At 45.3% G+C, this 130,123-nt stretch overlaps 3 protein-coding genes, 1 long non-coding RNA gene and 2 pseudogenes across 17 annotated transcripts; 3 read left to right on the top strand and 3 right to left on the bottom strand.

The window, feature by feature from the left end:
* The first annotated feature begins 2,034 nt into the window (after window positions 1–2,034).
* Window positions 2,035–31,948, top strand: CDC16 (cell division cycle 16). 6 transcript variants are annotated; one of them, XM_088021924.1, is made up of 18 exons: window positions 2,035–2,328; window positions 3,539–3,593; window positions 3,667–3,791; window positions 5,185–5,223; window positions 5,582–5,722; window positions 7,354–7,513; window positions 8,489–8,580; window positions 9,051–9,184; window positions 10,051–10,130; window positions 11,731–11,780; window positions 12,706–12,779; window positions 14,659–14,784; window positions 20,818–20,970; window positions 22,327–22,390; window positions 24,779–24,840; window positions 25,901–25,981; window positions 27,741–27,831; window positions 30,880–31,001. In XM_088021924.1, the coding sequence occupies exons 1-18, from the start codon at window positions 2,281–2,283 to the stop codon at window positions 30,901–30,903; spliced, it is 1,599 nt and encodes a 532-aa protein (XP_087878050.1). In that variant the 5' UTR covers window positions 2,035–2,280; the 3' UTR covers window positions 30,904–31,001. The 6 variants fall into 6 exon arrangements, with proteins under 6 accessions (XP_087878050.1, XP_027943115.1, XP_027943116.1 ...); XM_028087314.2 differs by having other exon boundaries at window positions 2,043–2,328; window positions 25,901–26,036; window positions 30,880–31,948; XM_028087315.2 differs by having other exon boundaries at window positions 2,044–2,328; window positions 3,694–3,791; window positions 25,901–26,036; window positions 30,880–31,946.
* On the bottom strand, window positions 28,179–42,292 carry LOC114196608 (uncharacterized). The gene is made up of 3 exons (XR_003606751.2): window positions 42,010–42,292; window positions 31,510–31,618; window positions 28,179–31,332 (listed from the first exon to the last, which is right to left on the bottom strand). It is a non-coding gene; the product is annotated as an uncharacterized LOC114196608 (long non-coding RNA).
* Window positions 38,016–38,685, bottom strand: LOC114196605 (V-type proton ATPase subunit G 1 pseudogene; annotated as a pseudogene).
* UPF3A (UPF3A regulator of nonsense mediated mRNA decay) lies at window positions 41,730–80,195 on the top strand. Of its 9 annotated transcripts, none has more exons than XM_088021928.1 (13): window positions 41,730–41,982; window positions 42,692–42,798; window positions 44,012–44,118; window positions 47,767–47,865; window positions 47,987–48,097; window positions 49,604–49,639; window positions 51,313–51,368; window positions 51,459–51,617; window positions 58,183–58,331; window positions 59,960–60,257; window positions 62,318–62,466; window positions 73,567–73,785; window positions 74,001–80,195. In XM_088021928.1, the coding sequence occupies exons 1-13, from the start codon at window positions 41,776–41,778 to the stop codon at window positions 74,002–74,004; spliced, it is 1,701 nt and encodes a 566-aa protein (XP_087878054.1). In that variant the 5' UTR covers window positions 41,730–41,775; the 3' UTR covers window positions 74,005–80,195. The 9 variants fall into 9 exon arrangements, with proteins under 9 accessions (XP_087878054.1, XP_027943117.1, XP_087878053.1 ...); XM_028087316.2 differs by having other exon boundaries at window positions 74,005–80,195; XM_088021927.1 differs by having other exon boundaries at window positions 51,459–51,605; window positions 74,005–80,195.
* A 4,002-nt stretch (window positions 80,196–84,197) lies between these two features.
* On the bottom strand, window positions 84,198–97,829 carry CHAMP1 (chromosome alignment maintaining phosphoprotein 1). The gene is made up of 3 exons (XM_028087313.2): window positions 97,715–97,829; window positions 92,972–93,092; window positions 84,198–87,748 (listed from the first exon to the last, which is right to left on the bottom strand). Exon 3 carries the CDS (start codon window positions 87,692–87,694, stop codon window positions 85,244–85,246), a length of 2,451 nt encoding a protein of 816 aa, XP_027943114.1. The 5' UTR covers window positions 87,695–87,748; window positions 92,972–93,092; window positions 97,715–97,829; the 3' UTR covers window positions 84,198–85,243.
* A 19,698-nt stretch (window positions 97,830–117,527) lies between these two features.
* On the top strand, window positions 117,528–119,894 carry LOC148164789 (histo-blood group ABO system transferase 2-like; annotated as a pseudogene).
* Window positions 119,895–130,123: the final 10,229 nt, after the last annotated feature.

Raw genomic sequence — 130,123 nt, forward strand, 5'->3', positions numbered from 1 at the left:
TTATTAAAGTGTCCTTTATTAAAGTGCTATAATGATTATCCTCATAAAGCAGGTCATTCTGCACATGTGCAAAATGTATCTCTAGAAGTGGAAACATTAGGGCAGAGTATGTATATTTAGTTTTGCAAGACATTCCATCTTGTTCACCATGGACGGTATACCAACATCACCCACAAAAATAATATATGAGAGAGCCTGTTTCCCCACACTCTTGCCAACAAAGTGTCACCAATCTTTTTGATCTTTGCTGATGTATAAAAAGTGACACCCTACTATAATTTTAATTTTTATTATGAAGGTGAGCTTTCTTCCATGTCTAGAATCCATTTGCATTTCTTTCCCTATGAAACATATTTTCAGTCATTTGCCCATTTTAATGCTTGAGCCATTGGTCTTTTAAGATTTTGTTTATTTATTTGAGAGAGTGAGAGAGCAAGAGAGAGAGAGCGTGCACAAGTGGGGGGGGCAGAGCAGAGAGAGAGGGAGAAGCAGGCTCCCCACTGAGTAGGGAGCCTGATGCGGGGCTCAATGCGGGGGCTGGATCCTGACTCTGGGATCATGACCTGAGCCGCAGGCAGACACTCAATGGACTGAGCCACCCAGGCAACCCGAGCCATTGGTCTTTTTATAGTGGCTTTACATCTAAAGGAAATTAGCATCTTATGGTAGGTTTCCAATTTATTTCTTGTCTTTTGACTTCATTTGTGGTTCATCCATCTACATTTTTTTTTTTTTTTGGTAATGAGAATGCATTGTTCAAAAAATTTAACTTCGTTATGAGGAGAAAGGGCTCAGCTTCTATCACCTCCATTTTCATCACTTGTGTGTCACCCAGTTTTCACTTGGGTAGTATTGACTGTTCCTTCATGGTCCCTCCACTCCTTCCTGAGTCACGCATCTTTGTACTTGTTCACTGCACTTTCGTGTTTACACACCTGTTTCCTTCTAATAGATCGAAAAAAGTTTTGTGCACTACCTCAAGTTGTTCTGTGAGGTAACTCTCTGAGGTCAAAGAAGTTTTACAGTTTTATTGAGCTATGTTTTACATACTGTAAAATGTAAAGTGAACAGTTCACGGCCTTTAGTTCATTCAGAGTCGTGCAGGCATCACTACAATCCATTTTAGATCATTGTGGTAATCCCCAGCGATCTCATTTGCCCAAGCCCATCCCTCCGTCCAGCCCCTGACAACCACTATATGTCATATACATGGAGTTAAAGAAATGAAATACTCAACTGACATCTGCCGAAGCATGGTAAGATTTTATTCAAGGTAGGGGAGCTATCCCCACAGGTAGAGGGACCACCGGTGGTGGAAATCTGCGGTGAGGACAAGAAATCGGGCTCAACTCTGAATGCACCACAGGCAAGAGGGAACTCAGAGCCAAGGAACAGGGCGGGGGTCTCTGAGTAGAAAACTGTTAGGAGGAAACACGGGGGGAGGGGTTCTGTCTAAACTGACCTAAGAGGATTCTTGCTGAAGGCAAGCCAGGGTGCGCAGACGGCAACTGGAGGACGCGGGGGAGGGTGCAGAATTTGCTCACAAATCAGGGGTGAGCACACACAGAGGGTGGGGAATCTTGCCGAAATGGGACAATGCAGAACGGAACGCGGAAGTCCCAAAGTCGGGTGGGGCCGAAAGAGGGACTCGGGGGGCGCCCGTGGAAGGGAAGCACGGACAGGGGTCCCTGCCCAGCGGAAGGCGCGTCCTCGTCGGCACAACAACGTTCCAGGGAACGGATTGGGTCTCAGTAGGCCAGCCTCTGTAGTTCTTAACTGGCTTTGGTCACAGCTGCCTCTCCCTGCGGGTTCTGCCGCAAGACAGCGTCACGGGGACACGTGGCGACCCCCGCGGCGCGCCGGGACCCGGCCTCAGCCCTCGGAGGCCGGCGGCGTCGCCTACGCCCCCCCACCCCCGGACCAGTATATGAGTGAACGGCGCACGGACACAACGACGCGCCGCGCGACCGGGGACCTTGAGTGGGAGGGAAAAGCGTCCACGGTCCCCAGACCGCCGGCAAGCCGAGGGCCAAGGGAACGCCTCGGAACCAACGGCACAACCCCGGGTTCTGGCGCCGGAGGGGACTTGTTTGCGGAGGACTTCCGGGGCGGGGTCTGGCCCGGAGCGGAAGGTTCCGGGTGGTGCGCGGGGCTGGGCGGAGTCGGGCCGGGTGCGGGCGGCTGCGGCGCGGGCTCCGGGTGGGCCCAGCGAGCAGCGGGAAGGAGGGCTCGCGCCGTGGCTGCGGACGCCGCCCGGTCGGACTCGTCGGCCGCGCGGCCATGAACCTGGAGCGGCTGCGGAAGCGCGTCCGACAGTACCTGGACCAGGTGGGCGACCCGACCCGGGGAGCGCGGGCTCCCGGGCGCGGGAGGCAAGCCCGCTCCGAGCGCTGGCCCGCGGGGGAGACTGTCGTCGCGGTCTTGGTGGCGCTTGGTCCGGCCGGGCCTGGGCCTTCGCCCAGGGTAAAGCCCCCGAAGGGAAGGGGGAAGCCCCCTCCCCCCCCGCCCCAGCGCTGCGTGCCGCTGGGAGGATGAGAAACGCTGGAGTGGACACCACCTAGGCGCCCCGCGAGCCTCACACGTGCTCGGGACCCGGCTCTGCAGCCGCCTAACTGCTGGGCGCAGAGTGGGTGCTCAGTGGAAGTGGGAGGGTTGCTGCGGGAGGAAAGTTGTAGGGTGGCCTTTGAGTTTAGCTAGTTGACAGAAAGTGTTTAAGAAGTGTAGTTGTAATTCTTTTTGGCAGAACTTAAGAAAAGATAGATAATCGTGTTTTGTCGAGTCAGTACTTTTAAAGTCATGTTAACTATATCTGCGCTGCCTTTGAATCAACAGTCGTGTTGAAGAAATGACTCTAGAATCAGCAAGGTCACTTAGTTTTTGTAAAGCTTATACTCTCCAAATAAGTTGGAAACCAAGAAGGGGAGGGAAAAGCATATTCGATATGAAATGTTCAGAATGGATGTGAAATGATGCTGCCAGATGCCTGCAGTACATTGGAGGGTTGTATTTTAGTAAGTCATTTGAACGGAACAGATGCCCCTGAGCGCTTTCTCTTTGGCCCTGGGGACTAGTGAGGAATGGGACAGGCCTGGTTTCCACCCTTTGGGCACTTAGAGCAAGCAGATTTGTAACCATTCCCTAAGCATTCCTCTTCCCAGATTGACGGGCAACAGAGTTCCTAGTTGCATTCATTCAAGATCTGAGAACCACTGCTAATGAGATACTGCAAAAGAATTGTTTAATTTTCTAGTGTTTTAGGTACCTGCTGATAGCATTTTTCCAGTGTATAAGTTTAAAAAGAAATCCTACCTTCTTGAGAACTGTATATATCAAAGATCTTACAACCATGTTTTATTGTACCACTGAACCAAAACTCACCTAGCTGAGATGTAAGAATGGAGGTATGATTGGTAGACCCCTGCAACATGTTAACAATTATTATATTAAGATGGTTTACTATATAGCGTTCTAATAATATTAGGTATCTATTTAAAACTATTGAAATAACAGCAGTTACTTTTTTTCCCCCCAAATATAGCAACAGTATCAAAGTGCTCTATTTTGGGCAGATAAAGTAGCTTCACTCTCTCATGGTAAGTGACAACTTCTAATTTTTTTTCTGATTTCTGTATTTTAAAAACCTTTCTATTTTTCCTTGTACCTCAGACCATTATGTGTGTTTTTTCCTTCCAGAGGAACCCCAGGACATTTATTGGTTGGCTCAGTGTCTGTACCTAACAGCACAATATCATAGAGCAGCTCATGCACTTCGGTCACGAAAACTGGACAAAGTAAGTGTTTGTGTGAACTTAAATGTTCCCAAAGCTTTTTAAATTGTTATTGGATTAAATGTCAAAATTATTTAGAAGGATTCAGTTTTTGTTATTGAATGTAAAGAGAAATTTTCTTATTCCTAATCTCAGTCACTTTTGCCCCCCCAATCTAGTCACTAAGTTTTGAAAATTCTGTTTTCTAAATAACTCAAATAATGGATCTTCCTTTCCATCTCATTACTGCTCATACGTGTCAGGTCTTTAATTTGTTTTGTTTTAGCCTTTTGTCTCTTTTCTCTAGTAACATCTTTCCCATTCTACTTTCCCTCTCTTTTTAACTGTCTTTTAAACTATCACAAGGGTAGGGGCGCCTGGGTGGCTTAGTCGTTTGGTGTCTGCCTTCGGCTCATGTCATGATCCCAGGGTTCTGGGATGGAGCCCTGCATCGGGCTCCCTGCTCTGCGGGAAGCCTGCTTCTCCCTCTCCCACTCCCCCTGCTTGTGTTCCCTCTCTCGCTCTGTCTCTGTCAAATAAATAAATAACATCTTAAATAAATAAATAATAAACAAACAAACAATCACAAGGGTAATCTTCCCAAACACAGGCCTGATGATAGCACTCACAGTGTCACTCAGTGATCTCCCATAACCTACAGGGTAAAATCAGATGCATCAATAGACACCAAAGTTCCTCTATGATTTCTCTGCAGTCTATGTGGAACCCAGCACCACCACCAGTACATGTTACACACACCTTAGTCATGCTGACTACTTGCAGTCCCTTGGACATGTGGTAGCTGTTCATGTTCAGTGTCTGGAATGCTGGCCAACCTCTCACTTTTCTCTCCCTTGCACATGTTTTCTTTAACTGGCCAGTATTTCTCATGTTCTTCTTTCAGAGTTTATGTAGTTTATGTCTTACACAGTGCTGTGTTTGTTTTCCTGCCATAACCTCCTTGAGGGCAGATCCTTACTCCTTTTTTTTTTTAACCATTTTATTTTTTTATTGTACCTTTTTTAAAAAGGATTTTATTTCAGAGAGGAGAGAGTGGTGTGCACAAGCATGAGTGGGGGTGGGGCGGTGTGGGGCAGAGGGAGAAGCAGCCTCCCAGCTGAGCAGGACGCCTGATGCAGGACTCAATCCTAGGACCCTGGGATCATGACCTGAGCGGAAGGCAGACACTTAACCAACTGAGCCACTCGGGCGCCCCTCCTTACTCTTTTTTGAATCCTTGGTGTCTAGTAAACAGTAGATCCAAGATGAGTATGAATTAAAAAGACTGGATTTGGGTTTTCTGCAAGAGTAAAAGGACAAATTATGAAAGTAGCTTTCTTCATTTTATGCTTATAGTTTACTTTTAGAATGAGGGTATATATTGTCTTGATCTCTTTTTTAATAATTTCTTTCCTAGCTATATGAAGCATGTCGCTACCTTGCAGCTAGATGCCATGTAAGTATGCTCTCAGTTTCAGTTTTCTCTGGTAAAAGTTTAATTATGTGAATGTTATACATCCCTTACATATGTGTAAGGATTCTGGTGATCGAGCTTGGCAGATTAGGAAAGTATTTCATGAGGAAATGGTCTTTTCTTTAGTATTGTTTGCTATAAAATATTGATTCTCCATTTACTGGAATCTGACCATGCCTGAAGATTCTGCTTTAGAATTTAAAATTTTAAACTCTACATTTTAAGTTTAGGTAATGAGTGAGTATGATATTTTATTACCCTTTTAAAATCTACAGTACTTGTGTGTATATCTGGTGTTAGAAGTCATGGGTGATGAACAGTATTTCTGGTTTTTACACAGTATGCTGCAAAAGAGCATCAGCAGGCTCTTGATATTCTTGATATGGAGGAGCCAATCAACAAAAGGTTATTTGAGAAATACTTGAAGGATGAAAGTGGCTTGAAAGACCCCTCCAGTGACTGGGAAATGTCACAGTCTTCGGTAAGTCATGCTGTAGTAAGCATGCTCCCATGACATGGCAAACATAAATCACCTTTTATTTGAGTATAAACATGTTAGAACAGTTTGGTTCCCAACTTACTTGCCACTGAAACACAAAAAGATTCCAAGACATTTCTGAGTCCTTAGTTGGAAGTTGTAGTTATGTCCTCATATGCTTGAATCTGAAATAGGCTGACTTGAGATCTTTCTTCTCCTATTTGACACCTTAAACTACTCCTGCAGGTGGAGTAACATTTCCCCATCTTACTGTGTTGCAACACCTACTCCGTGAAACCTTGATTACCTTAGTTTGCTTCTTTCCAGGGAGTGGTTGGTGTTAACTATTTATGTCATTTTGATATTTCAGTTTGTATACTTCATATCTGCCTGAAATTACAAGTTCCTTGTTGGCAGAGATTATATAATGTCACATAATATTCACAGATTACTAATCTGGACTGTTCTTTTTTTCTTTTTTTTTTAACAGCCTTGTTATTTATGTGCTAAGAAGCACATTCGTTTTTCTGCTAAGAAAGGTGTTTATGAGGGAGCTTGGTGTTACCATTATTATATTTGGGCTGCTTATCCATTAATGTACCCACTAAGAAATGCATGATTTATTTGTAATATGTTATTATTTTATGAAATTACTTTTTTTTTTTTTTTTACAAGTCATAGGGTACTGAATAGGTCTAAGATTCGCTTGTTATATCCTCTCATATTTTTAAGTTTGGATTTTCTGATGAATTTTCTTTGCCCTTTACCTGTTTTAGCTGCCTGTCTCTGGATCATCTATAAGTTTAGTTACATGTTTCTTGAGGGTCAGATTCTGGAATATAAGTTGGATTACTCTATCCTCTTGTTAATGGTAGTAGTGCGGTGGCGACTGTGTGAACACCTTAACGTGTACTAGCTATGCAGAGAACTATCACCGCCAGTTCTCAGGGCCTTGTAAGTTAGATAAGGGAAGGAAACTTGTCTGGGGTTACTAGTAAGCATTAGAGCTGGGATTTGAACTCAGATCTGTCCAGTCCTACAAATCCATGACCATTGTGCTATGTTGCTGCATTTTCCAATATTAATTAAGATCCTTTCATTGAGATCTGCCTGTCAAACTGAGATTTAATATTTGTATGCTGTTTGCTATCTAAATCATTACCCTCTTTGAAACAGAATAGATAAGGAACAAAGTAGTAGTGACACATGCTCTATAAAGATTGTTGAAATGAGAAGAGCCTAGGAGAGATAGATTAGAGAAGTATTACTTTGCTTTCCTGTTTCTGTTAATTTATACCATCTGACAGTTGGGATGGAACAAATCCTTTTAGATGTTAAGAAGAGTCTCAGTCTTCATATAATATATAATTCCTTTTTTTTTTAAGATTTCATTTATTTATTTGCAAGAGAGAGAAAGCACGAGAGTGGGGAGGGTCAGAGGGGGAAGCAGGCTCTCCACTGAGCGGGGAGCCCGATGTGGGACTCGATCCTGGGACTCCAGGATCATGACCTGAGCTAAAGGCAGACGCTTAAGCGACTGAGCCACCCAGGTGCCCCAGATAATATATGATTCTTGATCAAAAGTTAAGTTTAGAAGTATTGATTTAGTGTGTGACTCATCATTTTTCCAACAGATAAAGAGTTCTATTTGTCTCCTACGAGGGAAGATATACGATGCCCTGGATAACCGAGCTCTAGCTACCTATAGCTACAAAGAAGCTTTGAAGCTCGATGCCTACTGTTTTGAAGCATTTGATCTTTTAACATCGCATCACATGTTGACAGCCCAAGAAGGTTTGGAACTCAGGTGTTTTCATGTTTAGCACAATTAATATTGTTTGGGATTTTTTTCCTCTGAAATCTGTAGAATCGAGCAGAGTATGTGCAGGTTTAAATAGACCTATTCACTTCCTTAGTGTCTTCAAATGTGGAGCACATTGCGAAGGACAGTAATGTACAGTGCCCCTTGCTATCAGAATCTTTAGGGGTTTTGATGTGATGAGACCATCTTTTGGAGAAGTGACTTAAGGTAGTATAAACTGAGTTCTCAGGATCAGATTCAGAGGCGCCCAACCTGGCTGCAGCTCAAAGCCCTGAGGGGCTTTAAAAACATCAGTGTGCAGCTCCCAACTCCAGACAAGTGGAACAGAATCTGGTGGTGGGGCCCTGGCATCAGATGTTTTAAAGCTCTCACATGACCCTAAGGTACAACTAGGGCTCAGAACCATAGACCTAGTATGTGAGCTGTAATGTGAGGGGGATTCATGCAAGAAACGGAGAGAAAGTAGAGATGTTGTATTAATGGGGTTCAAGCATAGTTTAGCCCTAGTGCAGTGGTTCTCAGCCAGGTTGATTTTGCCCCCTACGGACATTTTTGATTTTTACAAATTGGGCATGGGACTGCGAGCCTGCTACTGGCATTTAGTGGATAGAGATCGGAGATCCTGCTGACCATCCTGTGGTGCTTAGGACAGCCATCATGTTAGAATTGTCCACACAGAGTGAGATTGGGAAACCTGCCAGTTAGTTCCTTGCATCTGGTGATGACCAGCGTTGCCTAAAAGGCTTCATGGCTCAGCCCTCCAGGTAGTTCTCATCACCTGGGTCTGGAACCACTGTCTTAGTTTTTCTAGTACATTTTGATCTTGTTATTTTCTCTTCTGAGTTTGATTTATTTAGACCAAGAATTATAGAAGAATACTTTTTATTGCTGATGTCTTTTCCCCCATAAATATTGTGAGGATATTCTTTTTTCTTAACATTTTTAAGAAAAAGAACTTCTTGAGTCACTACCTCTTAGCAAGCTCTGTACTGAAGAACAGGAATTGCTACGCTTTCTCTTTGAGAACAAATTAAAAAAGGTAAGTAAAAACATAGCATTTGCTTTATGTAAATATTTCACTAAATTTGGCCTCTGTTACTAGTAAAATTTTAAGTTAATTTTTATTAATTTAGCACATTTGCAAGAAAAAAATTGATTACTTAAAATATATGATAGGATTCCTAAAAAAGCTTCCAAAAACATGTCTTTGTCCTAGGAAATCCTTTTATACTAAAAGATTGAACTGTCACATAAATGGGATGATGTTGTATGAAAATGAGGATTTTTTCTTATGCTTTCTGAGCTTGTAATTTGTAAAATACTTCTTCCTGGAATTCCGTGATAAAACTGAGAGTTGAGCTAATTGAGAGGAGGACAGATGAGACAGGAAGTTAGAGCTTCTGGAGGCTCACACCTGCCCTGTGCAAACCCGAGCCCTTGGACCAGATCGAGTCTGCCACTTTGATTTGTGCTGCTCCCTGAGTTCATGTTTACCTTTCTCTGTTGCAGTATAATAAACCTAGTGAAACTGTCCTCCCCGAGTCTGTAGATGGTTTGCAAGAGAATCTGGATGTGGTAGTGTCTTTAGCTGAAAGACATTATTATAACTGTGATTTTAAAATGTGCTACAAGCTTACTTCTGTGTAAGTATATCTACTCATTTCTGTGTAGGAGCATAGAGTCCAGTCCCATTTTACCTAAGAAGGGTGTGGGACTGCTTTTTGAGTAATCTTGAACTAATTGGTGATAATTTAAGTTGCTTTTACCTTTTGCAGAGTACTAGAGAGGTTACTCTTGTCTTAAAAGTTTACAGACAGGTTTATGCACACTGTTGCTTTATTCCATTACCTTGGGAATAGACATGCCCCTCATCTGTCTTTTATAATTTGCAAGTTCGAAAATATAATTCTGACATGTAGTCTTACAAAATCCATTCTTTGTTAAAGTAGGAACTGGTAAAATCCTCTAGATACTGGGTGCTCAGTCAGGCTCACTAACTAGCCAGGCCATCTCCTATACTAGTTTTCAAGTGCACACTATTCGAACTTGTCTCTTAGCTAAATTACATAGGCTGTTTTTAATGTAGGTGCTGTTGAAGTGAGCACATGTGCTATTTTTAACAGATCTTTGGGGTTCCTTAAAATCCTTGATTGCACAAAAATTTTAATTGACAAATGCTTATGATCTGTTTAATATTTCATATTGTTTTTAATCCTTCTAAATAAATGGATTCCTTATTTTATGTGTTATAGTTCTATTGATTTGAAATAAATATGTGTGATAGTGTTTTTTATTCCTAACAAATAAACCAGAATTTTCCCTTTCATTTATAAGACAATCATTACCTTAACTGTGCCAACCTGAAGATGAATTAGAAAGTGAAGAAGTATCGTAACCCACAGTATTTTACATAATGCTGTAATGAGTATTTAGACATATCTAATTTTAATGAGTTATGTTCTGTTATATACTGTTGCTGGTGTAGTAAATGTGTTGCTTTGACTTTCAGAGTAATGGAGAAAGATCCTTTCCATGCAAACTGTTTACCTGTACATATAGGGACACTTGTGGAGCTGAATAAAGCAAATGGTAAAAATTTTTTTTTAATTAAAATAATAATTGTTGGGGCACCTGGGTGGCTCAGTTGGTTGAGCATCCAACTCTTGACTCAGCTCTTGATCTCAGGGTTGTGAGTTCAGGCCCTGTGTTGGGCTCCACGCTGGGTGTGGAGCCTACTTAAAACAAAAATTAAATAATAATTGTTGAGGGGCGCCTGGGTGGCTCAGTCGGTTAAGCGTCTGCCTTTGGCTCAGGTCATGATCCCAGGGTCCTGGGATTAAGCCCTGCGTTGGGGAGCCTGCTTCTCCCTCTTCCTGCTGCTCCCCCTGCTTGTGCATGGACTTTCTCTCTCTGGCAAATAAATAAATAAAATCCTTATTTATTGGACAGAGAGACACACACAGTGAGAGAGGGAACACAAGCAGGGGGAGCGGGAGAGGGAGAAGCAGGCTTACTACCGAAGCAGGGAGCCCGATGTGGGGCTCGAACCCAGGACCCTGGGATCATGACCTGAGCCGAAGGCAGATGCTTAACGACTGAGCCACCCGGCTGCCCCTAAAGAAATAATAATAATTTTAAGGCAAAAAAAATTTCTGTAACTCTGGAAATTTTGTCTCCTAAATTCTGGATTATTGAGATTGCAGGTGACAACATAATGGAATTCTCCAATAAAAGTAATAGCTAGGGTAAGAAAGGCTTATCCAAATGACTGAGGGTCAATTCTGTTATGTCACCAGAACACTGTTTCTTTATCCCTGCCTCCTTTTCTCAAATGTAGTTTGTGATTTAGGTTACATAACCTTAGAGTACTGAGGGTCAGTTTTTCTGTTTTTCCTTTTTTTGTAGAATCCATAAGAAAATTGATAAGACAGCAGGCAGTAACTGTTTAGTAACTGGAGGGGGATAGTTTTTTTTGCTTGTGCTTTTCGTATTTTAACACTGAAGAAACATTCAGTTATGTTTGGATGATATTTGCCCTTAAATCTTTCAAACTGAATAGTGAACTCTGTCAGGAGTTTAAAAAGCCAGACACTCCAGTTCCAAACCCCTGCTGCCCAAAATATGGTCTGCGGGCCAGCAGCATCACATCTCCCGGAGCTTGTTGCGGATGCAGTCACTCTGGCTGTCCTGGTCTGATGAGTCCAAGTCTGCACGTAGGAAACGTCATCAGGGCGTGTTAGGACTTCCACATGATTTACTCAAGAAGAAATCATCTTGCTGATTTGATAAACTTGGAAGTTTGGTTACTCAGATTGGTTGTGGGTGGTTAAGATGGTCCATAATAAGCCCATGGAGTCGGAGACATCAGTTTTTAAGATAGGTGAAGAGCTGTGACATTACTTCTTAAGCACCATGACATGTTGTGTCATGTGCCGCTCCTCCGGTTTTCCAGCCACTTAGGAGCACTCAGCACCCACTTACGGGGTCAGGAGTGGGGGCGGGGGAGGTGAATGAAACAGCTGTAGCAACTGCCCTGTGCAGCTTGTATATTTCCTTAGGTAGAAAGAAAATTATGAAATTACTGTGAGAACAAAATTATGTGATTGTGAAGAGTTGTAATTGGAAGAAAGTCATATCTTAAAATTCATTGTATATAATTGTTTTTTTTTTTCCTTTTTCTCTAATGTAGAACTTTTCTATCTTTCTCATAAGTTGGTGGATCTATATCCTAGTAATCCTGTAAGTAAATGTATGCCTTTTTTTCCTAGGGTGTTTTTTTTTGTTTTTGTTTTTGTGTTTTTTTTTTCTGAACCTTAAAAAAGTAACTGGTGTTTACATAGTAGCTTATATTTAAGTTCAAGCAAATAATGTTTTATTTCAAGGTGTTGGAGGAGAACCTCCTAGTGCTATGATAATTAGAAGCAGTGTTAAGTTTTTCAGTCCATGAAGGTTTTTTTTTCTTTTTTAAAGTATCTTCAAACAATAGCTTAAGACAAAAATCCTTTTTTTCTGGTTATAGAAATTATATATGCTTATTTTAGAATACTTGACATACTGAAAAATGTTAAAAGTGAAAGTCATACTCTCACCTCTTGGGAATAATGCTTTTTCATGTTGCATGTATAAGATACCTTACTGAACTGTGTAGTGATTGAATCCTTGTGTCTCCCACACTGCTGTGGATCACAGCCAGGACCCAGAAATGGAAACTGGAATCAGGAACCTTCTTTAGAGACAGAAGTCAGGGATCAAGGCCTAAGGCTCACACAAGAATCTGTACCCTAGGCTAGTGTGAAAATAATTTAGAAAGAGGCAAAACCAGTGCAAGAGAAGTCAGCTAATGAGGTCGATCCTGGTTAGTACCTGCTAGAGCCAGGGTCAAGCCGGGGAAGACACGATGCAGGCTGGCATTTGAACTAAGTGTTTAGGAGCCTCATATTCTATTGAATGTTGCAGGGACATTGTTGAAAGCACACTGAGGAAGAACCTGTTCTTTTTCATCTAGGACTTAATAGCCTGTCTCAGAGAAGTTTCTAACTTGAACTAGAATAACTTGAGCTAGAACATGTAATGGGACATCTAGTCCACTCTCTGGCCTAATATGTTAGAGATTTCCAGTTCCAAGTTAAGCATCTTTGGTCACAATAAATTTTGAACTTTGTAGGTGTCTTGGTTTGCAGTGGGATGCTACTATCTCATGGTTGGTCATAAAAATGAACATGCCAGAAGATATCTCAGGTATGAATCTGTTGTCTTTCTCCCTTTGTAATAAGCCTATAGGAAATGATTTCTTCTTCATCCTTTTTAATACAGTAGTAATTTAAAAGCAGTATGAAAGAATGATTTGTTTAGCACATTCAGTTCAGTTGTATCAATTAATGTACCTTTTTTAAGAACTTATGATATATTTAAATTCTATTTATAAATGAGAAGTATGAAACATAATAATGTAATTTGAAACCTGTTTTTCATTTACGGAGATACTATTAACCTTTTAGGACGTTTTTTGTTAACAGTTGTAAAATTACGTGAAACCACCTGAGATTAGGATCACTAAATGTGACTGTAGAACAGAATTCTTGGCATAGTGAACTGGTTTATATAAAGATCTGCTATGGTCTTAGCTTAAGGAACTCCGTGCAGCCCAGTCAAGCTCCTTAGCCAGTATTATTCAATTATTCAAGTACAGAAAAATGGCTAGTGTGGGAAGAATTACTAGAGATTTAAAATATTAAAATAACTGATTTCTTCCATGTGAACAAAATAGAAAATGGCTGTAAGGGAAAGTGTATAAACTTTGGACCCAAATTTGAATTCTAATGCAAGTCCTGCCACTTACTAGCTGTAATTCCTTGGGAAAGTTAATTTCTCTGACCTCTCTTCTTAAAAAATGGGAATGATCCAATATTTGTATCCCAGGCTTGTTAGGAAAACTAGGAGGATGATATGTAAGGATCTTTCACTAGGAAAAAAATAGGAGTTCTCTGGTTAGTTGAGCGTTATGCATTTTAGAACTTACTTGTGCTTTTTCGTGGAGTAGGAATGTATGCTGCTCTGATTAAGTGACGGATTCCACATGAAACAAGGAACATTTGAGTAATAGAAAGCATAGAAAATAAAATGCTGGGGGCACCTGAGTGGCTCAGTCGTTGAGCGTCTGCCTTCAGCTCAGGTCGTGATCCCAGGGTCCTGGGATCGAGCCCCGCATCGGGCTCCCTGCTCAGCGGGAAGCCTGCTTCTCCCTCTCCCACTCCCCCTGCTTGTGTTCCTGCTCTCGCTGTCTCTCTCTCTGTTAAATAAATAAAGTCTTTTAAAAAAAAAGAAAAGAAAATGCTGGGAAATGGGAATCTCATCCTTTATGTTTTCCATGTTTTGTGGTCTGGGTCACCAGTGTGTCTCTGACTGGGGATTACTTACAGCTGTTTGAGACCGTGCAGCCCAGTCTGCAGAACCAGGGTGACTCTCTTAACCACCATCCATGGGATGTCACTTCATCTTCCCAGGCTTAGTATCCTTATCTTTAAAATATAATAATTTAGGAGGCGCCTGGGTGGCTCAGTTGTTTAAGCGACTGCCTTCGGCTCAGGTCATGATCCTGGAGTCCCGGGATCGAGTCCCACATCGAGTCCCACATCGGGCTCCCTGCTCAGCGGGGAGTCTGCTTCTCCCTCTGACCCTCTTCCCTCTCTCATGTGCTCTCTATCTCTCATTCTCTCTCTCTCAAATAAATAAGTACAATCTTTAAAAAATATATATATATAATAATTTATCTTGCAAGTTACTAGGATTAGGTGATGCATATAAGGCCTCTGACGTGGTGCCTCATTAAATGGTTGCTGCCACCACCATTATGAAACAAAGCTCCTGGATTAAGTAATATTTTTAAGTTCTGTACAGGATGCCAGTGGGTTATTGTACCTAAAAAGCCGTGGACCTCTCTTAAAATTTTGCTTATACTACTAAGCATTGTTTTATTTCAAATGAATTAACACAATTGTTGTTTAAGTATTTAATGTGTTGAGAGCTCATTTATTCTAATATCCTGGAAGCCATCAGCTTATATAAGATTAATAATTTAAGAATGCATATATGACTAGAATGACATCTCTTGTTTCAGCAAAGCAACAACACTTGAGAAGACTTACGGGCCTGCGTGGGTAGCATACGGGCACTCGTTTGCAGTGGAGAGTGAGCACGACCAGGCCATGGCTGCCTACTTCACGGCCGCACAGCTGATGAAAGGGTATGGCAGAGCACGCGGTAAAATCCACGAAGGATTGCTTTTGCCCACAAAATGACGATTCCGTTATTACTGCCACCGCCATTTGGTGCTGAACTAAACAAAAATATCTTAACTTGTGTCTTGTTAGTAGCTTATGATTGTAAAATAACTGTGGAAATTGAGGGAAAGAGAGGCTGGTGTAGTGATTTTGTCTAGCAGTTCACCTTAACCAATACAGAGGGAACTAGGAAATTAAACTGCGGGAAGAGATGAGGATAGAAGCTCCTTCTCACACGCTCATGCAAGAATGAAAGTATTCACATGCAAATTGTTATTTATATCCTATTTAAGTCCAAAAGGTATTTGCTGTGGGCTTACTGGACTGTATTTGCCAGGGTTCTAGATTTATGTCAATGTTAGGTATATTGATATTAAGTATTGCTGTTATTCTTGTCCACTCTCTTTGGACTCCCCTAACCCTAGCCCTAGGCCTGCTATTCAGTGTTCTCTTAGGTGGGCCACCTCCGTCTCTGGAGAGGTAGTAGGAGTGCAGTAGGTCAGACTGCCTGATGAGCTTGGCAAAGTAGGTACCCCCTTGAAAAATAGGTGTAATCGCGGTACTTATTCCTCGAAGTACTCCTGGGAGTAATTGAGACAATACCAATTACAGACTTTGAACGATACCTGATGTGCAGAGAGCAGTCAGTATAAGTTAGGTACCTTGATTTGTTTGCTTATAGTATTCAGGAGTGGGATCGTATGTTCATTTGCACTGAATGTTCTCTCGTTAGGTTGAACCCTTTTCAGACTATCAGACTTATTTTGGCGCCCAGTTCTGCATCTAAATTATTAATGATCCCCTGATTTTTTCAGTTCTATTAGATGTGGTGTATATGACTTTTATATCTAACTTGTTATCCATGCACATATTGTAAAGGAAATAGCTCCCTAACTGCATTAGTCTCTTCAGATTGCCTTAAACAAAGTGCAATAGACTGGGTGATTTGAAGAATGAACATGTATTTTCTCACAGCTCCAGAGAGGCTGGGAAGCCGTTGGTCAAAGTGCTGGCCCATTTGGTCCCTGGTGAGGGTGCGCTTCCTGACTTGCAGATGGCCACCTTCTTACTGTGTCCTCATGTGGCAGGGAGAGAGCTCTGGTCTCTTCCTTTCACAGGGGCACCAGCCCTGCTGTGTCATTCCCCACCCTTAGGACTTCATTTAACCTTTATTATTTCCGCACAGGCCTTCTCCATATGTAGTCACAATGGGGTAAGGCTTAAGATGAATTTGGTCGAGGCAGGGGACATATAAATTCAGTCCTAATACTAACAGAAACAATCTTCCAGAGGTGCCTGGGTGGCTCAGTTGGTGAAGCATCTGACTTCGGCTCATGATCTCAGGGTCCTGGGATTGAGCCCCGCGTTGAGGCTCCCTGCTCAGTGGGGAGTCTGCTCCTCCCTCTTCCTCTGCCCCTCTCCCCCCCTCAAATAAATAAAATCTTTAAAAAAAAAAATAATCCTCCAGGTTAAAATTGTTCATCCAGTTATTGATTCATCTAAATGGTCCTTGATACCCAGTTCAGGATTCTTCAGTTTATCCACCAAGATGTGTGAGACTTTATCCAGTGCTGTGCTGAAGCTTGGTTCCCATGTCTACCTGGACCCCTAATCTATCAGTCTGATAAATTGGCAGGAAAAAAATCTCCATAATTTACCGTGGGTTGTTTCTTATGAGCGCAGGCTAGAGTGTGCTTTTTTTTTTTCCTCTGTGTGCTCACAAACCCAGAATAGTTCTTAGTTGTTTGTTAGTTTCTCCCTAAGAATCGAAACCAGTGACACTGTTTCCCAGTCTAACAAACTTTATCCAATTGAAATTTCAAATCAGCTCATCATGATAAGCATTGTTCTTTTCAGTTCTTCCCCATCAGAACAACTTTGCATGCTCTCAACTTGCCCTGTGTTTGGATAAATGTTTGAAATTGTGTAAATATTTTAAAATTTCCTTTATGATTTCTTCTTTGAGCCACTGGTTATGTAAGAGTATATTGTTTAATTACCACATATTTATGAATTTCCCAAATTTCCTTCTGTTAGGGTTTCTATTTTAATTCCATTGTGGTTGGAGAACATAGTCCTTTCATTTTTTTTTTTTTAAGATTTTATTATTTGACAGAGTGCACAAGTAGGGGGTGCAGCAGGCAGAGGGAGAGGGAGAAGCAGGCTCCCCGCTGAGCAGGGAGCCCGATGCGGGACTCAGTCCCAGGCCCCTGAGATCGTGACCTGAGCCGAAGGGAGATGCTTAACTGACTGAGCCACCCAGGTGCCTGAACAGAGTCCTTTCAAAGTTATTGAGGCTTGTTTTATGACCTAACATGGTCTATTGTAGAGCATGTTCCGGGTATGCTTGAGAATTCTGCTCTTTTTGGGTATAGTGTTATCATTGTAATCCCTTGGTTCTGGTTGGGTGGTAGTGTTCATGTCTTGTCTTCTGCCCATTACTCTATCCATTATGGCAGGTAGGGTATTGAAGCCTCCCAACTATTCTGTGTGAATTATCTCTTTTCCCCTCCAATTCTGGCTGTTTTTGCTGCATGTATTTTGGGTCTCTGTTGTGCGGTTCTTGATGGATTGAACCTTTTATTATTATAGAATCCTTCATTGTCTCTGGTAACAGATTTTGTTGTAAGGCTATTTTGTCTGATACTAGTATAATCTCACCAGTTCTCCTTTGTTACTGTTTGCGTGGTCTTTTTCCATCCTTTTAACTTGTTCGTGTCTTTGAATCTAAAGTATGTCTCTTATAGACAACATGTAGTTGGATTGTGGTTTTATCCATTCTGCCAATGTCTTGCCTTTTGATGAAATTTAATCCATTTTTGTGTTATATAATTACTGAGAAGTTAGAATTTATGTTTGTCATTTTGCTCTGTTTTATGTCACATGTTTTTTGGTCTTCCTTGTTACTGCCTTTTGTATTAGATATTTTGTAACATACGTTTTAATTCCTTGGTTTTTCCTTATAGTATGTTTTTTGAGTTGTGGTTTTTTTGTTGTTTTCTGTTTTTTTGTTTTGTTTTTAGTGGTTATCTTGGAGATTACAGTTAACATCTTAAAATGGTTTAGTTTGGATTAATACCAACACAGGGGCTTTCCAACAGCAATAACCAGTTCTCTGATTCTCTGGACACCAGCTGGGTCCTACAAGTCAATTCAGTTCTGATATTACCCAGACTTAGTGCAGACCTTTCATAGGGTAAGCTCTCAGTCCCACAAGACTGCCCCTCCCCACTTCAGATGCCAGTGGTAAGCCCCAGGCCACTTTTACTTCTGATTGGCTATGAATCAGAGGTTCCCATGACTCTCCTGAGCTTTGATGATTTGCTAGAATGACCTACTGAACTCGGGAAGGCATTTTACTTACATTTTCTGGCTTCTTATTATAAAGGATACACTCAGGAATAGCCAGATGGAAGAGATGCACAGGGCAAGCTATGTGGGTGGGGGTGCCCACAGCTTCTCCCCCTTTCCAGGCATGCCACCCTCCCAGCACTGCTTTGTGCTTTACCAACCCAGAAGCTCTGAGGCTCATTGTTCAAAAGTTTTTATGGGGCTCAATCTCTAACTCTTCCCTTCCTGGGAGGTCAGTGGGTGGTGGTAAAAGTTGCAACCCTCTCATCACTTGGTCCTTCTGGTGACCAGTCCCATCACAAGGCTCTTGCTGAGCCCCACCCTTCATTAGCATAAACAGGTCTGATCAAAAGGGGTCATGAATAACAAAAGAGACTCCCATCACTCAGGAAATTGCGAGGGTTTGGGGTGCTCTGTATCAAGAACAAGGGGGAAGACCTGTATTTCTTACTCTACCACAGCAAGTTAATTCCAGTAGTATATAAAACTACCCTGTGCAGCTCTGTTCCCTCCTGCCTCTGATGTGCTATTATCATACACGTTACATCTTAAACATCATTAAGTCCCTCAACACAAATTTATAATTGTGTTATCTATTAAATCAGATAGAAGAAAAGAGTTGCAAACAAAAATACATTTATATTGTCCTATGTTTATCTTTGTGGTTACTTTTACTAAGTTATTTTTTTTAATGTGGGATTTGAGTTACTGTCTAGTGTCCTTTTCATTTCAGCCTGAGGGACTTCCTTTGGTATTTCTTGTAAGGTGAATCTGCAACAAGATTTCTCAGCTTTTTGCTGCCTGAGAAATTCTTGACTTCACCTTCATTTTCAAGGATAGTTTTGTTGGGTATAAAAGCTTGGCACTCTTGTTTCTTTCAGCACTCTAAATGTCATCCATCTGCCTTCTTGGCCTCCAGGTATTTGATTAGAGGTCAGGTGTTAATCTTATTGGGAATCTCTTGTGTGTTATTAGTTGTAGTTTCTCACTCCTTTAAAGATGGGGGGGTTGCTTTTTCAGTGGTCTGTGATTTGTCTAGGTGTGGATCTCTGAGTAGCCTACTTGGAGGTTTTGGGGTGTTTTTGGCCCAAATACTCTTTGGTTTCAAATAATCTTTCTGCCCCTTACTGTCTCCCTTTGCTTTCTGGGGCTCTCATCATGCATATTTTGGTGTGCTTGGTGGCATCCTACAGGTCTCTGAAGCTCTGTTCATTTTTCTTCTTTTATATTTCTGTTCCTTAGACTGGGTAATCTCAGTTGATCTATCTTCAAGTTCACTGATTTTTCAGCCTGTTCAAACTGATGTCAAACCCTTCTAGGGAATTTTTTAAATTTATTTTACTTTTCAACTCAGGATTTTCTATTTATTTCTATTAGTGTTGGTCTGTTACGTCCAACATCTGGTCTTTGTCCCAGACAGTTTCTATTGACTGATTCCCCCCTCACCCCCAGATTGCTAATTGTTCCCTGTGTCTTTTGCACACTTCAGCTGTTTTTTTAGAATAAACACTCCTCAGATTGTTGTAAGCCTTTGGTTAACTTCCAAAGTTTTGAAAAAGTTTATTTTGATAATTTGGCAGTGTTCTTGTTGCTTTTATGGAGGAGAGTTTTGGAGATCCTTATTTGGCCATTTTGGAAGTATAGGTAAATCCTTTTAAAGGGTTCTTCACGATCCTTCTGTAGGTGATAGAGTTTTTATCTGAATCATGATTCTCAATTAAAACCAAAGCACATATGTATAGACTTTCTTAGATCCATCTTCAAAGAAATATTCTGTTTCTTGTAATGTAACTACTGGTCTGACAAGAGATGAAGATTCCGTTAAGAAGTGGTTAGTACGTACTCTGTGCCTAGAACTGTTTCAGAGGATGTGAAAATGGGGTATACACAACATACTTCTGAACTCTCTGGCATAGAACTGATAGGAATTGAGATAATAGGAATCCACACAAGGGAGAGCCATTTAGATTAGAAAGTCAGAAGCATTTCACAAAGGGAAGTGGAACTTGAACACATCATGAAGGACACACGGTTCCAAATCAGAAGAGGAGAGGAGGGAAGGCAGTCAAGGCTGAGGGTCTGACATTGAACATGTGATGAAGGACACACGGTGCCGAATCAGAAGAGGAGAGGAGGGAAGGCAGTGAAAGCTGAGGGTCTGACATTGAACACGTCATGAAGGACACATGGTGCCAAATCAGAAGAGGAGAGGAGGGAAGGCAGTCAAGGCTGAGGGTCTGACATTGAACACGTCATGAAGGACACACGGTGCCGAATCAGAAGAGGAGAGGAGGGAAGGCAGTCAAGGCTAAGGGTCTGACCTTAGCATCGTGGAAGAAAACAGGAAGCACACACCTGCCCTTCTGCTTCAGAGATTTTTTTTGTTTTGTTTTTGTTTTTACTGTAGAATGATGAAAAATAAAGTTGAGTAGGTTGCTGATAAATCCTAGAAGTGGTAGCTGAACAGTCTAAAAACCTATTAGACCTCGAATAAATATCAGTAAATGAAGTATTAGAAAAAAAGTAAGCACCTTGTTTTTTGGCTGTGTTTAAGTTATTTTGCTTAGGTTAATTTAAGTTGATAAATTAGTTTCTGCCGAATTACAGTTTTAGGTGTTGAATATGAAATTTTCCAATATTTTTAGGTGTCATTTGCCAATGCTGTACATTGGATTAGAATATGGATTGACCAATAACTCAAAATTGGCTGAAAGATTCTTTGGCCAAGCGCTAAGTATTGCACCAGAAGACCCATTTGTTATGCACGAGGTTGGCGTGGTTGCGTTTCAGAACGGAGAGTAAGTACTGAAAGGCACAAAACCCTTCTATTTTATTTCTGTAAATGAAGTAAAACCTCAGTCACTAGAGGTTTTACTCTCCTCAGTGACTCTTCATTAGATTTTCGTTTTTAAATATGTACCATTTTAGGAGAAGGAGGAGGACAGTTAAAAAAAAATACAAAGTGTTATCTTGGATTTCTTCAAACTTGACTAAATGGGTTTTGGTCCCCTTGGATGTGGGCTGCTACAGGCTCATAGTTCCAAGACCGGACAGTTGTTGCTGATGGTCAAGTGACTGCACCCCATAGGGTGGCCTGGAGGCATCGCAGAACCCTTCATCATCTCCTTGTTGATTAGGAGCTGGAGTCTTGTATTTGAGAAAGATTTCCCACAATTGTGAAACAAAAATGTTCGTTTAGTTGCCAGTTAATCCGAAAATTAAACTAATTAGAATGGCTCAGTCTCGAAGTTTCCTGGGCATTTGAGACATTACTGTATCCTTGCATATTTGTAGAATAAGTAATTCAGTGTCATACTCTATAAAGAGAAAACTCTTTGTAGTAATCTGCACTAAATTATACATTAATTTAAAAACAGTAAATCAGTATTGCTTTGTGTTTTTTATGGCGTGTGTGTGTATTCTAAAAATTGGATAATCTAATATATATAAAAGCAAGTTTGGAGCTGTTTTAAAATAATACAGAGTGATGATTTAATATGTAGTCCATTGGTTTGTAAGTCAGAGTCAGCACTTTCCCGGTTGCAGACAGATGCACATTCCCAGCTGAGGTGGAGATGATGTTCTGCCTTCCTATTACTGCTCTCATACTGTAAATGAGCATTTTTTTTTTTTTGCAGTCTACTTTGTGTCACATTTTTCATAGTTTTGTGCTTTTTGTTGATGACATTACTGTTTAAAATGATCCCCAAGCCTGGTATGACATGCTGTTTGTGACCCTTATGCACAAGAGGGCTGCAGATGAGCTTTGTTGCAGGCTGTGTTCAGTGTCAGTGGATCAACATGTATGTTAAATAAGGTATCAGTCAACAGAAGCACGTGGAAAACAGGTTGTACATTGAACAGTTGACCACAGGTTTGTAGGAACCTGACCTTATATTTCCACCAGGAGCCATAGTTCGATATTTGCTAAAACAGTGTTTACAGTGACTTTATGGAATATAATTACCAAGAGTAATGAGAATTAACTGTATCTTCTAAAATCTTGAACACCTGTGATGTTAATGCCATAAAATTAATCATTTATCTGACCTTTAAATTTGAACTTTAATAAACTATTTACAGAAGTTTACCTCATTTTTCTTACAATACTTGCTAATTGTGAATAATCTGCAAACTTTTCCCCTTTATTTTAGATGGAAAACAGCAGAAAAATGGTTCCTTGATGCTTTGGAAAAAATTAAAGCAATTGGAAATGAGGTATTCTATGTAATATCTATAACTCTTAAGTGTATTTGCCATTGAATGAGAACAATAATATGGACAATGTCTCACCTAGAAGACAATGGGCTAATATTTATCCTGGCAAATGGCTTGTTAATGTTTGGATTTCAGGCACTTATTTTGCTACATGGTATAAAATGAATCTGTTTCTAATTGAGAGGGTAGGTGTTGGTTGTTTGCTTCCTAAGAGACTGTAGTTTTGATACGTGGGAGTAATCAGAATATATTTGTTGATAATTTGATATGGGGAATATGTGATGCTGGACACTGCTGGGCACTGTACCATCTAATATAAGATATCCTTCCGGAACTGAAGAGCCTCCTCTTTGATTAATGGGTAGATATATAGTGCCCACCTCTGTAGGAATAAGGCCAGGTGTCACTCTATTCAGAGCTGTCATGGCTTTTTCTTACCATGTACTTAATATGTATTTAGACCTCTCAATGTTTGAAATATTTAACTAGGTTCTACCATATGAAAGATGTGTGTTCATGAGTTAACTTTCCAGCTATCTTGGATCTGTATACCTGGGTATTACTTTAAAATTAACAATTTTAGGTACTGTCAGCTTCCGTAGGTAAAGAGTAGCATATTGCTACTCTTCTGGTTCTTGATTCTTTTTATTCACATCTATTTTGTTTTATTCCATTCTGATTGCCACTTCCCTTTTTACTCTGTTCCTTTTGGGCAGCCTTGCTTATAGCCCACATCTTCCTTGGCTGTTGGTTCCTCTTTATTGACACAGACACAGCTCCCTCTGGATCCCTGCCAAGTCTTTTATTTGTCCTAGGAACTTAAAAACACTATATTTCTGTGCATTGGTACATGTATGTATATAAAACAGGTTCTTGAGCAGCTCAGTCTTGGGCAGTCTGGATAATGAATGTGTTTTTGTTATTATGGCGTTGCCACATATCACCTTCCCAGTTTTCAGAGTTGAATACCTTAGAGCCTTGCTGCTTTAACTAGACCGACTGCCTCAGCATCACCTGGAAGCTGACTAGAAATGCATAATCCTAGATCCACTGAATCACAGTCTGCAGTTTTAGCAAGATCCCGAGATGATTCTCATGCACAGAAAAGTTCAAGACACACTGTCACAAATCACACTTAGAGTTGAAACTATATTTTTTGATGATCTGAGGGCACTGTGGAGTCTTACAGAAATTTACAATAATGGCTTTAAGTACAAATGAACAATACTATTAAATTGATAAAATGCCCATTAAAAAGTGACATGAAGACGGGGAAATACTGTTTGACTTCAGTTACTGTAGCAAATGTCAAAATAGCCACAGGGAGGCAAATGGTGCCTAAGAATCATGAAAGGTGTGTTTTTGTTCCCCCGGGCTGTGTCTCCTGGAGCCGGGCTCGGGAGCTGGAGAGTGTGGCTCAGTTCTGTTGTTTGGTTAGCTTAGACTGACCGACATGTGTTTGTGTCCTAAGCTCTGAGCCTGGTGTTGGGAGCCAGTAGGAAACTGGCGTGATAGTTCCTGCCTTTAGACAGGTTGGGGATTGCAGATAAGTAAATTGGCAGTAATTAAACAGTGCACAAAAACAACTGTGGTTGAGAAAATAAAGGAACCCCCACAGAGGGGCAGTTAACCCAGACTTTAGGATGGGCCGAGAAGGCCTCTTGGATACAGCCTCTTACACCTCCGTCCTAAAGCAGGAGCAGATAATCAGCCAAGCACAAGTGAGGAAAAGGTTATGGAAGGTATAGAGAATGGTGTGTGCTGAGTTGGAGTGAATCCAGTACAGCTTGGATTTTAAGTTCACAGAGAAGGTCAAGAAATGGGGCAGGAGGGTTAAGTGTAGATCGTTAAGGGCCTTGCACCTTATCCTGAGGTGGTAGGTGGTGGGGCCCAGACAAGACGTGTTACGTGGGGATTGGTGTTACACTGAGGGGCTGATGAATGAGCCTTTGGTAGTTCCTAGGGGTCAGGGATGATGTGGGTGCCAGGCATGAGAAGCAGGCGCTCAGAACGGCATGAGCTTGGGGGGCTGGGATGGCAGGAGAGTAAGAGTCTAGTGGGTGGCACGTTGGATTTGCATTGCTTGTGAGCTTTCTGAGTAGGAATATTTAGTGGGCAGGTGGAAAGCTCTGGGCTGGAGGTACAGAAGTTGAACTTCTTCAGCACAGTGGGGCTCATTAACAAAGTTGTGTTAATAAATAATGGCATCCTCAGGAAGTCTCTTCTAATAGGAAAGAAAGATGGAGAATCCAACAAATACTCTGCTTCATGCTGCCTAGGCCCTGGGAGAGAGGGCGGCCTTCGTAGGTGCGTGTGATGGTGTGGTTGAATGGGTCTGTCTGAAAAGTGGCATGCATGAGTCATGGGTTTGATGTTGCTGTGTTTCAGGTAACAGTTGACAAATGGGAGCCTTTGTTGAACAACTTGGGGCATGTCTGCAGGAAGCTTAAGTAAGTAAAGTAGAACATTTTCAGAAATACTCTTTGTGACTAAAAGTTTACTTAATTCTGTGTATCCTTCTTCATATTTTTTAAAGACTTTTTATTTTTAAGTAGTCTCTACACCCAATGTGAGGCTCCAACTATGACCCCAAGATCAGGAGTCGCACGCTCCACCAACTGAGCCAGCCAAGTGCCCTTTTCCATATTTTTATTTTGAGATGTTCCAGCTGGGTACTTTGCTGCTCAGATATAGCAAGCATCAAAATAATTATCTCTAGTGGTTTTTATAAACACTTCTTTATTTTTATATTCTGGTGGTACAATAATATTCTAGAAGTTTAAAGAATTACAATAACTTTTATTTTCTTAGATTAAAAAAATTGGTGTTCAAAATTAATTTGGAAGGATTAAGATAGTAGGGTTTAGTTAAAACCATATCCATAGTCTAACTCACTCTTTTTCTCTAGGTACCAGTTTTATGGTGTGATACACAGCAGCCTCTGAAAAATAGATTCTTTGGTTAAATAAGTTTGGGAAACTCTAGGCTCCTAAAAATATAACAGGTTTTTCTGTTTCAGGATATTTTGGAGTCTTTACTATTCATTATGAATTGCAGCATTTCCCAAACTTCAGTGAACTTTTTTCACAAAAGATTTACAGGGCAGGTATTCCAGAGAACTTTGGGAAATAATGTCCCAAGTAACTTCTTTGGACCTTTGGTTGCTTTTAACCAGCAGTGGTGTGGGAGTTTTATCTTGCCATCAAGGAGGCCTTGTAGTGTAGTGGGGTTCCAGCGCCAGTCTTGGGTTCCTGTGGGGGTGACCTCAGCTGGCTGGCTGAGCAGGCAGGAAGATACATTTCAGGGAGGTGTCCAGGTACACGGTGGTGGATGTGAAGAATCGTTATCAGCCTAAACTGTTACTCTGATGTCCCAAAGTGTTTCTGATGTTTTTACATGGATGAATACTCATCTTAGACCTAGCAAGTGAGTGCTTTCACTGTACCTAATTGTTTTCTCTCTTTCTTCCCGTTTTCCCTGCTCCCAACTCCCTCTCGTCTTCTCTCACAGAAAGTATGCCGAGGCCTTGGACTATCACCGTCAGGCGCTGGTGTTAATTCCCCAGAACGCATCCACGTATTCTGCCATAGGGTATATCCATAGTCTGATGGGCAACTTTGAAAATGCTGTTGACTATTTCCACACAGTATGTCTAGTTAACATTTACCACTTTTTTTTTTTAAAGATCTTTTCTAGGCAATGTTGGGGCTTTTTGTTTGCTTGCTTGTTTTTCTAGGCAGTGTTTATTTTAATAGCCATTTTAAAATTCTTCAGGCGACCTTGTGCTTTCTTCTTTCCTTTGCAGAGAAAAGCATGTGTGTGTTGTGCAGTACTCATTAAATTAGAGATAAATGTGAGAATTTTCCTAAGTGTGTAGTGAGACATACGTGTGTCCATGGTATTTGTTGGCCTTGTCTAAACAGGAGAAAAGAAATTCCAGTCTCTCTACTTAGGACTTACAATTAATTCCCTTAGATCACTTTGGTCAGTGAAGAAAACAATCTGTGTTCATCACAAGGAAAGAATCTCTCCTAAATCCACATGCCGTATCGTGCCAAATCTAAGATCCCATTAGCAAGCAAGTTGACCACACACACACACTCACTCACACAGACACACACAAATAAACCTTTAAACTTTACATGATTCTTTCTAATCTCTCCATTTTTTGGTACTTGGAAAAGTGCTCTTTTTGGATATGTTAGGACATAGATTTTCATCAGGGATCACTCTAGTATCTACATAAAAAAGAAAATAGAAGTGAAACAGATACTTAAGGTACTCTATTCACATTCAGAGTTTGGTTCTTCTAAATCACTTTTGTACCGGGTGGTCAATGTGTCCTCTTTTCTGGTGCTGGCACATACACCCTGCTCTTGACTAGGTTTCTCCCAAAAACATTGGCTCTGCAGATCTTACGCTGCCAGAAAGTGTCAGCAACAACGGCGGTTCCTGTATTTGTGAGTGTTCATGTGGTTTGTGTCTAGTCTACCTCTCCACGGCTGCCAAGTCCAGGCTGCTCAGGCAGGACACTCATCAGGGCTGTGGCCAGCTGACAGCAGTAGTTAGAAACCACCGGTTGTTTAAGACATCCCAAGTTCAGAAATGTTACAATTTGGAAAAAAAAAAAAGTGGGTCTTAGAATCATGGTATTTGGAGAGAAAGATAAAATATGAGAAAACACATAGGGTTGGTTAAAATTTTCAGGCGAGATCCAAGTCCTGCAAGTGCCACTGTGATAACCAGGATACTGAGCTAGTTAGAAGCATAGACTAACAACTTTTCTGGTTTGTGTGATCTTTCAAATGTGTGTGAAGATGGTATAATTTGCCTGTCTTCTTATATAATTAATACAGAAGGCTTAGACGGCTCTGTGTGGAGATACAGTTTTGAAAATCTTTTTGGAGGAGAGGGGTTTCAAACATAAAACAGAATGGCGTAATGAGTCTCCACGTTACCATCACCCAACTTCAACAGACATCAGTTCATGCCTACTCTTGTAGCCCCACTCCCCCTGATTCCCTGGAGTGTTTTGAATTGAATCCTGTAGGAATATTTTTATTTTTATTTTATTTTATTTTTTTAAAGATTTTATTTATTTATTTGAGAGAGAGAATGAGAGAGAGAGAGAGAGAGCATGAGAGGGGGGAGGATCAGAGGGAGAACAGACTCCCCGCTGAGCAGGGAGCCCGATGTGGGACTTGATCCCGGGACTCCAGGATCATGACCTGAGCCGAGGGCAATCGCTTAACCAACTGAGCTACCCAGGCGCCCCCTGCAGGAATATTTTTAAATGAAAGAGAAGGAAATACATTTTCTTGTAATAACCATGCTGAATCTTTTCTAACAGGCTCTTGGTCTTAGGCGAGATGATACATTTTCTGTTACAATGCTTGGTCATTGCATTGAGATGTACATTGGTGATTCGGAAGCTTACATTGGTAAGATGATAATTATTTTGATTGACATTGTATTCTATTCTTTAGATTGTTGTATATCTCTGTTTAGGTTTCTCAAATCTCAGGTAAGGTTCTAAGTTTATTTTCTAACCATTTAACTGTATTAACATCAAGGAACTCCATTTATTTTGTTGGAACAATGCTGTGGGAATTAATGACTTATTAAAGTATTCATGCATTTTAAAAATTGAGTACTCGGTATATGCAAAATACTATCACAGAGTACGCATAAAGTGCTGTGATATAGGAGAATCAGTCTGATGGAAAAAATCTTGGAGACTTTAGTTTTTAATAGTTTCTAATTTCTAATAAATGAAAAGGCTCTGGCATTAACACTTTATAAAATGGGTTTATAGCATATTAATAGCATATTAACTTTTACATTTCAGTGGGATATTAAGTTGGCTTACATTCACATTATGGTGCTATGTAATTCTTTAAATAATTTTTTTGTAATAATAAGCAAGTCTTAAGATAAATCTGGATGGAATTGCTGTATTTGGGCACTCACTTAGTTACAAACTTTGTAAGGTAACGAGGGTGCAGTGAGGTTAAACCCTGAGACCTGGACATAAAACCATGAGAGGAAAAAGTGTTAAGTTAATTAAATTAGGCTTCAATAAAATGAAGAACTTCTGTTCATCAAGAACACTGTTAACAGAGTAAAAAGTCAGGTTATAGACTGGGAGAAGTTATAATTTGTAGAGTGGTCAAAGAACTTGTGTCTAGAATACAAAAAATCCTATAAATCAAAAAGTTCAATAAAAAAATGGGTCCATATTGCACTATAATGTTAACTAGAATTTAAATAAAAATTTGAAAAAGAAAGAAAAAAGATAGGTCCAAATGGGCAAAATACTTGAACAGGAGCTTCACCAAAGAGGATATCCACCGATGCGGCCAATGGATGTTCTCAATATCATTACATATCATGGAAATGAAATTAAAACCATACTGAGATGTAGCCAAAGTGGCTACAAATGGAAAGTACTGATAGTGCCCAGTGTTGGTGATAACGGAGCAGCTCGTACTCTGGTGTATTATTGTTGGTGGACTACACTTTGGAACACTGTTGAACATGTCTGCTAAAGTTAAAAAGGCCTGTTAAATCTGTTATTTGTTGCTACCTGACAAACCACTCCAACCGACAAGGACGCATTTTTTCTCACAGTTCTCTAGGTTGATTGGTGGCTCATTTGCTGGTTTCATACACTAATGCAGCTGTGGTCAGCAGGCACTTGATGGGCTGACGGTCTAAGATGGCCTCATGCATAGATGGGGACTTTAGCTGACCTAGCTGGGCCTCTTACAGGTCTTTTATCTCAGGCTTTTTCATAGCATGGAAAGTCTCAGGGTTCTAAGGACGAGAATTAAAGCCTCACGACCTCCTGAAAGCTGGAAGTGTCACAAAATCACTTCCATCACATTCTGTTCAGCACAAGTCACATGACTGAGTGCAGTGTCATCCTGGGTGGGGGCTAAGAGGTGTGATTCGTTGGGGTGTGAGGATGGTGACCTGCCATGCTGCTCTTAGGATTTGGGAGTTCTACTCCCAGGTGTGTGCCCAGTGGTACAAGGGCCTCAGGAAGCCAGCGCTCACACACAGGATTATTTCCAGCAGCTGTGTTCGTAATTACACCTAACTGGAAATAACTGAATGTCCACGCATAGGAGAATGGAAAAAGAAATTGTGGCGAGCTCATGCAATAGAGTACTACACACCTGAAAGGACTATTAAGTCTTGCTGTAACATAGGTGCATCTCATACATTTTGACAAAAAGAATATACACTGATTAATTCCATTTATGTGAAGCTTAGTAATAAGCAAAACTAATCAGTGGTGATAGAAAAATTTGAGCAGTGATTAATTCTGGCTTGGGATGGGGAGGTATTCACTGGAAAGGGCATGGGGCGGTGTTTTGGGAGCTGGAAGTGTGTTCTCTTTCTGTCTGGTGGTGGTTATGTGGGTATATGCATATATGAGGATTTGCCCAGCAGTGCACACTTTATGGTGTGTATGTTATGGCTCAGTTTCTTAAAGCTAAAGCATAAAGCTTGAGCTCTGGCATCCTGAAGACTCTGGGTTGGAATCGCAGGTCTGCCATTCAGCCACGTGGCTTTGGGCAGGTCTGAGCCTCAGGTTCCTCTTTTTTTCAGGGAGGATTGTGAGGCTTAAATGCAAAATTCCTGTAAAGCTAGGGAGAGTCTGGAGGTAGAGTGCTGAGTGAGACAGACATTTTGCCTGTCCTCACAAAGCTAATGGTCTTACAGTGTATCAGTCATTATATACTCTTATTTTTTTTCTTGGGGTTGTAATTGTCACATTGCATATTAGTTTCAGGTGTACGACATAATGGTTCGATATTTGCATATATTGTGAAATGATCACCCGAAGTCCGGTTAACATGCATCACCATACATAGTTAGAAAATTTTTTCTTTTGATGAGAACTTTTAAAATCTATCTTAGCAACTTTCAGATATGCAATACAGTATTATTAACTCTAATCACCATGTTGTACTATTTTTATTTTTAGAAGGCTTGCATGTCATTATCTGTCAAAACATCTATTACTAAAAGCTATTAGTTTGAACTCTGTAAAATTATATTTATGTCAGAAGTGATTGCATCTGTTGGAAGTCTCTTGTCCATTAGTCTTAAGATTTTGATATGTGGAAAGTGTATTTCCTTTCACTGTGGTTTCTGTGTGCGTAAGGCTCGCGACTGTACCGGGGCCAGAATGCCAGCCGACGGTTCTCGTTCGTAGCAGGCGAGGTCAAGTGCCTGCCAGCTGGCTCCCCCCGTGGGAGGGCTTTAGGAATGGGCAGTGCTGAGCCACAGGGAACTGAAATTGCATGTGCTTCTAAGTCTCCCAGCAACCCCCCTTGATAAGAAAGAGAAAAAGAAGGGGAGAATGGGAATGTTTTTTCTTGTGAGCTCTACTTGCGTCTAATGATGGAGGCAGTGCTGTGTGACCGTGGGAATGATGGAGTTTCTTATCTTATTCTCCTTGTGGTGTTTCCTTTTAGGAGCAGACATTAAAGACAAATTAAAATGCTATGACTTTGATGTGCATACAATGAAGACACTAAAAAACATTATTTCACCTCCGTGGGATTTCAGGGAATTTGAAGTAGAAAAACAGACTACAGAAGAAACAGGGCTTGCACCACTAGAAACCTCAAGGAAAACTCCAGATCCCAGACCTTCCTTGGAAGAAACCTTCGAAATTGAAATGAACGAAAGTGACATGATGCTGGAGACCTCTATGTCAGACCACAGCACATGATTGCAGACAGCTCTCAGCTCCATTTTGTCCTGGGGGAGGTCAGGGTTTCCTCACATCCTTGTCCTGTCTTCAGAATTCCCCATTTCTTGACACGAAGGCAGACTGCACCTCTCCGTTTAGGCATAGAGACGTGCTGGAAGAGACCGGACTGCACACCTTTGCAACACATGTTTTCTGATCCTACAAAACAATTCTGTGTAGAGGAATAAAGAGGTAAATTGTGTATTACGTCTTTTTTTTTTTCTTTTTCAATCAGCTTTTCTTTTGGACTGATTTTAGGTTTATGGACAAAAGCTGCAAAGGTAGCAGAGAGCTCCCACAGACCCCTCACCGGGTTTCTCCCCATTCATGTCTTAAGTAAGCAAGGAACCTTGTCATAACGGAGAAGTGCATGCCGTCCAGGAGCCACACTGCACTGAGCTCTCCTTAGGCTCCTCTCTGCTGTGACCGTGTCTCAGGCTTCTCTGGTCTTTCATGACCTAGATGGATTTGAGGAGGACTCGTCAGTTGTTTTGTAGAATATCCCTCGATTTGAGTTTGTTTGATGTATTTCTCATATTGGACTAGGGTTCTTGGTTTTGGGAAGAAAATACTACAGATGTGGATGAAGTACTGTTCTCATCACATGTTAGGGGGTACACAGTATCAGCATGACTTATCACAGACGGTGGTAATCTTGATGGTGTCTACCAGGTTTTTCTACTGTAAAGTTACTTTTTTCCCCCCCTACCCATAATGCATGCTTTAGAAGGAAGTCATGAGGGGCACCTGGGTGGCTTAGTCGTTAAGCGTCTGCCTTCGGCTCAGGTCATGATCCCGGGATCCTGGGATCGAGCCCCACATTGGGCTCCCTTCTCCACGGGAAGCCTGCTTGTGTTCCCTCTCTCGCTGTGTCTCTCTCTGTCAAATAAATAAAATCTTTTTAAAAAAGAAGCAAGTCATGAAGTTCAGCCTGTCCTCAATAGGACCAAGGTTTTGTTTTTTGGGGGCTTTGTTTTTAGGACCAAGGAGTTTAAGCTCCACCCCTGGAAAGGAGAATATCTGCGTATATTATTTGCAATTCTTCTATAATGAAAATTTGTGTCTCCTCCCGTTTATTCAACCATCAGTTTGGACTTATATTTTAGATTCTAATCCTACACAATATTATTTTAGGGCTTGGGTTGTTTCAACGGCCATTGGGAGCTCCTTCAGCTTGGCTCCTGTGGCCCTGTGATATACCCCCATCCATTTGTTTTTTTGTTTTGTTTTTTGTCTTTATTCTGGTAAAATATACATAACACGAACTGTGGACTTCAGTTAATAATGCGTCACTATTGATACAAATACACCAGTGCAAGGTGTGGATACAGGTGTGGGTGGGGAGTCCATGGGAACTTGTGCTTTCTGTTCCATTTTCCTGTAAACCTAAACTGCTCTAAGAAATAAAGTGTGTGAGTCTGTGGTTATAGAGATAGGTAGATAGCCATCTTAACCATTTTTAAGTGTACAATTCAGCGGCATTTCCGTTAAGCATTAACTCCATACTCATCCCTCCTGCCAGCTCCTGATGATAACCTCTAATCTTTTTTTTTTTAAGATTTTGTTTATTTGAGAGCAAGAGAGAACACAAGCAGGGTGAGGGGCGGAAGGAGAAGCAGACTGCCCACTGAGCAGGGAGCCCGATGTGGGGTTCAATCCCGGGACTCTGGGATCATGACCTGAGCCGAAGGCAGAGGCTTAACCACTGAACCACCCAGGCGCCCCCTGATAATCTCTAATCTATTCTATGTCTGAATTTGCCTATCTAGACCAATTTGTATAAGTGGAATCTTACAGTATCTGTCCTTTTGTGTCCAACTTTACCTAGCATATTTTTAAGGTTCATTCCTCTTGTAGCTTTTATGAGCACTTTATTCCTTTTTATGGCTGAGTAATATTCCATAACACATATCATCTATATCACATTCATCTGTGGATGGACACTGGGTTGTTTCCACCCTTCAGCTATTGTGAATAATGTTGCTATGAACAGGAGTGTATAAATACCTGAGTACCTGTTTTCAGTTCCTTTGGGTATATGCCAGGGAGTGGAATTGTTGGCTCATGTCTTAATTTGGTGCTTAACTTTTTTTCTTTTTTTTTTAAAGATTTTATTTATTTGACAGAGAGACACAGCAAGAGAGGGAACACAAGCAGGGGGAGTGGGAGAGGGAGAAGCAGGCTTCCCACCGAGCAGGGAGCCCTATGCGGGGCTCAATCCCAGGACCCTGGGATCATGACCTGAGCCGAAGGCAGACGCTTAACGACTGAGCCACCCAGGCGCCCCTCGGTGCTTAACTTTTTGAGGAACTGGCCAACTTTCTACAGCAACTGTCCATTTTATATTCCCACCACCAGTGCATGAGATTCTGGTTTCTCTGCATCCTTACCAGGGCTTTTTACTTTCTTTGTTATTATAATCATTCTAGTGGGTGGGAAGGAGTAGCTCTTTTGGTTTGATTTGTGTTTCCCTAATAACTATTGATGTTGAGCATCCTATCCTGTACTTATTGGCCATTTGTATGTCTTCTTTGAAGAAATGTCTATTCAGATCTTGTGTCCACTTTTACTTTTTTTATTTTTATTTTATTTTGTCTCGTTTGTTTTGTATGTTGTTATGTCACCATACATTACATCATTAGTTCTTGATGTAGTGATCCACGATTCATTGTTTTCGTGTAACACCCAGTGCTCCGTGCAGTACGTGCCCTCCTTAGTACCCATCACCGGGCTAACCCATCCCCCACCCCCTCCCCCCAAACCCTGAGTTTGTTTCTCACAGTCCATAGTCTCTCATGGTTCTTCTCTCTCCGCTTTCCCCCCCTTCATTTTTCCCTTCCTTCTCCTGATGTCCTCCATGCTGTTCCTTATGTTCCACAAATAAGTGAAACCATATTTGTGTCCACTTTTAAATTGGGCTGTTTATCTTTTTGTTGTTGAGCTGTTGTGGTCCTTTATCAATTCTGGATATTCTCAGATATGTGATTTACACATCTCTTCTCCCATTCTTTCTATTGTCTTTTCACCTTTTTTTTTTTTTTTAAGATTTTACTTATTTATTTGACAATGAGAGAGCACAAGCAGGGGGAGCAGCAAGCAGAGGGAGAGGGAGAAGCAGACTCCCCGCGGAGCAGGGAGCCCGATGCAGGACTCGATCCTGGGACTCCGGGATCATGACCTGAGCCAAAGGCAGACGCTTAACCAACTGAGCCACCCAGGCGCCCTGTCTTTTCACTCTCTTGATAGTGTCCTTTGATGCACAAATTTTTAACTTAAGTTTATCTATTGTTTATGTACTATGCTTTTGGTATTATATTTACAAAACTATTGCCAAATTCAAGGTTATGCAGATTTTCACTTAGGTTTTCCTCTAAGGTTTCCATAATTTTAGTTCTTAAAGTTAGGTCTTTGATCCATTTTGAGTTAATTTATGTAAATGTAGTAAGTTGTTCAATTTCACTCTTTGGAGTGTGGATATTCAGTTTTCCCAGCACCGCTTCTTAAAGAGACTCTCCTTTCCCCATCGAATAGTCTTGGCACCCATGTCAAAAATCAATTGTTGAGAAATAGGAGGGTTTACTTCTGGGCTCTGGATCCTCTTCCATTGGTCCATATGTGTATCCTTAATGCTCATTGGTCCATATGTGTATCCTAAATGCTAGTACCGCACTGTTTTGATTGTTGTAGCTTTGTACTAGGCTTTGGAACTGGGATGTGTGAGTTCTTTCTTTTTTTTTTTTTGAAGTTTTATTTATTTGAGAAAGAGCACAAGTAGGGGGAGAGCAGAGGGAGAGGGAGAAACGGACTCCCTGCTGAGCAGGGAGCCTGCCGCGGGGCGATTCCAGGACCCTGGGATCATGACCTGAGCAAAGGCACAAGTCTAACCGACTGAGCCACCCAGGAGCCCCTCCAACTTTGTTCTTTTTCACAATTGTTTTGGCTGTTGTGGCTTCCTTGAATTTCCATATGCATTTAGTTTTGTTTTTGTTTTTTTCCATTTCTGCAAAAAAAAAATGGCATTGGAATTGTCACAGGGATTTCATTGAATCTGTAGATCTTAATATCATGTCATCTAATCCATGAACACAGGCTGTCTTTCCATTTATTTAATTTTCTTCCAGCAGTGCTTTGTACTTTTCAGTGTGCAAGTCTTTCACCTCTTTGGTTAAATTTATTCCCAAGTATTTTATTCTTTTGGATGCTATTGTAAATGGAATTGTTCTCTTAGTTTCCTTTTTGGATTGTTCATTCCTAGTGTATAGAAATACAACCAGTTTTTGTGTGTTGACTTTGTATCCCGAATGTATTTATTAGCTTTAACAGTGTGTGTGTTTGCACCCATGTGTGTATTTTAGAGTTTTCTACATAATAGGATCATGTCATCTGCACATAGAGATAGGTCTACTTTTTCCAAATTTGGAAAGCTTTTATTTCTTTTCCTTGTATAGTGCTCGCTTCGGCAGCACATATACTAAAATTCTTTTCCTTGTATAACTGCTGTGGCTAGAACTCCAGTATTATGTTGAATAGAAGTGACAGAAACAGGCACCCTTGTCCTGTTCCTGATCTTAGGGGTAAGGCTTCAGTCTTTCACCATCCAGAGTGATGCTAAGCGCAGGCTCTCACCGATGCCCTTCACCGTTTTTGGAGAAGTCCCTTTCTGTTCCTAGCCTATTGAATGCTTTGTTGTTTCTTTTTATCAGGAAAGGTTGCAGATTTTGTCAAATGCTTTTTTTTGTGGATCAGTTGTGATGGTGAGGGGTAAGGAGTTCTAGGATTTTGGGGGCGCCTGGGTGACTCAGTCGTTAAGCATCTGCCTTCGGCTCAGGTCATGATCCCAGGGTCCTGGGATCAAATCCCACATCGGGCTCCCTCCTCTGCGGGAAGCCTGCTCTCCCTCTCCCACTCCCGCTGCTTGTGTTCCTGCTCTTGCTATCTCTGTCAAATAAATAAATAAAATCTTAAAAAAAAAAAGAGTTCTAGGATTTTGGGGCTGTTGAGGGGAAAATATGACCATAAGGTGGCAGTAGCCCATTTTATTTGGGCAGCTGTATTTGAGCAGCTCTTTGGGGGCAATGTGGTAGCAGCAGGGCAGGAAGTCTCGGGGTTAAGAGGTCTGAAGTGCGGTGGCAGTGTGGTCTTTCACAGTCCTGGGATTTGTCTTATTTACAGCTAGCAGATGCTGGTTGTAGGTCTGCCTGGTATGCAAAACAGGCCAGCTCTAGATGGCTAAAGATATGCTTATTTAAGCTATATTTAAAACAATTACATGTGTAAAAATTGGATTTGGTATTGTTGGGCTTCAGCTAACCATCTCCGCCTGTGAAGAAGTAAACAACATGGGGGTCAATATACGGGAGACATCTCTGTTTCGTTTATATAACATCGTGTAGATTTTTCCTTCATTCTGTTAATATGATATATACTGATTGATTTTTGTATGTTGAACCAGCCTTGTGATCCTGGGATAAATCCTGTTTGGTCATGTTGTATGATCTTTTAATATAATGCTAAATTCAGTTTAATTATTTTTTGTTGAATTTACATATACATTCATAAGAGATATTTATTGGTCTGTAGTTCTCCTGTAGTGCTTTTGGATCTTGTATTGGGGTAATACTGGCCTCATAAAATGAGTTAAGTAGTAGTCTCTCCTCTTCAGTTTTTTTTGGGAATTTTTTGAAAAAGATTTGGTGGAATTCGACAGTGAAGCCATCTGGTCCTGGGCCTTTCTGTGTTGGGAGCTTTTTGATTACTGATTCAGTCTCCTTACTTGTTACAGCTGTTTCTTTTTGGGTCAGTTTTGGTAGTTTGTATGTTTCTAAGAATTTGTTTCATCTGGGTTATTCAGTTTGTTGGTTCATAGTATCCTGTTATCCTTTATTTCTATAAAGTTTGTAATAATTTCTCCTCTTCCATTTTATGATTTTAGTAATAAGAGCTTTTTTTCCTCCTCAGTCCATCTGGCTAAAGGTTTGGCAATTTTGTAGAGCATTTCAAGGCATCAGCTTTTGCTCTTAGTAACTCTCTGTTGTTTTTCTAGTTTGTATTTCATTTCCACTTGAATATTTATTTCCTTCTGCTAGCTTTGGGTTTAGTTTGCTATTCTTTTTCTGGTTCCTAAGATGTAGTTTTATTATTGAATTAAGTTTTTTTTAACATAAGCATTTAGAGCTATAAATTTCCCTCTGAGCACTGTTTTTGCTGCATTCCATAAATGTTATGTTGTGTTTTTTTATTGGTGTTTAGGTATTTTCTTATTTTCCTTGTGATTTCTTTTTTGACCCATTGGTTTTTAAGAGTGTGTTATTAAATTTCCCACATATTTGTGAGTTTTCTGGCAACCCTTCTATTTTGAATTTCCAGTTTTATTCCATTGTAGTTGAAAAGGATACTTTGTGTAAGTTTAGTCTTTCTAAGTGTACTCAGACTTTTCTTGTGGCCTAATTTATGGTCCTTCCTGGAGAACATAGGCTGTTCACTGGAGAAGATTGTGTATTCTGCTTTTGTTAGATGGAGTCGTCTGGTTGGTTTATAGTACTTTTTTTTTTTTTTTTTGCATGACAAAGTCTTTACTTTCAAATGATTATCAGTACACCAAGTAAGAACATGTATACAAGAAGTTCTTGAATTCTATCATCTAATAATTTTGGGTAAGAGAAACTAAGAGCAGCCCGAACAATATATACTAGTATTCGCTGTTCCACCCTTAGCCGAGAGGACTTAAGGGCAGCTGCTGCTTCACACAAGTCACAGTAACTATTTACTACTTTTTCATAGAGAAAGCCCCTGACCTTCAAGAAAGCTTTAGGGAAAAAAAATATTTAATCCCTTTCTTTCTATAAACAGTTTTTTTTCCTACATCTAAGAAAGAAAAAGTATTGATACATATGTTGCTTGAACTAAAAGGCATAGGAAAACAGACAACGTATACACATTAAATTTCTAAGAAACATGAGGTAAAAGGAGAAAATCTTTGGATACGCTCTACATTTGTACAAAGAAGCTAGATTTGCTATTCTCCAAGAAGTGAAGGGACCTACTACGTGATACACAAATAATTTAATGCCTTTTCACAAGGGTGTAACTACTCAAGCTTTGCTGAAGCTTCGTATTCCATGAAGGCATCTAACATGCCAATCTGCACGCAGAGCTGCTCCTTCCTCCCCTATCCATTTATGCGGTAGTTTTCATGGATTTCTGGCCGGATGTCACAGACAAAGGCCAGCAGGTTATCCAGGACTTCATCCCTGTTCTGCTGGAAGTAGGCCTGGAGGATGGTCATCTTCTCCTGGGTCTCCTTCTCCACTTTGGTGCTGTAGCTGCCATGGGATCCCAGAGCCGCAGCTTCCTTGGCCTTGAACTCCTTCTCTCTTTGCAGACGGTATTGTTAAATTTCAGCCTGAGCTGCTGCTTTGGCCTGCTTCAGCCTCCGGTTCTTTCGCTTGCGGGCCTCTGACACTTTCTTGGCGGCCCGCTTCTCGGCCTGCAGCAGCTGCTGAATGCCCTGTGACTGGCTGGCCATGGCTGCGGCGACTCTTAAGGCCGCGAGACGCGGCCTAAATCGGTTCGAGCGGGTCCCTCCTATAGTACTTTTCAAGTCTTCTATTTCCTTGTTGATCTTCTGCCTCCTAATTCTGTTACTGAAAATGGAGTGTTGAAGTCTGAAACTGAGCGTAGAATTGTCTCTTTCTCCCTTCCATTTTGCCAGTTTTGGCTTCATGTATTTTGGGGCTCTCTTACTGGATGCATATATGTTATTCTTCTTTCATCTTCTTGATGGATTGACCCTTTTATCAATATATAATGTCCTTTTTGTCTCTTAAAACAGTTTTGCCAGCCCAGCTCTCTCCGTTACTATTTACATGGGATATTTTTTCATCCTTTTACTTTCACCCTTTTGTGTCTTTGTATCTAAGCAAGTCTCCTACAGATGGCATACAAATGGATCATATTTTTTTTATCCATTTTGGGTTTTAATTGGAGAGTTTGATCATTTACATTTGAAGTAGTTACTGATAAAGAATTTAGCTTAAGCTGCCACACAGCTGTTTGTTTTCTGTGTGTGTCGCCTATTTCTTGTTCCTCAGTTCCTTTCTTTTTGTGTATTTGTATATTTCTGTATTTTTGTTTTTTTTCTGGCTAACTTGGGGATTACATTTTCCATCTTAAATTTATAACCACCTAATTTGAGTAATCCCATGTATGTTAGTAGCATACACTGCTGCTATGTGCCCCGCCTTCCCCCTTTCTTAATATTGCTATTGTCACAGGTTACGTCTTTATTCATTGTTCCCATTAACATTGATTTATAATTTTTGTTTTATTCATTTGCCTTTTAAATCATACAGGAAAAAAATTACAAACCAAGAGTACACTAATACTGGCTTTTTTATATTTACCTATGTAGTTGTCTTTACCCTCGTTCTTTATTTCTTGATAGGATTTAAAATTATTGTTTAGCATTCTTCCGTTTCAGCCTGAAGGGCTCGCTTTGGCATTGTTTGGCATTGTTTGAAGGGTACTTGTACTTGTCTATCAGTGACAAACTCCCGTAACTTCTGTTTATTGGGGATGTCTTAATTTCTCCTTCCTTCTTGAAAAATGGTCTTGTCAGATATGAAATTTTTGATTGACAGTATTTCTCATTCAGAGCTTTAACTATGTCATCTAATGGAGATAGGATTGTATAATTCATTTGTCGAAATCTTGCAAGCCCTCATCCTGACTTCAGCAGGTACAGTATCCTACTTTGTAATGGTTTCGGAGACATTTATTCAGAGCATGATTAACAAAGTATTACACAGAAACCAATTTTCCTGGGCCTTGGGTGGCTTAGTGGGTTGGCTAAGCATCCAACTCTTGATCTCAGCTCAGGTCTTGACCTCAGGGTCATGAGTTCAAGCCCTATATTGGGCTCTATGCTGGGAGTGGAGCCCACTTAAAAACAATTTTTTTTTCCTGGCATCTGAAATGATCCTTTAAACATGAAAACTTTTATCTTCACCTAAAATGTATTTATTTGACAGAGAGAGAACAGCGAGAGAGGGAACACAAGCGGGGGAATGGGAGAGGGAGAAGCAGGCTGGGACCTTGACCTGAGCCAAAGGCAGACGCTTAAAGACTGAGCCACCCAGGCGCCCTTCAGGGCGCCTTTGAAGTAAGGCTTTGTACATTTGAGGAATCTGAATGCAGCTATTGATGCTTCCAGGGCCCAGCATCCAGGCTGTTTCAGCTTACCACAGTGAATAATGCAGTAATGCACGTGGACCATGAGTTACCTACTACTGTCTAGACTCAAATACTGAGGTTTTGAGTTTTCATCTTTATTTAATGGCTTTTTGGTCTCTTCTCTGTCAGGTATCACATGTACCTATTTCTCTGCCTCCCCTCTTTAGCTAGGGCTAAGGAAATCAAATGACTGTACTTAAAATAGTAATTTTTAAAATAGATAAAAAATGAAGATATTTGATGCTGTTTTCACATTTATTTTGCCTTCCAGACCAAAATATTTCTTCATGTAATTTCTTCATTGATTATGTGGTATGATTTTTTTAGGTTTCTGAAAGAGCAAACTCCTGATAAAAAGGAGCCATTACCATATTGTCAGTGCTTTAAGAAATAAAAGGCAAGATCCAATTTGTTTTTTAGATCAGCAGCTAATGCCAATGTTTAGGCTTCAGAGAGTATCGAAGAAAGGTAATGTGTAGTTGTATTGTCAAGTATCTTTCTATTGCTACCCAATTCTTACAATGATAGTTTCCTAAAAAGGAATCCTTGCCAACTTTAAAGTGACCGTACTGTCATTTTCAGAGGAATAGGGGTATTCTGGTCACCTGCTGCTTTAAACCACGGCCATTTAACAATTAGATGTGCTCCCAAGTAAAATGTGACCAGCATTTACCTCAGGACCACATTCATGTGTGGCAAAGTTAAGTTACCTACTTTATTCACTCTGATGTTTGGAGGTTATTTTGCCTTTTGTCTATAGTTCTGTGTGTATGTAAAACAAAACATTTTAACAGGCTTGGTGATGTCTAGGAAGCTAGATTTTGTGATGTACTTATTTTTTGTATTTTTACATAAAATCTTAAGCTATTTTATATCTCATTCACTATACCTTGAAATTTGTATTATAAGATTTCTTTAATGTTCAGAATGTCGTCAAACCTGAGTTCTAAAATTCTGTGATTTTTGTGAAGCCATTTCTTAGAAACTTTGTTCATGGCAGGAAGTAAAGAGGGGCACCAGGGTGGGGTGGCCCAGTCAGTCGGGCGTCTGCCTTTGGCTGGGGTCCTGATCTCGAGGTCCTGGGATCGAGTCCCCTGTTGGTCCCTAATTTCCCGCTGGCCGCCTACTGGGCGAGGCCTTTCCACCCCTCGCAGGCCCCAGACCCTCCCGAGACCCGACTACCCGCGCCAGTCGCGCTTTGCCAATCCCGTGCACTCCCGGGCCGCAGGTCCGGGTCCGGGTCCGGGTCCGGGTCCGGGTCCGGGTCCGGGTCGGGGGTGCTGGACGTGGAGCATCATGGGCCCGGGGGGGAGGGGCGGTGGCCCAGTTCTCGCGACATTTCGGCCCGGGCGGGAGGCAGCAGCGACTTCCCGGCGGGTGCGAGATGCGCTCAGAGAAGGAGGGAGTGGGAGGCTCCGGGGTAGCCGTTGCTGCGCGGGGCCCGAGCGGGAGAGAAAAGCTGTCGGCTGTGGAAGTCCAGTTCCGCCGGGAGTCGCCGCGGCGAGAACCAGAGGGGCCACCAGCCTCGTCCTTCGACTGTGGGGGCGGTACAGGCAAACCTCGCGAGGAGAGGAAGACGGTTCTGAGCAAGGTGGGGGGAAGGGCGGGGCCGACTAACCTCGCGGGAGGAGGAGGGTCTTCAGCGGGGTGGGTCGAGGCGAGAACGGAGTGGTGCGTGCAAACCTCTCGCCAGGAGGGACGGTCTTGAGCGAGGTGAGGCGGGGCCGAGGGCTGGCGCGACGCTGCAGGCGGAGGGGCGCTCAGGCTGGCGTCTCCCGGAGGCGGGTGGGCGGGCGAGCCTCGCGAGAAGAGGGATGGTCCTGCGGGAAGGCGGGGCGGGCTCCGGGTGCGGGGTGGCGCGCACGGGGCGAGGCCACGGGCTGCGTGGTCGGGAGCGCGAGGTGGGGGCCGGCCCCCTCAGCGCCGCCGACCGCGGCCCCGCCCGACGCGGCCCTTCGTGGCGTGGGGAGGAGGAGCCGCGCCTGGAGCCTGTGGTGGCTCCGGTCGGGGCTGAGCGCGGACATGCTGCGGCCCGGGGCGGCGGGCGCCCACCGCGGGCTTGGGAGGTTGGAGTTTTCCCCTCGGGCGCGGACGGTACGTGTGGTGCGCACAGTCGGCGGGGCTCCCGAGGAGGGAGCTGTGTGAGGCGCAGCCCCCTCTGACGGCCGTGCCGTGTCCGCGCGGGGTGGGCGCTCCTGCCGGACTCCTGGCGTAGCGCTCCCTGAGCCTGAAGACGGGCGGCGTTCGAGGGGTGGCGGCGCGAGGGGGCACGCCAAGCGCCCCGTCCGTCCTCTCCTCAGGTGGTGATCCGGCGGCTACCTCCCAGCCTCACCAAGGAGCAGCTGGAGGAGCAGCTGCACCCGCTGCCCGCGCACGACTACTTCGAGTTCTTCGCCGCCGACCTCAGGTGAGAAGCCGGGAGGCCTTGCGCTCGTGGGAGGTGGTTGTAGGCGGCGGAAGCTGTCTCCGTCTTTTTCCCGCACGGACCCAGAAATCGGCGCGCACCTTCCTCGGACGTGGTCGTTAAATTCCTCTAAAGAGACGTGAAATGTGCCTGTACTAGCGCCCCCACCCTCTGGGAAGACAGCCTCCGCAGGAAGAACCCGGATCCAGCCCTCAGGAGCCCTGTGCTCGCGCCCGCCGACCGCTTCTTGTCTCGGGCCCTTTCACGCCGTGGTGGGCGCGGAACACGTCCGCGTCTTCGCGTAGGGACGAGGAGAAAGCCGACCTTAGGTTAGACCTTCCACAGGGCACAGTTCGGCTACATTTTGTGATTTTCACTGCGTTTCTGCTGCACTCGATCATCACTGTTAGCCTTTCTGTCTTCAGTGTCGTGAGTGTGTGTGTGTGGGAGCCGTGTAAACCCTCCTTCTGAATAAATACTGTTTAAGTAAAAGCTCTCCGTCTGTTCAACGAAAAATAGAGATTGGGTTTAAAAAATAGGTGAACTTCAAATGACTAAAGTTTAAGAAAACCGGTACAGTTAAAGGACAGGCCCTGGACTCAGTGATTCACGTTGGAATCCCAGTCCCACTTTTTAACTAGCGGCACCTTTTGCACTTACTGAATTTCTCGGAGCCTGTGTTCTCATCTGTGAAATGGGGCTGAAAGTGCCTGCCTATTAAGGAAGTTGGTAGTCTTGTGGTAGAGGAGAAAGGCTTAGTTCTTCTGTGGTCCCCATACCATGTGCTACAATTAATATCCCTTAGAATACGTAAAGGTGTTCTCTAAGTCAGTGAAGATTCTTTTGTGCAATATGGTGTTTTCATTTATGAATCATGACTAGATTTTATTGGGTCATGATGTGTGATAAGGAATGACCTTTGAATAACCTTGCCTTTGGTTTTCAACTTTGGAAGACGAGTATTATAACCCTGGTTCTGTGTAGTAGAGAGGCTGACCTTAAGTGTCTTTCCAAAGTTATTAAAAAGATCTTGGGAAATGTTTTGTTTATTTTGGGGTTTTTTTTTGCTAAAGAATACCCAGATTGTTGTAATTAGCTGAGAGGTGTTCTTTGGCACATGGGGTTTCAGTTTGTTGTATCTAGAAAAGAAAAAAGGCAAGATTAAAGAAGTCTTGCATTTTTTACTAACCATTTTCACTGTTCTCTCTTATTTCAGTCTTTACCCTCATCTTTATTCAAGAGCATACATTAATTTTAGAAATCCTGATGACATCCTTCTCTTTAGAGATCGTTTTGATGGCTATATCTTCATTGACAGTAAAGGTTGGATCATTGGCTTTTTAAATTCTTTATTTTAATTTCAAAGTATGTTAATTAAGTTTTGCTGGAATGTTTGTGAATTATAATTAAGTTCTCAGATACCAATCTAAAATAATTTCATACATTTCAGTTGTGTTACTGTGGTTGTGTGCTTATATTGAAAATTAAAATTATACATAAACCAAAGAATTCCATCAATTCTTTATATCAGTGACAACCTATTTGTATGTTATCGGAGTGAAATATTTCATATAAATGAGTTTTCTGATAATTGAACTTCCCTTTCTTATGTACCAAAACCAAATCACTTTACTTTTGTGCAATAGAAATTTTCTAAAATATATTATTCACTTATACCTATGTCTTTTTAAACAGCGTACTCTTTATATTTTGGCTCAGGTCATGATCTCAGCATCGGCTCCTTCTTCACTGATTGGGGAGTCTGCTTAAGATTCTCTCTCTCTCCCTCTGCCCTTTTTCCCTCACTAAAATAAGTACATAAATTTTTTTTTTTAAGATTTTATTTGACAGAGAAAGAACACGAGCAGGGGAAGTGGCAGGCAGAGGGAGAGGGAGAAGCAGGCTCCCCACTGAGCAGAGAGCCCGATGCGGAGCTCGATCCCAGGACCCTGGGATCATGACCTGAGCTGAAGGCAGAGGCTTAACCGACTGAGCCACCCAGCACCCCTAAAATAAGTGAATACATCTTGAAAAAAATTGAAAAAATAAGAATGTTAAACAGAGTAGTCTTCATAATTATACCATTTCTGGACAATGTCATGGGGGAGGGGATTATAATAATGAACATAAGTTTCTGACTCTGTTGAACAGCATTGCCTGCTGAGGCAGGGATATTTACCTCTACTCTAAATGGTTCCGATTCTCTGTACTTTCTGGATCTTGCCTTTGTCCTCCCTCCCGTCGGACTGTCAGCTGTTGTGTCCCCTGCGGTCAAGCTGGTACAACTGTAAGAGCATATTCTCTGTATACCCCTCACCAACCAACCTCCTCCCACTCCACTCCACCCCACTCCACTGCTGATAAGTGTTTTCTTCTTTACTGAGAGCTAACAAAATATCCTTAAAGAGTGACTAGGCTGAGGCCAAGAGATTCTTTCCTGTGAGGAAAAGCAAATGTAATCTTGAACTATTTTTAACATTTTATTTTTTTGAGAGAGAGCACACATGCGTGAGGGGAGGAGCAGAAGGGGAGGGAGAGGGACAAGCAGACTCAGTGCTTGAGCGCAGAGGCCAGCGCCTCAATCCCGCGACCCTGAGATCATGACCTGAGCCCAAACCAGGAGTCAGGTGCTTCAGATGCTCAACTGACTGAGCCACCCAGGCGTCCCTCATCTTAGTCTTTTCTAAGCATACAGTTCAGTAGTAGTGAGTACATTCACACTGTTGTGCACCCCATCTCCAGAACTCTTTTCATCTTACAAAAGTAAAACTCTGGACTCTTTATTTTTTTTTATTTTTTTTTAAAGGTTTTATTTATTTATTTGACAGAGAGACAGCGAGAGAGGGAACGCAGCAGGGGGAGCGGGAGAGGGAGAAGCAGGCTTCCCCGCGGAGCAGGTAGCCCGATGCGGGCCTCGATCCCAGGACCCTGGGATCATGACCTGAGCTGAAGGCAGACGCTTAACGACTGAGCCACCCAGGCGCCCCAACTCTGGACTCTTTAAATAACTCACCACTTCTCCCTGACCCCTAGCTCCTGGCAGTCACCTTTTTTTTGTTTCTATGAATTTACTAGTCTAGATACCTCATATAAGTGGAATCATACAGTATCTCCCTTTTTGTGACTGGCTTATTTCACATTGATGGTGTCCTCAATGTTCACCCATGCTGTAGCGTGTCTCAGAATTTCCTTTTTAAGATTGAGTAATATGCTACTGTGTGTATATACCACATTTTGTTTATCCATTTACAAAGATTGCTATTGTGAATAGTGCTGGTCTGAACATGGGTATACAAGTATCTCTTTGAGACTCTGCTTTCAGTTTTTTTGGGTATAACCATAGCAGAATTGTTAGATCATGTAGTAATTATATTTTTAATGAGGAACTGCCATTCTGTTTTCCGTAGAGGCTACTTCATTTTGTATCCCCACCACCTGGGCTTGAGGCCTCCCAATTTCTCAACATCCTCCCAACACTTGTCGTTTTCTGTTTCTTTGATAGCAGACATCCTAATGGGTATGAGGTAGTATTTCACTGTGATTTTGACTTATATTTCCCTAATGCTTAGTGGTGTTAAGCATCTTTGTGTGCTTGTTGGTCATTTGTGTGTCTTTGGAGGAATGCCCATGTTTAAATTGAGTTGTTTCTTGTTAAGTTGTATATACACACACACACACACACACACACACACATATATATATTATGGATCTTAACCCCTCATCAGATGTATGATTTTTTCCCACTCCATGGGTAGCCTTTATATTCTGTTGATTGTATTCTGTGACACTCAGGTGTTTTTAATGCGATGTGGTCCAGTTTTTCTGTTTTTATTTAAGTTGCCTGTACTTTTGCTGTCACATCTAAGAAATCATTGCCAAATCCAATGTCAAGTTTTTCCTCCATGTTATCTGCCAGAGTTTTATAGTTTTAGGTCTCATGTTTAGGTGTTTGATCCATTTTGAGTCAACTTTTGTCTGTGGTATCTGATTAATAAGAGTCTAGCTTCATTCTTTTTCATGTGGATATCCAGTATTTCCAGCAGTATTTTTTTTTTTTTTGAGGTTCTGTTTATTTGAGAGAGAGAGCATGAGCAATGTGAAGGGCAGAGGGAGAAGCAGATGCCCCACTGAGCAGGGAGCCTGATGCAGGGCTCGATCCCTGGATTCTGGGATCATGACCTGAGCTGAAGGTCGACACTTAAATAGTAAATAGTGAACGTTTCTCAGTATGTTCCTGCCCCCCACTCCCACCCCCCCCAACCCCGCACATAACGACCAAATCAGTTTCGACCAAATCAGTTTCTCGTGGCTTTTGTTCTAAACTTTTCTGTTTGAGGCCAACCATGTGCATGCCCTCTGAGGCCCCTCTTTTAGCCAAGTGTCTCTTCTAAGCATACTAATTCCCTTGAACTCATATAACAGATTAATCATTGAAACAACCTTTTGAAATTAAAAAAAAAAATGACTAAGGAACCTGTTTAAAGGTATTCCATGATAAACTCTTCAGTGGGGGAGGGAAGGGTTTATTGACATTTTAAGGTGTGCATCTTGATGAATTTTGAGTGCATTCAGTTATGTAGCCACTACTGCAACATGAGAAAGCATTTTCTTTAATAAGTGCTCATCCTTTGTTCATATCTGGAGTTTGATATGCTAAGTTTGCAGGTGCTTGAAAATAATAGTTTAAACGTTAATGTTGTTATGGTCAATCTTTAAGAAACCTAGATCATGGGGCACCTCAGTCGGTTAAGCATCTCACTCTTGATTTTGGTTCAGGTCATGATCTCAGGGTCATGGGATTGATCCCCGCTCAGGTTCTGCTGGATATGGAGCTTGCTTAAGACTCTCTGTCCCTCTCCCTCTGCCCCTGCTCCCGCAAAGAAAAAGAAAAAAAGAAAGCCAAATCATTATTTGCCAAAATGAATATAGTGGAATTTTAGAATGGTTTTTGCAATTTGTTTTCTGTTAAAGGCTTAGAATATCCTGCAGTGGTAGAGTTTGCCCCATTCCAGAAGATAGCCAAAAAGAAACTAAAGAAAAAAGATGCCAAAACTGGAAGCATTGAAGATGGTGAGTCCCTTTATAAAGGCTGGATTATGAAACTGCCAAATTAAATACACCGATCAAATATAATTCCTCTCCCATATGTGGGGAGGAGCATGTTTTTCTTTTTTTCTATTTTAATTTACAGATCCAGAATATAAGAAGTTTTTGGAAACTTATTGTGTGGAGGAAGAGAAACCTAATGCCAATCCCGAAACTCTTCTGGGAGACATAGAGGCAAAGACAAGAGAACTTATTGGTCTGTTTGCTCATTTCTTCTCTTTATTTGATTGAGATATGTATTTGTTTCTTTTTTTACGATTATTTAAAAATTCACACTTGTGACAGGCTTAGCAGGGATATAGAGTGTTTTCCAGTTGTAACAAAAATATGGCAACCTAGGAAAATATTTCTGAGGGAGAGCACCAGAGCTTTTGGTTACAGTTATTTGTTCACAGTAGCTGATTTAATGTGTAGCTCAAAGGATTTTTTAATCACTAAATATTTATAAAGATGTGCTTAGCGTGCATGTGCTCATTTTTGGTCTGCACACGTTGAGTGGGTACCGACTCAGCCTAGTTGTGTGGTGTGAACATGAACGGGACACATGAGGCCTCTGCTGTCATGTATCTGTCCTGCTCGTGGGGAAGACTGTAGTAAACACCTGCAACAATAATCAGGCTTTAAACCAGGGCTTGTCTATGTGATCAGTGCCACAGTATGATGAAACAGTCCTGGGAGGGCAAGGCCCTCTGAGAGCAGATATGCTAAGACATGGAAGAAGAAGGGACTAGATAAGAGCTGGAAGCTGAGCTGTGGGCCTCTAGGAACAGGATGTATGCCTGTGTGGTTGGTACATGGTGGGCCCGGGGCAGAGTGGCTAGAGAGGCAGGTGGGTAAGAGGTTTGGAGTTTGTTCGAGAGACAGCTGGAGACTGCTGAGGGAGTGATGTGGCCTGATTAGTTTTCCTCATCACTCCATGCACATTGTTCCATACACGATGGATTGCTAGCTGGCAGAGTCTGCATATGCTCTGGCAGATTGGGTGTGGGAAGAAAGGAAACAGAAAGAATCCAGGCCTCCAGGAGTTTGACTCGAACAGATCAATGAGTGGAGGCACCATCACTTATATGGGGCAGACTGGGGAAGATTACTGGAAGTGAATTGAGATCCACTGTAGAGCATGTTAAATTTAAGAGCTAAAAAAGGAAGCAAACTAGAAATTATTTGTAGGACTCGCCCCCCGCCCCTTCCCTCTTTGCTATAAATGCTCTTGTACAGGATAGCCACAGAAAAGGACCAAGGTCTTCCACTTGCGGGCAGTTTTGAGATAGTCCTTGGTGGCCAGACACACACCATCCAGCTGGCTCCAGCCTCCTCCCACACCAGAGGGACATCCTCTCCCATCCCAGCCCCTTGCCCGGTACCTGGTGCACAGTAGGTGCATTGTAGCGTTTTACGGAATGAGTGTGATTCACAATCTACTAGCCCAGGATGAGGCTGTGGAGCTTTGTTTCTGTGATCCAGTTTCTGCCCATCAAAGTTTGGATCTTAATCCGGCAATTCAAGGCAAGTTGTCTTTTTCTTTTCTTAGATTTTGGCCTTTAGTGGATTCTGTGATCTAGTCTGGGCAATGAGGGTTAAATGGAAATACTAATTCCCTCTAAAGTTGCAGGTTAGTGCAGTGGCGTAGCAGGGTCTGTAGAGCAGACAGACCTGGGCTCAGCTTCCACCCCTGAGACTTAGCATCCCTGTTTCCTCCCAGGTGGTTGTGACAGTGTCCAGGATGCAGCAGCTGTCTGTAAGTGGTAACAGGCTGTTGGTTAAATTCGTGTTACGTTACATGGCCATGTCCCTTCTATTTAACAAATGATACACTTTTATGGTTTGTAAAGCACTTTCTTTTTTTTTTTTTTTTTTTTAAGATTTTATTTATTTGACAGAGCAGAAGCAGAGGGAGAGAGAGGGAGAAGCAGACTCCCTGCTGAGCAAGGAGCCCGATGTGGGACTCGATCCCAGGACCCTGGGATCATGACCCGGGCCGAAGGCGGCCACTTAACCAACTGAGCCACCCAGGCATCCCTGTAAAGCACTTTCTAATACAGGGTCTCATTTACCTTTCACATTGATCCTTTGGGGTAACAAGGCAGGTATTTTGTTGGAGAAGAGAAAAGGTGGGTGGGGTCTTGTCAGTTCCTCCACCCACCCAGGGAGGTCTTGATCCTGCTCTTTGCTCACTAGTCCAAAACTCCCATGGTGCAGAGCAAGACTCCTCCCTAATTTGAGGCAACTGCGTGTTACAGAGGGCATCAGCTGTGCTCATCCTGAGCCAGAGTTCACGATTAACATAGAAGCCACCCAAGGAGGGAATGGGCTCTTCTTGGCCTCTGCACCTGTGAGGAAATGAGCACATTTGCCCAGCCCTAAATCGGGCTGAGCTTTCCCGGCAGAAGCCATTTGACACATTATGTCGGGGTCTTTAGGAGTCCTTAATTCCAAGTTAAGAATCCCTGCCAGGGGCTGTCTTATAAAATTCCTGATCCTCAGAATTCGGGAAATGTCATGGCCAGTCTTCAGGTGCGTCCAGGGATTCTTCCTTCCCCCCATTTAATCTTAGGTCTTGAAAGAGCTGTGGAATAGATCCACACCATCTTCCACTTTTCCCCCTGCATCGTCAGCCACTGGCATGGGGAATACATATTTCTTAGAACCAGTCCACCTGAGAGGCTGCCTTGAGGCCCGCCATATATGGGCACCAAATTCCAAGTCAGATCAAACACGTCTGGGGCATGAAAGCTGAGGATCAAGTTTAAGTTTCCAGAGAGTTTAATTCCTGGGTGGTTAGTGCTGCTTAGATGAAGTGCCCTGTGGGGTCACTGTCTAAACTTTTACATGTGGTTATTCTGATTTGTGGAGTGTATATGATAAGAAATTACAAGAATCTACATTGTTTAACATCATTGTCTAGAGAGCAGAAAAGGAAGAAATTTCCAGAATATGTGTTGAATCAAAGTGAATCTGTAACCGTGTTATGTAATGTTTTAAAATATCTGCAAAAATGGGAAGATAATCATAACGTTCGGGAAGTCTAATGCGTTGTACTCACTTTTCTTTTTTGCTTTTATAGCATCTTTGTAATATGAAGACTTCCTTGAGAATCAGGAATTCGTTGCCTATTTGTAGAGTTGTCAGTGCCTCCAAATTACTTGACTTTATAGTGATGGAATAGGAACTCCCCCAAATACAATGTATGCTCATCTAAATTTTGTGTATTTATTTATTTATAAGATTTTATTTTTAAGTAATCTCTACACCCAACATGGGGCTTGCATTTACAACCCAAGATCAAGAGTTGCATGCTCTTCCGACTGAGCCAGCCAAATTATTTAAGATTAAATTGGAAACAAGTATTTAAAATGAAGGAAAGAAATTTATTTTAGAGTTAAATACTACATTACAATTTTTGTGTTTTAGCTAGAAGAACCACACCTCTTTTGGAATATATTAGAAATAGAAAATTAGAGAAGCAGGTAGGTTTGCCCTTTTACCGGATGAATACCCTTCCTGTCCCTGCCATGTCCACACAGATAATTTATACACATGCTTTTCCATGTCTCTAGAGAATTCGAGAAGAGAAGCGAGAAGAGCGAAGGAGGAGGGAGCTGGAGAAGAGGCGTTTACGGGAAGAAGAAAAGAGAAAGAAGAGAGAAGAGGAGAGGTGTAAGAGGAAAGAGGCAGACAGACAGAAGAGAGCTGCTGAGAGAGAAGTAAGGATTAAGGTAATTTTGAGGAGACAGTTCATTTCTTTTTTCCAAAGCTAGTTCTGCTACAGTCGTGCCTTTTAGGTACTTAGCTCTTCCAACTTGTAAGGACATTTTTAGTTAGCCTACTCTTTTGTTATTATGGTTCCGTTTCTCTGCAGTACAGCAGTGGTTCTCAAACTGTGTTCCCTGATCCCTGGGGGTTCCTTGGGCACACTGGGGGAGGGGGCCCAGCCTCCTGGGTGTGATGGCAGCACTTCACCCAGAGGAACCCCACACTACTTGTCACAGATTGGGCTTCTGCTTACATTTTCCTTTAGAGAAAAGACTCCCTGACTAAAACGTACACATTTGGAAACCATTGGCTCGGTGTATACCGGCCTTTCTAGATGAAGGCTCACTCCTGGAACTGGGTTTTACCATTTTTTTTTTTTTTTTAACAGTAGCAGCAGTGGTTTCTAAATCTCTTGCCCAATTTCTCCTTTGATTGATGTGTTCATTTAGAAGGGCGGGTTAATGCACAGAAGGAGTTCTCCCCCATGTAAAATAGGGTGCTCCAGTGTGAGTCAGTCCTTCCTTGTTAGTATCTGCTCGGATGGCCTTATCAAACCTAGATTTCAACCTCATATGTATCTTCCCTCATTCCACAAAGGCTTTGAAGTGCTTTTAGAGATTAAGTGAAATTGTATCATAAGAAGAAAGAAAAAAAAAGATCAGGATTTGGAGGAAGATAGAGTAGAAAGGGAGAGGATGGGGAAGAGGTCAGAGTCTCCATAATTGAGCCATAGATTAGTTTTTTATATATTTTTTAATTTAAATTGAATTAATTAACATATAGTAAATTATTAGTTTCAGAGGTAGAGTTCAGTGATTCATCAGTCTACGTTAACACCCAGTGCTCATTGCATCACGGGCCCTCCTTCATGTCCATCCCCGAGCCACCCCATCCCCCCACCCCCCTGGCCTCCAGCAATCGTCAGTTTGTTTCCTGTGGTTAAGAGTCTCTTATGGTTTGTCTCCCTCTCTGATTTCGTCTTATTTTATTTTTCCCTCCCTTCCCCTATGATCCTCTGTTTTGTTTCTTAAATTCCACGTATCAGTGAGATCATACAATAATTGCCTTTCTCTGATTGACTTATTTCGCTTAGCATAATACCCTCTAGTTCCATCCACGCTGTTGCAGGTGGCAAGATTGCGTTCTTTTTGATGGCTGTGTAATATTCTGTTGTGTATACATACCACATCTTTATCGATCATAGGTTAGTTTCTGATATGCTTGATCAGAAACATAGTTTCATTATCCATGAGGAGAAAACATTGCATTTCTTCAAGGGAGGCAAAGCTTTTTCTAGGCCTTTGCTTCTAAATCAGTTTCTCCTTATAGGTGGTCACATGGGACTCACTAGCTGGAGGGAACAATTTATTAACAAAATTCCTATGAAAACACAGTACTATGTGTATCCATCAGGCCTGGCTGGGTTTGCCCAGTAACAGATAGCCTCACACCTCACCAGTTAACATAACTGGAGTCTTTTGTTGATATTCCATGGCCATTGTATGCTGCTCACCATTGCCATCCAGAGACCTATTGATAGAGGCTCCACCTTGGCATTTGCTTCCACATTCCTTATAATGGGGAGGGGAATGTGTGATACAGAAGATTGCATGCTGGTTCTTAAACCACATGGAAGAGACACAGCTCTTCTGCCCACATTGCATTGGCCAGAGCAAGCCACATGGTGGCACCTAATCTCAGATGGGGGTCATATTCAAGGAGTGCCAGGAAGAGAACCAGAAATGTCTCTCTTTAAGTTTAAAGACATTGTCGAAAACCTTATCTTGATAAAAGGTATGGGGCAGGTCACATTCCTTGAGCACATTTGCTGTGAAGACAAATCTAGATGTTCAAGATGAGTAGGGAACTGATTGTCCCACAGAAAGTATCTTGTAATCTGATGATGAGATTGAGGAACCCAACCAAGACTATCAAAGATGGTCCGTCCCCTATCAGCAAGGACATGGCAAAACCAGGGTATTCTTCGGGGAAATAACTGAGGGCATGTTTTCCGTGGACGTGGTTTAGTGAACACACAACTGTCCCAAGAAAATTGTAGCAGATTGACTTCCTGTAACAAAGCTGACATCTCCAATGGCATAAATTAACAGCCCTCGAAAGATAACTGATAATGAAACCTTAATATTGTAGGGAAACCTTAAACATGAATTGTGGTAGAAATTCAGCTGTCATCGCCGGGCTCAGAGTAGGTGTTTGCATTTAATGCAAATTTTATGGTCACAGATGGAAATACTGCCTAATCTTCTCATTGACCTTTCTAAACACATAATAGCTAACTAACTTACTGCTTAATCTTTACATTCTCAAAAGCACTTTTTTCAGTAGCTTGAGAGTTTTTCAGGAATAATGTTTGAAACTTATAGCTTACAATTTCAGTTATAATTTTAAGTAAGACTTAAAGTATTTGGAGTGTAGCATTTCACTTTTACATTTTAAATTCTGAAATTCGAGTCCAAAATAAACCAAAGAAATAAAAACAAAATTAAGTCAGTAAAAATAAACGTATGCTCTTTCATATAGAAAAGAAGAAGTCAAAACATGAAGAGAAAGGGTATTCTTTTTTTTTTTTATTTTTAAAGATTTTATTTGAGAGAGAGAATGGGAGACAGAGAGCATGAGAAGCAGTCTCCCTGCTGAGCAGGGAACCCGATGCGGAACTCTATCCCGGGACTCCAGGATCATGACCTGAGCCAAAGGCAGTCACTTAACCAACTGAGCCACCCAGGCGCCCCGAGAAAGGGTATTCTTATCCAAGTCTGGTAACACAGGATCTTGGTTGCAGAGTAGACCCCAGTGACATGAGTAATCGGCAGCCTGTGCCTTTACGAGTGTCTCGTGTCCTGACCTGAGGACACACACCCCAGCCCAAGGTTTGCCCTAAGTGAGCATTTGGCCTCATTTTAGGGATGTCTGATTTACAAGTCATTTGGAGGGGTGCCTGGGCGGCTCAGTTGCTAAGCGTCTGCCTTCGGCTCAGGTCATGGTCCTGGGGTCCTGGGATCGAGCCCCACATCGAGCTCCCTGCTCTGGGGGAAGCCTGCTTCTCCCTCTCCCGCTCCCCCTGCTTGTGTTCCCTCTCTCGCTGTGTCTCTGTCAAATAAATAAAATCTTTTAAAAAAAAAAAACAAGAATCATTTGGAGAAATAAAAATTTTTTTAAAGAGTTTTTTTTGTTTTGTCTTTTTTTAAGATTTTATCCATTTATTTGACAGAGATAGCGAGAGCAGGAACACAGCAGGGGGAGTGGGCGAGGGAGAAGCAGGCTTCCCGCTGAGCAGGGAGCCCGATGCGGGTCTCAATCCCAGGACGCCGGGATCACGACCTGAGCCGAAGGCAGACACCCAACGACTAAGCCACCCAGGTGCCCCAAGTTAAAATTTTTTTAACCGGGCGCCTGGGTGGCTCAGTCGTTAAGCGTCTGCCTTCGGCTCAGGTCATGATCCCAGGTTCCTGGGATCGAGTCCCACATCGGGCTCCCTGCTCCGCTGGAAGCCTGCTTCTCCCTCTCCCACTCTCCCTGCTTGTGTTCCTGCTCTCGCTATCTCTCTCTGTCAAATAAATAAAATCTTAAAAAAAAAAATAAATAAAATTAAAAAAAATTAAAATAAAAAATAAATAAATAAATAAAATTTTTTTAACCTGAAAAAATCAGTGAAGAAATGCTAAAAGAGTTGTGTTAATATCATAAAAATACAGATGCAGAGAGAGATCCTCATGGCTATTTTTTTTTTTTTTTTAAGATTTTATTTGTTTATTTGACAGAGACACGGCGAGAGAGGGAACACCAGCAGGGGGAGTGGGAGAAGGGAAGCAGGCTTCCCGCTGAGCAGGGAGCCCGATGCGGGGCTCGATCCCAGGACCCCGGGATCATGAGCTGCCTGAGCCAAAGGCAGACTCTTAATGACTGAGCCACCCGGGTGCCCCCTCATGGCTATTTTTAACAATAAAAACTATGATATAAGAGCAACCCAGCTGTTTTTATTTTCCTCTGAGGACTCTAAAACTAGGTAATGAGCTTAAGTTGCAGTAGGAAATTAGGAAAATTCTTGAATATACAAATTGTAGGCAGTAGATTACATTCTTAACAAAGTTGTGTGATCTTTTTAACAAAGCTTATTAAAAACATGTTGGCTGGTACCGGCTTCTGCCACCTCCTGTGCCTGGCTCCTCCCCCCTCCCTCCCTTTCACCTGCTTCCCCCCTTCCCCCTCCCTCCCTCTTCTGTCCCCACTCCCTGTCACCTCCTCCCTTTGCCAATCTGATTTCACCCTAGGCCTCTGCTTGCTTCCTTCCACAGGGAGCTTTCTCCCATGACTTATGTCTTCTCATAAGTGTTTCCTCATCATGTTTTACCTCCACAGAGAGACCCTCCCTGAACCCCTTGAGAAGCCATCACTTCTTACCCCACATCTCTGTCTGTCCGTTTTTTCTGTTTTAGTAGGTGTTTAGCATTTCATGACACCTAAATTTATCTGGTTCACTTTCTCTATTTTGTCACTGCTTACTCCCCTCCCCCCCCTGCCCCCGTGGCCACCGTCATCTCAGCTAGAATGTCCTGTGAATGCCTTCATTGTGGGCACTTGTCTCTCATTCACAACTATATTCCTAGCACCTGACACAGAGTCTTTTTCCCCCGGTTCCTGGCACATAGCTCCTAAAATCCTTGCAGGCTGTGGAGTGATAAGAGTGTCTTCTATATACCAGTGAGGTGACAGGTGGCTGAGGCCATGGGTAGCTTCAGGCATCTGAAGTGGGGACAGTTTTGTGCAATCTGACATTAATTCCAGCTAGCTAGTGTCAAAACCGAATGGATTTGTAGGACACCCAGTCTGTGCTGGAGGTTTGGAGAAGTGGTGTTGGAAAGGACACCACACATTTGGTTTCAGAAGTATTGCAAGTAAAAACAGTTCAGAGGTGCACAAAATTATTTGTTGGATGGATGGGTGGACACACAAACTATTATACTTCCCTGTGGTTTACTTTTATTACCAGCATATATTACCTTTTTAATTAAAAAATATGTCGGGACACCTGGGTGGCTCAGTCGGTTGAGTGTCTGTCTTTGGCTCAGGTCATGTTCCCGGGGTCCTGGAACGAACCCCAAAGTACCTGCTCCTTGCTCACCGGGGAGCCTGCTTCTCCCTCTCCCTCTGCCTCTGCCTGCCACCGCCCCTCCTTGTATGTGTGCTCTCTGTCAAATAAATAAATAACACCTTAAAACATAAACGTCCATAGATACCTGAAAGGAATTGTTTAAATTCACAGACCCCACAGGCAGAATAAGAGTATGTAAGGTAACATAGTGCACACCTGTGATGAGAAGCAACTTTTCATACTCAATTTTGTATTTTATCTGTTTCATTCTTAAATTAACTCATATAGTTGAAATTTATCTGTGTATAATTTTGCTATAGTACAATTTAAAATTTTTTTAAATTGGCTCACTTTTATAAGTTAGAAAAAAATTCTCAGAAGTATACCTTCTACTTTTGTAAACTGACTTACCTGTGGCACTTGAATTTCAAAGAGTAAACTATACAGAGAAGGGGGGGCGGCGGATGTGAAGGCCCAGATTTGAAGACAGCAACCTGCTCAGGCTGATTGAAGAAAGAGTAAGACGTGTTTTCAAAGTTTATTCTAAAAGTCATCAATATAAAGCAACATTTTATTTTATTTATTTTAGTTTTTTTAAAAGATTTATTTATTTGACAGAGAGAGACACAGCGAGAGAGGGAACACAAGCAGGGGGAGTGGGAGAGGGAGTAGCAGGCTTCCCACGGAGCAGGGAGCCCAATGTGGGGCTCGATCCCAGGACCCTGGGACCATGACCAGAGCTGAAGGCAGACGCTTAACTGACTGAGCCACCCAGGCGTTCCATAAAGCAACATTTTAAACAATATATTTTTACATATTACAAAAGCAGTACTTATTCATCTTAGAGAAAACTAGAACTTGGTGACAAAAGGAAAGAAGATCATTTCAGTTCCACCACCTGAAAATCATCACTATTAACATTGTTGCCAGCCTTTTAGATGTTTTTCTGTGTGTGTAAACATGTAAATAGAGACCAGGTCATTTATTTGTCAATAAGAACATCTCATCAGGGGCGCCTGGGTGGCTGAGTCGTTAAGCGTCTGCCTTCGGCTCAGGTCATGATCCCAGGTCCTGGGATCGAGCCCCGCATCTGGCTCTCTGCTCAGTGGAGAGCCTGCTTCTCCCTCTGCCTGCTGCTCCCCCTGCTTTTGTTCCTTCTCTTGCTTTCTCTCTCTGAAAAAAAAAAAAAAATCTCATCAACTATCCTAAATCGTTGTTCATAACTATCGTCTTTCATTGACTGAGTGTTCCCCTCGGTATTTAATCAAAAACCTGGTTGCTGCACCTTTAGCTTACATTTTTTGCTATCCCAACATTTGTGCTCAATGTTGTTTTGTATTTTTAACTTACTATTGAACAACTTCATTTATAAAATTCTTCAAAAGTGATATTTTACTGATGTTACAATTTCCTAGCTTCTTAAGAAACCAGAAAAGGGGGAGGAACCAACTGAGAACCCAAAAGAAAGAGGAGAGGAAGTGGATATTGGAGATGGAAAACGGGAGCCCTATGCTGTCCTGAAGTCCACGCCCTTGGGGGGCTTGCTGGAGGAGCCCAGGGAAAAGTAAGCCCACGCTTTTGTTGCTTTGACCACATGAAGGATCACAGAAGGGTCTGTCAGTACTAGTGCTTGTATTTCATACTGCTGGTGGAATTCAGGGTTTTTACCACGATATGCTTGTCCACATCTTTATTTCTCCTTGGTCATGCTAGGAACTTAGCTCCTTTCATCTGAACCCTCAAGTCTGTCTTCCAACCAGAGACACGTGCTTCTGCTGGTCCCTTCACTGTGCTTGTCCTGGCCTCTTCCTTTGGATTCCTGTTACCGCCCTTTAGGTCTTCAGGATCTCCTTCGCAGTCTCTTGTCCAAGTGCTGGGCTTCCTTTGTTGGCGTTGTCCCTGTGGCCCTTCCGTGGAATTTGACCAGCAGCTGCGGATCCTGGTGTTCCACTAGCCCTGCCTGTTTCAGGCTAGGGGTCCTCGAGCATGTCCTTCTCTGCCTGCTTGTGACATGCTGCTTATGAAAGGAGCTCAAGCAGGGCTTCTGTGGGAATGGGACAGACACCATCTCTGCACAGGGGCCGGAGAAACCCGCCAGAACCTTGTCAGGTGGGAGCCCCTCCCTCCTGCCCCTGAGCTTCGTCAAGGTTTGGTCATCTCCATACAGTCAGTGGGGAGTATCTAGGCTTCTTGTTCCCCTGGCCCAGGGCTCCTGTCCATGCACTGCATCAGGACACCCCTGGAGCTTCCTGGAGCCCAGGGCTGCTCTGCTTCTGAGGTGTCTGGAAGTGAATTTACGTTTGCAGGCAAGATGGCAGGGTCATGGCATTAGGCTGCTGTTTGCCCAGAAACACAGCAATCTGAATGACTTCTTACTGTCTTTCTTCCACACAGAGTTGTGATTTAAAAAAAAAATGTTTCCCTCTTTTTTGGGGTTCTGGTTTATTGGTTTGTTTATAAAATTATACATGATTATGAAATCTATGATCTGTTAGCACTGTGGTTTCTGTTAGAGGTGTTTGTATTATTGCTTATGATACGGCAGTGCCTTTTGTCATGTTTCTGGCATGAATTCACACTTTGCTTATAGATCTTTTTCTCCCCACCAATCCTGCTGCTTCTGTTTTGTGGGGAAACCACAGACAGCATATGAGGACTTTTACATGTGGGTTGTGAAGGAAAAGACTTTAAGAACCAAAGGAGCTAAGCAGCCATGTATTTATTATGCATTTATCAGTTTAATATATGTATAAAAATTAGTAAATTTCAATTAATTTTAGCTACACTCGAAGCAGAAACCAAGCCATCAGTATCAGCTCTTTGTCATGATGGACATGGACCTGGGCCACTAGGAAAGTCACATGAGCACTTTGGTCTCCTGTACTTTTATCTGTAAAGGGGGGAGTTATATTTGCTTTGGGGGGTTACTGAGAATTAGAAAACTAAGTATATATGCTTATTATGTATGTCATTCAGGTTTAACAGTAGATGCTGCCGTTACTGTTGTCGATTCATCTTTTGGCAATTTTTTCTTGAATGCCTGTGCTGTACCCATTACGGGCACGCCTGCAGTGCGCTGATGAGCGGACTTAGGTATTCCCTGCCTCTTCTGGAACCTGTGGTCTGGACGAGAAGATAGGTACTCTACAAGCAGTATACCTAAGGTTACTGAGAATTTGTACTGAATCACAGGTTGCAGAATGACAGTGATAAAGAGCAAAGGGAGATGGAGAGAAGATTTCGAGAAAAAGAGCCTGAAACACAAAGATGCCACATGGATGACAGCAGAAAGCACAGAGCTCACTGTGAGTTTGACAAGTTTTCAAGGAGAAATGAAGAAGAGCTGAAATGGGGGAAAAGAGTCCCCTCAGACAGAGGGAAGAAGGGGAGCCAGGACAGTGGCATCCCTGTGGAGGCAGCAAAGTGGCCTGGGAGAGAGCACAGGAGTGAAGGCAGCCCAGCACCCAAAGCGGAGCGCCCAGGAAACAAGGTTCTTCTGTTCATTCATTCATTCATCAACCCTAAAAGTATAAACTACACGTCTGCAGGCTTACACCTGCTTTGCCAAACAAAAGTTACTTTGTTTAGCCAAAACAGAGAAATCTACATTAGGTGTCTTGATATTTCAGATCACACACTCTGACAGTGGGAATTCCACCCCCACTGGTCCTTCGCTCTTAGGGAGTGCACCACCCGAGAGCTTGCATTTTATGATATTCTGTGGAGCTTTTTCTTATATTACTAATAACATACTGATTATTAGGAGAGCGTCAAATGGCTCATAAATACTTGTCAGATCTGCACAGTCGACACAGGGTTGGAATTGCCCATTTAGACCAATAAATGGTTTTTTTTTTTTTCCCAAGAGTTTGATGTTAATATTTTTTCAGATCACTTTGTTGCAGAGAAGCAATATTAATGGGGTCCCCTCCCTTCCAGGGCCAGGCCCCATGGTGCCAGCCAGTTTCCCACCGCCCGGCTACCTGATGACCGAGGGGACCAAGGCTCCCTGGGCTGCGGTCCACACACACCTGCCACCCCATCCCTGACCTCAGCAGGCACACTGTCCTCTGTCTGCTTGATTTTGTCATTTCAGGGGTGCTTTAGAAGTGGAAGCACACAGTGTGTGACCCGAGATTGTCTCACTCAACAGAATTCCCTTCAGATCCACCCAAGGTGTTGCTGGTATCAGCGATGTGAATTTTTAAAATGTTTCCAGTAAAGGCAAAGCAGAGCTCCCGGCAAGAGGGGAGCCTTCTCATCTGTACCTTTGACTAACCACATCTGTATTATTCAGAGGTTTCTGTAGTTACCTTAACCTCAGGTACAGCAGGTATAGCCATGGGTCTTTTTGGTGGGGGTTGTTTCATGAACACTTGTGTTTCAGCTGGCTTTTGATGTAGCGACAGTGAGTGATCTGTATTTACACAGCTTTAGGTGTTGGGACTCCTCTCAATTAACTGATGCTCTGGGGGTAATATAGTGCCTTGTGCATAATGGCACCTTTTGTATGAGGCCTGGCTGGTTACAGTGTCCTTACACTGTGCACACCAGTGTTGCCCTGGTGAAAAGCAGGACTGTGCGTGTTGGCCTCAGGCAGGAAGTGGCATGGGAGTCCTGCACCTCTGTGTGCACAGGGATTCAGACCCACGGTGCCTGCCCAGCCCTTTCGCACTCTCTTCACTGGCCAGGCTTCCGCTAAGGAAAAGGGCATGCCAATAAATGCCCTGGTGGTGACTATGGGGCCTGGGAGTGGGTAAAGGTGAGTTGGTGAGCCCTGCAGAAACATACCATGCGGGATGTGCCAGGGCCCCCAGGTGGCCAAGGAAGGGGTGCAGGTGCAGGAGGCTTCCCTGAGCCAGGGGTTTGTTGGTCCCCCTCTCCTTCAGGGCAGAGCTGGCTGGCTTCCCACTGTTGCTCCTGATCCTTAACCTTCAGAATCCCTTGGTCCTTCACTGGCCTCACCATCCTAGTGTCCTGAAGCAGTTCAGTAGTATTTTACACACTTTATTCAAGCATTGTTGTGTTCTTCCACCTCTGAGAGTTTAATCAGATGAAGAGGACAGTTCAGGAATAACCCACATGGAAAGTGCTCATTACAGATCTTACTAACTATTTGGTTCATGACCCTAAAAAGCCACCTCTGAGGGGCTGTGCCTTGCTTTGTCTTAGGCTGCGTGTTTACCCTACCTGGTGAGTTGGAGGGGCTGAGATGTGTGTGTAAGTCTTCATCTCTCCACCTGGGAGGGGAATGCCATGGTTCTACTGGCTCTGGGGGTGTTCTGGGTTTGAGCGTAACATTTTCCCAGATACTAATTTTACCTTCTTTCAAGTTATTTTAAATGTTAACTGTCTTCCTTTTCATGGCTTTTTTTTTTTTGACCTCAAAATGCCTGGTTTCTGAGATAGTGCTGAAAAAAGGCAGATTTTTAGCTGTAAGACTGATTTGCTTTAGATAATGAGGATCATCAGACTCTGGAAGTAGAGACATTTTGCTCCCTCCTGTATTGCCAGCCTTTGGAAGGGTAACCCACCCCTCTGTCCCGGCAGGATCGGCCGGCCTTGCAGCTGTACCAGCCAGGAGCTCGCATCCGAGCACAAGAAACTGCTGGGGGGATCTCTATGGAGAGCCGTGATGGAAGCAGGGGTGAGGCTGAAGATTCGGGACGGTCCAGTTCCCAGCAGAGTGAAGAGGCAGGGTGAGTCAGCGTGCACGTTTGACGGGAAGCTCCCATTCAGCATTTTGTGGGTTAGAGAGGGCGTTCCAGAAATGTATCAATTAGCCTAGAGTATAACCCGCAAGGTGCATTTACTCCTTTTAAAGAAATCAGAAACTAGAAATATACGTGTGGCATAGAAACATCTAGAAACCATTCTTAAGAAAGAAGCAACCTGTTAAAAAATTGAAAAGTTGTCATAGATTTTACTGTTTTTAGTATAAACTAGTATGTACTGTTTAGACAAAACAGAACAAGTAATCTTTTTTGAAAAGTAGAAAGATATGATTAAAACAGGGAAAAAAATTAGTATTATACCAGTGTGGACTGTGAAGCACTTTGAAACGTTGTAGGAATAACCTGTACTTTGCATTCTACACATCTGTAAGTGATCTGTCAGGATCCGGATCACGCGTGTGTATGAGATGTAGTTTAAAAAAGGGAAGGGAGCAGCTCTTATGCCATTGCAAGCTGGTGATCCAGACACCTATGCTGTCGTGAGCATTCTGACATCTCTGTGCTGTAGCTCCCAGGACAGGAGCCTTACCACTATGTGAAGTTCTATGGCTTTAAGTATTGACCCTTCAGCAATTTGGCCACTGACTTTTTTCACAGTCTTTTGATGGATGTGCTGCTCATGGTGTATAACCACTGTTATGTAAGGGCTGCTGAGATAACATAAGGGCATTATTTGGGGACAGGGATAACAGGTACAGCATCTGGGGTTTTCCTTTTTGCATTCTGAGGCAGTTTTATTTTTAAAGGACTTAATGGAGCTTTCTGTAATTATGCGTTCACAGTATTTTTTAATGTTAGTGAAATTTTTAAACAGTGTATTTTTGGCACTATGCTTTGGACCACATACTAAATAATTTTAGTTGCTGTGGATTTGGAAGTCCAGGTTATGGTACTTTTCCTGTATCAAATTTTACATAATAAAATACTGTTTTTCAAAATGTAGCTTTAATTACCTGAGTATTTTGTTGATTATTCCTTACTAAATATGAAATGTTTATCAAAAAAACTGAGAATTTGGGGCACCTGGGTGGCTCAGTCAGTTAAGTGTCTGTCTACTCAGGTCATGATCTTGGGGTCCTGGGATCGAGCCCCACATTGGGCTCCCTGGTCAGCGGGGAGGCTGTTTCTCTGTCCTCCTACCCTGCTTGTGCGCTCTCTCCCTATCTCTGTCTCTCTCGGGAGGGGGCAAGATGGCAGAGGAGTAGGGGACTCTGATTCAACCAGGCCCCTGAATTTAGCTGGATATCTACCAGACCATTCTGAACACCCATGAAATCAGCCTGAGGTGTAGGAATATATATCTGAATCTCCACAAGCAGAAAGATAATATTATATATCCAGAATATATACCTGGATCTCCACAAGCACGGTTTCGATGGTGCATCTTGCCTGGATTGTGGTTGATATTTAGGACTCTGTACATTCCCTCAACCACCCCTCAACAGAATGACTAGGAGGAGGAACTCCCAACAAAGAAAAGAACCTATCTCTCTCTCTCTCTCTCTCTCTCTCTCTCTCAAATAAATAAAATCTTAGAAAAAACAAACCTGAGAATTACTCATTTATCATTAAAGATGTTTGACTATTGGACATATAGTCCATCCCATGGCACTGCTGTGCTCTTGCTCTTGACTCCGGAATTCCAAGAATTTGGCAGGGGAGGGGTGAGAAGGACTTGCTGTGATTTAGTGAGGTCCATGTGACCCAGCACAGCCAGCCCTGATGGAAAAGGGGTAGGTAGTAACTATTTTAGACTTTGCAGACTCTCTGGTCTCTGTTACAACTTATAAACTCTGCCATTGGGCAATACATAATGAATGGGCAGGGCCATGTTCCAATAAAATTTTATTTATAAAAACATGCAGCAGGCCATATTTGGCTGTGGACCGTAGTTTGCTGACTCCTACTTAGATCAGGCTGGATCTCACTGTGTTCTCACTGCTCATTTGGGCTTTGACTGAAGATGACTGAAGACTTGAACATAATACCTAAAACCATAAAATTCCTAGAAGGAAACAGAGGATTCGATCTTTGTCACCAGTCTTGGCGATAATTTTTAGTATATGACATGAAAAGCAAAGGAACAAAAGTAAAAATAAACAAATGGAACTACATTGGACTAAAAAGTTTCTCATGAAAGGAACCCATTTGAAAAATGAAAAGGCAGCCCCCATGGAGAGAAAATACCTTCATACCACATACCTAATAAGGGGTTAATAACCAAAATATGTGAGGAACTCTTACAACCCAACAGGGAAAAAAAAAAAATTACCCAATAAAAAGGGGCAAGAGACCCAAATAGACATTTTTCCAAAGAGAACATCACAGATGGCCAACAGGTACATGAAAAGGTGCTCAACACCACTACTTATCAGAGAAATACAAATCAAAACCCCAAGGAGATAACACCTCACACCTGTCAGAGTGGTTAAAATCAGAAAGACGAGAGCAAGTCTTGGCAAGGATGTGAAGGAAAGAGAACCCTTGTGCATCGCTGGTGGGAATGCCAAGTAGTAGAGCCACTATGGTATGCCAGTGTGGCGGTTCCTCAAGAAATTAAAAATAGAACTACCATATGACCCAGCATTGCCACTGTGGGCACAGATCCAAAGGGAGTGGAATCACATCTGTTCACATGTTTGTCACAGCATTATTCACAGTAGCCAAGGTATGGAAACAGCCTTAGTGTCCACAATGGAGGGGTGGATAAAGAAAATGGAATATTATGCAGCCTCATAAAAGGAAACCCTGCCATTTTCAACAATGTGGATAAACTTGGAGGACATTATGCAAAGTGAAGTAAGCCAGACAAAAAAGACGAATAGTGTATATGTACAGTGTGGAAAAAAAAAATCAAACTCCTAGAAACAGTAAAATGGTGGCTGCCAGGACTAGGGTGTGAGTGAAATAGGGAGAGGTTAGTGAAAGTCATGGGTTATTCAGTTACAAGATTAAGGTCAAGGATCTTAGGTACAAGGTAGTGACTGTAGGTGATAACACTGTATTGTATAATTGGAATTTCCTAAGAGAATTTTCTCACCCCCCAAAAAAGTAAATGTGTGAGGTGATGCTGTAACAGTGTGAATCCTTTCATAATGTATACATTTTATAAATCAGTATGTTGTACACTTTAAATGTTACAGATTTGTCAGTTATACCTCAGTAAAGCTAGAAAATAAGTACAAAGTAGTAACACTCTTTGAAAGGTTCCTGAGATCTGCCCCCAGGGCTTCTCAGAAGTCACTTTGAGATTACTGATTTAAAATAATAATACATTGTATAATGGGTTACCTTGATATAAAACACTTCCATACACACTTCCTAGTTTTGACTTAGACTCATTTTTAAGATTGGTTGGGCAGGACATACATGATTTCCCTTTCATAAAACTAGGAAACAGGTTTAGAGATGTCTAGCACCTGTTGCTGGCAAAGTCAAGCTGCTTTCATATTTGTAAAGTTTTTATTACTAATTAGCCAGAAAAAAAGGTTTCTGAGATAATCACATGTCTAAGAAATGGTAGAAATGTTAGGAAAGAATATTCTTCACATGGACATACCCCTTGGGAGTTGCAGTCCACATCACAGGGAGGGACTGCAGTGCTCAGTGTGACCGAGGGTTTGGCGTGGGGCTGGCCACCTGTTGGTTTGCCTTCTATATTTGCTTTGCAAAACTTTCTTTTTTGTTAAAGATTTTATTTATTTGACAGAGAGAGACAGCAAGAGAGGGAACACAAGCAGGGGGAGTGGGAGAGGGAGAAGCAGGCCTCCCGCCGAGCAGGGAGCCCGACGCGGGGCTCCATCCCAGGACCCTGGGATCATGACCTGAGCCAGAGGCAGACGCTTAACGACTGAGCCACCCAGGCGCCCCCCCCTTTTTTTTCTATTGTTTCTCATTTTAGATCCCAATCTGGTTTTATTCAGCTCTCTAATAATTTTAATAATTATATTTAAAAAACGTGAACATAGCAAAGCAGAACATTAACTATCAGTATTCTAATGGATCTCAGTCTTGCCAGTAAAATATAAACACCAGCTGACTGGAAGTAATTCCTCAAATCTGACATGAAATAGGCACTTTGAAGAATCTTATTTACATCTTTGGAAACAAGTTTTCACTTGCTTGATAATAGTGCTTACCGAGTGATCATCTCCCACTTCATGAGTCAAATGACAGTGAGACCCTTGGGGGAAGGTGAGGCAGTTCATGGGGCAGCAGGTTCTCTGACCAGATCTCCACAAGGACAGCAGGGTGTGTGGCTGTGGCCTGGTGGCCCTTCTGGGCACAGTCCTTCTGCACATGTAGAGGACCCGGATAGTGAAGAGCGTGAGCTTCTTCACATCACACCATGAGAAATGATCTTTTATGTTCGCCTCTGTCATGGAATTCTCATTTGTATCTATCTTCTAAACGCTGATGAAAAGAGAAAGAATTATCTCCACTGTAAGTAGATTTGTTTTCTGTTCTCTTCCTATCTTTAAAATTAAGGACATGTCAGAGATTAAAGTGGAGAATTAAGTAGGTATTTGATCTATTTGATCTGTGTTAATAGCAAAAGAGAAATGAGAGAAAATAAGTTTATTTTCAGAACAGTATTCAAAGTCGAGGGTTTTTTAGCCTACTTAAATCCACCAGTTGATTGCTTCAACACAGTCCCAGCTATAGCAAGGACTAATGATAGTAATTGTTATGTGAAAATTCAGTTTTAAATCTTTATTTTTAAAATTTTGTCACTTCAGTGAAGTTTAGAAAAATGCTGTCTTCTCTGAGCTTCTGTTGGGCTGCATTTTGGTGGAAAGCTAATAGCTTCTTGTAAGTGCTCCTCCTTATCTTTGTATCAAAATTATGTTTATCGTGTAATGTTTTAAATTTCTCCCAAAATTCTTCACTGTTACACATCTAAATGAAAAAATAATTATATTAATAATTTGTATCACAAAGCAATAAAAGATGTCTGTCCCGTAGAGGAGTGGCATTTTTCAACAATAATAGCATTTTTAGTAAAACAATTTATTGTCATGGTAGAAATTACTGTCATGTCAGGGTGCCAAACTGAGAGCTTTGTGCCTACATATAATTACCTGGTTACACTTGCATAAAGTAGCCATTTCCTACATCACTGGGACCATACTTTTCTGAACCAAAAAGTAGAGCAACTGATTTGACACTCTGGGGTGTGAGGGGCAATGTAGGAGATGTCTGGGTATCAGACTGTGAGGGGCAACGTAGGAGATGTTTGGCTACCAAACTGCTGGCATTTCTTGGATGTCTTCACAGATGGTAGAAACCATGATACTCAGACTCAAGCCTTGCTATGGACTGAACTTTGTCCCCACAGAGTTCACATGTTGAAGCCCTAACCCTACCCCCCATCCCCCCCCCATGTGGCTGTATCTGGAATGAAGAAGTAATCAGTGTTAAATGGGGCCATAGGATGGGGCTCCGATCTGATAGGATTAGTGTTCTTGTAAGAGGAGATACCAGAAGGTGCCCATCTGCAAGCCAGGGAGGCCTTACCAGGAACCAAAACACCTGGCACCTTGATCTTGGACTTCCAACCTCTAGAACTGTGAGAAATAAGTTATCTGTGTCTGAAGGTGCCCATCTGTGGTATTTTGTTAATGGTGGTGGAGCTGACTGAGACAGGCCTGTCCCAGGAAACCTGAGGACTGAGAAGGTGCAGGAAGGAACCTAGTGGTGGCTCCCCTCTCCTGGAGCATCCCAACAAGATTTGGTCGTTCCTTTGTTAGAAAATTCCTCAGGCAAAATTGCCACATCAAAACATAAAATGGAAATATCCTCACAGCCAGCATTTGAACTCCTAACATGACATCCTACAGACAGACCCGCACAGGTAAAGACAGTAAGCACACCAGCTGTCCCTCCCTACACCCTGCTGTAACAGGAGAGATGGGAGATGGCTGGCTGGCAGAATAATGACGCTGAAATGTGCACAGTGTGTTACAAAGTTAGAAGTGCATGATGTGCTATAGTAGTTTAAACACACTGGATGTTTGTGCTAGAAAATGTCTGAAAAGATGTGTACCAATGTGGAAGTATAGGGTCGGTTAATCTACCACAAAGGAAGCAAGAATACTCAGTGGGGAAAAGATGATCTTCCCAATGAATGGTGCTGGGTTCTGGACAGCTGCAGGCAGAAAAATGAAACCGGACCACTTTCTTACACCACACAGAGAAATAAACTCCAAATGGATTAAAGACCTAACTGTGAGACCTGAAACCATAAAACTCCTAAAACATAGGCAGTAATCTCGTAGAAATCAGCTTTAGGAACGTATTTGTGGATGCATCTCCTCAGGCAAGGGAAACAGAAGCAAAAATAAACTCTTGGGACTACACTAAAATGAAAAGCTTCTGCACAGCAAAGGAAACCAACCAACAAGACAAAAAGGCAACCTACAGAACAGGAGAAGATACTTGGCAAATGACATATCTGATGAGGGGTTAATATCCAAAATATATAAAGAATTATATAAACAGTTCTGAAAAAAACCAAACAATTTCATTAATGGGCAGAAGACCTGAGGAGACATTTTCCCAAAGATACAGGTGGTCAAAAGATACTTGAAAAGGGGACACCTGGGTGGCTTAGTCGGTTAAGCGTCTGCCTTTGGCTTGGGTCGTGATCCCAGGGTCCTGGGATTGAGACCCACCTTGGCGGCGGTCCCTGCTCAGCGGGGAGCCCGCTTCTCCCTCTCCCTCTGCTGCTCCCCCTGCTGGTGCTCGCGCGCGCGCGCGCGCTCTCTCTCTCTCTCTCTCTCTCTCTCTCTCTCTCTCTCTCTGACAAATAAATCTTTAAAAGAAAATACATGAAGGGGCGCCTGGGTGGCTCAGTCGTTAAGTGCCTTTGGCTCGGGTCATGATCCCGGGGTCCTGGGATCAAGCCCCGCATTGGGCTCCCTGCTCCGTGGGAAGCCTGCTTCTCCCTCTCCCACTCCCCCTGCTTGTGTTCCCTCTCTCGCTGTGTCTCTGTCAAATAAATAAAATCTTTAAAATAAATAAAGCCAGCAGGCACCATCTCTTTAAAAAATATAAAAAATAGGGGCGCCTGGGTGGCTCAGTCGTTAAGCGTCTGCCTTTGGCTCAGGTCATGATCCCGGGGTCCTGGGATCGAGCCCCGCATTGGGCTCCCTGCTCCGCGGGAAGCCTGCTTCTCCCTCTCCCGCTCCCCCTGCTTGTGTTCCCTCTCTTGCTGTGTCTCTCTGTCAAATAAATAAAGAAAATCTTAAAATAAAAATAAAAGAAAATACATGAAAAGATGCACAACCTCACCAATCATCAGGGAAATTCAAATTAAGACCTCAATGAGAGATCACCTCATCCTGTTCAGAATGGCTAGAATCAAAAAGATGAGATAACAAGTGTTGGAGAGGATGTGGAGAAGAGGGAACCCTCGTGCACCATTGGTGGGAGTGTAAATTGGTGCAACCATTATGGAATATGGTACAGAAGTTCCTGAAAAAATAAAAAATGGAAATGCGATATGATTCAGTAATTCCACTGCTGGTTATTTTACCAAAGAAAACGAAAACACTAATTTGAAAAGATGTACCCCTCTGTTTATTGTAGCATTATTTACAATAGCCAGGATATGGAAGCAGCTCAACTGTCCATCCGTGAATGGATAAAGATGTGATATAGGGGTGCCTGGGTGGCTCAGTCGTTAAGCGTCTGCCTTCGGCTCAGGTCATGGTCCCAGGGTCCTGGGATCAAGCCCTGCATCGGGCTCCCAGCTCGGTGGGAAGCCTGCGTCTCCCTCTCCCACTCCCCCTGCTTGTGTTCCCTCTCTCGCTGTGTCTCTGTCAAATAAAATCTTAAAAAAAAAAAAAAAGATGTGATACACGCACACACGCACATGATGGAATATTACTCAGGCACCAAAAAGGAATGAGAGCTTGCCATTTGCCACAGCATGGATGGACCTAGAAGGTATTATGCTAAGTGAAATAAGTCAGAGAAAAAGCAAATGATTTCACTTGTATGTACAGTCTAAAAAAAACAAACAGAAACAGACTCCTAAGTACAGAGAACAAACCAGTGGAGGTTAAGAAGTACAAATACAAAATACTCAAGCTTTTAGGAAAAATACAGGAAATATACCACAATTTAATAGTAATTGCAGGTAGGATTAAGATGATTTTTAGTTGTTTTCTAATTTTTAAATAATGATTATGTACAAAAATAGATTTTCATTGCTTCTCATTCCAAATGAATTCAAAACTTACTACCAAATATATACAAATACCTGAAATAATATATGTAAAATGAGGAATTTGAAAACTAATTCTTTCCCTCGGGGTCGTTGTTAAATTGCCAAGTTTCTCATTGAAGGACACTGGTGAAACCAGCATTTAGGGATTTCCATGCAATTTCTTTTTCTGTTTTTAGTGTTTGCTTAAGTTCAAGTAGAAACTATATTAGTACTGTTTTTTAACATTTTCTTTAATATATGTGTTAACACCATTTGCCTTGACATGCAGCATGATGGATTTCCTTTTGCTAGAATAGGTTTGCGTGTGATACTTGCTGACCTTCTGTTTTACAAATAACCACTTTATCATTTTCTCTGTTGTGCTTTTTCCTCTTGAGCAGTAACTTAACCAGTTTCTTAGGCTGTAGGTAAAACATATTTTATCATTGCCCAGATCCAGTGTTTGTCATCATATGAAGTTAAGGTTTTCTAAATCATGCCCTTTTTTTTTGAAATTCTGTGTAATATTTACCAGTAAAAAATACACCTATGTATTTTTTAAGGCCTTACCTTTTGGGATTTTTTTGCAGGTTTTCAACAGCTGTCCAATATCCTCCAAATCAAGAAAAGAGAAGATCTGAGGACTGTGTTGTCAGGCATGCCAACTAACATCAAATTTTCCTTGACAGAAATTCAGAGAATAATCCAATACTTCTTTCCCAAACACTTTCCACATCTGACCTAAATATCAGCGAGAGAGACAAGACAAACCAGGTTATGACAGGCCAACTCAATCCCACCCACTCTCAAAAGAAGTCACTTGATTTTAAAAGTTCCTGGGCTTCTTCACAAAGGGAATAAAGCCATATTCCCACTGAAAAGATGGTCACATTAAGGAATTCCAACTTTGCTTCGTTGGAATTGATAGACTCTCACCTTAATGACATTCTTCACGTTTAGTCCAACAGCAGCTCTTTGAAGGCAGTTTTATCACTCTGGGACGTGTATTCATTCATTCATCACATCTGCACTGAACGCCTGTGTGGGAAGGTGGCACTTTTGTAGGTGTCCAGCCTACAGCAGTGAGCGAAGTAGACTGCCCCTGACTTCTCAGGGCTCACACCCTTCCTTAAACACACAAGGCGCAGAAACCCCAAAAAGGTAGGGTCTTTCTCAAGTCTTCCAGGTCATAAATGGCAAAACCGGACCCCCTAGATCAATCAGGAACCCTTCACCTGAGATCCATGTTGAGTGGTCCTGTGACGCTGCTGCTGCTCTGGCCATCCACGGGCTCCCTAGCTTAGTCTCACCATGTTAGCAATAAGCAGGTCATACAGTTTTTTATTCTGTGGACTGGTCTATAGTCTCTGTTAAGCTTTTGTCAGATCCTCAAAGGAACAACTTTTTTAAAAATTTAAGTCTCCTCCATTAGGCTCTCCGTAATCCAGGACTAATCTGTTTTCACAGTCATCTTGCCATAAACATAACATGGAGAGATTCAGTATTCTAGGCAAAAACTGTCACCTAAAGTAACAGACACTTGATACGTATTCTGTCTCCTCTGCTAGGGAGCCCTGTGACCCCTGTCACCTGCTTTCCTGTGAACAGAATCCCTGGCAGCCTGCCCCCGTCTGATCAGTGCTGCCCCCAGGCACAGCCAGTCTGCTCCGGGCCTGTGCAGGGTTGGCTATCCCTGGTCAGTGCAGAGAGGCAACAGGGCAGACCCGCTGTGTCCTGTATGTGGCCAAGGAGGCCCAAGGGGAGTCGGACCCCAGGCTCCTGACTGCAGTGGTAGAACCGCGGGACCGGCTCACCCTTGAAGCCCACCCCCTGTGGACTCCTGTTGGGTGAAGGGGTATTCCTTGTTGTTGAAGCTGTTTAGTGACTGTGTCTGTTACTTGCTGTCAAATCTGATCCTGATGGACAGGTTTGGTTTTGTGTGAATGTGAGAAAGCTTTCACCTCAAGGAAACCCATTGCTTGCCCAGCAATAAGTGTGAAACCCCACCCCCAGCAGCTGCTGGGGGGCTTGTTAGAAATGCACATTCCCAAGCGCTGCCTAAGAACTTGTGGTAATTTAGGGCCCAGCTCTCATCTTCCAGGTGGTTCTGAGGCCTCAAGAGATCCTCTTCACCCCACCGTGTTTCCTGTAAGAACCAGAGGCCACGCAGTGCACAGCCATGACCTCCTTTTATAAATAGCTGCAAAGAAACAACCCGAAGGCTTGAGGTTGTAATGTAGAACCAACTGATAGGTTGTAATGTGGTAAAGCTATGGTTCCTCTTGAAACTTTGCTAGTTAAACAAGAAATATTTAGGGGTGCCTGAGTCATTGAGTCGGTTAAGTGTCTGACTCCTGATCTCAGTTCAAGTCATGATCTCAGGGTCCTGGGGATCGAGCCCCAATTCGGGCTCTGTTCTCAGCGCAGTCTGCTTATCCTTTTTCCTCTGCCTCTCCTTCCACTCATTCGTGTGTGCGTGCACTCGCTCTCAAATAAATAAAAATCTTGAAAAAAAAACCCACAAATATTTAGAAAAATATGAAGTCCTCCAAGTCTTCCTGGAACCTAAGCATTTCCATTTAATACACATTTCAGTAACCCTCTTTTGCTTCTTCTAAGAGGTGAATTACAGGTTCTACCTTCTAGGAATAAGGGACAGGGCCACATCTTCTCCCTTTCACACCACAAACACCCTCACCTGCCCAGGGCAGCCCTACACCCTATACCCCTACTTCATTTCCTTCAATGAAGATACACTTTTCTGGGTGTGTATGTCATGCCGGGGACAGATGCTGCATGCTCTGGTTACGAAGCACAAGAGTTTTGCTGATACTGAGCTCTCTGTTTGCCAGGGAAATCCACATAAGTGGACGAAGAGACAATTATAATAGTTCTGGCCTAAGGACCAAAATAAGGTGTGGACAGGAAATATGGATTGTTGTTTTTTTTTTAATCATCTTCTCCGCAAGTACACTGATCTATTTGGAAGGAATAAATTTTGGGATCCCTTGCCCCTGGCAACAGGAAGTCAGAGCTCAACCCCATGACCCTGGTTCAGGAATGATGCAGAGGTGAGGCACAATCTGGGGCCACCCAAGGCAGCAGCGTGAAGTGGTGGTGGTGGTGGTGATGATAACGGCACCCAGTGGGAGGGCAGTGGTGCTTCCCCAGGGGCCCAGTGTGGCTTCCTGCGTCCCACCCTGTCCGTTGGTTCTGAGCCTCATCTTGTTCATTCTCTGGGCTACTTGAAATCCTTCCAGTGATTTCCCTTTTCTGCTTAACTCAGCTAGGATTGATTTCTGTTGCTTAAAACCAAGAACTCCAAAGGAAAATGGATAAACGGAGGAAGTTACAGGTGACACTAACACAAGGAAATCTGGGGAAAGAAGTTAACACTGGCGTGAGGAGAAATACCGTTAATATCCAGGAATAAGAATCTGGCAGCCCAGCCCTGTGGTGGAAAATGGCTAATCACCTGTGGTCACCTGGAATCAACTATCCATTGTGGGTCAGGTTTGCGGAAATCATATTGCCACCACCATGGAACAGTGTAAAAGGCAAAAAGAGTGCAAGATTGTGGGTATAGGATGGCGATTTCTAACAGCACTGAATTGGACTGCAAAACAGCAAACAAGACATCTAAATGCTTAAAACATAAGACCTGGGAGTTGCTATGCAAGTGGTAAAATAAACTGTCATATAGTCACAGGGTTGAAATAGCCACAAAATGTGAAAGTTGGTTCAATAATGTGGAAAGAATGGCCTCTGTACCAGAATGGAGGTACTTAGGAGTTTTTGAAAGACTCGGAGCACACTGGGCTCACCAACACTCACACCCCACCGATGCTCCTGTGCCCTTCTTTCCTTCCTTCCTTCCCCAAGGAAGCAGATTTTCTTATGCTCCCCCCACCCCACCACTGCTTTCAGACGTGAATTAGCCAATAACAAAGTCGATGTAGGAAAGACAGCTTCCACACGAAAAGAACCCAGTCCTTTACTAATTCGTGTCGGCAAAAATGAGGGGAACAAATGGAGGAATGGATTCTGAGTGTAGGAGTCTACAGAATAAAATAATACTGAGTTGGGCTGAATTTATGGATACTGTGTTGGTTTAAACAAAGGACAGATTCCACTTGTTGGTGCAACTGGTTACTAGGAGCCTAAACTCAGTGGCCAAATGAGGTTGAGATGCCAAAAATTCCTATCGCGAAGTGGGCTCTGGAGTCGGCTGGAAAATGGCCCCAAGAGGTGGCCACATCCTAGTCTCTGGAACCTGTGAAGGTTACCCTATATGGGGAGGAAAATGGTTTTTGTAGACATTAAATTCAGGATCTGAGATGGGGAGACTCTCCTGGGCTGTGCAGGTGAGGGAGGCAGGGAAGGGTTTTACACCTAGGTAGTCAGAAGAGCAGGTGAGGTGCAGATACTGTGACAAGCCAAGGAAGCCTGCAGCCCCCACAAGCTGGAGGAGGCCAGGAACAGATTGTCCCTTGGAGTCTCCAGCAGGAGCAAGCCCTGCAGACACTGACTGTGGGCTCCGACCTCCAGAACTGTAACAATAGATTTCTGTGTTTTTAAGCCACTAAGCTTGTGGTCACTTGTCACAGCAGCCATAGGAACCTAGTACAGGCACCCTGGCTTAAATGGGAAAGGAAGAGCCAGTTTAGTGGCAAAGCCGGGAAGCTGACCAGAGCAGGCAGAAGGGCCAGTGAGGCCATCAGAATGGCCCTCCCCCAGATAACTCGGGGGGTGACTGATCACCAAGTGCCTGGGGCTGAAAAGGATAAACTGCCCACTAGATCTTTGCTTGGTTTGCATAGTTAAACCCTATGTCAGATCTAGTGAATACAGGCCCGACTTGAGCAACCCTCAACCCTCAGAGAGACATGGCCCTTCAACCAATTTCTAGACTAGAAGTTTCACAGACCAGAGATCCTCCGCTATCCAGAAGGGTAGCTACACTCGAAGAACCTTGTGAGAACTTAACGAGTTTGTTCTGTGAATTTTTCTATAGGCATTTACCGCAGATTGGCAAAGACCTACCAGCTTGACACTATTGGCAAGGCTGTGCCTTTGTTGGGGTACAGGACCCGCAGAACCCCAGCTCCCTGATGCCTTGTGAGCAACTATGGCATGAGGGACCAGCATGGGTGTCACCAGTGGGGGTTGTTTAGGGATGGCACTGCTGTGGACCTGAGTCATCCAAGAGGACCTGTGCTTTGGGACCCATCCAATCTTTCCTTGGTGCTCCTTTCTGTGTCCAACACACACATGCTGCCTCCACCACCACCTCTGTGCCCTTGTTTCCTACCGACGTGGCTGTCCCCTTAGCTACCAAGACACCCCTTCCTTGCATCCTCACTTGTTGGAGAGTATAGCATCTCAAGCCCCAGGCAGACTTTCTGACCCCACAAGGCTCCCAGGCTCCACCTGCACCTGAGGGTGTGAGCCAGCTGCTACGGACCAGTCTTCCGCGTGCCCTGAGTGCCGGGCCTCCCTGAGAAACTCACTCTTCATTTTAGAATCCACTCCCATCTGCCTTTGAACACCACAGAAGCAGGCTGCTTTATTCATTTCCTATTCCAGAGCCTAAAGCTGTTTCTGACACATAGCAGACACGTTTAAATGAGTGAACAAATCAATGCACCCTTCATGGGTTCCACTCTGGGACACTCCCCGGATAGAATAAGAAGAGTGTCTGACCACGTGGCCCCCAGACAGGAGGCCCCATGGCTGCACCACAGCTCTGCGGGGGCTGCTGCAAACCCCTGGGCCCCCTCACATTCACCAGCCGGGCCTCTAGTGCCAAGAGGGAGGAAGGAGCAGCTGCAGTTGCCTGAGACAACTTGACACTGCCGCATGCACCCCGAGTGTCGTCCCCCCACTCCCCTGCCCCACTGCTGCTTGTTCAGCAGGGAATCTGTGTGCTTGTTCCTCACCTCTCTTGGGAGGACTGTTTCTTGTTCCAGGCGCAGAGAAACCATCCATGACTTCCAGATAACCTGTCCAAAGAAGCAGACACACACATTCTGGCATCAGTGTTCCCCACCACGGGGGCCAGGCAGCGGGAATGTGCTACAGCAGCCTGAAATGACTAAAACATAAAAACAAAAGGTACCATAATCCTCTGTGGCTTAAAAACAACAGCATGTTCACAAGTGTTGAAGGTGGTGAGGATCCAGTTCACAACTCTCTCGACTTACGTAAATGTTTAAAATTTTCAGTAGTAAAGTGTTAAAAAGAAAATTCACCTTGGATGGGGATTTTTTTCCGGTTGGTTCGTATGTTGACGGGCGAAGTGAATGAATACTTTGTACTGATAGAATGAGATGATCTGGACAGTCCTATTCCAGTTTTCGTTTTTATTGGTCTCATTGCTGAGACCACGTTGATGTAATTAGGGACCAGAGGGGTCTTGTCATAGGAATGCCACCTAATTCTTTAAATTTCTTTCGCGTTATATGCCAAATGTTCAAGTTATCTGTAATCAGAAATTACTTGTAAGGATTTTACCATCTTATAACTTTCAATCTTACTGAAAAAACAAAGACCCAACTTTTAAAAGGGTTTGTTATTCAGTTGGAGTCATTCATCTTGTTTCTGGGAAGCAGACCTAAAAGGCCCTCAACTCATTGCCAAGAAGAGGTAAGCCATAAAATTTTAATCTTTTACTATTACTTTTCCTGCCAGTCGTCAAAATTCTCATTAGCATGATTCAGTCAGAGCATAAGGTAACAATGGCATTCAATATTTATGAAGTATGTTCAGTGTGCCAGGAATTTGACTAGTGCTCTGAGCACTTTATGCTGTCTTATTCCATAATAACCTTATGAGGTAGGTCCTACAAGTCCGCCCCATTTTGCACATGAGGATAATAGCTTGCTCAAGTTCACCTTCAGGCATGCACACACATGCACACACTAAGCAAGGGAGGCAGGTGCTAATGTAGGTTTGTCTGACTTCACAGCCCAGGCTCTCAACCCCTGTGCTCATGATCCCCAGCAAGCGAGTAAGTGCGTGCTCATCAAGGATGAAAGCTATACAGTCCAAGAAGGTAGGTCCTTAGCTTTGCCAGTGCCTTACTGCACTTTTGGTGATGGCCAAGTGGTGGAAGTCCTTGCATGGAGAGGGAGCCTGGCTTCTAGCCTCATACAGAATGTAGGGTAGGAGAGAGGTCATGGGCTCCTCCTGCAGTTCTGTAACTGCAAACAGTACCCAAGGCCCAGCTGGTTTCTGTGCTCGCTGCTCCTGCTTTTTTTCACCAGGAAGAGCAGGTGACCTTGCTTGGGCACCCTGTTTCAAGCAGGAGCAAACAAGGCTGTTTGGAAGAGGTTGGCTTGGCATGGTCACAGTACATGCATAAAGGAACTCAGCTGGCCTGCATCAGGTTCCTGGTAGCCTTTCACTTGCATGTGTGTAGAAAGGCCATTCACTCATGTATTCAGCTAGTATGTATTGAGTGCCTGTAATGTGGTGCCTTTCAATTCCCACCTGCCTCACCCTGCTGGCTGTGAACCTCCGATGGTCAGCAGAGCCAGCTGTGTCTGGCAGAAGAGAAGAGCCCCCTTCCCAGCAGCAAGGCCTTCTGGGGGCCTGGGCTCCCTCCCCCTCCTTTTTCTTCCTATAAGGGGGCTCATGAATGGTCCTCAGGCCACGGTTCATCATCCTATTCTTTCTTGCTAAGGTGGCAAGTCTCCATCTCATCCACTAGATGAGACATTGTGCTATTTGTTTTCTATGTCCTATAGCTTATAGAGCACGTGGAATGTCTATATTTTTTCCTCATTCCTGTATTTGTCTCTTGCTTATAGTTGATTTTTTTAAGTGAAATGTTTGAATTCCTTCTTAATTTCCTTTTGCATGTAATCTATGGCAGTTTTCTTTGTGGTTACCATGGGAATCAACATCGTAAAGTTAGAACACTCTAATTTGAATTTGTAGCAGTGCAACTTCTGTAACAGAAAAACTGCTCCTTTACAACTCCGTCCCCTCCCCCTTTAGGTTGTTGATGCCACAAAATTACATCTTTATACCTTGTGTGTCCCAAAACATACTTTTTAAAAATGCATTAGTCTCCTAAGTAATGTAGAAAACAAGATTTGGAGTTACAAAGCCAAGTTACAGTAATACTGGTTTTACAGTAATATTTTTTTCTTTATATGTCATAGTCTCTTAAATCACTTAGCTAAGAAAAAAGTAGTTACAAACCATTGTTACAATAATACTAGCTTTTATAATTGCCCATATACTTACCTTTTGAAGATACTCATTTCTCCATACGGCATTGAGGTAGTGTCTAGTGTCCGTTCATTTTTCCCTGCAGGACTCCGTTGAGCACTTACTGTGGGGCACATCTAGTGGTCACGAACTCACTCAGCTTCTGTTTATTCTGGGAACGTCTTGATTTCTCTCTCACTTTTGAAGGACAGTTTTGCCAGATACAGGATTCTCGGTTAATGGTTTGTTTTTTTTCTTTTAGCACTCTTAATGCATTGACCCAGTATCTTCTGCCTACAAATTTTGATAAGAAATCTGTACATATTCTCATGGAGGATACCTTTTATGTGATGATTTTCTTCTCTGTTGCTGCTTTCAAGATTCATTCTTTGTCTTTGTCTTTTAAATGTTTGATTATAATGGGTCTCAGGGTGGGTCTCTTGAGTTCATACTACTTGGAGTTTGTTGAACTTCTTGGATGTTTATACTCATGTCTTTCCTCGAGTTTGGAAAGTTTTCAGCCTTTTATTTCTTCAGGTATTCGCTCTGCCCCTTTTTCTCTTTCTTCGGGCTCCTTCCGGGATGCCTACAATGTATATGTTGGTCTACTTGATTGTGTCTCACAGGTCTCTTTAGGTTCTGCTCGCTTTTCTTCAATCTTTTTTCTTTCTGTTCCTCAACCTGGATAATTGCCACTGTCCTATCTTCAAGTTCAGGAAATCTTCTGTCTGCTCAAATCTGCCTTTGAATCCCCCTAGTGAATTTTTCATTTCAGTTGTGGTATTTTCAGCTCTAGAATTTCTTTTTAGGTTTTCAGTCATCTTGTTGGTATTTCCATTTTGTCCATACGCCCTTTTCTTGACTTTCTCCACCTTTAGGACCATTGTTCTAGAATGTTTGTCTAATAGATCTGCCATTAAATCTTTCTCACAGACAGACTCTGCTGAAATTTTTTCCTCTGAATGGGTCATACTTTCCTGTTTGTGTATCTTGTGATATTTTGTGAAACACTGGACATTTGAATCTAAAATGTGCAACTGTGGAAATCGGATTCTCCCTCTTCCCCAGGGTTTGCTATTTTTTGTTGTTTTTATTATTGTAGGTTCTGTGTAGAGATCATCCTGAGGTATAAACAGTGTCTTCTTATGTCTCTTCTAGAGCCTTTCCTTGGGCATTCATGGCCACTTTCTCATTTTCCTTGTACATGCAGCTGTTTTTTTAATGTCCTCTTTAATGTCTGGCTCCCAAAAGGGGAAAAGCAAAAGTGAGGTTGGGGTAGGGGTGGGTAGGGGGTGGGGGTGGTGGTGAGTCCTGGCCCTTTAAATCTCTTGAAAGTCACTTCAGCTGGAGGGTGAAGCGATGGCAGCAGCGGAGGAGATGCAACCAGATGACTGCCTGCCTCTTTGCCTGCACCTCTGTGATCAAAACTAGCAATCAGCAAAGCACAGATACCCAATACTGGGAAGACAGGGTCCTTTTTACCCATCCTAGCTCCTGTAAGTTGTGTGCAGGATGCTCCCATGGTGGGGGTGGGGATGGGTAGCTGCCACTGTGAAGAGCTAAAATGTACTGTCCGAGCTTTCCCCGGCAAGCTGCAAGCCTTCAGCAGACTTGAGTTCCAAATAGTTACATCAGACAGGTTCTGCCAGTGCAATTGTGGCCTCCCTGGGGGACAGATTCCTGGTGCTTCCTGCTCCACCATCTTTCCAGAATCCTCACTGCCTGACTGCCTTGGATTTACCAGTGGCTTTCAGCCGATCTCTTCCACTGTAATAGCTCTCACCCCACAGGTAGGGAACCCATGCGGGGGTACTGACAGTTCCGGAGAATAGCTACTGTAATTAGATACTTCCCGAGCTGGGGCAATAGCCACGGGATGGCTTGGGGGCCCACAGAACCAGCTGTGAGACAGACCTAACACGCCAGGCACCTGACCTGCGTGAACCCTGCTTGGACTGGAGGGGCCACAGTGACGCCTGGGATCTCCTGGGATCAGCGTCCATGCACTCCTGACGGTCTGTTTCCTCTCCAGCTGCGCTGCTCCAAGGCCATCAGTCCCTCGGGTGAAGGTTGGGAGAAAGGCTAACTCTAAATTTTTTGGCAGTGTACTTGGGTTCTCACTCAAGGGGACCACGCCTCCCCTGCATCCAAGGAGTTCTGGGTTTGTAAACTGGCTCAAGTCTGGGAACTGATTGAGGGGCCAGGGTTCTCTGTTTTTGATTCAAATAAAATTTTTGTTCACTTGACCTTAGAACTAACTCTTCCATTTATACAAATCAAGAATTTATGAGGCTTCCATGCATTTCATCTAGTCCTCTTGTTGGCCCATGGCAAGCACTTGCAAGAGATCAGCTAGTGATAGAAGCAAAAAGTTAACATTACGCTCAAACCAGCTAAGCCACAAATTGGTCAGGATCAGAAGTGTTAAATCATCTTTTGTTATTCCAACAGTTTGTTCAGTTTTAGTCTGGAGAACTTGTAATGAAAATGTAGCACTCCTGCACTGAGTCAACACTAAATGAGGCCCAATTCAGTCTTAGAGGTTTGTCTCTTCTTTCTCCAATTCATAAAATAAAAAGCAGTTTGGCAAGAGTAGCCCTGGAAAGTGGAGAGAACTGTGCCAGGCTGTGAGAGTAGCAGTTGTTTTAAATTTTTTTTTTTTTTTTTTTTTTTTTTTAAGATTTGTGAGAGAGGGAGAGAGGGCACGAGCAGGGGGTAACGGCAGGCAGAAGGAGAGGGAGAAGCAGGCTCACCACTGAGCAGGGAGCCAGACTTGGGTCTCGATACCAGGACCCTGAGATCATGACCTGAGCCGAAGGCAGACGCTTCACCAGCTGAGTCACCCAGGCGCCCCAGGGTAGCAGTTTTAATAGGAAATGGAGCATTTTCTTGGGGAAGAAAAAAACAATGAGCAGAGTGGGGTTGGAAGGTTGCTTGAGTAAGGTATGGTTTGCCAATGGAAGACCTTAAATATGCAACATAAAATCAGTCTTGTGGAGACCTGATTTCAGTGTGTAAAGGGTGAGTGGGGGTTGACACAGTCCCAACACTACAGGCAGTTTACTAACAGACATACACAGTGACGAGGGCCTAGACCAGTGAGGAGGTAACCACACTGCTGAGGAAAGCTACCTTGCAATAGGCCAAGCAGAGAAATCAAAACCCCAAATTTCAAGCCCAGGTCTGGTAGGCAGAGTGGCCCCAAAAGATGCCAGGCCCTACGACTATGGCAGTTTGTATGGCAAAGGAGATTTAGAGCTTCTCACCAGCTGACTTTAAAACTGGGAGATCAGCTTAGATTATCTGGGTCGCCTAATGTAAACACAAGGGTCTTTACATGGAAGAGGGAAGCAGGAGCCAATAGAAAATGTAAAGGCAAGGGAACGGACGCTCTTCTAGTGCCTCCAGGAAAGAAGGCAGCCCTGCTGACACCCGTGACTTTAGCCCAGTGAACTACAGAAATGTAAGAAAACATATCTGTGTTGTAAGCAACTGAATTTCATGTTGTTATGGCAGCAATAGGAAACTAACACTGCATACTCAAAATTACTCGACAGAAACAGCTAGACTGAGAAAAGGGGATAATTTCAGGGTGTTTAAGGTCTAGGGATGTAACGCAGCTTAAAAGATGCCCTTCATTTGGGGATGTTTGCAGATCTTACTTGGTAAGCATCCTTCTGTTTTCATCTAAGACAAAGCTGTAGAATCCACACCAATATTAAAAACAAAAGGAGGGTGGTGCCTGGTTGGCCCAACTGGCAAAGCATGAGACTCTAGATCTTGGAGATGTGGATTCAAGCCCCACAATTGGGAGTAGACATTACTTAAAAATATTTAAAAAGTCTTAAAAAACAAAACAAAAGCAGTATCTGCTACAGACACATCCCAGTTCAGGTACTGAAGAGTCCAATTAATGAGAAGTCAATAGGTCACCTAAAATATATTAGTGTCAGGTCCATGAATGTTGAAAGATGGTACAGTAATTTTTCATATTATATAAAAATCATTGGATTGAGTTCATTTAAAATAGTTGCAATTACATAGATAAATGGGAAAATGAAAATGTAGACAGGGTCACATTGAGTAGAGGGATGCTACTGTACAGGAGGCAAAATTGCCAAGGTTAAAAAAAAGGGGGGTATTAGGTTATCCTGATCCTGAGGTAAAATGAGAAAAAAGTGGAAAGCCGTAAGTGAGGTGAACCAAGAACACAGTGGCTTAGCCAAAGGCCAAAGGTATTCGTGCATCTCCTACTTTAGCATAATATCCTCTGTATTATGAAAAAACCCACATAAGATGGCAAGTCATGGGAACTAGTTGGCTCCACCTTGAGCAAAAGTCTAGGAAGGATTCTGTGAGAAGTTTGCACCAGGAGTGTAAAGTCCTAAGGAAAAAATCTGTTAAACAAAACAGTTGGTTTGAGACCAGGCTTCAAAAGGGTTTCTGGGTGCTGCACACCTTTGTCTTTTCCAGTCATAATTTTAATTGAGTCAGTATAGATGAGAACAAGACCACTGTCTTATCTAAGGTATCCTTAGATACCTAGAAGGCAACTCCAGTACCGGAAGCTTGTTCTCAAGGGGCCCAGTGTAAACGGACAACAGCATCAACTACTCACCAGAGGTGAGACCTGGAGCCTGTAAGATCCTCCCAGAATGCTATAAACACTAAGAGCTTCCCAGGATTCTATAAACACGAAGTCTTCTCAATTGGCATATTAATTTAGATGCTATGATAAAAAAAGTGCTCGCTGCTCAAAAATGTCTGGGAACAGCTTAATTAAAGATAGTCTCTCGGGCGCCTGGGTGGCTCAGTCAGTTAAGCGTCTGCCTTTGGCTCAGGTCATGATCCCAGGGTCCTGGGATCAAGCCCCACATTGGGCTCCCTGCTCAGCGGGAAGCCTGCTTCTCCCTCTCCCACTCTCTGCTTGTGTTCCCTCTCTTGGTGTCTCTGTCAAATAAGTAAAATCTTAAAAAAAAAAAAAAAAAAAGTCTCTCAACCCTTGGCTGCACAGGAGAATCCTTATGTCACTAAATGCTTTACACTGTTTTTACACAAGTCAGCCAGGATGTGGATCTTCCACAAGGAGCACTGTTGAGTGTAGCGTTTCCCTCACTTACCTGACCACAGAACTGAGAAAACACAGCTTAGAAAATGCTGGGAAAATGGGAAAATTAGCATACTGAGAACAGGGGGAACAGGAAAAAAATCATGGTACCTGGGTATCATACAATGAAAATTACACAAAAGAAAACACACATGAGGATGCTACTGACATGAAAGCCTTTGTTTTTAATTTGGTTGATACACATTTGACAAAATATTTTAGAACAAAATAATCCACGAACAGGCACAAGGTATTTACAGTAACAACTGTGGAAAACATACAATTGACGTACTCTCAAACAGAGATGTCTACTTACAAAATTTTCTACTGTGAATCTGGAAGACTCTCAGTTCCTACTCATTACCAGGTCTGAACCCCCTAGGTGGCGAGTGAGGCCCAGGAGCAGGAAGTGCAGTTCTGACACATTTGGCAGTCAAGGATCATCTATTGGTGTGAGCTCACAGGGAAGAGAAGAGACAGACCTGGGGGTGGGGTGGGGTGGGGTGGGGTGGGGAAGGCGGTGCAGAATGGAAGACTCAGAAGGAAACAACTAAGGACAAGACCTAAGTCACACTCATCTTTCCCAGTTTCCTAGAGAAGGCTGCAAACCTTTTAAAACTTATTCAACATCTATTTAGCAGAAAATCAGCAACCCTGAGACCAATTTTCCATGACGTAAAAGCTAATAAACATGTAGAGCTGCTCAAGATTTATAAATAAACTAACTTTATATGACCAAATAGGAACTTCAAAATACCTTTTATGATCTAAAAATACATTTAAGGAAAGAGAAAAAAATTTCCCAAATTTTTCATGCCTAATTCTTAAACATTCCAACTATTAATTTCCATTGTCTGAAGTTAGTTTCACAAAAAAAGATACACTTTGACTAGATGTTTGAAATTGAGTACAACTTGCTCTTGATAAGTGGACCACCTACATCTTCGTATTATTCAAATATATTTAAAAGAAATCACAGAAATTTTACCCATCTGGAATATAGCCACGAATTTATTGACTTACAAGATAGCCACATAAACGGAGACCATGAAAAAAAGAACCAAATGCTTATTCTTTGTAACACTACTGAGACAACACAGTACACCATACACAACATCTACTGACCGACCTACACTATTTAACTATGCTTTACACAGTTTCAACAAACAACTTTGTAGATCATATATCCACACCATGTGTAAAAATCAAATGTGCTGCTCCTCCAGGGGCTGTTCAAGAGCTTCCATTAGCTTTTTATTTGCTTCCTCATTATGTCGGCTTTGACAGTGAGTTAAATGTTTCTTAAAGCCTCTTGGGAAATTTGATTCAAAATTACAACGTGGACACTTAAGTAAACTCTGCCCATGGGCTGCTACATGATTTTTAAGGAGAGATTCCAAAAGAAAAGCCTTTCCACAAATTGTACATTTGTAAGGGCTATGAACATTATGCTTATTAACCAAATGATGCAAAACCGCACCTTTTTTCATAGCTCGACAGCAACAAATTTTGCAATAATACTTTCCTTTTCCACGCTTCATATACTTCGCAATCTCTTCCTCAGAGATAAAAGCCTCTTTCTCTTCAGTAAATTGCAACACATTTTTTGACTGCTCTGGACTAGTCATGTCCACTTTGTTCTCTTTACTAAAATCAATAGATTCTACATCAACCTGCTCTTGATCACTGCTTGATTCTTGGCCCTTGCTGTCTATCACATCTAAATCTGCTTTTATATACTCACTGCTACTAAGCTCAGCATCTGAGTTCTCTTGGTTGTCTTTCTTGAGCTTCTTTGAGGAAGGAAATAAAGTGTCTTCCAAGAGTTTCTTAGGTGTAGCTAGTAGTTCTTCCTGAACCAAAATATCACACTTTTGATCATCTATGGCATCTGTCTGTAGTTCATCACCAAGCTCAACTGCCTTCTGAGATTCTGAAAAGATAGCAGATTTGGGAAGTTCAGGGAAAAGGGCATGTTTCCGGGGCTCTGGAAAAAGAGCACGTTTTCGTGGTTCAGGAGAAGCTGGAGGGGCTGTTTTGGTGGGCTCAGAAAACAGGGCAGGTTTTCTAGGTTCGGTATCAAGAGAGAGAACAGGCTTCCAGATATCGGAGGCTGCCTTAGGGGACTCAGATGGTCCAGAAGGTTTCCGAGGTTCAATAAAAAAGGAAGACTTCCAGAGATCAGGGGAACCACCACGGGAACTTTTCTGGGACTCGGGAAAATCAAGTGAAGCAGGGGAAGTTTTTCGCTGATCAGGAGAAAGCTTCCAAAGCTCTGGAGACCCTGAAGGTTTTCTGAGCTCTGGAGATCCCGCTGGACTGCGGATCTCTGGGGACAATGGTGGGCCTGGTTTGCGAAGCTCAGGAGACAAGGGAGGTCCTGCTTTACGAAGCTCAGGGGACACTGAGGGAACCGTCTTCCAATGTTCAGGTGACAAGGTGGGAGTTGTCTTTCGGAGTTCTGGTGGGCCAGACTTCCACGACTCAGGAGACGCAGGGGGAGACTTCCAGGAACCAGGTGAGACCGACGATGACTTCCAGGATGCGGGGGACACAGAGGAAGTTGGTTTCCATGGCCCAGGTGAGATCGAAGGAATTGGCTTCCAAGGACCAGGAGACACAGATGGAGCAGGTTTAGCCGGCTTCCAAGGTCCCGATGACGCCGAAGGACTCGACTTCCAAGACCTTGGGGACCCAGGTGGCCCTGGCTTCCAAGAACCTGGTGACACAGCCGGGGCTGGTCTTCTGGGCTCTGGGGAGACAGCAGGGAATGGCTTCCAAGGTTCAGGAGACTCCGAGGGGGATGGCTTCCTTGGCTCAGGGGAGATAGTCCGGGCTGGTTTCCGAGACTCTGGAGATGCAGTTGGGGATGGACCCCAAGGTTCAGGGGAAGCCGCCAAAACTGGTGACTCTGGAGATGAGCCTGAAGGTGGCCCCAATGTTTCTGGGAAATGGGAGTGTTTCTGGGGTTTAGTATTAGTAAGAGTGGCCTTTACTGGCTCAGGAGATATAGGGGCAAGTTTCTGTGGTTCTGGAGAAGGAATAGGGACTGGTTTCTGAGACTCAGAAACAATAGGGACTGGTTTTGGAAGTTCAGGAGAAGAAATAGAGGCAGATTTTGGAGGCTCAGGAGAAGGAAGAGAAGGTGTCTGTGGCTCAGGAGAAACAACAGGGCCAGGCTTCTGAGGCTCCAGGGAAGTGAGAGGTGTAGGTTTTGGTGATTCTGGAGACAAAACTGGGCCAAGTTTCTGTGTTTCTACAGAAAGGGCAGGTATGGGTTTTGGGAGTTCTGCTGAATTAGAGGGTATTTTCTGGTGATCAGGAAGAGGAGGGCTTTTCCCAGGATCTGTTTCTTTGCTTAGCTGATTTTTTGGTTTCTCATTCCACTTCTCTGGGCCTGCATGTTTGGATGTGATGTGATAGTACACATTAGAGTACATCTTGCTGGTGAAGAAGCACTTATGGCAGTGGAATAGCTTTGCACTTTTCTGGTAAAATATCATTTTACCTAACCCACCAGCATCCATTTCATCACAAAATTCTGGATGGATGGTGCCCATGTGAATTTGCACGTTTTCATAATCCGTGCCTCGGAAACTGCAGTGGTCACACTCCAAACGTGATGACGGTTTACGGAGTTCCTGGAACACTTCCATTTCTCTCTCTGTCACAACACACACGATTATATTCTGTAAAAACTCTCAACAGTGCTGCAATAAAGTAGAAATTAATTATTTTCAGGGGACATAATTTTGAATAAAGTGCTGTTCTCCATCCATTCCATAACTGCATAATTTTAAGTCTGGAATGACGTGCATTTATCAGATAATACCTCAATAAAGATTTTGAAGAGAAAAGATAGATGGAACTAATTTTTAACTGAGCCCCAGGAACTGCTACTTTTAGAGGTATCACCTCACGTAATCCTCCTAACACTATGACTCAGTATTATTTTCATTAGTAGATGAAGAAAAAGGTTCAAAGAAGTGCCTCACCCAGGTTATAACAGTGATCCAAACCTGACCCCAGAATCACGTAGCATGTGCCTTCTATCTTGACTCTGAAACCCGGAATCAACAAGCTATCGGCAGATTAAGCTCAGACAACACCAAAAGTAAAGCTAGGTAGTTTAAGGCTGAGCAAGAAACTAGCTCCACTTCAGAGAGCATTTGTTAAACTAAAATTATGAAAAGATGGCTTTTTAAAAATATCAACACATTTTGTAATGTTTTATCCATCCTAATATCAAGTATTTTATTCATTCATTTAATAAAATAATTATTTTCTGTGCCGTTTTTCTAGGCACTTGGGTTTAAAGAGATGTCTTGTACTATGGTGCTTACGTTAGGTGCAAAGCCAAGTGTGAACGCAGAGAAGGCTGTCAAGGAAAGACGCGCGTAGATCCTGAATGATGTAAAGGAGTTGGCCTAGCAAAGGGCAATTCAGATAGAGGACACGTGAGGCATGAACTTGCTTGCCAGTAATTATGACTTTTTAGAAGTTTAAGCAAGTCTTCTAGGGTGGTGAAAAGTACCAGGAGCTCACAGTTAAAAATGCAGTCATGCAGAACATATTTACACAGTATCACTTGTTCTATGTACACACAATCTCCCACAAACACATCCTACACCAATGGGATATTAAACACACTGATCTGCAACTTGCTTTCATTTAAGGAAGAGAAGGTGGCTCAGAAGAAGACCAGGCTCCTGAGGCTTCAGGGCGAGAAGAGGAGGTTTCGGTGATTCTAGAAACCAAAGTAGGCCAAGTTTACGTGTTTCTAATCAGAGAGTTCTGTGTTTCTACTTATTTAGAGAATAAGCACTAAATTTCCTTGTGCATATCTTGAATATGAGGGTACTTCTGAAGGGAAAATTCCTAGAAGTGAATTACCTGGTTCAAAGGCAATTTACATTTAAAATTGATAAATTTCATGAAACTCTCAAAAAATTCCAGTACTATGACATACCAACCAAAAGTGTATATACCAGGGACAATTCCCCAACTCCCTCATCAATAATGAGCATTATTAAACTTCTATCTTTGCTACTTCTCGGGTAAGAACTGGAGTCTCAGCATTGTTTTAAGGTGCTTTTCTTTAATGAGAAAGAGTGAACATTTTCCCTTGTTGATTAGCCATGTGTATTTCTTCTGTAGGATGTGCCTTGTCCATTTAATTATTTGTAAATAGTCTGCATAAAAGAAGTCAACCCTTTACTGAAAGTATTTTCCTAGTTTATCATGTCTCTTGACTTTATGGTATGTATGTGTACATATATATGTGCTTTTTTTCACACACAACTGGTTTAAGGTGTTTTCCTTATGATTGTTATAAACTATGCTTTCCCACTCCATTACTTTTTAAAGCAGTCAATATTTTTTTCCTATGATTTTGAGGATTTCATTCTTTTTACAATTTGTAGTTTTTGGTGGGGGGCAGAGGGAACGAGAACCTTAAGCAGGCTCCATGCCCAGGGTGGCAGAGCTCCACTCGGGGCCCCATCTCACAATGCTGGGATCATGACCTGAGCCAAAACCAAGAGTCAGACACTTAACCAACTGAGCCACCCACGTGCCCCTTTACATTTGTATTTTTTACTCTATCTGGTAAAAAGATAGGGATTCAGCCTGTGTTTCACCCCAAATGGACAGTTGTCTCTCCAACCCTTTTCCTCACTGCTATGTAATGTTCCATCTACCATTTACTAAATTTTGTGTTTATGAATCCATTCTGGACTCTCTTTATTTTTTTATTTTTTTGGCAATCTCTATCCCCAACATGGGGCTCGAACTCATGACCCCAAGATCAAGAGTTGTACACTCTTCCAACTGAGCCAGCCAGGTGCCTCTGGACTCTATTCTATTCTCTACCGGTTCCATCTGGTATGCTCTTCTCAGCATGGGAACTCAACAACTGCTAAAAGAGATTCTGTAACATACACAGTGAGTTTATCCAAGTGAATCACAAAGTCTTTTCTCATTAAATTATGTCCCATCCTTTACCAAAAGTATCAGCTACCACCAAAAGCATGCAATGTGTTCTGTGCTAATAGTAATTACTGGGTCAAAACGTATTCCTTCCACGTTACTGTTCCTCAAAATACAGTACAGATTAGAGACGCTTATTTATATTGAGTCTCTCCCCCTTTAGTAATTTTAAAAACAGAGGCGCCTGGGTGGCTCAGTCGTTGAGCTTCTGCCTTCAGCTCAGTTCACAATCCCTGCTTCTCCCTCTCCCATTCCCCCTGCTTGTGTTCCTTCTCTCGCTGTGTCTCTGTCAAATGAATAAATAAAATCTTTAAAAAAATAGTAATTTAAAAACATTAACTTAAAAAACTTAACATTTCTAATTTTGATAACTTGTTTTGAAGATGTTATTACTGACATTGTTTTCTATCACCCATATCATTAGTATATCATTTGCATTTTGGGCGAGTGGTCTAAATTTAAAAAGGTGACAGGACAGTTGAAACAAACAAGTGCTTTTCAGAAAGTATTAGCCCCTTCTGAATTACCCTGCAACTATCCTGGCTTTTAGAAAATTGTTTTTAGGGCACCTGGGTGGCTCAGTTGGTTAAGCGACTGCCGTCGGCTCAGGTCATGATCCTCGAGTCCCGGGATCGAGTCCCACATCGGGCTCCCTGCTCAGCAGGGAGTCTGCTTCTCCCTCTGAACCTCTTCCCTCTCATGCTCTCTATCTCTCATTCTCTCTCTCTCAAATAAATAAAATCTTTAAAAAAAAAAAAAAGAAAATTGTTTTTAGGGCCAAATGGGCTAAAAAAAGAATATAATCACTTAGTACTGAAGAAAAAATCTCTGAAAAGAATCTTCAACTCACAAACATAATGAAGAAAACATGCAGAAAGAATGTGTAGGTTAACAATCCACCTCAGACCCAATGTCTCATAAAACTAGAAGAATGTTAAAAGAAAAGGCAGTGGTATCTCAATATCCCCATCTGGCCGTAAGTGGCCATGATGAACAGTCAAGGGATGTTCACATTAAATAAGGGGGACATTACATATTAAACCACATCATTATATTATAATGAGCCCTATATCAAATATATTACAACACAGAGGTTAAGACCTCAGGCTTGCTGGATTTGAGTGAGTCCTGGTTCCACTATATGGCTTTGTTAAGTTGCTGAACCTTTCTATGCTTCAGTTTCCTGGACTCTACAATGGATGTTAATATTGTGTTAGCATACTTGGAACAGTATCTCATGGTGAGCCCTCAGTGTCAGCTATGATTATAATATTAGAAACTACAAGGGTAGCCCCTAACCCTAACCCTACTCATGACAGGAAGAGAGGCTCTGTACTTTCACAATTTGAGTTTCTTAAGCTTAAACAAACTGTTAACTCGGAGACTTTTCCCATCTTCTCAAGAAACCGGTGTACAGGGGTGCCTGAGTGGCTCAATTAAGTGTCTGCCAGGGTCCTGGGATTGAGCCCCATGCTGGGCTCTCTGCTCAGCGGGAGGCTGCTTCTCCCTCGCCCTGCCACTCCCCGTTTATACTCTCTCTCTCTGTCAAATAAATAAATACAATCTTAAAAAAAAAGAAACTGGTGTACAGTAGGAGAAAGTATCTTACTTAGTGACCTCTCTCCTCTCTATGCCTAATTTATAGCCCTATCAACAAAACAACTTTCTTCATTTCCTGTATGTTAACTCATCGGCTTTTTACCAATAACTCATAAAATAGAGGTTATCAATAAGCCCAGTAAGTGTGTAATACAGGGATCAGATTATGAACTGTAAGGGTAAAGCATTTTCTTCTACTCCCACAGAAATTACTGAGCACACTATTCTATCAGGAAGGTTTTTAAAAAATGCTTCCACAAACTTACTTACCAAATAAAAAATCAACATCTCTATTTTTTTTTTAAAGATTTTATTTATTTATTTGACAGAGAGAGACACAGCAAGAGAGGGTACACAAGCAGGGGGAGTGGGAGAGGGAGGAGCAGGCTCCCCCCCAAACAGGGAGTCCCATGTGGGGCTCGATCCCAGGACCCCGGGATCATGACCTGAGCCGAAAGCAGAAACTTAACCGAGTGAGCCACGCAGGTGCCCCCAAAATTGACATCTCTAACACAGTGCAACAAGTGGAAACCTGGTCTCCTCTTCAGCCACACCCTCTATCCCAACTCCTACTCAAGTGTTGTGGTTCCTTTCGATAGGCAAAGCTCTACCACTGTTTCTCCTTATTCCTACTTTCCATTGGCTGTACCTCTGTTTCTTGCCTCTCTGGAAATTCTACACTAACCCTACATTTTACAGCTGCTCCTGTAAATTACTCTATCTTTGATGAATACCACTTAGCCTAATTCCTGCTGCTTTTGCCTCCATGGCCTCCAGCCACCTCAGCTTCTCAGGTTGGACTACTCCCTTTTGTCCTTAATTGCTGTCTGTTAAATCGTCACCTCTCCCACCCTTCATCTAGTGCCACTCAATCAGTTCCTCAACCATCCTGTTCCCTCTCAGTCTGTGCTAAACCCCATGGCTCCTCATATGTTCCCTCTATCTCCCACCTGCCCCTCCCTATTTCCTCTTCCTATCACCAACTCTTCTGGCCAGTCTACCCAAACCTGCCTACTCCCAAGCCTCATTATCATACCCTAGTAACTTCTTACTTAAAAAAAAGAAAAGAAAAAGAATTGTACAAAAATCACTTCTCAAACCCTACCATATATATGCATATCTAGCACACATTCATGCACCATTATGTATGAGCGTATATGCTTTTATAGATTTTCCTTAAGCACTTTTCAAAAATGTTCGTATCTTAAATATATTCTCCTAAACATTAAAAGGCAAACAAAACATATGCAAAGTAAAACTGGTAGAATAACACTATAAATCCAGGACAAGTACGTTTAGAGCAGGTAAGAAATAAAGACCAACAGGCTTTTCTCTGGTAGACTTACCAGCTTATCTTCCTAGAAATCTTGAAAAGTATGTCTTCAAAGGGCAGACAAGTCTACATGGCTTCTGAGTTAACTACAGAAAATAGCCTGTAGTACATGAAGAACAAAGATGAGAGTTGACCTGGAAAAAAAAAAAAAAGAAAGGAAGTGTAATCAAAACTACATTTCTGTGATAATCTGTGGCCCTGTAAAAGAATTCTGCCTATTTCTCTTGCTGTCCTGCTCCCTGCAAGTGACAGGGGTCCAATCCATTTGCTTTAATGTAATAATACCAAAGATGACCACGGATACTACCCATGACACCACCCACATCTAATTCTACTTTAAAATCCACTATGGAACTAACGCCCTTGTCTACAACCACAGCACTCCTGAACCCACCATCTCACTTGAGCTGACAGGACAGCACTCAGCAGACCGCTGCTGTGACCACAGACTACAGGAGCAGCTCATGTTTTGTCCCTTATCCACACTACACCGCAGAGCAGCAAAGTACCAGGCAGTGAGGAAGGGACAAGATAATCAACAGGACAAAGGGGCAAAGAAGTAAGAGGCTTCGGGGGACAAGGAAGGACAGTGGTGCTTCAGTGACTGCTCGGGCCTCTTCTCAAGTGGATTTCTTTTTTTTTTTAAGATTTTATTTATTCATTTGACAGAGAGAGAGAGGGAACACAAACCGGGGGAGTGGGAGAGGGAGAAGCAGGCTCCCCATGGAGCAGGGACCCCCGATGCGGGACTCGATCCCGGGACCCCGGGATCATGACCCGAGCCGAAGGCAGATGCCCAACGACTGAGCCACCCAGGCGCCCCTCGGGTGGATTTCAAAGAGAGTATCAGGGTCTGGGTAAGTTGTCGACTTGAATAGAAAGGAAGAAAACTGGTCACGAACAAGCTAGGTAATAGCTCACAACACATTTCTGCTGTTAAATTCCCGCACATTTCTCTCCCCGTGGTCAATTGCTGAATTTCTGAGAGCTGTGCTCTCCCTGCCTGCAGTCTCACTTCCTTGCAATCCACTCACCATACAGTTTCCAGTCATGTTCCAAACACAGAAACCTAATGGCATTTGCCTGCTCACAATTCCTCAAAGTATCCCCAACACCTGCAGCACACAAAACGACGGCATATAAAGCTCTTCACCATCTGTCTGGCCCCTGACTGGACCACATTCTCTAAATACTGACCCAGCTGTAATTCCACTACAAACTAAGCCTCTGGACCTTCACACAAGCATTTACTCTTCTTTATACTCCCCATCTTGCTACCCAGGCATCAGGCAAGTTTCTCCATCCTTCAGGCAGATACTTCTTAAATAATGGCCGCCTTGGCCCTAATCCTCTTTGTGTGCACACCTCCAGTGTAGCCATCACTCTTTGGTACCACCAGAGTCTGGCTCTCAGAGGGCAGGGACTACCTATTCACCCCTGTAACCCTTGCACATCCCTGGCACATGGTATATGCTCAGAAAGTATCTGTTCATTACCTCTAAAACATCCCATCATGAAGACTGGAGACCTAATCTTAGATTCACAGGATTTTAAAACTAGAAGTGACCTGAGCCACCCTCTAGTTTTCAAATCACTGGGATTTAGAGCAGAAAGACCTCAGGGATCATCTACTTTAAAACTTCAATTTATAGCTGAGGAAATTCTAACCTAGACATTAAGTAATTTGCTCAAGATGAAGCAAATAATCAGCATCTGACAAAGGACCAGATTAAAGTTCTGCCATTTATCCAGGTTCTTTCTAATATATCTTGACTAAACTAATGCACTGGAATCTATAAGATCTTGACAAGCCAGTATAATGGGCAAAATCCGTAAGATGAATCCACAGAGAACTGCATTCCACAGTCTGAGCTGGAGAGAATGTCCCAATGGATCACTGTCTTCAGCTCTGGGCAGGAAGGACACTTTGATTTCATAACACTAGGCAACATGCAGAAGAAAGCGAGCAACCACACAATGGCAGGCAGTCTTTAAAAACGTGTCTTTTGTGAGTACAGAAACTGACCAACTTCAAAAGTGGAGGAATTATGGATAATATGTAATGTGTCCTAGAAGCAACAAGTGGAAGCTAGCAGGGAAACAGATTCCAGCTCAAGATAAAGTTTTACAAACTACTCAATCACGGACTAGAATGAGTTGCTTTGCCAGGTAGGAGCCCTCCATAATTATAAGCCAATGGCCAGTATAGGAAAGGATCCTCAGAGGACTTGAGTCCAAACTCTCCACTTTAAACAGAAAACTGATGCTGATGGAGAAAAGTACTTGAGATCACAACAGTTAGGTCAGTGGAAGCAACAGAAGATCCTGATTTCCTGATTCTGGATCTCTGTTGAAATACCATGAGGTCTTTCCCATTGGGCACGCTCCGACAATGAGTCAGTCCAGAGTTCAGCTCCTGGGCAGAAGCTAGACACTGAGATTCCTCCCAGTGGGAGGATTTTTTTTAAGATTTTAGCATCCCCCCCCTCACCTAAATTTCAGAGCTCCTAAGCCTAACTATAAAAGTAACTACACTGTCCAGACTAACAAAAGTTTCTCCGATCCTACTTTCTGCCTCTACAGACTACATGCTGTCCCTAAAAAAAAGTTCCAAGTGGTTTGCCAGTCCACCACATCACATCACACCTATCTCCTATTCAACAGCTTCCTTAAAGTCTAACACCTGGTTGTCTTTAAAAACTTTCTGATGCATAGCTTTTAAAAACAAAACTCAAGGGGCGCCTGGGTGGCTCAGTCGTTAAGCGTCTGCCTTCGGCTCAGGTCGTGATCCCAGGGTCCTGGGATTGGGCCCCTCATCGGGCTCCCTGCTCAGCGGGGAGCCTGCTTCTCCATCTCCCACTCCCCCTGTTTGTGTTCCCTCTCTTGCTGTGTCTCTATGTGTCAAATAAAATCTTTAAGGAAAAAAAAAACTCAATACGGACAGCATTTTTAAAGCTAATTGGGTTCTAATAGTGTATACCCACTAGCATTGCTTTTCACCCCTAAAAATTAATTAAAAATTAGTAAACTTTATTTTTTAGTTTTAGGTTAAAGAAAAAACAAAGTTCTCTACCTTTATTTACCTTCTTTCTTCCTCTGCACACAATTTCTCCTATTATTAACATCCTGTATTAGTACATTTGTTAAAACTGAGGAATACTGATATATTATTATTTACTAGAGTGCAGAGTTCAGTTAGGGGTCACTCTACCTGTTATACAAGTCTATGGGTTTCCACAAATGCAGTGTCACATACCCAGCATTACACAATGGAAGAGAATAATTTCACAGCCAGAACCATTCCCTGTGCTCCTCATAAACACTGGTCTTTTTACCGTCTCTGTGGTTTTGCCTTTTCCCAGACTTTTTTTTTTTTTTTAAGATTTTACATATTTATTTGAGAGAGAGCGAGAAAAGGAGAGGGACGAGGAGACTCCATACTGAGCACAGAGCCCGATGTGGGGCTTGATCCCACCACCCCAAGATCATGACCTGAGTCAAAACCGCCAGTCGCAGGTTCAACCAACTGAGCCACTCAGGCGCCGCCCCAATACATTTTTAAAATTATGGCAAAATACAGCGAAGTTTACCATCCTAACAATTTTCAAAAGCACAATTTAGTGGCATTAAGTATATCACAATGCTGTGCAACCATACCCATTATCCATTTCCAGAACTTTCCATCACCACAAGCAGAAACTGTACCCATTAAACAAGACCTCCCCATTCCCCCACTCTCACTAGCCCTGGTAATCTCTATTCCATTTTCTGTCCCAGTGAGTGGGATCACACGTTTGTCCCTCTGTGTCTGGCTTATTTCACTTCCCACGTCTATCGCACAGCATGTATTAGAATTGTATTCCTTTTTAAGGATGAATCCCATTCCACTGTGCATATACCACAATTTACTTTCCGTCCATCTGTTGATAGATACTTGGAGTACTTCCTCTCTCGGCTATTCTGAACAAAGCCGGTTGCACTGCCGTACAATGATCTGAGTCCCTGCTTTCGACTCTTCGGAGTCGAAACCCAGGAGCGGAATTGCTGGGTCCTACGTAACTCTGTGCTAAAATCGGAGGGACCACGACACCCTTTTCTACAGTCGCTGTGGCTGCAGCACTTTTCGTGGCCGCCAGCCACGCGCGGCAGTGCCACCTGTCCCACGCCCTCCCCAACATCTGTGATTTGCCTCTGCTCACAGCCATCCCAGTGGGTGTGAGGTGGGACCTCACTCTGGTTTTATCTCCTTAACTCTGATGGCTGATGCGCACCCTGCGATGTGCTCACGGGCCATCGGGGTGCCTTCTGTGGAGAAGACCCACTAAGTCCCTTGCCCGTTCGTAAGCCGGTTGCTTCTGTCGCTGAGCGGCAGGGGCTCCTCACACAAGCTGGACACCAACCCCTGGCCGACTCCGGGATTCCGTATCTCCCACTCTGGGCTGCCCAGCTCGTTTTTAAGCAGCAACAATGACAAAAGCCCACGCCGACGAGGGACCGTGAGAACCCTGTCCCGGACTGAAGCGGAACGAGCGCCTCCCGCGCGGAGCCAGCTCCCGACCTCCCCGTGGTGTCCCGCACGGTGCTTCCCGCCTCCCGCAGACGATGCGGGGCTCGCCCCCCGCCCCGAGGCCCACCCCGCCGGCAGACCCGGCGCAGGCCGCTCTTCGGTGCACGCCCCGGGCGGGCCTCCTCGGGCCTCGGCCTGCGGGGCGTCGCGGCCCGCGCGACACCCCTGCCCGCCCGTCCCGCTTCTCACCGATGATGGGCCGAGGCGGCGTCCACACACGCGAAGGACGGCGGGAGCCGCGCTCGCGGTCCCCGGCTGCTCCGCGAGGCCCTGCGGCGCGGCAGCCTCCCGAATGGCGGCGCGGCGCAGGCGCGGGCTACGGGCGCGCGAGCGTGCGCGCGGCCGCGGGACGGGCGGGCGGGGGCTGATGGGAAGCGAGTTTGGCGTCCCGCGCCCTCCAGCGCGGCCCAATCAGGCCGCTGATCGCCGGGCGCCGCTCTGCCGGGAGTGCGCCAGCGGGTCGAGCGGCCCGCCCTGCCTCCGGAAGTGACGACATGTCCTGCCCCCCAGGCCACGGCTCGGTCTTCAGTGCCTGTTGTTCTGACTGCCGCGGACGGGCTGAGAGCGGTCGTCCCGCTTGGGAGGGCTCGCGCGGCCGCTCTGTTTCCTGCTTCTGCCGAGTTCTTGGTGAACAGGCCCGCAGGCCTCGAGCGGCCGGCCGCATGGTGCTGCGCGGGGAGGGGCCGCGGCGTCGCAGACTCGCGGCCGCGAATGCGGCGCGGACCTGTGGCGGGTGGGCCAGCAGCCCCCCAGGCTGTGCAGACGGCACCCGCTCCCCCTCAGTGCAGGCATCGCCAGTCTGCCCTTTGTTCTCACCTCACTTTCACGAGGAATTGAGGGCCCTGTGTTCTTTGATTTTTGAGAACACACTGACTTCTAATACTTAGATAGTAACGGGCGCGTTTTAGGGAATTTTCAGATTTTTACTTGTGTAGTAGAGTGATCCATTAGTTGTGATTAGATTTAATAGTTTCGGAAGAAAACTCTCCTAATAATGAAAGATTTTAAAACTTTCAGTTATTTTTTTCACCCATGTTCCGTGGACTCCTGGATGGAGGCATCTGCCTGGTCTTGAAGAGTGTACCTGCCAGGTAGACTTAGGAACTCACTCCTGGGGGGGGGGGGGCACCGTTGGGCTTGCGAGGCAAAAGAAACAAACCTTTTAGAAATTCTTAAGAGAGTTTTATTTGAGCCCAAATTAGGACAGCTGCCCAGGATACACAATCTTCACAAAGAAGACAGTGCTCTGGTAAGGGAACATTTGGTATAGATTTATATACATTTTTTTACATAAAAAGTTACAAATGATTAGACAAAGAACATTTCAGAAAGTTGCAGGCTTTAAGTTCCTAGTATATATACGCAGGGCTGTATGACTTTAATCTTATGGCAACCTGGGAAGTTTCTTACTTTTTCTTATCTTTTGTGTTCAGAGTGCTCCTTTTTGGTTATTTTCTTTAACGCAGCAGAGGTACAGTGTGTGCTCGGGGCAGAAATAGCGCCCATGCTTTGAGGTTTTGCCAATTCATGTTGACCTTGGTAAATGTTAAGTATAGTTTCCCTGGGAGCTAGGAGTAGGGCCCACAAATGTTAAAAGTTGAAAATTTCCTTTAATAGCCTTTACCTAGGCAAACATTTCCCATGCTCCCAAGTCTCAACTGTGACATGAACTCTTGTCCCCTAACAAAACTCTCTTTATGAAAAAGGACAGTTGAACACCCCATTAAATACACAGGCAAAACACACAAACAGCTTATTTATGAGAGAAGAAACAGATGTCCAATAAACAGTGATAGAAATTCAATCTACACTTGAAGCTGCGAATTTTAAATGTAGAAACGAGAGGATCCTTTCTCTGACCATCACGTTTTGCATATTAACTTTCAAGATTGTTACCTTTTTTTAAAGATTTTATTTATTTATTTATTTGAGAGAGAGAATGAGAGAGAGCATGAGAGGGGGGAGGGTCAGAGGGAGAAGCAGACTCCCTGCTCAGCAGGGAGCCCGATGTGGGACTCGATCCCGGGACTCCAGGATCATGACCTGAGCCGAAGGCCGTGGCTTAACCAACTGAGCCACCCAGGCGCCCAAGATTGTTACCTTTAATAGGAAGTTATGTTGTGAAATTCAGTATGAGCATATATGTAGTGCTATTTTTCTCATTTATGTCTGTATTTTTTAAAACGTCTCCTAATAATTGAGTGTTGCTGCTGTATCAGTATTACAAAATAACTTTCAACTCTTACTCCTCTTGTTACTGCTAAGGCCTCCTCCTGGAAGGTAGTGTAATTTGTCATGCACAGCACACAATTTCCAGTTAGGAACTGGTTAGAGACCTGAGACTGGTGGCAAGATACCAGTTTATTATTTCTTCAGTTGCTGAAGTTCAGCTGTCCTGGGGTGATTTGTGAACTATCAGTTTGTGAACTATCAGTTTGCAGACACATACTTGTTCTGAGCTTTGCTCTCTGCAGGCAGGAGTCCCTGGGATCTGGAGGTGGTTGCCAAGTGTGTGGATGCCTCTGGAGCACTGGAGTTCTGGGTTTCTGTTCTTTAAGAAGCTTCTTTGGAGCTTTTTACGTTCTGTTTTGAAATCCAATTTCACAAACAAGGTTCATAGTGGCTGCAGGCCAGAATTTGAATGGCTGCTATACTTTGTTTTTTCCTCAAATGTTAGAATGAGTTGATTACTTCATCAGAACTGTGAACAAACAAACCTCTAGCATAGGGCAACTCTTGGAAGCCAAATATAGATTGTGACAGGGCGGTAATTGGGCCTGTTTTATTGAGGTTTTCTCTATAAATAAACAACAACATAAAAGCAAAATACCCTGTGCCATTATTTTGGATTGAAATTATGTAAACAAATCTATTATAGGGTATATGAATGATTCAAAGGGTGCCTGGGTGGCTCAGTCGGTGAAGCATCTGCCTTTGGCTCAGGTCATGATCCCAGGGTCCTGGGATCGAGCCCCGCATCACTGAGCAGGGAGTCTGCTTCTCTTGCTCTGCCCCCCACCCTGCTCATGCTCTCTTCGCTCTCAAATAAAAATAAATTTTAAAAAAGATGAATGATTTAAATAAACTCCTGTTTATTGAAATCTTGGCCTTTTAGAATGTCAGTATATTGCCCTAAACTTGAAGTAACCCAAGAGAGCAAAAATTAGCCTCATAAAACCCTGTACTAAAACTAGGCCTTACAGACTTTGAAAGTCCAGTTTAAGCCTCCTATTTAGCACATACTTCTTAACTTGTTTGGGTGTTTTCTCAACTCATACTAGATGGAGGCAGGTGAACTAAAATCACAGCAGGAATTGCTCACCTTGATGTCCTTAGTGAACATTCCTGAAATGGCACTGGGCATTGTTGTCATGTGTTTCTAAAAAATAATGCTGCTGAGCCTGTGTACGTACTCGGAGCCTACACAGAATCACTATTGCAAACACTGCAGTTTGTCAGTTGAAGGTCTAAAATCATACAGAGTTTTTGTCAGAAAAAGGCAGACCTAAATTTTCAATCCACACTAGAGTATTAAGGTACATCTCAAGGAACATCATAAAAATGACTGAGAAATGAATATAGACACTTAACATGGTAACTGTGGTTACTTCCTGAGAACTGCTCTGCACCTGTGGGTGTGTTTCGCACTCTGAGGTGACAACTAGTCCTTCGATTCATTTCAGCGACAGGGCTGCCGAGATTTAGGTCTCTCTGGTTTTCTGTCTTTCTCATAGAATATGTAAGTTACTGATATTAGTATTGTTATAAAAGAATGGTAGCTTGTTCTTTGGGGGTAATTAAGGATAAGCATTGTCCAGCTTCAAAACAAAAAGTTCAGGTACCCACCGTTCCACTCACATTTCTCCTAGATACAAGACGGAGCACCTGTAGGAGCCCCCTGTAAGCTGGTGGGATAGAACTGGGTCTCACCCCAGCAAAGATGCCATATGGGGGAATAGAGCAAACTGGGGCACTCCTGCTTTTCTGTTCCTTTCTTTTTTTTTTTTTTTAATTAGGTTCAGTTAGCCACCGTATAGTACATCATTAGTTTTTGATGTAGTGTTCCATGACTCATTCTTTGCGTATAACACCCAGTGCTCATCCCAACATGTGCCTCCTTAATACCCATCACCCACCCACACCATCCTCCCCACCACCTCCCTTTCCACAACCCTCCGTTTGTTTCCCAGAGTCCAGAGTCTCTCGTGGTTTGTCTCCCTCTCTGATTTCTTCCCAGTTTTTCCTCCCTTCCCCTATGATCCTCTGCAGTATTCCTTATGTTCCATATGATAATTGTCTTTCTCTGCTTGACTTATTTCACTTAGCATAATCCCCTCCAGTTCCATCCATGTTGATGCAAATGGTGGGTATTCATCCTTTCTGATGGCTGAGAAACCTTCCACTGTATATATGAACCACTTCTTTATTCATTCATCTGTCGATGGACATCTTGGCTCCTTCCACAGTTTGGCTATTGTGGACATTGCTGCTATGAACTTTGAGGTGCAGGTGCCCCTTCTTTTCACTACATCTGTATCTTTGGGGTAAATACCTAATAGTGCAATTGCTGGGTCATAGGGTAGCACTATTTGTAACATCTTGAGGAACCTCCATACTGTTTTCCAGAGTGGCTGTACCAGCTTGCATTCCCACCAACAGTGTAGGAGGGTTCCCCTTTTTCCACAACCTCGCCAACATTTGCTGTTTCCTGTCTTGTTAATTTTAGCCGTTCTAACGGGTGTGAGGTGGTATGTCATTGTGGTTTTGATTTGAATTTCCCTGGTGGGTAGTGATAGCATTTTTGACTAGCTGGGAAGCTCTCCAGTCACCAAGAGTGGATTTTAAGTGAACAAGTGGTTGGAGTAGCCAGAAGGCCACCCTTCTCTGTCTTCAGGCCAGCCTCTGGGCCTTTCAGAGAGATTTATGTGTGAAAAGGGTGGAATCCGTTTACCTTCACATACGTATTTGGACCACCAGCCTTGTTTTCAGTTTGTTGTCCAACTGTGACAGTTAGCACTGGCTTTACCAACATTAAAGATAACTTCTTTTTTTTTTTTAAAGATTTTATTTATTTATTTGACAGAGAGAGACACACAGCGAGAGAGGGAACACAAGCAGGGGGGAGTGGGAGAGGGAGAAGCAGGCTCCCCGCCAAGCAGGAGCCCAATGCGGGGCTCGATCCCAGGACCCTGGGACCATGACCTGAGCCGAAGGCAGACGCTTAACCATCTGAGCCACCCAGGCGCCCTAAAGATAACTTCTTACTGTCCCATGAGTTGGAGGCAAATGGAAATTTCAACAGTCCAGAAAAAGGCCTAAGGGAGATGGATGTTTGTTCTGCCACAGAAATCAGATAGCTGTCTTTGATAAGGCCACCAGCTTCTTTTCAAAATTTAAAATACAGAAGATACCACAAAACCAAGACTCTGGGACCAAAGTTTGCAGTATAATGCTCGGCTTTACAACTTTTGGTTCACTGCTTTTTCCTTATTCCTCAGGAAGCAAGGCTTCCAGACTGTGGGGGCTCCTTGAAGTGTGTCATGGATGATAGGGGACCCCAGGGCCATCCTCAGTGCCACAGGATTTGTCCAGTGCACCCAGGTGACCACATGATTGCTGTTTTCCCAGGAATAAAGCACCCCATTGAAGAAACGTACATCATTCAGGAGGTTTGGAACGCTATGGAGAAGAGGGGAACACGGAACTTGGAAAATAGCTGAGTTGTAGCTGATAAGACACAGCTGAAGCTCTGGGAGACATTTTCTTACTTGAGGTGGATCTATCCTTGATTCCAGAGGGCAGCAGAGGAGGGGAAGGCTTCTTGGAAATATTTTCAGGGACATCTTTCTGACTGGTTTGCTGAAAAAGAGGTACCATGATGCATTTTAATGAAATCTAAATTGATTTTAAAAAGAAAGCAAAGAGTATGACAAGCATAGATGCCATAGTATTTACTGCTTTTGATCATCTTGGACTGTTTGGCACCAATTAAATCAAAGTTCTGTAATCATAAGAAGGTGTATTCTACTTAATTACCGTGGCTAACAAAGAGCAAGTACACACTCAAACTCATACACTCATATTCACACCTCCATGTCTGAGCATCAGTGCCATGTAAACTACAGTGAATTCCCAAACTGCAACTGATCATCTTATTTTATGAATCAGAAAGCACTTTAAAGTCACCTAAGGCCTCCATGGTCATTTAATTAATACCACTCCTATTGGGTTGTGGACATGTGGATGTGCCATCACAAGGTAAGTTAGAGTTGGAATACCACTGAAAACCCGTTCCTGGAGAGCTGGCAGGACAATCTGGGAGCAGCATTCCTCCTTTGCACCACATAGAGCACGGCTCCATGGGGCTCCGTTCCCAAGTGCCCAAAGCAGAGGAACCTCTGCTGGCAGGGATGGCGTGGGGATGCCTGGAGGTTGATGAAATGATTATTAATTTATAGTATTGAGTAGGTCCCAGGTGCTGGCTTAGTATTAAGTATTCTGCAGAGACAAGAGCTGAGAATGAGCAAAGTGGAAACGGTTCTGGAACACACAAGGTAAGAGGGGGCTTGCGGCCCTGGCCAAGCTGGATCTCCAGTTTACCTAGGTTCAGAAGGTGCAAGGGGTCAGTGTTGTTTCACTGTATGTAATTTCACAGATGGAGAATATGCCTCTTGGGTGGAGTATGGCCAGACTTGTTCCAAGTATTTCGTAGTTGGTAGAGAAGTTGGGGAGGGGGCTGCTAGGGTAGGCATGAGAGGCTGAGTGCTCTCCAGATGGTGTCCAGCTTTTGTAGGGCTCATTTTGAGCCCTCACACAGGACTGACAAGAACAATAAAAGGTCTTGTTCTAAGCATGGAGTATTGGAAGAATGTGGTGCCCCTTGTAATCCTGGGAAGAGGACAGATCTGGTGTCCACTGTGGAGTTACTTCGTGAGAGGGGTGGTGATCTGCGGCATCTGGCTGGTGAGATGCCTGTCTTTTTTGAAGTTTGGGCATGGATTCTGTGACTTTGTCCTAATGGCTGGAATTTCCAAGGAGTGGGATTTTAAGATATCCTTCCCTGTGAGAATTGGTTCCCTGGGAGTGGGCCAGTCCTGTTCTATTGCTGAGAAGTGTGGTTGGAGTGTGTATTACAAGCCCATAGGTAAATGGTGGGGTGGTTACAGAGGTCAGCAGGCTGTTGTCATTGATGATTCTAATGGATGGATTCCTTACGGTGAGATGTTAGGTCTTATGGATAGGTATCCTCATAAAATGCCCATACAGGGTGCTTTTGTTGATTAATAGTAGATATATTTTTATTACTTCTTATTAGTGCTCCTTGTAGTTGGTACTCCAGTGAGTGTGTGTTACAGCGTTGCCTGCATTGTATGTATTTGCATATTGAAAATGTTGGTGACACGCCCACAAATTGTACACTGGCATCCAATTAGTTATTAATAAAATTTTATTTTATTTTATTTAGTTATTTTTAAAAGATTTTATTTATTTATTTGCGAGAGAGAGAGACAGTCAGAGAGGGAACACAAGCAGGGGGAGTGGGAGAGGGAGAAGCAGGCTTCCCGCTGAGCAGGGAGCCCGATGCGGGGCTCGATCCCAGGACCCTGGTCTCATGACGTGAGCTGAAGGCAGACGCTTAACGACTGAGCCACCCAGGTGCCTCAATAAAATTTTATTTTTGACAACGAAACAAATATCTTCCTGTCATTCTTAGTTTAAGTCTGGGGGAGGGGGCCCTCTTTTGGTACCAGTAGTGAGTAATGATAAAGGAAATTTTTCTTTTTAATGTTTGTGGACCTTGCTCCTGGGCTCCCAGGGAAGCTACACTTTCACATTTACCAAGGTCAAAATGACTTAGCAGAACTTCAAAGCATGGGCTCTGTTTCTGCCCCGAGCACACATTGTAGGTCTGCTTCATTAAACAGACAAAACAAACAAACAAACAAACAAACAAACAAAAAGGAGCATTCTGAGCACAAGGTAAGAAAAAGAAACTTACCTGGTTCCCATAATATTGAAGTCACACAGCCTGGCATATGCTAAAAACATAAAGATAAAACCTTCTGGAATGTCCTTGGTCATGATGATTTGTAACTCTTTATGTAGAAAACATATGTAACCCTACGCCAATTGTTCCTTCCCCTGAGCACTCTTCTTTGTGAAGATTGTATATGCTTGGCAGCTGTCCTAACTTGGACTCAAATGAAACTCTTTTCCTTTCTTTTTAAACATTTTTAAAAGGGTTTCTTCATTTTGCATCAATAGTACCATAGTCCTTCCTGGGGTACATTATTAGATTCTGTTGGGAGCTAAATTTGGTCTTTGTTATTGTGGAAGAATAAAAAGTCTGTGAATTGTTTGTCTCCTGTTTCATATTCCACGAGTCCTGGTTTTGGTTCCACACCTCCATGAATCACACAATGATCCCGAATTTAGCATCGGCTCATCCCTCTCTGCAAAGGGAGAGAAGGGGCAACCACTGTGCACCTGGCAGATGAGCATCAGAACACTTTTGGTAGGGAGTTCCTGGGACCCTAACTCTGAACCTGCTCATGACACCCAGAGTAAATAGATTTCAGATTTAGACACTTTGGGAAGAAATTTTGTATCTATGACGAAAACCTGAAGAAAATTTGCAACCTCTAACCTTTACTAACCCTTAACCTGAATCCTGAACCCTGAACCCAAACCCCAATCTGAACTTCTAGCCTTGAACTTTTAACTGCAAACCCAAATGCCTAATACCAACCCTGAACCTGAACCCTGAACCCCAAATCTGAACCCTATCCCTGAACCTGGAACCCCTAATCCCTAGCAATGTTAGCAATAGCCAAAATGTAAAAACTATGCAAATGTCCATCAGTGAATGTGTAAACAAAATGTCCTTAAGGTTTAGGGTTAGGATTTTATGGGTAGGAGCATGGGTTGGGGTCAGGGCCAGGCTTTAGATCAGGGTCAGGGTCAGGGTTAGCATAACTGGCTTTCTCCACCCCCTCCCCATCTCTTTGGCCCTCCGGGTTGGGCAGGACTCACCCAGGGTCACACATGCATCAGAGGTTGAGCTGGAGCATTGATCCTCAGCCCCTCAGTCCTGGGTACTAACAGAAGTGTGAGATGTTTGCCTGGTCACTGACTGTTTCAAACACAACTCAACTGCAGTCAAGGGTATGGAGGGCCTTAGAGGTTATACAGGGTTCTTCCACCCTCCCACCTGGGAAGGGTGCCGTTGGCCCAACTCTGCCTGGGCAGCCCCAGGTTTCAGCATAGTCCCGACTCACAAGGGCACTCAGTAGACACGTATGGATTTATATAGGACTGGCTGCAGTGTCCCGCCTGCCCCCATGTGTAGCCCTCTTTCGGGCTGGTGGGGCTCTCCTGGCACCAGCTGGATCCTTTGTCCCAGCCGAGCAATCAGCAGTTGACAGGTCTCAGGACTGTCTTTGACCTCCGACCATCCACGCAGGCATTTGTGGTCCTCCAGCTCAGGCCAGTCTGGATCTTGACAACCCCCAGGTGGTTACTGAGCTCACTGTGCTCCTGGCAATTTAACAGGTCCATGGGCATCGTAGACAGCCCCTTGGGATGTTTCCATTCCCAACGTCTGTGTGGTTGAGACAAGCAACTCCTCCCTCGCACCCTCCTAGCCTGCCAAGAGAGGTCATAACCCTCCAGACATTGAATGTGGCTCTGGCCACAACAGCCATACAGCACACTGACCCTGGAGTCCTTTGGCCTCTGGTTATAATGTAAATATTTGACATGCATGCTTGTTAGGAATCAAGGATATAGGAGAACCCGTGTCTCCCAGTGGGCACTTTCTTTCTGAGGCTGCATGGTCTCAGACAGCCACATTTATGACCCTAGAAAGCCTGCCAAGTGTGGATTTTGTGCTGTTGAATAATCTTGAGTCTCCCACTGCTTCACTGAGCAATAATTTCCTTATCATCCTCAAATTTGGTGTCTCTATTTGTAAAGAAAGGAAAGAGAAGAGACTGGAGGATGAGCTAGTTTGTTCTTTGGGGATGGGTGATTAATGGGGGGGGGGTGCGGGTGGGACTCATGGTCTCTCTCTTCCCAGGGACACGAGTGAGGTCTGTGTGCCTTCCAGTCTCCAAGATGTGAGGACCTGATGCCCAGGGCAGGAGCCTTGAGTTTAACACCATCAGTAAAATTGCTTTTTCAGCAAGTGAAAGAGCATCTTGCCATTCAGGGAGGATAGCCAGAGCACTGGACAGGCGGCTGCAGCCCCTGACCCTAAGCGACCCCTTCCTTCCTTGGGCTTCAGATTCCACAGCCGTGCAGTCAAGCATCAGTGATACGAATCTGGTGCTTTCCCAGCCCAGCATCTGTTCTCATGCCCAAGTCCAGCACCTCAGCTTGCCTTTGGGAATCACATCTCACCTGCCTCCCATCCAAACAGTTCCAGAGGGCAGACCACACTTTCCACCCACCTCAGAGATGGGTGTATGATCCAAGTCTACCCAACCCCTTGCTCTGTCCTCTGGGTGCTCTGATGGCTTCAAGGATGAGAGTGTGACCCAAGCCCGGCCAAAGACACTTAAAGCCATGGCTTTTCATGGAACCCAAGGGAAAGAGAAACCCTTCCCAGTAGAATGGATGGTGAGTGGGAGTCAGCCTGCAATTGTGGGAGGCCCCAGATGCAGTGAGAGAGACTGTGCCCGGGAGTGGGGCCACCCCAGAGCACTGAGCAGGATGGAGGGTTGGAGAGGGTCCAGGTCACATTGTGAGAGTGTGAGCCCCGGGGCCTGCCAGGTCCAAACCCACTCTTGGCTCTTGCAAGTATTAATTTATTTCTACCATTAAAAAATATAAATTTATTTTACTTCAGTAAGTGTGTCCAGTCCCTTGCCATCCAAAAAGTGCTAGGTGGGGGGCACCTGGGTGGCTCAGTCAGTTAAATGGCTGCCTTCGGCTCAGGTCATGATCCCAGGGTCCTGGGATCGAGCCCCGCATCGGGCTCCCTGCTCCGTGGGAGGCCCGCTTCTCCCTCTCCCACCCCCCCTGCTTGTGTTCCCTCTCTCGCTGTGTCTCTCTCTGTCAAATAAATAAAATCTTTAAAAGAAAAAAAAGTGCTAGGTGACACATCAGGATCAACATCCCTGAGACTCCCTGTGCACGGTGTCCTCACTGGGCAGGTCATGGCTGGGGGAGAGGAAGACAGTGAGTGGGGTCAGGTCTCAGGGCAGCTCCAGAAGAGCTCTGTCCCAATTCCTGCTCTGTCCTGGGAGAGGAAAACCGCAGAACAGTGAAAGGAGAACCAGCAGGAGGAAGAGGCCCTGGATGGCTAATTGGTCTGCTTGTTTTTTCCTTATTTTAGGGTCCATTTTGTTAATGTGCATTTTTATTAGGAAATCACCCATTTCCTCTAGGCTTCCTGTCCGATGCAATAGGTTTCTCTTATTTGGCCTTTAATTTCTATTCTTTTTCTATTTTTCGTCAGAATTGTCACAATTAATGAACAAATATTGATACATTATTATTTACTAAAGTCCAAACTTTATTCAACTTCCTTCTGTTCTACCTTTTCTGGCTCTGGGATCCTATGCAGGGCACTACATGACATGTGGTCATCTAGTCTCTTTAGGCTCTCCTTGGCTGTGACAGTCCCTCAGACTTGTCTTGTTTCAGTGACCTTGACCTTGTTGAGGAGGACTGTTCAGGCACTTTGTACATAGCCCTGCATTGGGATTTACTTGTTTTTCTCATGGTTAGACTGGGGTTGTAGGTTTCGAGGAAGTGGATCACAGAGGTAAAGTGCTCTGTCATCACTGTACAACAAGGGAACACTTGTCACTGTCCGTGTTAACGTTGGTCACCTGGCTGAGGTAGTGTTGGTCAGGCTTCCCCACCATGAAGTTACTCTTTCCCATGTGCATATGGTGTGTCTTTGTGAGTCGGAAGACACTGTGCAGAGCCCACACACTTTAGGAGAGGGGAGTTAGTTTCTCCTCCTTGATGGATGGCTGAGCGTCTGCATCTATTATTTGGAATTCTGTTGGGATAGGTCTATTCAACCCCAGTTGTAAAAACCTGTGTAATCTGTTAATAAAAAATACAACTGAGTAATTTAAAAGATCACATTGGCTTTCTTGAGCAGTTCATGAATTGGGCAGCATCCCATCTAGCAAATAGAAAGGACCTCCTTTGAGCTGCATGGAAGGAAAGGCTTTTAAAAGCAGACAGGGAATTAAAAAAGGAAATCATTAGCAAAGGATGCATTGTTTTAGGCAAGGTCGCCCTCCTAAGGGGAACAGAAGGGGCCATTCAGTACATTTTCCAGGTTGACTGGTTAAAGTTTACATGGAGGTGGGGGTGTGTGAAACTGCAGTTGGGTTAGGTAGTAAGTCCTCGTTTGCTGACCTGGGTCTCTTAACGTAAGTGACTCCATTTTGGGCCTGTGGTTTCTTTTGAACAAATTATTCATTTTTACCAGCGCTTTCCATTGGCTCCTGTTTTCCATTGACATCATTTCATCTTTGTGGGTTTTTTCTTGGTACTTCCTTAGTTTCTGATACTTCAAAGTTATCCTGGCTCCTACATTTACTGTCTCAGTCCTAGTGTCAGCAATTTCTTCAAGGAGCTCTGGCTCCTTTTGTTAGAGAATGGCATTAAAGTCTTACCTGCGGGAATTGAATGTGCTCAGCAGACAATGCAAGGCAATATATGCAATGTATTCCAACCTATGTGAACACACCTAATTAAAGATTTCCATGTGGAACTGTCTGTGTCCATATTAAGCCAAAGATGCATTCATGCTGATGTTGCCAACCTGGTCATACTGTGATCTTCTCCCTTTGCTGATCTGTAACTTTTTACTCCAACAGTGACAAACTGGCTCTCACCACCTGCCATGTATTTAATTCATTGCTCCATTCCAGATTACGTATCTGGTGTTTTCAGAACTGTTAGCTACCAACATGATGGGAAAGAACTTTATGAAATAGAGTCCACTGGGTACGTACAGTACATTTTTCCTTTAGTCAACAGATTCCATTCATTTCCAACGTTACTTAGGTCAGCATCTTCTGCCATACAACCTACAGTGAGTGTTTTTTCATATATTTCCAATATGGTTAGATTATTTGTCATATTCTGTATTCCACTAAAGGGGCAGAAGAAATTTTGCTCATTTCTAGGTTCTTCCAGCTGGACTAGGAATTACATTGACATGAGACAGATTAATTAAGAGGAGGAAAAAAAAACCCCACAGAATTTAATCATGTACACATGATTAAATGACCAAGGCAGGCAGGTTTTATACTTTGTGGACAAAGAGAAAATAAATCTGTGAGGAATTAAGAGAAGAAAGAAAACAACCTTAGGAGCTTCAATTAGTAAGGAGTTCTAAACAGAATTCTAGCTGGGGTAGTAAATTAGTCAAAAATAACAAGGGTTGTTTATGCAGCCTCTGGGCTCTAAATTTCCCATCTCTGGTGATTAGGAAGTCTCTTCACCTCCTGGTACAGGGAGATCTTCACACTGAGATGGATTTCCTGCTTCCAGGTCTGAGTGTCCCTCTTATATAGGCTGTCTCTTAAGTAACTTTTATTTCAAATGATTGGTATGCCAAAGTGGCACATTTGGGGCAGTCTACCTTTGGCCCAAACATCCCACATCCTCAATAACTTAACTTGAATAGATTATGATTTACTCTTTGGGATGTGAAAATGTTTGGGTTTTGACAAATGCACAGTGGTAGGTATCCAGCGCTAATATATCATCCCATACTTCAAGCTCCCTACCCCATGATCATTTTGTCATGTCTGTAGTTTTTTCTTTTCCAAAATGTGCTATATATGGGGTCATACAGTGGGCAGCCTTTTCAGACTGGATTCTTTCACTTACCAAAATACATGTAAGATTCATCCATGTGATTGTATGGGGTGATGGTTCATTCCTTTTTATTGCTGAATAGATAAATAGGAGAAAAACAATTAGAAGTTAATAACATGAGTACGTCCTGCTCACATGGGAGATACCCAGGAAAACAGTAACTCCCCGAAAAGGCCCAGCCGTCACCCTAAATGCCATCTTTGGCTAAAGACGCAACGATTTTGGCGGGTGGGAAGGCCAGTTAAGGGACATTACCAGGCCAAGCACAGTAAAGGAGGGTATGGTTGTTATGCAGATTTAAGTCTGTGCCTTCTCCTTTGGTAAGAGTGTTTTGAGATTTAGTCATTCTTCTGTTCCTGGTACAGAGTGGGAGATACCCTTACAAACAGAGCTTTCCTTTATCTGTGTACATTTCACTCACCAAATGGCAATCTCTGCTCAGTATTCAGAGATTCTCCTGTGTCTTCTGGTTCTTAAAATTAAGAAGCCCCAAATAATCCTTGTGCCAAAGAGGCATATTTGGGGTGGCGTATTCTGCTTCCTTCACATGGATGCACTCCAGTTTGCTTATGGATTCATCTACTGAAGTACCTCCTGATTTCTGTCAGATTTTAACCACTAGACGTAGAGCTGCTGTGCATAACTGCATACAAGTTTTTGTTTGGAAATAGCTTTTCAAAGCAGCTGTCTAAATACCAGAAGCATGACTGTTGGATCCTAAAGGTGAGACTTACTTAGCTTTGGAAAAAAACTGCCAAACTGTCTTCTGAAGCCGCGGTAGGTACATTCCCCCAGCGTGAAGGACAGTTGCTGTCATTTCTCACCTTCCAGCAATTGGTATTCTTGTTTTTTGTAGTTTAGCATTTCTAATAGGTGTGCAGCACTCTGTCACTGTTGTTTAAATTTGTAATTTCCTAATGATAGCGGATGTGAGCATACTTCATGTGCTTATTATCTGTACATCTTTGTCCAGGCGTCATTCAGATATTTACTCATTATCAATTAGATTATTTCCTTTTTGTTGAGTTCTGAGAGTTTTTTGTGTATTTTGAATACAAATCCCTTGTCAGATATGTGTTTTGCAAATATTTTCTCCCAGTGTGTGACTCGTCTTTTAGTTTTCTGAGCAAGGTCTTTCACAGAGTAGAAGTTTTAATTTTAGAGGTTCATGTTATCAATTTTTTTCTTTTGTGGATTGGCCCTTCGTGTTGTGTGTTAAAACTCCTCACCAAAACTAAGGTCATGTAGATTTTCCTTTATGTTTTCTTTTTGATATTTTGATAGTTTTGCATTTTAAATTTATCTACAATTTTGAATGAATTTTGATATAAGTTGTTAAGTTTATATCTGCCTTTCATTTAAGTACATATGGTTTCCAATTAATTGTTCCTGTTTCTGGAGATGTCAGGGGATATTGGGCTCGATTTCAGTGTGAGTTTCCAGAATGTAATGGATTGCGCTGGATCCAGGGGAGGGGACAGGTGCCTCCACTGAACTGAGCGCACCGCATCTTGCACTGCCCCCACCGCCCGCAGGGGGCGCCCGAGTCCCGCTCCGCGGCCCGTGCGGGGCATGCGCGTCCCTTCTCACAGGAGCCGGACCTCCTCAGGACCCCCTGTGCGGGCTTCTGAAGGACGTGGGTCCGCATCCACACTGACAGGAGCCCAGCCTCCTTAGGACTCGCGGTGGAGGCCTGGGGGAGGATGTGGGGCCGCGTCCACACCGGTCCCCGCCGTGGAGGACGTGGGTCCGTGTGTACGCCGACAGGAGCCCGGCCTCCTCAGGACCGCGCGTGGGAGGAGGTGAGAAGCCGCCCGAGCGGGGACTGCTGAGGGGGTGCGTGCGCACAGGCCGCCGCGGAGGAAGGGCGCGCTGTGTAGACGGTGGGGCGGCCGTGGGGTCCCGCGGGGCCGTGCGCCGGGCGGCCGGGGCTCCCCTCTCCGGGCTCGGATCCGCTCTGGGGTCCGCGCGTCCGCGTCCACGCGCACCCGGCTTCGGTTCCTGGGGCTGCTCCCGCGGTCTGCGGTGCGGGAGCCGCCGCCGCGTTGTTCGTGCCCCCGGGCCCCGGCCCCGCGGGCTCCTCCCCGCGTCCGCACCGCGTCAGGGCTGTCGGTTCCGTCCGGGAAGTTCGGTGGCGCGGCGCGGACTCCGCGGGCGGCCGGGGGGGGGTAGGCGAGTTCGCGGCGTCCGCTCTCCCCTGAGCGCGGGGGGTCTGCCCGTCTCCGGGTGTCACCTCGACGCCTGAGGGGGGGGTCTGCCCGTCTCCGGGTGTCACCTCGACGCCTGAGGGCGCTGTCTGCCCGTCTCCGGGTGTCACCTCGACGCCTGTGGGGGGTCTGCCCGTCTCCGGGTGTCACCTCGACGCCTGAGGGGGGTGTCTGCCCGTCTCCGGGTGTCACCTCGACGCCTGAGGGCGCTGTCTGCCCGTCTCCGTGTGTCACCTCGACGCCTGAGGGGGGTGTCTGCCCGTCTCCGGGTGTCACCTCGACGCCTGTGGGGGGTCTGCCCGTCTCCGGGTGTCACCTCGACGCCTGAGGGGGGTGTCTGCCCGTCTCCGGGTGTCACCTCGACGCCTGAGGGCGCTGTCTGCCCGTCTCCGTGTGTCACCTCGACGCCTGAGGGGGGTGTCTGCCCGTCTCCGGGTGTCACCTCGACGCCTGAGGGGGGTCTGCCCGTCTCCGGGTGTCACCTCGACGCCTGAGGGGGGTCTGCCCGTCTCCGGGTGTCACCTCGACGCCTGAGGGGGGGTCTGCCCGTCTCCGGGTGTCACCTCGACGCCTGAGGGCGCTGTCTCTCGGGGTCAGAGAGCAGGTCTGTCAGCGGTCAGTGTGTGGTGCAGAAGGAGGAGGCAGCGGGGGGCGCTGTTCCGACGGGAAGTCCGCCGGAGAGAAGCAGGCTTCGCGGTGACGGCGGCTCGCTCCAGTTCCTGGAGGAGCGGACACCTGCGTCTTCCCCTTTGGGGCCTGTGACCGATGGGTGTCTGCTGTGGAGGCTTCCGACCCCGGGTCTGTGACTGACGGCCGTTCCCGTCCCTGACCCTGAGCGGCGGGCTCCCCCCTCCGGCCTCCCTGCTGGCGTCCCCAGTCCACGTTCCTGAGGTGCCCGTCTTGCATTTTCACAGTTCTAACCAGGTTTTGGGGGAGGGTTGTGGAAAATGGGAATTCCAGATCCCACTGCTTCTGCTGCACCCGAGACACAGGGGGCTGCTGACTGAATCCTCCCGCGAGTCTCTCGCTACCACGTGGCCTCCTTCAAGGGCCGGTGGGCTCTCCGCGGTGGGGGAACCGGGTCTGGGAGGGCGCGGCCTCCGTCACAGTCTGGTGTCGTCTCTGCTTCCGTGACCTGGTGCCGCCGTGGTGGTTTGAAGAGTCGTGGACTCTGCGGTGATTAAAGTGCGGTCAAGCGGTCACCGCAGCGCAAATACGCTTTATCTCCACACTCAGACCCCGGCTGTCGTCTCCTTACCACATTTACCACTGCACGCGGGGTGCTTCAGGGCGTGTTACCCCCGACGGGGACACTGTCCCGCGGAACCACCACAGAACCCTGACTGAGGAAATCATCGCGGTGCCCACGTTATAACCCAGACCACGGGCCCACTTCCGCTGTCGCCACCTGCCCCACGGGCTGACGTGTCCTTTCCATTCAGATCCACTTTTCTTCTTCTGGAACTGCTCCCGACACTTTCCCTTATTCGCACAACCCTTAGGGACTGAAGGAGCACAGATGGCCCCAATTGGAGTGGCCTTTTCTGTCTGGCTTCTGTCAGTGGGGCTGTTTTCAGTGGCCATCCCCGTCGTGACCTGCATCGGTCCCTCATTCCCGTTTTCACTGGGACTAAACATAGTCACAGTGACCCCTCAGAACGTGTCAGGTGCACAGTTCTCGGCCTTAGCTGAGTTCCCACGGGGGCACGTCGTTCTCCAGAACTTCTTCCTTCTCCCCGAGGGCGACTCTGTATGCAGGAGACACCAGCTCCCCGTCCCCCTTCCCCTCGTTCCCTGCAGCCACATTCTACTGTGTGTCTCAGGACACTTCATGTAAGTGGGACCACAGGGCGTCTGTCCTTCTGTGACTGGCTGATGTCGCTCAGCGTGATGACTTCCAGCTTCATGCGTGGTGTCGCCTGTGTCAGAGCCCCCTTCGTTTTTAAGGCTTTTTGGATGATTCATTGCTAGTGTATACAAATAAGAGAGATTTTTGTGTATTGATATTTTGTCCTGTAACTGTGCTGAATTAGGTAACTGGCTGTAATCATTTTTTGTTGATTCTTTAGGAAGCTCTATATAAGATGATGTCATCTCTGGTCTCTGAATAGACAGAGTTCTAGTGTTTCCTTTCACATGTGGATGCCTTCTTTCTTGGCTTATCCTTCTGGGTAGAACTTTCAGTCCAATATTGAGCAACAGGTGAAAACCAGCAACCTGCCCTTGTTCCTGATTTCAGAGTAGAGCTGTCCATCTTCAGACTTGAGCATGGTGTTTGCTAGAGATTTAATGAGAAAATTACTCCTTATTCCTGATTTCATGAGTATTTATATCAGCAACAGACATTGGACTTTGGTTAGAACATTTTCTACATGAATTAATATGACCACATGTTTTTATTTAAAAATTCATTGTGCTCTATAACATTGCTTGTTTCCCTCTATTGAAGAACTTTGAGGTGTTTGTGCAGAGCCACTTGCTTAGGGTGCGCAGTCTATTTATGAGCTCTTGGTTTTGCAATTCTTCTGATCTGGCTTCTTACATCTATTTTAAGAAAGGTACAGGAATGTATTTTGCTGATTTTGTGGGGTTGGTAATAGTGGTTAGGGCTAGGGTTAGGAGTTAGGGATTAGGGTTAGGGTTAGGTTCTCCCTGTCCTCTGCTGCACAGAACCCATTCTCCTCTGGTAACTAGAGTGATATTTTCAGAACATAACCTTTGGGCCTCTCTGTGGTCTGCTCCCCTCCTGCCCGTCCTCTCCAGCCTCACCTCTTCCACCACGGCCCACCCTTCTCTGGGCCACCCAAGTGTGTGGTCGTCCCACATGTGCCCTGGGCCTGACTACAAGCCTTTGCTTTTGCTGTGCCCTCTGCCAGGATCACTCTTCTATCCCCTGCTTCATATCTGGCTTGTTCCCCCATTGGCTGGGTCTGGACTTGCCCTCTGGTGACCTGACTCATGTTGAGTGTGCTTATCCCCTATTTAAATGTAGTGCCCGCCTTCCCTGTGTGACCAATTTACTAACCTGCCGGGTATGGGGCAGGCCCAGGGAAGTAGCCTTAGCGTCTGCACAAAAAAATCAGTCTCAGAGGGGCTCAGCACACTTGCTGATAATGGGGGAGCTGCTGTCCTCACAGGGGGGAGCAGGTAGTACCCTTAAAGGGGGACCAGCCATGGGACGTGGCTGGACAAGACTTCCAACCTTTTGGGGCCAGGGAGATGTAGACGTGGACCTGGAAGCTTACACCCTTGGATTCAAGCCTGGGGCCTAAGCAAGCCTCCTCTTCTTCCTGGTGTCGTCTTTTGCCTTCCCTGTCCACGGGCTGGACCTGATTCCTGATGTGGCAGAGTTTGAGGGTGACCCCTCCTAGGAATACCGGTGGCTTACTGAGCACCTTGTCAGCAGGATGCCCAGTAGCCTTGCAGGGAGGACCCTACAGGAAGTGGAGACAGGTCTGCGGGGGCCAGCGGCAGCCCACTCAAAGCAAAGTGGGACAGGTGGCCGGCCCTGCTGATTCTAGCTGCTCTGTAAGACATAGAAATGAGGGCTGTGCCCAAAGGTGCTTCCTTCCTGGAAGGTGGGGACGGGATCTGCAGGGGGGGCGGCCAGTGGAGGGCACCTGCAGGGTTTGCCCAGGAGCTCAGCACAGGGCGAGTGTTCCTGGCTCCAGCATGCTGACTGTGGGGCTGCATGGGTTTCCAGCCTCCAAAGCCTCAGGCTCCCCTTTGGAAGAAGGGGTGCTGATGGCCCCCATCTCTGGGAGCAGACATTAGGGAGGTCCTGCTGGCAGATTCACTCAAGAAGGTCAGGAGGTGGCTGTTGCTTAAAGCAGCCCGGGGCCTGCCCCCTTGACGAAGGTGCACACGTCCATGGCCCCCAACTCTGGTGTCCTGCTGCCAGCCTCTGGCAGTGACCCTGTTCCTGCCCTGTCCACTGCCCCTGTGGATACGTGGTCTTCCTGGAGCTGTTCCTGCAGACGGCAGAGAAGCACTTCATGGTGGGGCACGGGGTCACCTACTAGGTTTTCACCAATCAGCTGGCTGCCGGGCCCCGTGTGCCCCTCCGGGTGGGCTGGAGGGTGGTGGTCCTCATGGTGGACACAGGGTCACTTACTACGTTTTCACCGACCAGCTGGTTGCCGTGCCCCGTGTGCCACTCTGGGAGGGCCGGAGGGTGGTGGTCCTCAAGGTCTGCGGTGTCCTGCACTGGCAAGATGTGTCCATGCGGCACAGAGCGATGATCAGCCGCTTCCGCGAGCAGCGCTTCCTCTGACGTGGAAGACCTCGTGTTCGTGGACGTGGATGTGGGAATGAAGTTCTGGGACCGTGTGGGCATGGAGATCCTGTGCAGCCTCTTTGGCACCCCACACCCTGGTTTCTACTGGGCAGCCCACGAGGACTTTAGCTACGCGTGCTGGCCACAGTCCCAGACCCACATCCCCAGGGACCAGGGCAACTTTTACTACATGGGGGCCTTTATGGGGGATTGGTGGTGGAGGTTCCCCGACTGACCTCGGCCTGTCACCAGGCGATGGTGGTCAACTGGGCCAGTGGGAATGAGGCCATGTGGCCCGTTAAGAGCCACCCGAACAGGTACCTGCTGGACCACAGGCCCACCAAGGTACTGTCCCCAGAGGACCTGTGGGACCCCCGGCTGCTGGGCTGGCCCCCCCATCATTCCCCAGGTCATGAAGAAGCTGAGATCCATGGCTGTGCCTGAGAATCACCAGGACACCCAGAACTCATGAGGGGCTGTCCCCGGAGGAGCTATGGGATCCGCGGCTATTGGGCTGTCCCCTGAAGGACCTGTGGGACCCGCGGCTGCTGGGCTGGCCTCTGTCATGAAGAAGCTGAGATTCAGGCCATGCCCAAGAATCACCAGAACACACAGAACTCATGAGGGGCTGCCCCCAGAGCCCATGCAGGACCCGCAGTCATGCAGGACCCTCCCCTCGAGGACCTGTGGGACCTGAGGCTGCTGGGCTGTCCCCTGGAGGATCTGCGGGACCCGAGGCTGCTGGGCTGGCCCCCCATCATTCCCTGGGTCATGAAGAAGCTGAGATTTGTGACTGTGCCCAAGAATCACCAGGACATCTGGAACTCACGAGGGGCTGCCCCCGTCTCCATCAGGGGGTGCTGCCTTGAGCGGAGCCGTCAGAGCAGATTTCCTACTTCTGTCCCCTTGAGGGAAACTGTGGAGCCCAGCACTGCTTGCACGGGCACGCCAACGCCCCAGCCACCCCTCTGCTCCCCTCACCTTCCTCCTCAGCCTGAAGATGATCCCAGCCAGTCTGCAGCTTTGAAGACCTGTTCAGTCCGGATGCCAGGCACATACCCCGGGGGCCTCGGGCCTCACCTATACCCCATCTGTCCACGTCAGGTGCCTGCCCCCCTCCCCCAGCTGACCACCTGCACCTCCCACAGGTGTCCCCATCTCAGGAGAGGGAAACACCAAGTCCAGACCCTTGGAGTCCTCTGGGACTTCTTGCTTGCTACCAACTCTCCCAGCAGTGAAGTGGCTACTGGAGGACATTCAATGTCCAAAACATTTAAAGGCATACGTGAGTCTCTGCTGCCTAAGGCAATGGATAACAGTTGGGGCAAATAGAAACCAGGCAGAATCACCGGAAGAAAAGCTGAGGAATGAGGAGCTTTAGGGAAGAAGGGTCTGGAAGCTCTGACTGCCCCTACCTGACCTTCAGATGCTCCTCAGTTACTCCTGTGCCTCTGGTATCTTCCTGGAACCCTGACATGGCTGTTTTCAGACAGCTCGTCCAGCAGCACCCTCAGTTTCTGGGAGATGGATTTGCTGGAATCCGCAGTGTGTCCTGCTGCCCCACTGGGATCGCTTTTTGAAGGTGCATCGTCCGGGCCATCTGAGGAGCCAAGATCGTGGGTCTGTGACCTGGAGGGATTCTGAGCAGAACTGGTGGGATGGGAGGGCTGCAAGGCCCAGAGGCAGGTTTCCAGAAAGCTGTCTGGGGTCCCCGGCATCCTACCGTTTTTGAATCAAAGCCCTGAGATCTTTAAAATGCCAGCAATGTTACAGCATGGGCCAGAAAAGCAAATGTCTCTGTGCACCCAACCCCACCTAAACTATTGGCCATTTCTTGTCACTTGAGCTGAGGTCAAAGGATTGGGAGTCAGGGCTTGAGGAGGGTCCTGGGCCAGACTTTGTATTTGGGGGACAAAGGCCATCCAGACAAGCTTGTGCTGAGCCTGAGGAGGGGGTCTGTGTGGAGACCCCAGCTGCAGGCACTGCTGTCCACGGATGCCCCCTCAGCTTGCCCCAGTGCACCTGCTGCTAGGGGAGAGCCTGCCCCCTCCTCTCTGCCTGAGGGCTCTCTCCTGCACCAGGTGCCTCCTCTCCTGCCAGCCACTGCCATCCTGCAGCCTGGGAGGGTGGCTACCCCGAGTTCCTCCAGCTGCTGGGGGAGCACCTGCCCCCTCCTCTCTGCCTGAGGGTTCTCTCCTGCATCAGGTGCACCTCCTCTCCTGCCAGTCACTGTCAGCCTAGAGCCTCGGAGGGTGGCTACCCTGACACCCTCCAGCCCTGGGGACAGAGCTGCTGTGGGTGAGATGCGGTCTCCCAGCAGGCCTGAGAGCCAAGTCCCCACACTCTACTCCTGCAGGCTCACTGTGCCACATCCTCCCTCAGTCTCCCTGGGCCCAAGTCGTCCTCTGCTCGCGGACCATCCTTGACCCCGGCTCCACACGCTGGGACTGGGAGCAGGTCGTCTGGACCTTCTGGACTCTCGCTTCTGTGCCCATGACATGGACACAGTCCGGCCTCACAGACTGCTCAGAGGAGACCCAGCACAGGAAGATGCAGGCCACTGCAAGGGAGATGCCAAGTGACCCCAGAGGGAGCACACAGTCCTTGCAAAAAGCACCGGACTCACAGGACCCAGCGTGGGATGTGAGCGTCAGGCCAGGGGGCACAGGGAGTCCTGGTGGGGGTGGCCCTGGTGGGGAGGCCACGGAAGGGTCCCAGAAGAGGCAGGAGACAAGGAAGACGACAGGACAGAGCTTCCCAAGGAGGTTGATGGAAGGATCAGAGAATCGCAGAGACCCTTGGGAAAACCAGAGGCCCTGGCGATGTTGGCTGAAATGTGTCATTTGGTCAGAAAAGTTGGGTCACAACACCCCAGTTGACACTGGATGATTTACTCTTTGTTGGTTCTAGGAATCAGTAGGTACCTTCCATTAGAACTCACATCGCATGAAGTCTAGGATATACTTACTTTTCATCACTTTTCAGGACTGGATTTTTCTAGAGGAAGTGCTAAGCATGGGTCTCTCCATTCTTTGTGCAACTGGCCTGTGTTTTCAGGAGCAGATTCCTGGTGCTCATCACCAGTGCTAGCCCTGAGGACTGCCCCCGTCACTTCCCACAGCAGACGTGACCATGTGGGTTGGGGGGTGCTCACTGATGAAGCTCCAGTGCTCAGTACACAGCAGGGACCCCAGATCCTCTGCTGAATGAGGGAGGAAGGAGGGAGGGAGGGAGGGAGGGGGAGGGAGGGGAGGGTTGGAGGTGGGGAATGAATGAGGGAGAGAATGAATGAGGGAGGGAGTAAAACCACAGAAGCCGGGTCCATAAGTCAGGAGTCCTTATTTGGGGTGAGGTCCGAGGGCATCACAGCCCGGGCCCTGGATGGTGGCTTAGGGCACGTCCATCTGTCCTCCCAGTGCTGACCTTCCTTCTCCTTGGACCCGCTGTCATCCTGGATCCTCTCCCCCTCCTCCTCAAACAATTCTCAATGTTCCCAGGGGCAGGGTGGCAGGAGGGGTGGGTCTCAGGAGGGGCTTCCCGGATCCTGTGCCCCGGATGACACCGGGACAGTAGCTGCAGGGCATTCTATCATGAGAACTGGGACCGTGGATCCCATCCATCTCCTTGGGCATTAGTGTTGTTCCATTCCCTGCTCTCTCCAGCACCGCTGTGATGAACACTCCTGACAATAGGTGTGTGAAAAACCGAGCCAGAGGTTCTGGGGCTGAGTCTGAGGCTGAGGATGGGTGCACCTGTGGCCTGGGATGGGTGCTGCTCACTGTTCTCCCAGACAGGGGTGCCCGTCACCGTTCTCTCCGGGGGACCTCTACTTCCTCACGTTCTCCCCAGGGCTGCTGGTCCCCAGACCAGACACCTGCCAGTCTGAGGGTGACCAGCGCTGCCTCCATAGGGTTTCCTTTGCTGGAGTCCTTCCCCAGGAGCTCCCGCATCTCTGACTCATATTCCCTGCGTGCCTATCCTTCCGCCTTGGACTTGCATGTGTTTGGTCTCCGTCCCTGTGGAACCCAGTGACTTGGAGCGTGGTTTGGACCAGAGTCAGGTGAACCCTTTCTTTGGCCTTGGGTTGTGAGCAATGCTTTTGCCCTTTGTGGTGTGTCTTCCAGCTTTCTGCATTTCCCTGGTTTCTGTGTGGGTCTCAGGAGGAACCAGCCCTGTCCTGTCTGGGTTCAGGCTGTGGTGTCCCAGCAGGACCAGGGGTCTCGGCCCCGAGATTGTGCCCATAATTCCTAAAGTGGCCTCTATGATTCCATCTGATGTGTCATCCGTCAGGGATTTCAATATCAAATAAGGGAAATTTCATGACAAATAAACACAGAAGAAAACGAGTCCCCTTTGAAAATAGGAGGGCAGACACAAAGGCCCCTATTGTGTGATTCCACTTACAGAAACATCAGGAATAGGTAAAGGAACAGAGAGAGAAAGCAGCTTAGGGGTCACCGGGGTCTGGGCTGCAGGAGAAATGGGCAGGGAGGGCTTCTGGTTCGGGGACTCCTTTGGGGAATGAGATATTCTGCGGCAATGTTCTGGGGTGTGGTGGCACAGCGTTGGGCATGTACTTAATGCTCAAGACGTGTTCAATTGAAAACAAGTAATTTTATTTAAAACAAATAATAAACAGTATATAGGACATGGAAGGATAAAATAACAGTTAATATGTACCAGAGAGAAAGAACACAGGGGGAGGGGATGAAACAATCGGGCGGGGTCTTGGGTTCCGGGGATGGAACTAAGGGTGATTGTACGAGGAGCTCTCCCTGCAGGGCTGTGGGCTCCGGATGTGGCTGTGGGAGCCCTGCAGGAGCAGGAGTAGGGGCAGGGCTCAGGATAGGGGCAGGGACAGGGGCAAGGACAGAGATAAGGGCAGGGGCAGGGGCAAGGAGAGGGACAGGGTCAGCAGTAGTGGCAGGTGCAGGATCCAGGGCAGGAGCAGGGACAGGATCTGGGTCAGGGGGAGGAACAGGACCACTGGCAGGGGCAGGGGAAGGGGCAGCGGCTCTGGCAGGAGTACAGACAGGGGCAGGAGCAAGGGTAGGATCTGGGTCAGGGACAGTGGCTCTGGCAGGGGCAGGAGCAGGAACAGGGGCAGGAACAAGAGCACAGGCAGGGGCAGGGGCTGGGGCAGGGGCAGAGGCAGGGGTAAGGGAAGGGGCGGGAGCAGGGTCAGGATCTGGGTCCGAGGCAGGGGCAGGGGCTGGGGTGGGGGAAGGGGGAGTGGCAGGAACTGTAGCAGGGGCAGGGGCAGGGGCTGGCGCAGGAGCAGGTGCCAGTTCTTCCTGGACAGCACCAGGCTCTCCGTGGGCAGGTGCCGGGTCACCTGCCGGCTCCTGGTCTCCTCCTGAGGTCACTGCAGGCACCAGCCCTCCCTCCAGATCCGGCTCTAGCTCCTCAGGTGGTGGAGCAGCTGTGAGAGGAGAAAAGCTCACCCATATGCCTGCTCTCCGTGGGCCTTTGCAGAGACAGAGCCCAGCCCAGGGCCTCCCAGAGAAGCCACAGCCGGGAAGGAACCTTCACGGGGTCGTCTCCTCAACTGCAGTCCACCCGCTGTGTGCTCTGTGCCCAGTCGTTGGCCCCACACCAGCCTCTGGGGGCTCCTCCCTTGTGGGGCCGCACCGACCCATCCCCACACACCACAAACACCCAGCCCCAGCCTTCTCACCCTCGGCCTCGGCCTCCACCTCTGTGGGCTCCGGCTCCTGGACCACTGTCTGGTGGACAACCACCTGGGACGGTGGTCCGCGTGGTGTCGGAGGTCTTGCCTGGCAATCCCCAGCACCTGTTTTTCGGGATGCCTGTGGGGTCAACCCCTCTGTCAGGGAGGAGGGCACGTCTGCCAGCTGCTTCTCCATGTCCTCCGTGGCCTTCTGCAAAGACAGGGACCGGTAGCCGGCCCCAAGGCATCACAGCCCTGCCCGGCCATTAGCACTGTCCTCCTGCCTAGTCCCCCTGCTGCTCCCAGATCAGACACACACCTGTGCGCGCACAGCCCTGCACCCGGGATGCAGTGACCCATCCCTGCAGGGCTATCGGGATAAACCTTGGGCAGAAGGGGCAGCGCCCACACACCCCATCCCACACAGCCAGCCTTGACCTTGAACATGAACTGCCCACTGGGTATCTGACCCCTCAACAGCCTGCTCCTGCTCGGGGTGGCCCCACCCCCATGACCCCTCTTTACACACACACTCACACACATATGCATACACTCACACACGCGCACACTCACAGACACACACAGGGAGGGCACCTGGGGCTACACAGGTCATCAGAGCAAGTGGGGCTGGGTGGCCGGCTCTGGGCCTCTTGGTGTCACCTTTCTGTCCTTCCGGCCAAATGGCCAGAGGCGGTGGGGAGTCCTGACATGAAATCCCCAGCGGGGGACAGCGTCCATAGGGCGCGCTTTCTTCCACCTGCAGCCTCGGGACCTTGGCAGGCAACACGTGAACATTTTGCCATTAAGATCTCCAATGAAATGAGCTGGGCAGGGGGCTGTCTGTGGAATGTGGGTGCCTGGTTACCGGGGTTCCAAATTCTGTTGGGCTCTGTTGTCAGGGAAGTGAGGTCACCACTGCCTGGGGTCCCCTTACCCAACTTCCTCCTCACACAAGAGCCTCCCAAGGTCCCCCCTCCCCCGCTGCTCAATGCTCACCCTCCCCCCGTGCCCCATCCATACAGTGACACCCTCACAGCCCACCCACAGCCCCCGGGAGGCCTGGGTGCAGCCGGTGTCCCTGCTGTGAGGACACAGAGCTGGGTTCAGACCGGACTCCTGCGCATGCCCAGGGCTATGACCCTGGACAGACCCCGTGCCTCTCAGGGCCTCCCCAGGCTCCCCATCTGCACATTGGGGTATTCTGGCTTCTACTTCTAGGGACGCCATCAGGGGTAGGACCTCTACACATGTTCTGTGCCTGCTATCACAGGAGGCTGGGGCATACTTGGCAATGCAAGGATGAGCCAGGGGCTCGGCTTGGCATGGAACACAGCTCAGAGGGGCTTGGGTCTGCTCTGGGGTCCAGGCAAAGCCACCGCCCTCCTGCCTGTGTCCCAGCCCCCGTGGGAAGGTAGGAATGAACTGATTCTGACCTTGTCCTCTCACAACACAGACTTCCAGGGGCTCCCATTAGGGTTAGGCTCAGGTCCCAGGGCCTCGTCTGTGCCCGTGTGCTGGGCAGTCCCCACAGTGGCCCCTGGCATCCCTGAATCCTGGTCACACATCCCTGTGGAATCCCCTCCCCTCCAGGGTGGATGGCCTATGTGATGGCGCTCTCAGGAATAGAATGGCACAAAATGCCGGGATGTCATTTCCAAGTTGGTGGAGGAAAGTCTGTGACTTCTCCTGGTTCCCTCTGTCCTGTGTTCATTCTCTGTCTCCTTCTCTGTCCCTGTGTCTGTGTCTCTCACAGGAGCAGGATCTTGGGTTCCATGGGTGATGTGAGAAACCTCAGAAGCCTCCCTTGTCCCCGTTTCCCTCTCCGGTCCCGGTGCTCAAGTCCTTCCTAAGGCCTCCTCACCCTGACCAGAGCAGTGATTCTGGATCCTCTTCCACATGGGGACCCTGAGGCTGCAACAAGGAGGGCCCTGACCTTGGTCTCCAGACTGGTGGCCCTGTGCTCTGCCCCGTTCTGCGTAGCCAGGTCCTCAGCCCCCCAAGCCCCGAGTCTGTCCTCTGCTGAGAAGGACCTCGAGGGGGTAGAAAACATTTTCCCCAGACTGGGATCACAGGGGGTCGGGGATGGAGATCCAAGGCCAACAGGCTCTTCTACAAGCCTGTGGGACCCTTGGGACACTGCATCTCTGCAGCCCAAGTGACAGCAGAGGAAGCTGAGGCCTTTTGGGCTGTAGCCCTCTGGACTTGGGGGTGGGTATCTCTTCCTACTCCCAAGTGCCCAGGGTGGTGGTGGACACCGGAACCCAGACCCTGTCTTTTCCCAGTGCCCTGGCAACCCCCTGGGGCCCTTGGGGACCCCTGACCATCAGCCTGGCCTGTCTCCCCTCCCCATGCTCTGGATCTGGGTCCTTGCCAGGAGTCCTGATGCCCTGCCCCATGGCCCAGCTGTCTCCAACCTCTTTCTTTCCCCGTTGTCCCCCACCTCGCTCCCGGGGTGTCCTCCCCTTCTGACCCCCAGCTGGGCAGTCAGAGTGGTGCATGTGGGTGGGTTTGCAGGTGCTCATGCCTCTACATGCCTGGGGATGCCAAGGTCATGTCCCCACATGGGACATGGTGGGTAGCTCTCCCCGAGGATCTGAGGGGCTCTCACCCCCAAAGCGACCCTCATGGGAGGGTTGGGGCTGGCCTAGGACTGGAGAGCAGCCCTGCTCCTTGGGCTCTGCACCCCTCATTTGTCTTGGGCCAGTGCCTGCCTCTCTTGACCCAGGTTCCCAACTGTCCCTGAGGGTTGGACATGGAAACGCTTGAACGTGGCCGCTCCTCCAGGTGTAGGTGGGGGACAGGTGCACCAGGCACCCAGGCCTCCCCACCGAGAGGGCCAGCCAGGTGTGTCATGGCCAGGTGTGCAAAGGAGACCTGCACGCAGCACCTGTACGGTGAACCAGCCCTGCAGCGGATGTACATGAGCCCCATGGCTCTGCACCTGACCGGTCCCCCACATCCCCTCACCACAGCCAACTGCTCTATGGCCCCAAAGTCCACTGGGCCCCGCAATCACACCCACCCTGGGCGGCAGGCCTTAGGGTGCAAGGCCAGGTGGGTAGGACATCTGGGGACGCACAGGTCATTGAATACCCCCCACCCAGCTGCCCTGGAATGCAGACTCCCTCTCAGGGTCCAGCTAAGTGCAGGGCTGGGCCAGAGGACCTGGAGGCATCAGTGAAGGCCAACTCAGGACAGGGAGAAGATCAGTCTGCCCCTTCCCCTTCTCCTCTCCTCCTTCTGCCTTGTCTTCCTGGCAGGATCTGGGACAGAGGTCCAGCCTGTCCCTGGCTGCAGCCCCGGCTGGAGTCAGAGGGGCGGGAAGGAGGCCGGGGTGGAGGGGCCCACCAGCAGGATGCCTGAGTGTGAAGGGGGTCATTACTGTAATGAGGGACCCCATGGGCATTCAGGGATTTCAGCCCTTTGTAGACATGAGCAGTGGCCCCAGGACTCGGTCCCTACCCAATCCTTCACTCTCCACAAGGCCCTGCATCCTCCCCAGCCCAGTCCTGGTCCACAGCCAGTCCTCCCTCCAGCCCCAGGGGCTCCACGGGCTGTGAAATCATTACAAGCTGGAACCGAGCCATCCCTATGGAGCCTGGTTCCGGGTCCTGCAGCCCCACAGTAAGGAGAGATGAGGCCAGGCAGGAGCGGGGAGAGGGCAGACTGGACTCTCCCTGGGGGCCATGGCTCCCTGGTCAGTGCAGACCCTGTTGTGTGCTGGCCCCTAGGGCACCCAGATTCCAGCTCCTGGTCAGGCTCCGGGAGGGAGACCAGAGTGTGGCTCCTGCTAGCTCAGATGTGTCACTCTGTCCTGTAGCTACAGCCTGTCCCACCAGCTGAACTCCCCCTCCTAGTCGGCCAGCTCACCTTCAAGGTCAAGAACAGGCCATCATGAAGGTCAGGGGCCAGTGTGTGGCTGGTCAGGCAGGGGAGGGCTCGCTTTCAACTCAGGGAGTCTCTGGCTGGTCTAGCAGGGGCTCTGGAAGCCTGGCTTTCCAGCTTCTCTGCTGACCAGCTCTGGGACTGGAGCCATTTACCTCCCCTCTCTGGGCCTCGCTCTCCTCCTCTGTGCAATGGGGTGATGCTGAATGATCCCTCCCATGGCAGGAACATGTGGAGTGCTGGTGATCGACGTAAGCTGGGCACAGAGCCTGGATTGCAGAGTGCAGAGGGGGATGGCGAGCGGTGTGGGCAGTGAGCACTCCTTCCCCCAAAAGCAATTCGGCTCTTTGATGCAGCCACCAGGCCCCTGGCTGGGAGCCCAGGAGCAGTGGCCGACCACACTCCTGACACCAGGCCCCTGCGTGTGGCTCTTCCTCAGCACTGGGACAGGGTGGGGACCCCGGGACATGGGGCCAGCTCCTCTCTCTGAGCGAAGGAGAACAAAGACTTTCCTTGGGGTCCCACAAGGCCCCGTAGGCCTAAGAGGGGAGGAGGCTGCCCCCAAACAGTACATTGAAATTCTGCTTGTGTTAGAACCTGAGCATTGGAGTTTGGTTCTTTCACTTGCTGGGCTGATGAGACACACTTGCTCTCCATGACTCCTCCTCAGATGAAGAGCTCTTGCAGGTCCCGGGAGTCCTGGACCTGGGGAGGGGAGAGCGGCCAGTCCCCTCCCTGGCTCCTGCAGGAGACCTGTCCTCCCAAAGACAGGATGGTTTCGGGTCGTGATCCTGGGCCAGGGTTGGAGACAGCTCCTCACTGCTCCTGACTCTGGGGCTGAGGGGGCCTTTCTCAGGCATAGCAATGCCCACGGAAGGCAGGGGCTTCAGAAAGAACACACTCCTGGACCCGGTCCCGCCCCAGGACGGTGGCTGCCTTCCCCAGCTCCGGAGGAAGAGGGATATCCTCTGCTTCTTTGGCGGTGGTCCTCTGACCCATGAGCAAGCCCTGAAAAGTCTCTAGTCCTCCTCTGGAAGTGCACCAGCCCTGAGTGGGCCAGTCACTGTCCACACACGAAGACGGACAACGTTTTGAGGAAATGTGGGAGGTGATCCTGTGCAAATGGCCTGTGGGTCGGTGGGGCTGGCTGCTTCACTGCCCTCCAGCGGACCCCCTTTCCCTGGATAGGCATCCTCCTGGAGTCTGGTCTCTGCCCTTGGAGGTCCCTTCCTGCTGGTTTCAGGACCAAGGGAGAGACTGTGGTGTGGCTTGGAAGGCTCCACCCCAGCCTCCTCCCTTTTGCACACATCACTGCTCCCCAAGAAGCAGGGGCTGTTGCTCCCGCATGCCCCGCACAAGGCTGGTTTAAGGCACTCATTCCCTCCAAGTCCCAGCTGCTCTGGCTCCGTCACATACATCATGGCCACAGCTGCCTGGCTGGGCGAGGAGTCCAGGAGAGCTCTCCTTTCCCGGGATCAGGGTTCACACTCCTGGCCAGAGAAAGAAGTCCCATCTGTCCTCTGCTAGAGAAAGTGAATTCCTGGGCCGGGTTGCCCTCAGGTACCTGAGGACATGGGGGTCCCCTGCAGGTCCCCTGGGAAGAAGGGTGTTGGGCACCCCAGGCCTGGAAAACTGTGAGCAGCACCCATCCCAGGCCACGGGTGCAGCCATCACCTGGCAGTGCTTGGCCTCAGACTCCCCCCCGGAAACTCTGGCCGGTTTTTCACAGATGTGTTTTCAGGAGTGTTCAGCACAGCGGTGGTGGAGAGAGCAGGGAATGCACCAGTACTAATGCCCAAGGAGATGGGTGGTGGCTCAGTCCGTTAAGCCGCCGACTCTTGATTTTGGCTCAGGATGTGATCTCATGGTGTGGGATCGAGCCCCACGTAGGGTCTGTGTTCAGGGCAGCACGGGCTCACGATTCTCTCTTCCACCTCCTGTGTCTACTACCACTCTCGTGCCATGCTCTTTCTCTAAAACAAATTAATAAAATCTTTATAAAAATGGAATCATACAGAATGTACTTTTAAAAAATGGTAAAAAATCTATCATAAGATCTCACTGATATGAGGAATTCTTAATCTCAGGAAACCAACTGAGGGTTGCTGGAGTGGGGATGGGTTGGGAGGGATGGGGTGGCTGCGTGATAGACATTGGGGAGGGTATGTGCTATGGTGAGCGCTGTGAATTGTGTAAGACTGTTGAATCACAGACCTGTACCTCTGAAACAAATAATACATTATATGTTAAGAAAAAAGAAGATAGTAGGAAGGGAAAAATGATGTAATAGATGGTGATTAACATAACATAATAAAAAAAGGAAAAAATTGTAAAAAATCATAACATTGATTTTGCCATTTTAAACATTTTCAGTATAAAGTCCGGTAGTGTGAAGTCTATTTACACTGCTGTGATACATATCTTGAGAACATTTCATTTGCAAGTCTGAAATTCTGTACTCATTATTATTTGTTTTTCATGTAGAAAGCATAGTTATTTATTTACTTATTTAATTAGGTTCAGTTAGCCAACATATAGTACATCTTTGGTTTTTTATGTAGTGTTCAATGACTCATTATTTGCATATAACCCAGTGCTCATCACAACATGTGCCCTCCTTAATACCCATCACCCCCAGATACCCCATCTCCCCACCTCCCTCCTTTCTGTAACTCTCCGTTAGGTTCCTGGAGTCCAGAGTCTCT

This window comes from Eumetopias jubatus, unplaced genomic scaffold (genome assembly GCF_037043125.1).
Source record: "Eumetopias jubatus isolate StellerSeaLion01/CBP00866 unplaced genomic scaffold, mEumJub1_p1.0 scaffold_3, whole genome shotgun sequence".
Classification (NCBI taxonomy): Eukaryota; Metazoa; Chordata; class Mammalia; order Carnivora; family Otariidae; genus Eumetopias; species Eumetopias jubatus.

Bases quoted from the DNA above. Each gene is read 5' to 3' on its own strand.
- CDC16 (XM_028087314.2), top strand. From the start codon at position 2,281: ATGAACCTGGAGCGGCTGCGGAAGCGCGTCCGACAGTACCTGGACCAG. The intron at 2,329-3,538 runs GTGGGCGACCCG...CCCCAAATATAG, and splicing joins TCCGACAGTACCTGGACCAG to CAACAGTATCAAAGTGCTCT. The intron at 5,224-5,581 runs GTAAGTATGCTC...GTTTTTACACAG, and splicing joins ACCTTGCAGCTAGATGCCAT to TATGCTGCAAAAGAGCATCA.
- CHAMP1 (XM_028087313.2), bottom strand. From the start codon at position 87,694: ATGGAAGTGTTCCAGGAACTCCGTAAACCGTCATCACGTTTGGAGTGT.
- UPF3A (XM_028087316.2), top strand. From the start codon at position 41,776: ATGCGCTCAGAGAAGGAGGGAGTGGGAGGCTCCGGGGTAGCCGTTGCT. The intron at 47,866-47,986 runs GTGAGTCCCTTT...TTTAATTTACAG, and splicing joins AACTGGAAGCATTGAAGATG to ATCCAGAATATAAGAAGTTT. The intron at 62,467-73,566 runs GTGAGTCAGCGT...TCTGTTTGCCAG, and splicing joins CAGCAGAGTGAAGAGGCAGG to GGAAATCCACATAAGTGGAC.